The sequence below is a fragment of the Leptosomus discolor genome, chromosome 4 (assembly GCF_034619465.1).
Source record: "Leptosomus discolor isolate bLepDis1 chromosome 4, bLepDis1.hap2, whole genome shotgun sequence".
In the NCBI taxonomy this organism is placed as follows: domain Eukaryota; kingdom Metazoa; phylum Chordata; class Aves; order Leptosomiformes; family Leptosomidae; genus Leptosomus; species Leptosomus discolor.
Genome location: NC_141394.1, coordinates 42,228,335 through 42,372,513, shown reverse-complemented (window position 1 = coordinate 42,372,513; position 144,179 = coordinate 42,228,335).

Genomic DNA, 144,179 nt, shown 5'->3' with positions numbered 1-144,179 from the left:
TGCCATCTGTGATACAGTCGGTGACACCTAGCACTCTGCCCCTTATACAATAGGAAGGTACAGAGTAGGTCACATTTGCAGCAGGACATCTAAGGCAGCACATGGAATTCACCTCTCCTGTGCTGCTGGAATACTAAGACCAACAGGGTAAGTCTGTAATTTGTTTGGGCCTTTCCATTTTACATTTATTTCATTTCTAGGGATTTACCACAAAAAAGAGCTGTGGGTGACAAAGTTGGGAGTGTTTTTATCAGCTCTAAACTACCTGAATGGGTTGAATTCAGTGTGGTGATTCATTTAAAAACAATATGCAGATCAAGGCAGTGCTCACAAGCTGTCTGTGGAAATACTGTCATAAGATCTAAATAAGATTTGCAGCATTTTTCAATCTCATATAGAGACAGCCAGAGGCATTGTAGCAAAGTGCAACTTCCAGCTGTGATATTCCTTCTTAGTGATCAGCTCTGCGGTTCCTGGAGGAACGAGGTGTAGACCCACAGTGCTGCCATGCTGCTGGGCATCGCCAATCACTATGGGCAGTGCTCGCCTTGTATGTGACTTCCAGACACTGTCACAGCTTGGGTGCACCCAGTATTTGCTGTGTTATAAGCCAGCATAGAAAATGTCGGAATATAGTTAAACAAGTGGCTGGTTTATGAAAGCAGTGGGAGAGGTTGCTAGGCATTGAACCCTCCAGCTAAGAGTTTTAGTTTAGATGTGAGAATTAACATGGTACGTCTTGGGTGATTTTAATGTATAAAGAACTGTAATGACAATTTTCACTCTATCTGCTGAAACGTGAAGCTCCTGACTCTTCTTCACTGGATTATACTGTCTTGTTTAGTTTTGTTTTGCCTGTGGTAACTATCCTAAATAATGATTAGTCTGGGCAGTTGTTTTGTCAGCTTTGATTAGGTGCCAGCTACTATGAAATTTATGTGCATTTTTGTGGTTTGGTGTAGTAAGTGTCCTCGCATCCAATAATGACTGAAATTAATTTCTATTACTTTTGCAGGAATCACATTTCCATAAATATTCCTAGAAATCTGCTCATGACATGATTTCTCAACACGAGGAATGTTTCTCCTCACCTTGTACACTTGTCCTGTATTTTTCATCCGTTGAGACTTTCAAAAGCATATGCTTTTGGTCCTAAGTTCTATTGAAGACATGTCTAGAGTGAGATATTTTTTACACTCAATAACTTAAAAATCATCACTCTTCCACACTGACAGCACTGATTTACTGATTAATGGGCTATCATCCTGCCTTTGTATAAAGCAATTGCTCTTGGCTCCTGCTGAATTACCAAAGGAGCTGTAAAGCAGACTGCTGCACACTGAACAAGCTTCCACCACTGAAAGCTCTGTGAGAGCCACTGAATTGTGTTAGGGGAGCAGCTTCTGGCTCCTGATGAGTTCCTGAGGCAGGTCGCCTATTACTCCCAATAAGGATAATTCAGTAGTTTGAGACTGTACAAATGAGTAGTCTCCACTGTTCCCCACTAAAATACTGTGCTCACACTTCTTTCAGCTTTGGTTTCTGCTATGGGAGCCCCACTGAGCAGCCAGGTTAAAAGGATTCACACAACCCTTATGCCTTCTTTGTATTTCCACTGAAATTCAAAGTACATCTTAAGTCATGCATAATTAATGAACTGACTTAAATCAGTTGTCTGCATGCCTGGTGTCTGGGACAGAGAAAATGCAAGTTTCCTGGAAATGGGGATGGAGAAATTTAATTCTATTTGCTACTGAATGACTCCTTAGAGCTGTGTCTACACTTCTAGAGGTTTCATACCCTTTCCAAACCTTTCAATTAGACCTGCGGTGTTCATGTATTTTGTTCTTGAGAGTATATTTATTGTACGTGCAAACAATTCATTAATCATCTAAGTGTCCACAGAGTACTGTTCTGCAGAACTTGTTTTCAGTGGATTATTTTGCTCTTCTTTCTCTCCACTTTGCTATGCAGACAGCTTCTGATCGTACTTGTGCACCCTGCCCAACTATTCAAATGCAGCTGCCTTGGGTGTAAATTCCTTTTCTGGTATTTTGCCTTCCTAAATTTTAGAAGGTGTGGAGAATATAATATCTTGCTTTCTACTTCTTTTGCAGCAATGACTGCATCCAGTTCACCATTTTAATTGTTCTTATTTACATCCCAAAGGTAATGGTATTGTATTTTATAATTCGTCTTGACAAATTCAATAGTGCTCATTGCCCATATCCAAATCTATATTTTTCTTAAGGCTGGAGCTAAAAATGATCATGTGTCTTGCTGCCTCCCTACCCCTGAAGTTCGCATTTCACTCCTGCCAACAGTGTGCTTCTCTTTATGTGCAAATCTCAACAAGTAAATTAGTTGAAGAGAAGTTTCTTTGACTGAATAAGAACAGATATGTGCATAGGGTAACTTATTCCTCATTAAAGGAGAAAGTTTATGACCTTTGCAGTATTTAAGCCTCAAATAGCTGATAGCTAGATGGTGTGGAAAGTTGTATATCTATCAGGCTCTTGTCTGAGCCGTTTCGAGTTGTAATGTAAGTTTCTTATACCAGTCAGCTAGTGCTCAGTATATTTTTTTCATACAGCACAATGTGTGGCAGATCCTGATAGAACTTTGTTGACTTAATAGTAGATTTGTTAAAAGTATGTGGTTTTCCGTGCTTTTGAAATTGTTTTGCACAGCTGTGAAGTAGAAGATTTTCAGAACTACTTTGCTAGTACTGTGTCCCAAGTTATCTTATACTTGTGGTACTAAATAGAGGCTCAGTTAAACAGCAATAGACAACAAGATTGTTTTTCTGAACTAGTCTTCAGTGACTATTCGACTTTTGATTATTGACCCATGATGATCTACATGCCTATGAGTGACCACAGACCCCAGCGAAACTGCAGAAGAGCACAGTCCTGTTCTCTGTGGACATTTACTCATTGAGTGTGTTTGACATAAATGCCAGTAGTATCATGTTTTGTGCGGGCTACAGCAAAAGGTGCTCACACTGGGCGCTGATGATTATCATAATTTTTAAGAGATCTGCTCTTCTCAACAGCTCTACCTTTTTGGTTTCCTGTGTTTTCTTTAGACATTACTTAGTCAGCACAGACCCTGAAGATTCCCCATAAATACAATAACTCCAGGCTATTTAGGTAGCAATATAGGTTTTTAATCTTTCCTTTCTCAGTTTGCACCCCCCAGAGAAGGCCAATAAAAAAGGTGCACCTCTTATATAGACCTATTTAGAAAACTCTGAAAGAGATAGGCTTTCTTTTGTGTGGTAGTGTATCCTTATTTTCTGCCTTAAAACTTCTTCTTTGAGCTTACTTACCAAACGGTCTGTTAGCTTCAGTTCTCTTGGCTTCTTTCTTGCCCCATGTTCAGGTCTTTCAATTATCATCTGCATTTGAAAAGAATAATTTTAAAAGAAGATAATCAAAAGGCAAACACACAAACTGTCAGAGGATTTAATGCCATTCTGAAAAGCTTCTGATTTTTAAAAAACTCTCTAGAATTCAAGAGGTTTTTTATCCAGTGTGCTAATGAGGCCAAAAAGTACAAAGACTAATAATTTTTTAAAAATCCAGCCATTGTCTACCACATTGCTGTAAAACTACTTTAACAGTCACAAAACCCTATTTTTTTCTCTTGAGATTAAGAGCTTACGGGAAATGATATCTAATTTGAAATTTTATGATGGAAATCTATCTTAAAATCTCTGATACAGACTTTGAGATAGATTTATTGTATGTGTCTACCTCTCGTGCTCTGAATTTTGCCTTTTAAATATGCTTCACTCAGCTCTGGCCTCAAATATGATAAAGAATGTGAGGAAAAAAGTATCTAACCTGAATCCAGTCTAAGTTTGGCTTAGAATAAGTATCCCATTTTTCACTCTGTATTCATAGATTTCACTCTAACACATCTTACTTACAATGTCCCACTCGAGTATATCCCAGAGAATCTTTTTCTTAATTCTTCCCAAATCTTACACTAAGTCTGGAAATTACTTGTTTATGGAGGACTTTGTTTTTGACTCCCAGTAGATCCACAGAAAATTGCTAGGGTAAGTTCTGACAAGGACCAAAACTCCTTTTGGTTGCAGAACTTCATTGATTTGCTGGATCTGAGGGCAAGAGTGATCCGTCTCACTCTGTACCTCAACTGTACTTATTGTGAACAAGAGGTGATATATAATAAGTGTTCTACATAAAACTTCAATTTTTGTTGCTATATGTTACATAAAAAAGGCATATATACTGCAGATTTTTGCTTAGGAAATAATATTTGAACAGCAGCTCTTTTAGTTGTAGCTCCAAAATTAAATCCATTTAGAGCACACTTATTCTAAATAGAAAATGTCTTGTAGATGCAATTGTTCTGTTGCATGAAATCACATCCAAATTATTGTTTTTCTAGGTGTAAAGTACTTTATATAACTGCAGTTGTGTAATGAAGTGAAGATTAGTGTACTGCATATATGACTTGTACTGTAATTGTAAAGAAATATTACTTTCCTTGCATTCAGCCTAACATTTTCTAAAAAACTAATTTGCATTTATGAAGTTAAGCCCAAAATGTGGAGGTTTTCTTTTTTTTGAAAAATGTGAACTTAAAACTGAAGCAAGGAAACTAATTAAGGTGTGCTGTATTGAGGTTTATATCTGGACAATCCAGAATCAAAAGTGTCAGGAAAATGAAGATTTTTTTTTTTTTAACTGGAAGTATCACAATTCTAAATTGAAAAGACAAAAAGCAGGAGGTTGAAGAAAGATTTCAGTAGTAGTATTTTCTAGGTAAAATGAATATATGGCATAGTTAAAAAAATCCATACTGGGGGGTTAATTTTCTGAATGTTAGAATAGTTACAATTATTTAGCATGTTCTGTTTAGCAGAAAAATCTTTTAAACTGGGATCAAGTTGTTTCCCTTACAGAATATGTGTTCACTGATGAGTTAATCCTAGGGAACAGACTTGATAGCCTTTGCTTCTCTCTTATCAGTTCACCCATCATTAAGTTGCATAATTCACCTGTCAGTCACAAGTGAATTCCATATGGGTGTTGCTCGCTTATTACTCTAATTTATTTTTTAAATGAGGAGATGAGAGAACAAGGAAGGCACTGAAGATAACAACTTTAAAATAAACTCTTCATCATGAACAGTCATGTATTGATGTTTAACATCTAAATATCAATTTAAACATGGATTGAAAACTGAGGTTAGATTAGGAACAGTCCAAGAGAAATAACATCAAACTGGTGTAGGTTAGAGAATACAAATCAACGTAAGGAAAAGAAAAGGCAGGAGAGCAGGTGGAATAGAAAAAAAGTAAAATACAAGAGAAAAGTTACAGTTGTAGTTAATCCGCTAAAAATGCCTAGCATTGGACTAATTCCATTCCCTAAGAAGTCAATGGGATTTCTACTTCTGATTCCATTTGGAACAATTAGGTGAAGTGAGTCAATAGCAGACTCAGACAGTCCTGTACTACATCTTAAAATAATTTGAACTGTAAGTTATAGGCTGATTAGATTGTTTTTATAGTTTTTTTTTTTAAGTTTTGCCCTATTCTTTTAGAACAGTGTCAAGGCATTGAAAAAGTGTCAAGTACTTGTAACATGAGCTGATCAAGTTGGTATGTTAGTTTAATGTGATGATTGGAAAATGTGTAAAAATCTTGAAGGACAATAGCAGAGGCAGGCATAGATCTATTGATCCTAAGGCTTGCACAGGAAAATTGATTAGTATTCTAATGCTGGATGTCTTGTGTTATGAAATGCAGAAGCAACTATTATAAAGTTATAGTAACTCTTAACAATCTTTCTTCTATTCTGTGCTCCATCCTCCTGCTCTAATTTGATCTAAAAATTCAGCAAGAGAGGTGAACTCCTGAGCACACAGTTCTTTTGGGAGACTTCTCTACACCAGCTTCAAAGTGCCTACTTGACCTGGCACAAGAAAGACAGAGGGCATCTGCTGAGTCCTAGTACCACTAAGTAAAGCAGTGGATTACAATAGCTTCTTCATGGTGAGGCAATCTCATCAGATGGGATAAATAGAAATGAGTGGAGAGCTTCTGCTGTTGGATCTCAGTACATTTCTTTCTGATATATATTACCTCCTTGGAAACATGTGTCTTCTGGATTTGGTTAATGAGAAAGTTGACAAACTCATTTCTGTCCTCTCCTGCAGTTATTCTCAAGTCTTCAGAAATAGTTCAGGGACACAGATACATGTGTCTTCATCTCTTATGAATAGGTGACAGGGTAAGCATCGCCCTCCTTTGTTTCAACACCAATTGAAACATAATGTAGAAGCTCCGGTTATTTAGTACTCTATTCTTGGAAGCCCTGTCTATAAATCACATGTGCCCTCTGCATGCAGGCTGTAATTCCTTTCAGTATTTCTTAAAATAGATACAAAAATGGCAGTGGGTATATCTAATTCAGACAGAATAACTGCCAAAAGGGAACTGAAAAATCATATCTGGGTCTTTTGTGGTCTCAGTTCTTTACCACCACAATAAGAGGCTTTTTTCAATATAACAATTGGTAATGTTTCAAGTTTTTGATAATATGAAACTTAACTACAATTCTGGTTTTCTCAGTGACAGAGAAAAACCTGTGTGATCTTAACATTCTCTGAAATGTACACGTACAGAGCATGAAAGGCTGTGCTTCTGGATGGAAAGAGTGACTTGGTTCATGAAAAGACAAAACTAAAACAAGACAAAAAAAAGAAGTTTTGACTTATTTGATGGAATTTTCTGTGTTTTAAATTACAGTTAGTGCTTGTAGGAAAATCACAACTAATTCCTTGCACATAAAAAATATGGAAATTCATAAGGAGTATGGAGGGTTTGCACTGCTTAGGCAGAACAATCCTCCTGTTCTCAAACTTGCCAAGCTAGACATATTTATCAGGGTACTAATTTGATTAGGTATGTGAAGGTTCTGAACCCCAGTCCTTCACTTTATCCTGAATTTTCAGTGCTCATTGTCAGACCATGAGTCCACAGTTCAGAGCAACCTTATGACAACCCTAAAAGACAGTGCAGACACATAAGTCATGTCTTTGCTCCTGTGCTGTACATACAAAGGGCGTTTACTCCTGGGATTGTTCTGAAGACAAAGAAAATATTGTTAGTACTGCTAAAGAGAACTGGGCTCAGCCATTGAAAGGCATTTAAAATGCCTTTTCCATTGGCAAAATCCATTTTGGGCTGTATTTTTTGTTATGTAATCAAATAGGTTGGTTCTTGAAGAAAAAAAAAGTACTGAAAGAGGCTGGTTTCCTCTTGGTTAAATCAGAAAGAAAGTCAAGTGGTAGATGTTTAAAAAAATCCTATACTCGTTTGAGTCAATTCTGAATTTATGGCTCAGCAGTAAGGGGCTCCATATTATAGAGGTGCTTAGGTCTTTCACATGAGTGACAAAACCAAAAGCATGTCAGTATTGTTCTGCAAGAATGGAGTTGTTAGCACTCTATTCAAATTCCAATTTGGGTAATTACTTTCTTCTTACCTAACTTCACCTGCAGTTCCAAATGGCTGCAATCTTCAATTCCTATTATAAACTATTGAGTAAAATCACTATAGCCCCTGCAATTTACCCTAGAACTAACACCAGTTCCTGGGTGTCTGAAAAGATTCTTGTACCGTATACATTCAATTTGTAAAGACCTTTGGGATCCTTTTGAAGTGATATGTGTATATGAATATATAACATCACTTTCCAAAGTTAGATAAAATGGGGAAAGTGATTTTTAGCTAAAAAAAGTCAAACGGTATAAAATTAGCCCAAACTTTGATAGGAGGGAACAGGTCAATATGTTACTCTCTAGATTTTCTGTTCTGCTCATTCACAGTTCTGTCAGTTACTTGATCAGCACGTTTTGTATAGATGGAGATAGAAAATGGAAGGGAGAGAAAAAGATTGGTTAAAGACAGAAATTCTGCTGTAGCTTCATCTTCATCTGAAAGAGATGTAATGTTGATGAAGTCAGACTGTACCGCAGAGGAGGAGCATGTTACTTCCATAACAAGAAACATCCCTCCTTCGTATCCACTTGCCTCTCAGGACAGACATACTGCTGTTACTGCTGTATTTTTCTCCTGATGTCACCCTGGCTGTTAATACAATAAAGGGGATACCTGAAAAGCTGGAGCTTTTACGCCATTAGCTTCAAGATGGGGAAAGAAGAGGGGAAAAATGTCAGACATGCATTCTGGGCTGCTGATGTAAGGTATCGCTTTGACTTTGTTACTTACACCAGTGGTTCTAAAAGATTGTTTCATTCCGAAATACATCTATAGATTAATTAAGAAACAGGATTTTTAAGCAATGCGAAATAACTTTTTTTTTTTTTTCTGTCCCGGTTATCAGCTGAGATATTTGACTTGACTTATTTTTCAATCTTGGAAAAAGGTATTTTTAACTGAATCTCATTATTTTTTTCACAGGTAAAACTTAGCACCAGGAGAAATGGACAGACTTGTATCTGCAGAGGTAACTTTTTGCAGAATAATTGCCAAGTGTTTTTGCAGTCCTCTTTTTCAAAAGCTTCTGTGATTTAAATATATTCTTTGTATAGCTGAATAATTTATTTTCAGTTTATGTAATCTTTGCTGGTTTTACCCCCTGCCCCACCCAGTATTTTTTTTTGTGCCATCTTTCCAGAATTTTTCTTCTAATGCAGTACCTCTAACTCTTAAAGGCGATTTGAAACAGTTGCAAACATGCCCTTGAACACTGAAAACTATTATGTAAATACAGGTGGTAAGTGCTTACCACCTTACCTCTCTCAACACAAAAACCTGTATCACTAAGGAATTGCACAGATTTCAGACATTTGTGTTTTTGAAACCTTTAAGCCAAGGATCCAAAACAGGTTACTGAGACATTATCCAGTTAATAAAAATAGGTTGGAGGTAATCATTACCGGAAACCTGATCCAGTTGAGATGCTGAAGCTAATTTTTTTATTGCTTCTTTGTGTGTGAAGCACATGTTCCTTCACCAATATAGAATTTATGGATTTTGTGTAAATTTTTTTTCTCTTTCTTAAAAGGAGTGTAGACACTCCTTTCTCCATTGAGATTGATGGCAATATCGCCACTGACATAAGACCCCCAAAATCTCCCTTTTTTATGTACCTTAAAGGAGCAATTAAGATAGTTTTTGATGTCAAGTGTCTTATATCAGGCATATTGAATTCAACCTGTGTTCCCCCAAACCAAGCAAACCAAAACATAAAGATCAGATTTGAAACAAATAGATTCAAAGGGTACATTTGTTCTACGAAATGTATGTTACCTTTACAGGTACGCATTAAAGAGATGCTGTCATGTATTTCAAACTTGCTGGAAAAGCAGAGGTTTTTCTTTTTATATTGTATGAACTAGAGAAGAATTTAAAAAAAAAGGCACTCCAACTTGTCAGTATGCATTATAGGTAATTGCTACTTGTCCCAGTGCCAATGAATGCCAATTTCAAAGCTAGGTTATAAATTTGCATGAAGATTATACATTACATATTTCTGTAACAACTATATGTCTGATCTTTCAGAGCTCTTAATATGTGTTACCAGCTTGTATATTTCTAATTTGGTCCATAAGTTTGAAAATCAATTTTCTGTTTAGAAGTTTTTTCTTATATAATTAAAAATTTTTAGAAATCTCTGTTTCTATATGCTTGTCCTGTTGTCTTTAAGCTTACATAACTTATGTCAATGTAATTATTTTTTTGAGTTACAGCATGTTTAAGCATCAGCTATTGAACAAAGATGTTTACATTATTTTCATTGTTTAAGATTTCCCTATTAAACCATACATTTGTTTGCTTTCATCTCTCTGAATCATTATGACTGTATGCTGTGACTTTTAAAATGGCAATTTTACAGGTGCCAAAAGCAAAGGTTGTCTCATGGCTAAAGACCAGTAAGATAGTGAGTACTGAGCCAATAAACATAGTGCAATTCTCTGTGTCCAGTATAGTTTAATTACCTATTTAGGTGATTTTCCTCTGAATGTGATTTAGCACAGTGATAAACTGACTGTTTTTAACAACACTTGACATATGTCTGTACTTTAGACAACTGTCTGTACTATAGACAACTTCAAACACGTTTTCCATCTGAACTCAATTTTACATGTATTACTAAAATTTCTTTCTCATTTCATTAGTTTTGTCCACCCGTTGATTACCAAACCATCTCCAGTTTCTTTTATGATATGATCATTGAACAAGACTGAGGATGATTGACCCCTAAATATGTGTAGTCTTTCTGATATTGATAAATGGTCAAAAATAGGATATGTGTTTGAAATTGTGAATAAACTCAGTGTTATAAAGAAATTAATGTATATCACAAAATGCAATGGGACCAAAATGTAATCATTGAAGAATAATTATTTTAATATGCTGTTTGTAGAATATACCTTATAGAAAATTTCTAGGGAATTTGAGAAAAATAACACCTTTCCTGGTGTGTTGTTTCAAGTTCTGTATAAAATTTTTTTAATTGTGTGTATTCTACAGTATACTCTGTGGCAAAAACATACGTCTTGAGAAAATCTGTTTGGTTTTTAGAATTCTGTCTGTAGGACTCCTGTACTTCCGCAAAACTTATTTACTTCATTCCTATTGAATCCAAGTGGCTTTCATAAAGATATTGAGCTTTCATATAAAAAATACACGCTAGAGAGAAAGGTGTATAATTCACAGAATCACAGAATAGTTGGGGTTGGAAGAGACCTCTCGAGATCATCTAGTCCAACCTCTCTGCAGTTTCACCTGCAGCAGGTTGCACAGGAATGCAACCAGGTGGGTTTTGAATATCTCCAGAGAAGGAGACTCCACAACCTCTCTGAGCAGCCTGTACCAGTGCTCTGCCATCCTCAGAGTAGAATCACAGAATCATAAAATCATAAATGCATTGAGTTGGAAGGGACCTCTAAATTCCAACTCTCCTACAATAAGCAGGAATATCTCTAACTAGGTCAGGTTGCTCAGAGCCCCATCAAGCCGGACCATGAATGTCTCCAGGGATGGGGCTTCTGCTACATCTCTGGGCAACCTGTTCCAATGATCCACCACACTCATATTAAAGAACTTTTTCCTAGTGTCCAAACTAAATCTACCCTTAGCTTAAAACCATTACACCTCGTCCAATCGCTACAAGCCCTTGTGAACAGTTCTCCCCTGCCTTCTTATAGGCTGCTTTCAGTATTGCTATAAGGTTCATCCAGAGCCTTCTCTTCTCCAGGCTGAACAACTCCAGCTCTCTCAGGCTGTCCTCATAGGAGAGGTGCTCCAGCCCACTGATCATTTTTGTGGCCCTCCTCTGGACATGCTCCAACAGGTCCATGTCTTTCTTGTGTGGGGGCCCCAGAGCCGGATGCTCTACTCCAGGTGGTGTCTCATGAGAGCGGAGTAGAGGGGGAGAATTGCCTCCCTCGACCTGCTAGCCACATTTTTCCTAATGCACCCCAGAATAACATTGGCCTTCTTGGCCACAAGGGCACATGTCTGGCTCGTGGTCAACTTGCAGCCCATCAGGACTTGCTGTCCTCTGCAGAGCTGCTTTCTATCAGGTCAGCTCTTAACCTATACTGGTGCATGAGGTTATTCCTTCCTAGGTGCAGGACCCTACACTTGCCCTTATTGAACCTCATTAGGTTCCACTCCGCCCAACTCTCTGGCCTGTCCAGGCCTTGTTGAATGGCAGCATGCCTTCTGGTGTATCAGACACTTCTCCCAGTTTTGTATCATCATATTATTAATTCATATTAATTCACACTATTAGTGTGTAGTAAGCATATAAAATCAAGTCAAAACCCAATTACTTCACATTCAGTTGAAAAGACAATTTCAAAGACGACAATAGAATACAAAGCTTTGAGTGATACACATAGAAAAAAAACTTCCTGTAAAAAAACTTTTGCTGTTTTGAACTGAATTCCTTAAAACTCTAGATCTGTACTGCATTACCATCAAAGGTGTCAAGATCTAGTATTTTCTTCTCATAAGAGAATAACACTCAGCGGGGAAAAAAAAAATCCATTTATTTGTAGAAAATGAGTGACCTAGAGCTAACTTCTTTACCTTTATAGGCTTTTATAGCTATAGAGTGAGGCATGAGTATTTTCTTGTATTACTTGGCAGTTATTGACAGCAGAATGGAAATACGAATCCTTGTTCTTGTTCTGCATATTTGCTCTTTGAAAAGGTGAAGATGATGCACATCAGAATAGGAACACTGACAAATAAGTTGCAGCACTGGTGTCTTAAGTGAGTGGGATGATAACTTGGTTGTAAAAGTGCCTGAATCAGTGACTTTAATCATTACTGTTTGTGAGGCAAACAATGAAATATCAGATGTTCCTATTTATATCCTGGTTAGCTAAGCATAACTTTTTTTTTTTTTTTAATATTACAAAAAATTGCATCAAACTATGCCATTAATCAATTTGTTAAAGTCCACATTAAAAGCAGTTTCGTGTTTGAGCTTCCCACTGTTTCAGGACAGTGACAGGTAACAAGACACTGACTGAATTTCCAGAACAATTTCAATTCTTCATGCCCAATTTATGCTTACTTGTTCTTGTGCCACATTACCCTTGATATGAAATAACATTTCTCTGGTTTTGATACGTTGCCTGTTGATATGTCTGCAAAGGGTAATCATATCAAACCTTGGACTTTTGGTAGGCTAAAAGCCTAGTTCTCCTTTCCCTAGTATAGATCTATAGTTCTTCTCTGTACCTGTAGTAGGAGAGATCAGAAGATGTGTTTGCAAAATTTGAAAGTCCTTTGAGCTTTCTGCAGTGGCAGAAATGCTTCTTTGTCTCTTCAGATGTGAGAAATCCTTGCCTAGTTTCATCAGAGGGATCTTGTTCTTTTTTAAATGTGATGTGGCGGTGCTTTGGTGTTGAGTGGCATAGTCCAACAGCAAAGAAAATCATGTCCTCTCTTGTGTTACCTGTGGTGTAACAACAGACAAGTTTGGATGTTCTTAATCTGGCTCAAGTGTATAATAGAAAGGTTTAGCTTAAAAAAACCCGATGCTGAACATTCTGACCTCAAATCCTGATAGTATGGGAGCATCTTGAGCCCTATTGATTCCTGTGTACCTGAATTGCTGTTGTAATCTGCAGGAGAATGGAAGTTTTAGAATGGAATTAAAACAGAAGTAGGTGTGATTAAATTCCATATTAGTCCTTCTTGTGCTGGGCATACTTTTACAGTTACAGGAATGTATCAGCTGCCTAGATTCAGGTTAACCTTTGGATGGTGCATTTGAGTGCTAGTGTGGGTGAAAAATAAGTTTTCAGGGAGGTCTGCCAGTGGAAACTCTCATTCAGAGACAGAAATACTGCTTAACAAAAAAAAGCAGAACATAAAGGGGAAGAAAAGGGGGCCAATAAAAAAAACACTTTAGGAAAGAGAAGTAGTGACCTTTAGAAAGATATCTTTGAAATAATTTTCAGTGTAATATGAACGAAACAGAATAAACCCAATTTATGCAAATTGCGTATTATTCCACTTTGTGTAATGTGTATGTTATACTGATGAAATCTCTGTGGTCTCATCACTACAGTGAAAATTTTGTCACTGATTACAGTGAGATCAAGATTTTTTCAGTAGTCCAGTCTGGACCCGTTTACAGCTACCGTGAGAGCAGATGTTCTCATCCTTTCACTATTCTGTAATTCTTATCTGTGAGCGTGACCAAATTCTGAAGAGCATTTTGAAACTCACATGCTTATCCTGAGATTATACATGGTGGCATTTCAGACAAATTCAGTGAATACAATGCAGAATTGTTACTGCATTTATAGAAAAACACTTAAAAGTATCAGTACAGAAATATATCTGAATATGATTTCCCAAGTTTAATTTTCTAAAGACAAGCAAGGATCTTGCATAAAATTTTCAAAATTAAACTCTTTCAAATATCTTCTTGTAAAAATTAACAAGCAATAATGCATTAAAAATACAATAATATTTTGTAAATGTTTTTGGTATTTTAAAAAATTTGTTAATTAACAGGGAAAAAATGAGAAAACATCTCTCTCTTTCTAATCCCCTATCAACTCCAGGAGATTGTTTTACTTCCTTAAAAAATAAAATGAGAAGAGCCCATTAGATGTTCTGTATTTGTGTTTTTAAAATCAAAGATTTATAGTATGCCGTTTAAGGAATAAAAAATCATTGAGGCCACTTTACCAAACATTCAGAAGTGCAGCATGATACAAAGTCAAAGCTGTACCTGCTTAAATATTAATGTAAGAAAGATTATGATTGTACGCCAATAGATTGTTTCACTTACTTTAGTTTTGTGACAATGTTCTTTCAGCAATTCTTTTCTTATTTTTTTATAGATCAAAGGCTTCATTTTTTAAGGTGTAGCAGGATATATAAACATCTCAGCAACTGTTGATATTTCCTCTTGCCATTTAACAAATTAGCTATAATTCAGGAACAATAAGCTCCAATTGGGGTACATGGTGACCACAGTACAGTTATATAGTATCTGATATGTTTTTGCATGCCAAAGTCCATTTGAATATACAATTCTTTGCAGGGAGGGTTAGAACTTTCTAATTTTTGAAAGGAAATGACGCTGATATATGTTTTGAAGCGACTGAAGGAAAATAAATGTGTTTTGCAAAATGTTGGGAAATTTGGTGCATATGGACTTATGTCTTTTTTAATAGTAAGACCAATTTGGACATATGTAAGCAAAATAAACAAATCTAAGCAAAATAAACTTCTTGAGGAAAAACAGATATATTGATGAAGAATGACTGTTTTAAAGACAAAGGAAATAAAAGGTTATAATAGACATGAAAAATGCTCTAGTAATGTACTAGCAAGTGGAAAAATAAAACTTTAAATTTACATTTCATTCAAATGAGTCTGTGTATAAAAGCACACAGTTTTGAAGAGAACAAAAATATTGTTTTGAACAGTCTGCTTAGCCTTGTTTATCACAGATATTCTGTAATATCAGCAAATGACTGTGGAATTCATGACACTTTATTCTCCTGTTCTTTATATTTATTGGGATATAACTTTTGGAAGTGAGGCCATAAATGTTTCCTTTACCTACTAAAAGACATCTCTTTGTTTTTTATTCAATAGCTATACTGCCATTAAAACAGTGAAATGCCTAATACCTGCGATGTATAGATGAGTACGTGCGATAAAGTATGCACCATGAATTATAATTTACCTGATCATACAACAAGCTGCTTTTTAGGATAAAGTTTGCATCAAAGTAGAGCTAAGGTAAAGATAAAGTATATGACTCATGGTTGAACTCAAATGCAAAAAAAGAAAAATTGTATCTGAAAGTGCAAGAATAAAACCACATAAAGAGTATTTCTTAATAAAAAAAAATTAAAAGTCACATAAATAGTAGCATTCAGTTTACCTAGATATTTAAGCAGTAGGATTACTTAAAAGATACCGTTGTTGCTATTGAGCTATTGATCATTTTTCTGTCAAAAAAATGTAGTGTCACTCTTATTTTCTAGATAATTTTGATCTCTTTTGTCTTAGGAATTTCCATAATGGACTAGACCAGAAGTCTGTCTAGTCCAGCATTTTCTTCTGACCTTATGAAGGATATTCTTTACTGTATTTGTAGCTACAAGAAAAAAAAAAAAAAAAAGTATGAGAATTTCTGGTTTGAGTAATCTAGAATAATTTACAATTTTATTTCTTTTTTTCCTTGCTGCTCCTCTAGGACTTAAACTGACTTCTGCTGGATAAAAAGTTTCACCATTAGTCCTGAAATATTATATACATTCCAAAATAAAGGTTGTTGATACTTGTAAGAATTCAGGGTGTTCATCAGATGCATATGGTCTTTTTAGATCTCTGAGACTTTGGCCTCAGCAGCTTCCAGGAACAGTGACTTCTATTCTGCTCTGTGGAAGAAAAGTATTTGTGGTTAAATTACCACCCTTTAATTGAATTTTTTCCTGTCCATTTATTACAAGAAATGGAGATCAGAAGCTCCCAACCATTTCCAGACTATCAGTGCATATGTTTTTATTGTGATTGGTATACATGATAAGAAAGAGCAACCTTTTTCTACCACCTTTTTAAATAAAACAATTCCAAACTTTTTGAGCATTTTTCCATCCCTTTGATCATTTCTCTGAATCTTTCTCTGAGATTTGAACTCCCTTTTCTGAACCTCTGCTAGCTAGTTCTTTAGTGCTTTTTTTGAAACATGGTGATCAGTGCCACATATTCTGGAGAAGTCGGCATTTTATGTGGATATATGGTCATTTCTTGACTCTAATGGCACATTGAGCAATTGATGTTTTTTATTCCCTTGTTTTCTCTTTCTTCATTGTCAGTTTTTTTGGAAGGCACCGTGTAACTTGCTCCAGACCCTGTATACTAGTACAGAACAGAAATTGAAAGGAGATACAGTCACTCTTTTTTGTTTTCTTGCTCCATGTCTGTGTTGCATTCAATTACTGCTGTCTTTAAAGGTTTCTAACCCAGCTAGAAAGAGTATCCTCGTCTTTGATATGTGATTTGGTTGGGGGAGAAGTGCTGGGGTGGTGACTGGGGTAAGGGCTTGCTCTACTTTCCTCTGCAAGAGTGGAGCTACACTAGGGGTTGGCAAGGACAAACGCTGCAGAAAGCTTGTTGTTCCGGTTGTGTTGGGAACCCTTTAGTTGCCTGCAGCTGATTGCTGTGACAGTCTCTAATTCACTGTCCCAGATTAAACCTATGGCGATTTAGGGAAAAGAAAGACTTTTCCATTATGCCAGACTGTTTTAGTCTGTAGTGTTTTATATGATCTTGTTTCAGGGATCCTGTGGGTATTTTCACCAAATAGTTCCATTCTACTGCAGAATCTCAAGACGTAGGCAGTATCCTTAATCACTGCAGGCTTCCTCCTCTGGCATGTTTTAATTTCAAAGGCTTTTGATCTTTTACCTTAAGAGCCCTATTCTGTGATCAGATGCTGAGGCATATTTTGTACATTCAGAGGTGTTTTACAACCTGTGGATCTGACACTGAAGAATTCTGTACTGTCTGTGTATCAGATGTATATCTCACTGTATACCAGATCTATATCTGATTAACTTGATGGAAGTGGCCTTAAAGGACCTCTGCTTTATAGCCTGAGTTCCTAACTATGTGTGAAGAGGGAAAAGCAGAAGAGATGGAGAGAAGATACAGGCAAAGAGAAGAGTTGGAGTGAATGCAAGTGTAACTGCATCCTTAAGGTTGGGTGTTTGCTGTACTACAGTGTGGCCTTAGACAAGAATACTGACTCCAAAGGTTGTACACAGATTTTACTTCAAGTAGTCAGAATACGGCCTGAAATTTATCCCTTCCTGTAGCCCATGTTCTAGGCTACAGAACCTTTTCCACTGTATTATCTACTTATTTTAGAAACATTGTATGGGGTTGATTTCCAGCTGTACTCTTTGATTTTTTGGGGTTTGAGAGTCCTGTCCCTGCGCTTCTTAAATTGAATTCAGAAAATTAATTCAGACGTATAGATTTTGTTAAAGGGAGCAAGCAATCAAAATCGGATGTTTCAGAGTTGTGGAATTTAAATCCCTATTAGATATCGATCTAAGATCTGTCTCAAATATAAAGATTTTCCATAATAATGAATTCTTTACGAATAGTCATAATCAAAAAAAAAAAAAAAAAAAAAAAGACATGGAAAAAAAAGCACACACATAGCCCAGATTGCTCTACTTCATTAAACAATAGAAATTAGAGTCCAGTTGAAATATTTAGTTCATACTGATCCTACAAATTCAGAGATTATCTAAAAATGAAGTGTAAAATTTGGGCTGCTATACTTAGTTACAGGTTCTTTCAAGTTATTTCTTCACTTCTCTTTTTATGATCTAGGTGACCTTGGGAAATATATCTTTTTTGGATGTAACAATAGTATTTCAAAGATACTTTAAGAATTTTATTTGCCATCTGTTTATTTCTATACTTTTGGACTGAGATGCCAAAATGCCAAACACACAATATACAAACAAACCAGGTAACAAAACCAGCTTTTTTTTTTTTTATTACTGTTTTAGCTTTGTTTGCTTCTGAAGTACTAAGCAAGTAATGAATTCTAAAATCTAATCTTCTGTAAGTGTTAGTAATGAGACAGTGCAGCAGAGAGGCATGGCCTCTTCCCACGGGCTTTTACTTTGTTTATGAAGTTATATGAGGAGTGGAATCTGAGGCAAGGCATTAAATTTTTAGGTGGTGCCAGCTGGCATATCTCCATTAAAATCAATGGAAAGTCACCAGTTTTCACCACGGGTTTGTGACATACCCAGGGAAAATGTTAATATGAATGTTTCAGTCATGAGCCTTTTGTATTGAACTATTGTCATGTCAAGGACAGATGTTGGTATTCAAAATCTGAGACAATTTGAGATATTTATTTTGGATTTGGGAGAAACCATAAGTTTTCTCTCTATCATTCAGTATTGCTTTGACTGTGACACATATTCGAGCTTAGTAGAAAGCAGCTGAATAATGTGAAGTTCCTTGTGGCTGTGGAGTAAACCGTGGGCTGCTGCACAGCATTAGGATGAAATTTAGCTTTTCTTAGACTCAGGCAGAGAAAGGGAAAATCAAATTTTTTCTCCTTCCTCATGAGACACATATTTAATTGTACTACCAAGTCCTTGTCAGGAATATGAATATTGAAGGATGCTGTAAATACTAAGTTTAGTAAACCATTTAAGCTGATAATATGCATGTCATTTTCTGTCTATTTTACTGTAAGGTAGGTGCGGGATGCGATTTTCCAAGCTGAATGTGGCAATAACAAGTCAAATCCATGCATGAGGTGCCTTGGATGGGCTTGGAAAGAAGAGAAAACAGCTTTGGATTTTTATAGAACCTCTTTCAGATTTTTACAAATTCCTACTAGAGGCTCAGGAGGACCCCAGGCAAACAAAATCTAGAACAAGAAGCAGAAACACAGTTGATTTATCTGAAATTAACAGAATAAGAGAGGCCCTTTTTTGGATTTCCCTGCAGGTATGTGTACTTTTCCCTATGCTTGTCTGCCAACACTGCCAAGTTTACAGCCTTTTGGCTGAAAGATCATCAAACTAAATCAATAGTGCATCACTGTATGTGTTAGATAAAAATACTTATGGCTTATCTACTATCTCTCCATTTCTTATAGCTGTGATTTTGAGTATCACTGTTTCTTGTAAAGTACTCGTGCATGGTGGCCTCTGGGACACAAGTTAAATTTCCCAGGAGGATAAGTTGCTAATAATGATGAATACACACCTGTAATTTTTCCATGTGCTTTTGCTTCCTCTGGTGCAGGGGTTGTAAGCAGAGGAACCACTGGAAATGCTAACTCCTAACTCTACAATGCCCAGATTTGAAACTTTTTAAAAGGTTGCTGTTATGGAGTCAAGAGTTTCATGTGTATCGGTAAACTATAGTCATTATTATTGTGAACAATATAGCAAGTTAAGTAGCATGAGTTATTTAATTTGGGAAAAAAAAGCGCATGGTACTGACATATGCTGGCTTGTTTTTTATTATACTAATTATCTGTAGTTTTTTCACAATGTAGCACGCGCTTTTTTTTTCCCCAAATTATGTAACTCACGCTATAACTTCCTATATTGTACATTTCAAATGTAAAGAGCCAGTATGGCAAAAAACATTGTCAGAATAGGCAAAGCAAGCAGATTCTTGTTCACCTTCAGTGATATTTAGGCTGTTACATGGAGATTTTTTATGGCTGAATATGGGATTGTAGCTCCATGCGTGGAAGTAGGTTATCCAACATATTTTAAAACATAAATTTAATAGTCTACTTAAGATATGTTTATTCTAAAAATTATCTCTTTTGATTTTTTTTCAATTCTAAAGGAGACAAAATTATCCTGTCTATCCTCCCTACAGATTTTTCACTAAAATTTGTAGCTGAATTGAAAGGACTTAATTATTACAGCTGTTGCAATGTTGGTTACAGCTATATTGTAATGAAGTTTTAAATTAGCAATCACCATATAATTTTGCATGATAATTATAATGTGAATCATTGATTGGCCAAAGGTGGCATAATTTATAGGGAGTTTATGTTTTACTTGGCAATATTTATGAAAAATTAAAAAAAAAAAAAAAGTCCTGCTTTAACTTTCCTCTTTAACATCAAGATGAGCAGGGAGGAAAAAACAAAGCAAGTATGAGGCAAAGCAGAATTGTTTTATCCCTTCACTGGAAAAGAAGAGTGATAGACCCTTATGAATCCTGCTTACATAAGATGTGAAAGAGAGTTTTATTTCATGGATGGCCTGGTTTCTCCATTTACACTTGGATCAGTGCACAAGCAAGTTTCTCACTTTGGAGCTTTATTAATGAAGCTACTGTTAAGCAAGCAAGCTCAGCTGTTTTCCTTCCAAATGAAAAAGGGAAGAGTTTTATGGGCTAAGATTTGCCCCCCAGATAGGCACCCGAAATCTCACCAAATTATGACTGATCTTCTACTCATTTTAAGCATAACACTGGGGACGAATGGACTTTAAGCTGTTTCAAAATATGCTCCATTAACTTTAATATGTGTTAAAAACTGTAGCAGAACTTTAATTTTCTACTTTACAATATAGCTATTGTACTATGTACTTTTTCTTATGATGAGGTCTTTCTGTTGAAGAAATTACTGGCACTAGAAGGCTATCAATTTTATTTTTCCCGAATTCTTAAACTTCTTGCAATCATAAGTTTTTAGGATATTTCAGACTGGAAGGGACCTCATGAGCCATCCTCATGCATCCTCCTACTCAAAGCAGTCTCAGCTGTGAGGTGAGACTGGATTACTCAGGGCTTTATCTGACCAGGTCTTGAAAACCTTATTAAAACTTACAGGAACAGAATAAGAATGTCAAGAACTTATAAATTCTTGATACTGAAGAAATTATAAAACCACAATTATTAGATTAAGGCTATTAGAAGGCGAGTTTTTACTTATTCTCTTTAGTACCTGTTTATGGACGTGTTGTCTTTAAATTTGCTGAATTCTCTTTTGAATCTGCTGCCCCCAAGATCCTCCCAAGGCAACAAATTTCAGAAGTACACTTGCTGCTGTGTACAGACACGCTTTCATTTTGTTTTTAACTGATCTAATAAATTCACTGAGTGCTGGCTGGTTCTGTTGTGGACTTGTTGAACAAATAGTTCTGCATTCACTCACCCTTGTGATTTTACAGACCTTCAAGCATACCCTGTCATCTTTCTCTCTGGATGGAAGACCTCCAGCCTTTTTCATCTCTCCCTGTAAGGTAATTACTCCTTCTCTGTACCTTTCTAACTCCATGATGTTTTCCTTGAGGTGTAGGACTGCCCACAGTACTCAAGCTTGTGTGGAAGAGGCTGCTTAGCCATTTCTTGATGCCTGAAGTCTGCCAGACACAAATATGTGAACCATAGCTTTAAAATGATGGTAATAGAACTGAAAGGAACTGTAGGGTTTTGGTGTAACAAAAGAGGAAATTAATTGTTGATCTTAACAGTGGTTGGTTAAAACTAATAGCAGAAGTGTATGTTTTGCTGAACACTGAGGATGGTTGTATAAAATCACAGTGAGATAAATGAGGAATTACTTGAGCAAGTGACTCACAACATACCTAGACCAGAATCACTGTCCGTGGCAGATATTTGGCTAAAGATATTTTTAAGATCCTGGAGGACGCCTGGTGGCAGCACTGACACCTGATGGGAGGAGAGAAGACCTTGCTATAGCGGTGACCCTGAGGCAGAGAAGCTATGTGTATGGACCCTGGCCTACTTTGGGAAGGGTGTCTCCTGGGGTCACAGACTGTTCTCTAGCATCGTGAGCATGTGTACCCACTCCCAGCCACCCATCAGGCAGTGTGCAGGACCATGACTTCCCTGCTGTTGCTACACGGTGTGGCTGGTGGCCAGGAAGGTGATGAGTGCTGTAGGAACAGGTCAGCTAGAATGACCTTGTGCCTGTGTGACCGTGCATGTCACCAGTGTAACCGTGAGTTTTAATACTGCTTGTGTGTAATTGAAGCATCAGAAATAAAATTAACAATACTAGCTCTAGAACATTGTTTTATATAATAAGGATCTGTGCAACTGATCTATCAGGATCCATTTTATCTGGATGCCTTACCTGCTTTCAGAATGGTTGTGGGAGGACATTTATGAAATAAGGGACATGTGAACAATCCAGCCTTTTCAGAGAGCCTGGACTGGGACGTACCGGAACCGCGGAAAGCATAAACAACTTCCGGTGCAGGGGGCATCAACATCTTGCAGGTGCAGAAGAAGAGACAGCCACCATTAATGACACAGTTTTAATTCCTGAAGAAGATGGGTGTGAACATCTGTGAACGTGACTTGAACATGACTTGCATTATGGCCAATCGGGTTGGACTATGGGCCGATTATTTGCAATGAAGCCAATCAGTATTTATTGGGTGTGGTCGAGGGTTATATATTGCACTGAAAAACACGGAAATAAAGGTTCACTTGTTAGATCACATTGATCGTGTCAGTGTCCTCACGCAGCTCCCGCAAATGGTCTTTATAATTATTGTTTGTGTCTGTGACTAGGTAGTTCAGTTTTATCTTGTTTTATCTTTTTTCATTTTTCTGAAAACACATGTTTATTTGTATACTGAATTTGTTTTGCTTGTTCTCTTCCACTGCTTTCTTGAGTATGGTGGTACTGTGATCATCAATGAATTAGTAAGTGTCCATGATGGTAAGTAATTAATACTTATGATGCTAAGTGTTACACTAAGAGTAAAGTAACAAAAGCTTTTATATCAATTTCAAGACATCTGTAGATGACTTATAAATCCACATTCACTGTTTATTAGCACTGGGAATCTAACTGGGGTATGCTTTACATCTCACCAAAGCCTTGCATTTGTTTCCTTTCTGGTACCGGAGCATGTGAGCTAGGAGATATGGCTGGTAATTGCTTGAATGTGACAGGGAGCTGACAGATGCTCTCAAGGCCTGCTAGACAAATAGTGTGCCTGTCTTATTCACACTGCTCAGTTCTGGGACTAGAAGACATCCCTCATAAGAGAAACAGGTTAGTACACCTAATTAAAATTGCTAATTTAACTGAGCAGCCAGAAACACTCTGTTTCTCATACTTTCTTAAGTCATCTGTTCAGCTTCTAAAGACATAGCTAAATGGCTTTTTCTCTTAAACCTTCTGAAGGAGTTCCAGGCTTTCGAGATTCATATTACCTCAGCAAATACAGTCCTGTGCTGCAATAGCTGAACGTAAGCCAAGGGAAATGGAAAAATATGGAAAAGAAGCTTTGAAAGTTGGAAGCAAGCCTTGATTCATGCAAGTAACACAAGTTTTCTCAAACCGTAGTGGGACAATATTGTTTTTTAAGGTATAAACTTAATCATGAAACTTTATTTCCTGGTACCTGTAAAAAAAAGGTACTAGCAGTGATTTTATTGACAACTGTTCTACAAGGTTTTATTTTTACCTACCCGCTCATTCACCACAAGGCTATTCATTGGAAAAGGTGGCTGTAAAATTTTTGTAATACTTTACATTTATTTTTGCTCAATGATGGAAATAATGAATTATTTTTGTGAAAGAATAAAGTAAAAATATATATTCTGTTTGGAAACAAGAAGGTTTTCTTATTTAGATCTCTGTATTCCTTTCCTCAGAAAACATCCAACTTTAGAAACTTTCCAGTCAGAAACTTTCAAAGTTGTTACAACTCTGAGAAACATGTTGCTTTGATAAAAAGAAATGTTAGTAACTGTAAGGGCAATATGAGAAGGTCTTCTGGTGTTAAAAGTCTGCAGTCACAGCCAAAAAAAAAACCATTCTGAGCAAATTCATCATTACATGTAGGTCTTCTACACTGACACTGGAAATTAAAGAGCTGACTCATCCTTTCTTTCAAATTCTGCTAAGATTCTCTTCAAATTAGGTAAGACATGATTCAGGATATATTAGTGCCAACTTAACAAATGTTTAGTTATGCTATTGAATTATGAATGTTCCTTTTAGGGAAGCCTTTAGAGACACTGTATCTCACTTTCATTTCAGTCCTGGGGGACAGGAAGCAACTCATGCATAATAAATATCCATTTCATAAAGCTAATGAATTCAAACTGAATGTAAATAATAATTGTGTATCAAATGTGAAAATATGCAGGAGGAGATTAAAATTTGTAAAAGTACTGACAAGATCCCTGAAAGAGAAATATAATTCAGTTTTATAAGCAACACTTTCAAGTGATTCTTCACTTCTACGCCTTTTAGATGAGGTAGGAAAAAGTAACCTCCCTGAGACAGTTAAGTGTTACAATGTATTAGCAGATGACAAAAATATAGTGAGGAAACTACCCATTAATCCTCTAGATCAATCTGTGTCGTTAGCTTCCTTTCTGTTCCTGCATTTAGAGTATGTGTTCATCGCTATCCTAATTCTTTCTTATGTGCAGTGCATACTTTAACACGATGTTTGAAGCAAAAAGTTTGAGTAATGCTATTTTGGTAAAAGTTCTGAGAAGCACTTAGAATTTAACTCAGTTTGGTGGAGTTTGTATTACAAAATCTTAAAAATAAATTCAGAAACAGCTTCAACATATTTTGACTTCATAAAATTATCGGCAAAGGTTTCATTCCAACTTTGTTAGCTTCATTTTGGTACCATTTTAATAAACTGTCAGTCTCTAAGTCAGCTAGAAGTCAGCTAGAGTGAAGTGGCACTGTGGCATGCCTCTGCCATCAGGTCTTGACTTATATTTCATTGCCATGAAAAGCAGATGTTGTAGTGACATCTGTGCTATCGATACATCATTAAGGGATCCCCTTAGCTGTTAATACAAAGAAGTTTTGTAACTCCTTTGCACATTTGTACTGTATAGCGCATCAGGGTAAAGATCATAATGTTTTTCCAAAACAGTGGTTAAGCACTTCAAAATGGGCAATGGATATATTTTCTCTAGTCGTTATCTTCTCTTCTGTCAAACAATGTTATAGTTCCACCACTATTTTATAATAAATACAATATCCACAAGTCTCTACTAACATATTTTATGAGAAAAGCTCATATATGTAGCTCTTTTGCCACACAAAAGCAAAACCCCCCCCTGAGTTCAACATGTTTAATCTGACTCATAGTCAATAAACAAACTGCTTTGTGCCCCGCAATCTCAGCAAAAGTAACTGTACTCTGTAAACTCCTTGCAGCAGAAAAAACTTTCTCACTTGGAAATACACTCTAATCTTACAAGTACAAGGAAACCTTTAACAGGAAATTTAAATGTAATCATAAAAATGTGAAAAATATGGGAATGATATGTAGCATGTATTCATGGATAGAAATTTCCCCTTATCCAAAAAGCTGGCAGTATTTCACAGTGTCCCTGTCGTGAGTTGATGAGAAGGTTTCACAAGCAACAATTCCCTGATTACATCAACTTCTGCACCAAACCTTCTTCAGACCCTCAACAAATAACTAGGCATGATCTATGGGTTGTCTTAGCAGGCTTTTATTAGTGCTCAAAGTACCTTCTGCCTTCTTTTGACTCGCCAACAAGATTTGTTAAACCAGTGATTAAATTTTACTGGCCAGCAATACATTCATACAGTGATCCCTTTGTGCTGTAGCTCTCTTGCTTTATTCACAGTAAATTTATTATTCTGCAGTAGTACCTCATCAAACTCATCAAAGAATTCACAGTAAGAATGCCTTTGGTCAGATCCAAAGAAATATTAGGACACCTAAGCAATCGTTGATTTAACTACATTACTCAAAATAAAAGTTAAAACCAAAGATGTTCACAGAGGCTTTTCCATTAAACAAAGAAAAAAGCTTTTTGATTTAGTTTACTTCTAGGATTGTTTGAATTAAAAATCAAAAATAAAATGGCTAGTAATTACTCTACTTACATTATTCCTGTCAATACGCTTGAATAGATTTCTTTTGACAATGTCCTTTATTCAGTTACTTTCCCTTGTTGCTTTTGGTGATATTCAGAGCAGAGAGGATGAGAAGGAAACAAAGAAAAATGGAAATCAAGACAAGGAATACTTGCATATAATGCCCGATACTGTCTTCAGTCATGGCTTTGGACTTGGCTAGACTTCAGAGTGATAATTTCTCTGTAGAAATAAATATTTGAAAGTCGCATTCTTGCCTACACTAAGTCCCTAATGATGGTTACCATAAATTTAGTTCATCTGATTGGACTGAGCACTGGCTGTGAGTCATTTCCCTGGCAAAGGGGACAAAATTTTCTTGTTTGTGGCTACTTGTATGTTCATTTGGTGCTATTGGCAATTCAGTGTAGGCTGAAGCAGTCCTGAAACTCTCCTGTGTAATTCTCCAAAACATTGCCTAAATTTATGGTTGGAGACCTGAACAACTGCTACAGAGCAACTGTTCTCTCCCTTGTGAGTGCATGAGCCAAACTATAAATGAAAAGTTGGGCTATGAAATTGCATTTCTCTCTCAAAGTAGCCAGAAATGTTAAATGTTCAAATTCATATAATCATATGTAATTTTAAATACAATAAAGCAGATGGTTCAGAACACAACCAGCTTCTTTTGTTTGTTGACTTGCTAAAAGAAAAATGTCTATGGATACTAGTGCAGGAAAATTTTAGCTGCGAAAATTCATTCTTTTGTTTCTTTACGTCTCTCTGCAATTAGGAAGATTTTTCAAAAATTAAACAGTTGTTTTGTATGCTTTCTTGTATCCCAGCCATCTGATGTGTACTTCGAGTCTATAATTAACATGTTCCTGTTTTGCTAGAGTCTAGATAACATTATTTTTAGAAAAGTGACTGCCATTAATAAATGACCCAGAAATACCAATTATAATTTTAGCATTTCTAAAGAGCGGAGGCAGTTTTTCTACAGGTAAAAGACTAAAACTTTGAACTTTACATTTGATAAGAAAATTAAAAGAGAGTTATTTTTCCTGCATTTCAACCTGAAATCCAATTCTTCAGCATGAATGTTAAAAGGAAAATCTAGTATTAGCTTCAATTTTGATTCTCCTTTTTTTCCCAGTCATAACTTATCCACTGTGCACATCTGTTTATAGAAAGGCCCAGATTCAGGTTTCTTGTGCTCTTAGAAAGAATGTAACCTTGCAGCTATAGACGAGAAGTTTCCCATAGAAGAAAAGTAATTTTAATTTCTCAGAATGGGAGAAGCAATTGAAGACCAAGTATTCTTACTCTGTAATCTAATGGAAACTGTCTTGGATTCTGTTAAATAGTTAAATAATAACACATGGCCTCATCCAAGGACTTCTGAAACCAATAACTTTCTTTGGATTCCTCCCCTGCCATTTGATGACTTGTAAATGTAGAATCCTTGTTCCACATGATTAAGACCAGTGGATTGGTGTCTTTCACTTGCTGGGAAAAGGGCTTGGAAAAGGTCATAAGTATTGCAGATTTGGGTGTGGGGGTTTTTTGTTGTTGTTGTTGTTTTTTTTTTTTTAGTGTGTAAATAGTTCTGGGAGTGAAATGACAAAATTTGAAGTTAATTGCATAATAATGGTCACACTTATGACTTAGTGCTTTGTGATCTATGGTGTATTACTGTCACCATTCCATAATTAAGTGGGGTTGAGTGATTTACTGAAGACTACTCTGAAAGTTAACGTTACTCTTACCAAAAGAATCCAATCTGTGCAGCCTCTGTAGGTCACACTAAGTGAAAAGCAATGAGAGTTTAGAATATCTTGTTATTTCTGGTTTTCATTGAGCCATATGTGTGCTATTATAAATACTATATACAAATCTGATACCCTTCCCTGTGGAAGAGGAGTTTAAACTCTTCAATGGACTACATGGAGAGAAGAGGGTAAACAAACTAAAAGCAATCAGTCTATTTGATTTTATGTCAGTTCCTCAGATAGTTATTTAGAAAGATTGGGACATATATAGACGTACAAATCTCTCTTTCCTAAGAGGACTTAATCTAGGAGAGGGCCAATATATCATAAACAACTAAGCAGACAACATAATTGGACTTGCTTTCAGTTATCACTTTCTTGAGAAAAGAACTAGGTTCAACAGGCCAGCTGAAAGCATTGTGTCTCAGGGGAGAAAGTTGAGTCAATACGAAGAAAGCAGTAAAACAAAGGAAAAAAAAAAAAGGATGAAAGCAAGTAAATAGATAAATAAGAAAGAATGAAAACAGGAAGTTTCACTTTGTGGAAGCGTGATATGTTTTTCCTTCTCTTCAGATAGGCAGAGTTCTCTTGTCCCTTTCTAATTTCTGGGAATGTCAGCAAGTTTGTCTTGGTGTTTGACAGCCAAATCAATACCGTCCTTTTTATTACTCTACGTCAACATAGTGATCTGTGCTCTGTTAGATCACTCAGAAATACAGCAACAGGAGTGAACATATAGTAACGCTCAGCAGTGTCCTCCTTCATACCCACAAGGTGTCTCTGCACCTCTCACCCAGCAGCACGCATGAAAAAGCTTGACTCTTCTAGAGCCTGCACATTGTCCCTTTGGTCAGTTTTCATATGCATCCCTTGCTGCTGCTGGTCAAAAGGAACCTTACCAGTGTTTGGCTGTAATTGAACAGTGCCATCACAGGATGAAGGGGAGGAAAAAAATGGTTAAAATTCAGACCAGAAACTTTCCTACTGCTTCTCAAAATGCATTTATGCCAATGTACCAGATCTGTCAAACAAGGCTAGGTGTTCAATAGCTTGCAAAAAATAGGAAACTCACCTACTCTGGATGCCAGTGCTAAACACAGTGAAGAGTTAGCTTAGTCATTCCAGAGGGTTTTTGAACAAACTAAGATCAGGAGGGAAAATGCCGTGGGTTCTCATGAAGACCAAGACCTCCTCTTAAGCATTTGTGTCTCATCCATTCCTGCAGATGACCATCTGGACTGCTAAGGCAAGGGAGGACAGGAATCTTTCTTTCCAACAGGATGACATGATGAATCTAAGAGATCCTTGCACAGAGGACACAATACCTAGAATAAATCAGGGAGGAGCATCTAGTGTGAGAAAAGGAGGGGGAATAAAACATATTCTGGAGTAAAGGGTGGGTCACTTGCTCGCATACCTAATAGACATTTATCTTCTCTGGTTTTAGTTCCTGAAGCCACTGCATATCTACCTGGATGTGCTAATCCTGAGAACATCTAAAAGAAGGTGGACAAGGATTACCCTGTGAGCAGCTGTCTTTGATGAGACCAATTTACATGATGAGACCAATTTACATGAGAACATTTGTACCCTACCACCCTTCCCCCTGTCTCACCAATAGCTCAAGCTCAGGCAGCTTTTTGTTTATTTCAAGGCTATTCACTTTGTTTTGCCTCCTTCAGAAGATCTGAATGGACTACTGCTGACAAATGAAACCTTTGCAGATCTTCTGCAAAGAGTTGCCGATGTAGGACAGACACTAGTTTTACTAGCACTAGTCTGCAGGGCTATTCCCAAGTGAGCCAATGGTAATCAGGTCAGTCTCTCTCTTGCAGCAGTGATTGTGGTAGAGTAGCCAAAGAGGGTTGCTGAGGTGTTCTGGGTGATGTGAATCTGAGTGCTTGGCAATAGTGTAGGATCAGGACTCTACATCTGCAGGAACGTTCACGTGAGAGACTATTGTAGCTATGTCTGCCTGCCAGCCGTTCTGGTGACCTGCAGCTTGCAGATGAGTAGTTGAAGTGCTAAGAATTTCTGATACAATATGAAATCTAATGAAATTTCTTCACAATACAGAGGGGATCACTCCTACTAAACATGCAGGTGCTACTGTAACACCAAAGTCTGCTAAGAACATGTAAACTACTGTTATGGCCTGTCTCTGTATCACAGAGGCAAGCACCAGATGCAAATATTTCATGAAAAAGTGCTTCTGTTTCACAGCTTTCTATATATGTTGGCAGTCTGATGCAGAATCAGGTGGGGATGCTGCTGAGGCTTGCAGCAACAGCAAAGAGAAGCAACAGCTAAGGGACTTCTTTCTCAATAATGAATGAGGTGAGCTAAAATAGAAGCTCAGGGTTTGAGGATTAAATATGTTAGAATTATTGAATTATTAATAATCTATGTCTTTGAAAGCTAAAATCATCTTACATTTATATAATTATATAAGGTTTGTTACCTTATACTCTAAAATGTCATGCTGTGTAATTGTGAAGGGAAAGGAACTGGAAGAAAATCACTTATAAAAGAATATTTCTAAAAATATATTTCTGCAAGTTAGGTAAAGAAAAATATTCTGGATATTTAGTGAGGGGGAAAAGTAGGAGCAGAAATGGACTCCTAACATAAGAGTTAATAAATGAAGTTATACAATGGACTGATTTTTATGGCTCAGTCATAAACCTTTGAAAGCAAGGGTTTATAGAGTAAGTACTGATGCTATCTTAAATACTGTAAACCATTCTGTAATGGTACCAGATTTCTGGAATTTCTTTTTATATGTTTTATAATAGAAGAACTACAGATGAAGAAAGGTAGATTTTTGCTCTTGTATAATAGATGTCAATACTAAAGACTATTAACTTTCTAGTAACGTACTGTAAGTAATCATAATAAAAATCTTGACCTCCTGCAGTTTCAGTTAAAATTTTCAAAGTGAATTACACTTTAAAAAAATACTTTTTTTAAAACCAAAAGCTACTTACTCAGTTACTTGAAATAATTCTGCTGAATGTTGATTTTTTTTCTCATTATGTTCATGTTCTTCTCTTCACTCACAATGATGGTTCAGAAGTGAAACATTTTTAGTGCTATATTTCTTAGAGGTGAGTTTAGTTAACCATAATCGTTCCATCCATGCACCGAACTTGTGATATTACTTATAGTCGTAAATTCATAAATTTGAGTCACATACTACATACACTGAAACATTAATTTATTCATGAAACTGGTCTGATCTTTTCTCCTTTGGAAAAAAATCTCTTTAGTAGGTAACAATTTTTAGATATAATATCATATAAAACAGCTGGGTTGGTGGATTTTTTTGCTTTTCCATGTAACACGTTTTTATCTACTGCTATTCTGTTCTTTATATGTGTAAGTTATTACTTTAAAAACCTCATGGTCTATTATGGATAAGACAGTATTTGTCAAGTTTAAACTTGTCCTCATCTGCAAAGTTGAACCCTTCTTAAGATTATCACTGGGAACCTTTGCAGTAGCTCCAATCAGTTGAGTAAGTTCTAATTCACAACAGCCTTAAGCCTTTCTAAGGGTAACAAGGGAAACAGTGTGGAAAAGGTTGCTATCATCAGCCCTTCCCATCCTTCCACAGTAACGACTGATTATACCCAGCCTGGGACAAGCATATAACAGTTTTCTTAAAAGCAACGTATCTCCTTTTACAGAAAGAACTAGAACCCAGTATCGGATGAAGTAGATGATATACATTGAAAACACTGAAGGTAAAAGCACTGCATGTTCTTCAAAAAGACCTATTTGTATATTTCTCCAAAACCTGATGTCATAAGATGGTGGTGGAAAAGCATATTTTAGCCTGTTTGCCTGTGGCTACTTGACTACTGTGATGGGTGTCTGAGTTTTAGGGGACTGGAACTTCTGCTCTAACTGTTGGAGGCTGTGCTATTTCAAGGACCTGGTAGTACCAATTCCAGACTGTAAGTACTCAGTCTTCACAGACAAGGCTATTAAAAGGCTGACATCACATGACTTCAGGGGCACGTGTGTGCTAGGCTGAAGATAAGAAATTGTTTAAGCATAATCCTTTTTATGCTGATTATAAAGGATGCAAATTTTTTGAGCCGTATGTTCATGTGATATAGCATCTAGAAGATGGAAAAAGAATATTTAATAAAAATGAAGGGATATCTTTTACTGCTAGTAAACATGGTTGTATGAAGCAGTGTTCGTCAAAACATCAATTTTAGAGTAGTAGAAAACAAGGTTTGCCATGAGAAAGTGTAAATAACAACTTTTGCTGTGTTTGGACGAGCGACCTCTCTGGAACTGGCTTCTCTGGAGTTACAGAAGAGAAAACCAGAGGAATGAGTGAATTCCTGAATATATTTTCAAAGGTTGAAGAATATATTTTTGTGGTCTTTAACTTTCTCTAAATGTCTGCTTGTGTAAGAAGATATGTTCATATGTGTCTGTATAGATTTGTGCTTTCCCACTCTTTATCTGTGGATCAGCTGTGAATATTTATTCCCACAAGAATTTCCACATACATGAAAAATTTTACTTTATTTGTTTTCCTCTCTTGAAACTTGTTTTCCACCTGCTACGTCCACAAATCTTATGAAAAGATATCTAGCATGGTTGCAAAGACTTCCAGGGTGGTTTCTAATTTTTCTGAGTTTGTTTTAAACAAAAACGTTTTGCATTCTTTTTTTTTTAATTCTTTGCCCAACTGTAAAGTTAAAAAAGTTCAGTCTTGGCGTTAAACATCTAGTCTAGATTCATGTTTGTATTTCCAAATCAGATAAGTGTGCATGTTTCAAATTGAAATACTGTTGCAATATTCTGTCTTTGTTTAAGCCACATGATATTTTGGACTGATGTGATTACCTGAGAGAAAACTAAGAAAATTGGTGGTTAATTAGCTGAAGTACTTTTTGATTTAGCTCCTGGAATATCATCTTATTCTGTAGGATATATTGGAATTTCCCACAGGTATAGAAAAATGGCTAGAAAGAGAAATAAACAAGCCCCAAATCTTCTGCTTTTAAGGACTGATCCAAGACAAGTGGCACTCTAAAAAAGTAGACATAAATTGAAGGTGAAAACACATCCAAGTGGCTTGTAATAAAACAAGTTCAAAATGGATTCTGTAATGTATCAGTCACAACATATTTGGCCGTTGTTATCTTTATACTATTTTTATTTCCTTGCAAAAGAAGACTAGTTCATTGTTTCATAGTAATGTGAAGAGAAGATTAACATATGGCATGAAGGTGACTGTGTACCCCTAGAAATGGTTTTTCAAAGGCAAGTCACACCAGGCTTGCCAATCTGTCTTCATGCAGTCTAAACTGTGCTAAGAAGCAAATCAGGTCATATTGAGACTCCATGCTTTATGTTATAGTTTCAATGAGTACCAAAATATATTTCATCATTTAGAACGGTTCAGTTCCTTATCATGTCTGATACCCTTTTTAAGGTAGAAAGGTGACGAAGGATGGGGGCTTTATTTTCATGTTTTCTATGAAACTGAAATGGACTTTATCTTGCAGCTCAGAAGATAATATTGTGTCACCATTAAGCTCTTTCTTTAGGCAGAACTCTCCCATGAATGCTTTATTTCTGGCGGTATTAAGCAAGCGGGAGCCAAGTGAAAGCCACCAGAAGCTTAAACCTGTAGGATGTCAAAATGAGAAATTAGATTGTGTTGGATTTAGATGTAAGGGAGAATAAAATCATGTATTTTAAAAATTCAAGAGTATCACATTTGTTATGCAAAAATGTACATTCATTTTTTTTTAGAACAGTAGCTACCCATGTCAAAGTACCTTTTCATGTTAGAATCTTGTGAGGTGTTGTAAGTGCCTGGCATCACTGAAGTCTGGTTTTGACAGAGTACAGGATTTGAGGACAGCTTTTCTTTGGGATTTTTGTGAGGATAAGACCTATATTGTTCTTAGAAATAGACAGTCAGTATTTGTTCTCTTTCTACTCTGTTGTACAAATGTTTTGCCTCTTCATGGAAGCTTTAATTTTATCACATTAGTGCTCTGCTGTTTTCTCACAATAAATTGCATTAGTGGCTGTTTTACAGTTTGGTGTAATTCAATTACATTCGGTAAACTGTGGGTGTTAGCAGAAAGTTAAAAGTAAAGAAGTATCTCAGACTGGGCGACGAAAAGCATAACAAAGGAAATTTATACCACTTTTAGCTTGCAAAACAGAATTTGCTTTCAAGATTGTTATATAGGAAAAAAAGTAAAATAATGCATTCAGCTTATGATTAAATGGTTATAACAGGTTTTAGAAAGATGAAGACACTTCACTTAACTTGTTACTGAAAACTGGGAGACCTACTATTTTGAAACTTATCTTTTGGATCATCATAGTGAAACCATGCTGCCATTATTAGCCAAGCTGTTAAATTAACAGAAGCTCCCTGCTTCCTTATTGTTTCTTCTTTTGTATTGTATTGATAGACTTTAAAGTGTTGGAAATGAGCCAGTGTTAAGGTCTAATTTCCATTTAGTGCTATAATGAATTAATAAACACAATTTGCTTCAGATTAAATGTTTCTTCCTCTCCTAACTAGAAGCTTTTTAATACCTTTTTGTATCTTCAATATTTATACAAAAATAGCTATTACTTGCATTATTATATCAAAAAAAAAGCCTAATTCAACCGTTTGACTCCCAGAAGAATCTTATCCTCAGTGCTCAAAGTATTTATGGTATCTGGCTAAGCAAAGCAAAATCATTTATTCAACTTGGTCATGAACATAAGGCTGGATTTGTCCTGTGAGAAAAATTTAAACAAACATAAATGAGGGCACTTCCTCCTCTCTCTGCACCCAGCTTAGTTGTTCCCCTTAACCACACTATTCCTTGTGTGTTTGCTGCACAATAATGCTCAAATCCAGGTATTATGTAGTATCTAGATGAAATCTATATTTAACAAAAAAAAATGCAGAACAGATAGGAAGAGGCTTTTCTCCTTCATTCTTAAAAGCACTGACCCAAATCCTACTCCCAGCTGTGTTGTATGAGCAACACTCATATGATGGAGTGAACATTTGCCTACAGAAACTTGTTAATGTCTTTGAACAAGACCTGATGACAAATAGTGAAATTAACTGGAAGAAGAAATAGGTCTTGATAGGGCTGAGAGTCAATTAGTGATTCTTTCTGTAGTACTTCTCCTGAGGTTATTTTAGATTCAAGGTCTTTAAATTTAAGTTTCAAACTTTTAAGCAAGGAAGCCTTGAAGGTGTTTAAAATCTTCACACATAAAAGTGTATAAACCTGGACCTTTCAAATTGCTAATGATTTGTTTTAGCTAGTTGTTTTCAACAGCAAATTCTGAAGCAGTAATTAAATCTGTAGGCCAAATTCAGTCCTTAGCTGAATGCAGGAAGCACTTTCAAATTTAAGGCCAGTACAAGTGTTCTTCTCTATTTCTTAAAATGTTGTGCTGCAAATTCACATGCTGTATTACCACAATATTCTGAGGACTGATTTTTAAAATAAATGTTTTATATATTTAGTATTTATATAGATATATCTAACCATGCCATTTCATTAGACTCACAGCCAGTACAGAATTAAGGTGTTGAGTTGATTGAGGAAAGCAATGAACTTCTGGAAAAGCTAGTTGCCCATTTGACCATACTTAAACTTTCCCCAGTCCACTGAAGACGTGGCTTGATGATATATCCATGAGCTATAAGAAACCTTCAAGTGTAATTGACTCTTCTTCTATTATTCCTCAGTGATAAGCTTTGAAATACATTGCCTTCGTCCATGAGAATGGAAACTAATGTTGGAAGATTCAGAAACATTTCCTGGGAACACAAAATTTTTCATTCTTAATTCTAACTGAATGACAAGAGGCTCGAAGGGCTTCCAAACACCTTCAAAAATATGCTGGAGGGGACATACCTGCCAAGTAAATATAAAAGCAGTGGAATGTGATTCAGAGTTATAATTCAGAAGAAGTCAGCTGCTATGCTAGAAAGGTGGAAGAAGCCAGAGGTAAGTACAGGCAATTGTCAGAAAATGTAACCAAGTTGTATTTTCTGCATTAATGTTACTACACAGGTGGCAGAAGAGAAAGAAAGCATGGATGGTAGTCAGTGCAAAATGCTGACCTGTGATGTAGAATAGGTTGTTTGCTCCCAAGTTTGCTTGTAAGCTACAGGCCAGAAACAGTGCAGAGATACAGTATGCACAGGTAGAATTATCCACCAACATCTACCCTGCTCAAAGTCATAAAGACATTAATCTATTTTTAATTAATGAAATTGCAGGAAATTTGCAACTAGTGTACTTAGATTTTATATTATTTTGTTATTACAGGCTAAGTCATATTTATACAACCGGTTAGGAACTTTCTGAACAAATAGGCTGAGGAGAATGGGGACACATGGAGCAGAGTAATCCTTGCTATTGTCTGGACTACTGAAAATGGGAACCACAGGCAGATATGTGTGCTGGATTAATCATGTTGATTTGTAGACAGGTAGCACAGAGACACATTGTGGCTATAAATCACTTTCTTAAATTTCAGTGTGCAGTGCTCTGTCATCTTTGATGAAATGTAAACAAGTTGCACATTAGCTACCTGTGTGCGTCCAGTATAACAGTAATATCTGTTCTCTGATCCCACCTTCTACTAGAGATTATCAGGGCTTTATTCATGTATACGCATACATGGAGAGAAAGAGAGGAAGAACACATGCTTGTCACCAGGTATTGTTCTTTTAAGAAATGTTGAACACAAACTTGGCAAATAATTTATCATATTTGCTAGACTGTTGTGCCTCTGCAGACTGTGGAATGGCTCCCAAGCTCAGGGCTTGTCATGACTCAGTTTTCTCCCCAAATTGTAGCTCCTTCTATTTCCTTGGTCTGTGAAAATGCTGTGGATTTCTACTCACTGCACACTGCAAAAACTTTGTAAAAGATCAGGCAGAAACTGATATAATATATTCTTCCTGTGGCTTTGGATTAGCCTCCCCAGGAGTGGTTGGCCATGGGATCTTGAGATATACATTGACAAATAACGAATGATGATAAGTGTTTTATTCAAGACGTATCCATTTGGGGTCAGAAGCTGTAGATCCTGTCCCTTATCTAATCACCATCTTCTTTTGCAGCAACCAAGTGCTGATAAAATTGTGAAATGTGTTCTGTGAATTTATACACTCCAGTCAGAATTTATGCTAAATGGAAAAGGCAAATCTTTTTACTGTTATGAAACTTGTGGTTTAGTTTGGGGTTTATTATTGGTTTTGGTTTTTTCTAAAAGCACAGATCTGAAGAGATCAACTTACATAATATCTTCCATGGGGTTTCCAGGTATTGATGTAGAATTTTTCAGTGGGCTGGAAATACCTGCAGTGAATGACAATGGCCTGTGCCCTAAACTGCAAAGTTACCAGCTGCCTGAGAGCACCAAGAGCCATTTAGCCCAGGAGATGGTCATCTAAAACAAACTGGCACTGAGGGCTTTCTTTGGATGTTTCTTGCTAAGACATTGACCAGTTGACTTGTTTGGAAATAACTGCTAAAGGACATTCATTCACCAGCTTTGAAATCTGGTTAATTAATTCTTCTCAGAAGAACTTTACCCTGGATGCCTAATGTCTGGTTATACTGACCTTTGAAATAACACTTGCAGCTGAGATAACTACTTAATAGCACCCTGTCTCCTGAATGCTGGCTTTCAGAAATAGGCACAGCAGGCTTCTGACACTCTTTTTCTTTTGTTCAAGACTGTGACACTTCCTGTCCTTTTATTCAAAACTTTTCATCTAGCCATAGTGCAGACACAGCTGTAGCTGAGATCACTTAGGCTTTTCATATTGCCTAGATCCTTTTGCAGACATAGTCAATACCTTATTCAAGGACTTCCCTGTGCTTAAAATTTCATGGTCTTCCTTAACATGTTTTTTCTGGCTGAAATTAATTTCTTGCTGGTCGCAACTTTTTCACCTGTTATAACACTTTATAGCTCTAATCTCATAAAACTGATCCACTAAACATGAATATAACCAGAACTGCAATTTCTGATTTGCCTTTAGGTCTTAGTACGGACCAGATATGAAGTTTGGTTTTCAGAGCTGACTATCCAAATATTTTGTCTCTACTTTTTATCAGGTGTGTGAGCAGAGGAGCAGCAACAAGGCAAGTCCGTCAGCAGCTTATGTATAAAAAAGCTGCCACAAACTGGGGTCATCAAGGTTACCAGGCTTTCAATATCTGCAACTACTTGGGGATTACAACTTCTTACGAGGCGTCTTCCTGTGCTCTGAGATTCACTGTTTGCCTCTGTTCAGGCTTCTACTAGCTACCAGGCTCATTTGGCTGTTGCTGGAGGTCAGGGTCCATTTTGGGGCAGTGGGTGGGGGTGGGGGTGGTGTCACAAGGCAAATAGTGAACCTGGGGCTCTGAAACCATGCAGTCCAGTTCTGCAGCATCCTTCCACCACTCCTGATTGGATGGGTGGGAAGTACTGGAAGTCCTGTCTCCCTGAACACACCATAAAACAAGTTACTGGAAACCTGGGGAATCGAGTGGCTCCCTGTTTTGGGGAGTGGTTTCTAGCAGGAGGAATTAGCAGCTGGCAAGAAGTCAGACAGCATTGCCTCAAAAATTTGAAATCATCTGCTTCCAGCTTTGTTGAATCAGCATTTCAAGAGGAGTTCTATCAGAAGATTTTGTAACTGATATCATGAGAAGCACACAGGAGAAGCAGGAATAGGTTTTGAAAAGGTCATTAACTAAACACTCATTTTCCACCTTAACATACTGAGGATTGAGAGCATATTTCAAGAGCCAAATGATGCCCAAGTGCTCAATTATCTTTGAAAGCAACCCTTTTTTTCTTTGAATGTCCCAGCCTGAATGTCTGGTACTGACGCTGCATACCTAAGATTGCTCTCTGGAAAATTCTGCCACACGTGGTTTGACAAGATGTACTGTATTTTGAACACTTAGAAGTGTTTCTTGGGTTTTTTTTTGTTTTTGTTTTGTTTTGTTTTGTTTTGTTTTGTTTTGCCTGCAGCATTCCAAAATTCTTGAATTACAGTATTCTAGGAAAATAATTTTATTTTTATTTTATCCTTATTTATATGTATGCAATAGATTAAAATCACCACCTTCAAATACTGTTTGACTTTTCCAGAGGCCTAAGTCTGGCACTGTGCATCAGAAAACTTGTAGTTTCTACAAAAACACTACAGTCATCTGCCTGCACAACTAAACAATATAGAGACATAGATATTTTTAAAACACACTTTACTACTAAATAAGCAGAGTGCACTTCAAAATCTAATGAAGTTACAAACGCTGGTATTTTAGAATTTCAAAAGAGGCAATAATTGTTTCTTAAATGGAGACAGAAAGAAGAAAACAGGAACATCGTTTCACCTGAAAGTGGAAAAAAAAAAGGAAGTGATGTGTTTTGTTTGTGCTCTAAAATGCAGGCACCCTTCCTGGCACATGCACATAAATGGGGAAAGAGAAATAGCAATCAAAGCACCCAGCGAAATGTGTTTTTGCCATTTGTATTTTACCCCACTGTATCATGATAACATAATGCAAATAAACAAAAAGTGCTAGTGCTAGAAAATAAAAAGCAGAGAACAAGAGCGGCAAGAGGTCATTCATACCTACTCTGTGTCCCGTGTCACCTTTGATAGTAAGGAAGGAGTTGCTTTTGTATTTTACTGTTCATCATCACACTTCCTTGACTACTTAATCCAGCAATAAGAGTAAATCGGCTATAAAAGAACTCAAAATCAAGTATTCTAATGGCAAGTGATACAATTCTGTTTTTCCTGCTGCATGGCAGAGTTTACACTCATCTCTGTGTCTTTCTGTGCTCAGTTATTGATGTCAAATTAATGAGACGAGACACAGAAGTGATTATCTGACATTTTGTATTGGATATCCTCTGTTCAAAAGGGATAAATGATCTGAAGGCTTTTACAGTGACAGAAATACATATTAACCCTTATTAAATTATGCTATGTAATAAAACATAATTCTCATTTCAATTAATTAAAAATAAAAACTTTGAAGTATGAATTTCAGTTTAAATACCTAAGTAGTTATTTGAACTGTAGTTGCTGTAAATGGGATTGTACCAGGTGCTAGATAAATACACTGCCTAGTATCGATAGCACTTTAGTGGCATGATACAAAATCTGTTGTAGTTGCTGGGAGTCTTTTCACTGACTCCAAGCGTTTTGTGTCAAGCCTTTTGTTACTGTGCTTTTGCTGGTTATTTTTATAAATGTGCTGTACCATATTCTAAGAAGTACTTTCAGAGCACTTCCAAGTCATGGACAAGCAGGGTATGAAGCAGGCACTTGTAACTGCTTCCTCTAGGTACCAAGTGCAGAATTCTTTCTTAATTGCTTAACAAAATGCTGCAAAAGCAAAAAAAACACAGTCGGTATTTTGTTAATTTCATATTGCACTATGTCTGGGCTCTCTGCAAATGATTTTATCACTTGAAAAAAAACCCAAATAACTAAAAAGTTACATTTCAAGCTGTAGTCTACCATGTTTCCGGAAAAGCGAGAGCAAAGTGGCATCAAAGCTGAATAGTTAGAAACATTAAAGGCAGGAGTGTGGGTTATTCTGAAATGGAGGGTAGAAGCAAGATGAGTATAAACTTGCAAATCCCTTGAGATAGATTTAGAAAATCATCCAAGGGAAGTTCTTTATGAAACCGCTCTTATAAAGTAATATTCTCTTACACATATTCTTACAGAAGCACATTTACGTATGTCTGTATAAGGTATGCTTTTGTAGCCGGTAAGGTAGCACCAGTGTGTGAGCGTAGTACAAAAATCATATACCCTGAATTATTTTTAGTGCTATGTATGCTTCTACAATTTTATTCCTAAAATGTTAAAAAAAATGAAAATTTGGAGTTTGTAAAGAGACTGCAATATGATACCATCCTGTTTATCAGAAGAAAACAGCCACCCATGTCTGATGTAATATATGACAGAAATTGGAAAAGGGATGAGTCTAGAATGGGCTAGTTATAAATGCAGAGAAGTGTCCATTTGGTGCTATGCTCTGTAGGGAACAACGTGTACAAATAGTTGTAATCAAAATCTTTTCTATTTGTTTTGTGATTTTTACTTTGATTTTTTTTTTCTGGAAGAAGGACTGCAAGGATAAGTACTTACCCTCTCAGTAGTTCATTGAGGAGCTCGTAAGCCTTAGCATTGCAAAGGTTTCCACTTGGTGCTTATAACAAATATTGTTTAGAAAAAAATAATTTCCTTATGATGGTTTCTAAACAGCAAACTTCTGCTCAGTAGACAAATGTACAGTGGGCTGGCACTGTTTTTCATCCTTGACTCTGTGTAAGCTGATGAACGTTTCTGTGTTCAACGCAACAACTTGTTAGTCTTTTTCAGTAAGGTTTGACTCACCTGAAATTTAAGTTCACAGATATTTTAGGATATAGCTTTTGGTATGTAAAAACACCAGTCTTGATGTTAACATAGAAAAAAATAAGGTAAATATTGGCTCTTTACAAGAATTCATGTGGTAGTGCCCTTCAAATCAAAGTTTTTTCTCTGGATGCATGTGTGTATGTGAGCCTGTGCGTGCATTCTTCTTGAGTGCTCAGTAGGTGTAAGAAAGTTTACAGTTTGGAAAAGATAGAAGATCCAAGGTGAGATCCCTAAGAAGTCATCACCTTTTCTAGGTAGAGCTGTTTTGGGTACTTCGGTTATAAAGAAATATTTGGCAAATATCTTCTGAAGAGGTGTGCTGTGAACAGGTGGGTGAATAATTCTACTGTTAAGGTTTTTGAAACAGTGATATTTTACGGCATTGTTGCACATATCTCAGCGTTACAATATTCAGAGACCTAAAATTGATTCATATTGAGATCAACACCTTTGTCTCTTATAAATAACAAGCTTTTGATTCTAAGCACATTAGAATACATGTTTGTATATCCTGGTACTTAAAATAGGGAACAAGGAGATACAGAAACACATCTTGAGGTGACAAACGGATAATAATACTCGGAATATGAATCATAAATTATTTGAATTTTACTTCTGTTTTAGGGACTTTAAAATAGTTTTGTCTTTAGAAGCCAGATAGTTTAATGGAAAAACAAAATTGGACATTATTTGAGATGGCTGCTTACAGCTGTAGTAGTTATCTGCTAATAATTAAAGACAAAAAGCCACATCTAGCCCGGATGGAAGTGAAATTCTCGTTGAAAATATTACTGGTTTCTATATGTTTATACACTAGCTGAGTTTGCTCCTACATAATACAAGCCTAAGAAAAAAAAAGCTTATTGTAGGATTCTGAATCTCTTATGTTGAAATATAATTTCAATTACAACATTTCATAAACTTGCAGTGTAATTGTGTTCATTTAAAAAATGTTCTAGGCCATTGGTTTTGGTAACCTTTCTTGAAGAGTTAAGACATGGTTTTAGAAGGCAACTTTATTTTTCTAAAAAATAAACAAATGATGTCTCAATTTCTGTTTAGAAAAATAACTTACACATTATCAGCAAGAAACCCTTTGAAAAGCTCATGGGAACACTGTCATTTGCAGCAACAGGATCAGAAAAACACTTACTCAAGGTGGCAAAGAGGTACTGCTGCGACCAAAAGGAGTGAATTATCTTCTAAAGAGTGAGTTGTTTTGAGAGAGCTACAGAAACAGCATTATCAAAACCCACCACATACTGCATTTCATGTGTGACAAAATCTTCTTGCTGCAACTGTTAATGATAGTCCTTCATGAGAGCTCTTTTTAGCTTAATCTGATGTTTGCTGAATTTTTTTATCATATATTATCTCTAAGTTACAAGTGAAGATTTCTGTAACATATAAAAGAATAACTATTTAGGTGAAAAATAATGTTCCTGTGATAGCTGCTATCTGCAGAATGAACTAATGTGTTTTATGATAGCTTCCCAAAATCATAAGAAAGAAAAAACTGAATAGCACCTTTCTCACTAAAACCAACAAGAAATCACTTATCCTTTCCCAGTGACAGCATGGCTGGCATACTTACAAGAATCACAAGCAGCTCACAGACCAAGCCTAGCAGATTGCTGTGTAGGGAATTCTGAAAAATATGTTAATTTCAGCTTTTTTTTTTCTTTTCAAAAAGTCTAGATGAATTTGTGGCTAAGTATAACACACCAAATTAAAATGTATTTCATGTAACAGGAAATAATTTAATAAATTCAGAAATTTCATGTTTTAACCTCTGAGAACTGTAACGACTGCTTTAAGTGTTGCTCAATCCCATTCTTAAGGTCTTTACAAGTTGCTTATTCTTAAGATCTTTACAAGAACAAAATTTCAGTTATGATAAAAAAATTACAGTGCAGTTCTTCGTAAAATCTTTACTATGAGACTATGAAAGGAATGGAAACCCAAAATTATCTTGCTTTTCTTAGAGTGTCAGAGTTGTCACATAATTTAGAATCTAGATATAATTATTGGCCCAAATCCTAACCCTTGGTTACGGCTTTGGTTTTAATGTTGTAGTAGATTTAGGGATACTTCTCACCATGAAGCTGATGTAGCAGAGCATGCTTTGGGAACAGAGTATTTTTGTGCTTTGAGGAATGAAAAGATGAAAGAATATGTTCAAATGTGTCTCTGTGTGGGGGCTAAAGAGTGCAATTCATGCTACATAGTCGGTCATCTTTCATGCTGTGCAGTATTATAAATGTGGTAGAGAAAGTAATTTGTCTTAGGCTAAGTTCTTAATATCTTCTTTTACTCTCTATGGAATATAGGTAGCCTAGAGACAGACTGTTATGGTATAAACATGATGATAATGCTTTCTATGTTAAAGAAACATAAATTTTAGTTTTCAGGGAAAGCACATTTTCGTCAGAAATTCGTCCCTCTGGGCCAAGTACTGCCACAATTATGAAGAGTAGTCCCATTACATTGAAGAATTAATTTTCAGCTATTTCACAGCTGTGAAGAAATGCAAAAGCTCTTGAACTGGATCAAAACGACGGTGTCTAATATAATTTATCTGCAATCATTCCATCTCTGCAAGTTTCAGAATGAAAACCATGGTCTCAATTTCAGTCTGTTATTCAAGCATTGTTGAGAGAACACTCGTTAGAAATGAAAAGTGGGCAAAAACTTTAATGCTCACTACTGCCTCCATTTATGAGATATTTGCCTGTCTGACCTGTAATTCGCAAGAGCCCGTGTGTGCTCTGTATGCAATGTCCAAAACTGCTCTTCTCTGAAAAATTAAGCCTGTCAATAATCCAAAAACCGGCCAGGGCAGGATTGCAGTCCCTTGAGAAACTCAATCCAATAAGTGTTTTGCAAACAGGATGGATGCACCAGCAGCAGTCACACAATTTGTGACTGATGCCGTGCTCCTGGTATGGTCTCACTTACTAGGTGTGAATGGTGGAGCTACATGATACTGGAGGGCTGCCTTGCAGTATCTCTTCATTCAGAAGGAATTCAGCAACAACTCATCATGGAGCTGTAATGTCAATACCCTTTCTGGAAAAAGAGAAGAAAACAGTGCTTAAAGACCTTCATTCTATAGTATAGGCTCCAGGCTGCATTTGAAGTGGGCAGAGGCATCATGCTTTAAGGCAGGGATAGGAAGTTAGATATGTGCGTGGGTTTATACTTCTTCATTGGCTTGCTCCAGACTGCTTTCTTCTCACAGCTGAGGTATTAGGATTATCCTCAGCAGGTGGCTAATTTATTTCCGTGCTGCCTATAGGAAGCCAGGTAGGTCTTTGTGCTCCCTGGGTTAGGAGCAGCTAGTGGTTTCATAGCTGTGAGCAATGCTTCAGAAGTTTAGTTCTGCCTAAAGTAAGAGGGTTTTTCTTTTGAAAAAGGAATCTGAAGAGGTTGCTGTAATAGATGCAAAGCAACCATTTGAATTACGTGTAATGCTGCACATGTCTTTCAAAGTCTTGTAGAGAACACCAGTGCTGAGGTTATCAGTCTGCTGCTTCCACCCACTGAGAGCATCTTTAAGTTCTAGTGACAGAAAGTGAAATACATACTGTAATTTCTCTAAGGATAGCACTTCCGGAAAAAAAAATAATAAGGGAATTTTATGACAGCTAATGTCTCATGCTTCGCATGTTGTGCAACTGGACAGGTGTTTTGTGAAGAACCCCTGGGGAATGTCTGCGTTGATGTAAACAGGAAGGAGTTTTCATTTCATGAATCACTAGATTGTCGGTGATGCATTACACCTTGTCACAGATGTTATGGAACAAAAATGATGTATTGCCCTGAATTTTATACCCTTGTGACTGAAAAATTTGAACCTGGGGATTTGTAAATTGGATGATTTAGTTGTAATCTATTGTAATGTAACTACTATTACTACTGTAAACAGGTTGAGGACACTTTTTCTTAATAGACTTTGTAACTGGATGTAGTGATTAACCCTTTAATGTCTTCTTAAAGACAACTACTCTCTTCTGTCAAAGGCAAAATATGGTAGTTCTGAATATCAAACAATTGCTTTATTCATTAAATAGAGTGACACACTGCTATAAAGAAAGATTTGTGATTCAGTCTTTCTATAGTGGTAAATAAAGCCTTTAGACTGTGTGTAGTAGTAGGTATACTAGGGTGTTGGGCACTACTTCATTAGCGACAGTATGAGTTGGGGAACATTTTGGTCATGCTCGAGTTAAAATGCCATAATTGCTTAGTAGAAACTGGTGGTGAAAGCTGAGATGACCAAAATAATAACATATCCTTGCTCTTCCTGGCTCAGAGGAGCAGAAGACTAGATGAATGCTCCTGTAGGGCATATAAATGAGCGTTCTTCAGCAGTGCTGAATACTGATGTGGAAAGAGTGTTGGGTTGTTGGTGTTTGGTTTTTTTTTTTTCCATTGTTCATTTCTTTGAGAGATATATCAGTGGCAGAGTTATTTTTTGCAAGTTTAGAGGAAATTTTACTGGACATTTTTTAAAAATTATTTTTATGTATGTGACCATTTTAAAGTTAATTTTAGTTTTGTATTCTTTCATTTCCTCCCACTGAAACCACTGTGTCAGTCTGGTGTTCACAGCTTAGTATACTTCCCTGAACTTTAAGGATAATTCTTTTGTAATCCTTTTGCATAGGGTGTTTGTACTACCAGCTAAACATAATATATCCACAACTTTAAAATGAGGTATTATTCCTAAATACATCATATATAGTGAATAGGCAACCAAACTTAGACTTTATTCACATTGGTGTAGTAGAATTTTGCTTTTGACTGTTTCCAGCTGTCACCACTTTGCGAGTGTCATTCAGTGCACGGGGGGGGGGGGGGGGGGGGGTGGAGGGGGTGGGGGGGCAGACAATATTGCTATCGCCTTTGCAGAAAATATTTTTGACCTTGTGAATTTCTAAAATTTCATTCTGCTAATTTCAAAGCTAAGATTTAGCGTAGTGAACATCAGGCAATCTGTAGTACTTAATCTACTTGCTCAGCAAAACACCAAATTAATTCAAATTTGAAAAGAACTCTCCATCTGTAGCAAAAGCATGTTCTCAATTACTTATTGAATTAAATAAGAGATAGAAAAATTTTTGAAAGCTGGAAATTTATGGTTTCATTAGACTGAAAAATTAAACCTAAACGTGTAAAAATCCACATTAATCATTTAGTTTTAGCACATAAATGCAAATGGCTTGGAACTGAGCTTCATTTCAGACTGTAAGTAGTAATTACCTAGTGACACCTCATGAGCTTCATTAGAACCCTGCTTTTAATAAAAGTGGGGAGCACTAGGGATTTGCACAAATAACAGGATTATGGTATTTAAACTGTACAAAGTGGTAACAATAAAGCTTCATTAGATAGCATTTCCAAATATGAAATTGAGGAAAATGATCTTGAATATAAACAGGTTAGATGTTCATTTAAAAGTATTTTATTCAGTGAATTCTATTTTCTTCTGTTCGTGAATGTGTTGATTTGCTTGTGCTAGTTTAGTGCTTGAAACAACTGTATTCAACAATTAGTAGATGGAAAATTCTTTCTTCCAAACTGTTGTTATACAATGCCAGTCTACAATTGCTTTTCCTGTTCGTTAGTATTCTAGCATTTGTTATCCACCATTTGTAGTATTTAATGATTGATTTTACCACAAAATTATGGTGGAAGTAATAATACAGAAGTTTACCCTGACAGGCATTCTATGTTGGTTTGAATTAGTATTTAAAAGATATAAGTGAATCATCTTCCTTAAGTACATGACAGAGGATTTTAGGGTGTATACCCAATATAAATAGATATGAAGACAATGGAATTATAAATTTCTAAAATTATAATGAAAAGAGAAAGACCTACTTCTCACTCTGCAAAGCAGATTATGGGTAAGAGGAGTACAGTCTCTTGACTACTATTCAAGCTTACGTGCATAATTCTAGTAAGAGAAATGATTAAATAATCCATACTTTCTTTTCTGTCTCGCACTAGTGAATTCAGATTCTGTAGTTTTGCTGATATTTTATTTGCAATCACCCCTAAATATGTAACAAATATTCTGACTATATGTGTGTGAGGGAAATTCTTCTGATGACAGCGTTGTGAATTTGGCCAATATTAGGCACAGTATTCTGGATGTGAAGTTTTATTTAACAAAGTTTTTTTCAAGATAGAAAAAATGTACATCTCCTATTTTTAAAAAGTGCCAAGGCCTTAACTTTTTTCCAGTCTTTGTTTTAAATTCTTATCCTGTTCTTGTACATTGTCTTTCATTTATCATTTTAAATTTTACTGAGTGTCTCATTTCATTGCTCTGAATGTTGGCTGTATCTCATCTTGTGATATCCTCACCATTGAAGCTTTATCATCCGTGAGCCTATAACTAGAACAAGGACTACCTTTCTAGACTCCTTTTCCATCTGTTCACACACAGATCCAAATGTTCAGTTCTTTTCATCTAGTCATTCAAAACTTATGCTTGTACAAATTGAAAGGTTCACTAAGAAAGGTGCTTAAACAGTTTGGGTAACTATGTCTAACTTCACAAATGGCATACAGAAGATGGGCTTCAGAAGACGTATGTAATTTTTGCACATCTGCAATTGTATTTTGAATCACCCCCAATGTACAATTGCATGTCTTTATACTACCGATCTCTACATGAGATTGGTATTTAAGAGCTGTGTCAGAAGAATACGATTTTGATATGACATCTTTCAGGCACAGAAGATTTGCAATTCGAGCTGACTTGCAATAATGAAAGTCAAGGATGAATCTTGGAGAATGCTTTTTCTGATTGGGCAGCTGGGATTTTGTATGATTTCATATATTTTCTTATTAAAAGCCAGAATTTTGAGTCATTCTATCATTGTATCAATACGTAATCTAGATTCTCACAACAATGATATGTTTATGACTCTAAATTCTGCATTGATTCCACTTCTACACCATGCTTTTTACTGATTTTGATATTCTGAATTGCCCTTTTTTTTTTTTACATAGTATAACAATTTTTTTTACTGTGTTGATCTTAACCAATGTATTCAATTTAAAATGTAGTACTTTATCCAGTGCTCATTACACCATACAGTTATAGATTTAACAAAGCATTAATACTGTTTTTCTCCTTAAACTTTCCTAAACGCATTTTAGAACCCATGTATTTTTATCATCACTGTTGCCACTTCATTGCAATAAAAAAGACACTTTATCTTTCTATGGTTCTTCTGTCTAACTTGCTCTGTAGCTTGTTAACCTGCTTTTCCTGAAAAAGTTCTAATCCCTTTCAGTCCTATGTGTGTAATTTGTAAATTTCTTAGAATGACATTTTTGTAGCAACTGCATTCTTCGTACCTAGACCTGGAGAAAAGTCATATTAAGGTCAAACATGCTTAACGCTGTGTTATCTAACCGGCAAATGACGTCAGAGAACAAGACATTTCAAAATAATCCAACAGCAAATAGAGATCAAAGAATAGTTGGGTTGGAAAGGACCTTTAGAGATCATCTAGCTGAACATCCCTGCAGTGAGCAGGGACATCTTCAACTAGATCAGGTTACTCAGAGCCCTGTCCAACCTGGCCTGGAATGTTACCAGGGATGGGGCTTCTATCACCTCTCCGAGCAATCTGTTCCAGTGTTTTACCATAATCACTGTAAAAAAAATTTCTTCCTTACATCTAGTCTGCATCTAACCTCCTTCAGTTTAAAACAATTACCCCTTGTCCTATCGCAACAGGTCCTGCTAAAAATTTTGTCCCCATCTTTGTTAAAAGCTCCCTTTAGGTAGTGAAAGGCTGCAATATGGTCTTCCTGGAGCTTTCTCTTCACCAGGCTGAACAACCGCACCTCTCTCAGCCTTTCCACGTCAGGGAGGTGTTCCATCCTTGTGATCATTTTTGTGGCCCTCCTCTGAACCCGCTCAAGCAGGTCTATGTCTTTCTTACATTGGGGGCCCCAGAGCTGAACATAGTGCTCTAGGTAGGTTCTCACGAGAGCAGAGTAGAGGGGGAAAATCACCTCCCTCGACCTGCTCGTCACATTCTCTTGATGTAGCTCAAGATACTGTTGGCTTTCTGGGCTGCAAGATCAGACCTTCTGGAACAGTGAGAGTGCATGCACATAATTTTTCAAACTTTTCATCATTCATAAAATCTCCAAGTTCAGAGTATATACAAAAATTTCATGTTGGTCTCAAATTACCTTGAAACATCTGATTTAATAAAATGTTTACAACAAGTAGCCCTTACACTGAAAGGGAGGTGAAAAGTCTTATTCCGGCACAAAATAATTCCCATGTCTTTGTCGGCTTTGACATTACTAGGGTCTATAGGTGAATCCAAGCTCATTCATTGCAGCAAAAGTTTGTAGGACTGTCTCTAAAATCTGCACCTCATAAGAATTTTGCTGTCTAAGAAGCAGTGCCTCCAGGCTGTCAGAACAAATAGGGCTGTTTCATATTCCAGCCATCTGTCTAGACTGAAATACAAAAATAATATACAATTTACAGCATCTGTGACATTTAGTACCAGAGTTGTTAACGATAGAGGGTCAAATTCAAAAGTTAAAGCCCCTCACTCTGATTATAAATTACTCTCTAATTTGAGTCAAACCCTTTATTGTTGATAATTTATTAATATTAATGTTTTGAAAATGACCGGCATCCTCATGTTTGAAGTATGACTATTCAGAAAATATATATACCACTCTCAGGACTAGCTCTTGACTACTGTAAAAACAAAAAAGCTAAGTTCATATAACAACCAATCCCCAACAAATAAATGATTAAATATTAAAGAGAATAATAACTGCATTATCTAGTGGCACGGTTATGTATCATCTATAATGAACATATCTAACTTTTTACAATCTCTAAATTCAGCTGACAGTTATTCTCAAACTCGTAGTCTTTCTGAGTTTGCAGTCAGATGTGTTGTCCGGATGTAGCTCAGCTGGTTAAAAAAGTTAGTTCATAGCTTCTCCCAGGATGTCATTACCTCTAAGAGTTGTCACCACTTTTGTTTGCCAATTTAAGAGCACGCCCAGTCATTACTAACTTGCTCCTGTAAAATTATCTGGATTAGAAAACAGCCCTACTATTAGCTTATGTTAATGTCGAGTGCTGGTACCTAGGTTAAGCCAATGGGTCTGAGGGGATGTTAACGGAAAGGAAAGGGTGATGGAGAGTGGAGAACAGTATTGGCTTAACCCAGCTCAGCTACAGCCAAAAAAGCATGCTAGACCGTTGTCTTAAATGATCCCAAGGATATTCTTGTATTCTACTGTTCCCTGTATTTAAGCTTGCGCTGTTAATAAAAGATGAAGAAATTATTTCCATAAGCTTTATTCTAACATATTATTGCTTCACTTGTAGTTTGGTGGTCAAGAAAAGTATCCCAAAAAAGAGAGTCAGAATCATGTGCTCATTTTGGATGGTCAGTGTTTCTGATCAATGTGATATAGCTATTTTGGATTACCATTGAGGAACACAAGGGAGGCAGAAGAGACACATGTAAATTCAATGCTTGCAATTAATGACAGTTTATAGATTATTTTAGACATGAATTGAAATTGAAATGAGTTCTCTTGTGCTACAGAAGTAATATAAATCTGTTGAAAGTCTGGGCTAGGAAATATTATTCTATAGGAGATGTAGCAAAGGGTAGTTTATGTCTTTTTAATTGCAAATCTCTAAAACTAAGACACTCTGGACCAAATTTATACTGCTTCTATGGTGTGAATCTGATTTTTTAAGCTCATTTAACCCTATCAATGTAACTGATGTTACAACGGTATTCCTCAGATTGCAGTGATATAAACATACTCAGGATTGAGTCCTACATTAGTACTGAAGTGAAAGGGTAGTAAGAAGAGAAGATTTATACTTTTTACCTTTTGAACTACCAACTTGGCTTAAAAGAATTTTGCTAATTTTGGAAAGATTTAATTCTGTAGTTCCAAACAGTTAAAATGACATTCAGTCTAACATCACCAGTTTCATCAGAATTATCACAGAAATTAATTCTGTACTTTTTTTTCATTCCACTATCTCTGGCAATTGAATTCTAACAGCTATATAAAACCTGTAAGAACTACCTTAAAGTGAAAATTCTTGTGATTAATTGTTTCTAGAACCACCCTTAGCATAAAAAAATGTAAACATTGGATAGTTTTTCAGTATGTCTGCTTTTATTCGATACTACAAAAAATAATGAGGTAAATTAAAGATCAATTTGAACATACATTAATAGAAAACAAGCAAGTTGTAAGGCTTTCATTTGGAAAAGACAACGCAATTAAAAACAGGCAGCTGTTGTAGAAACCTTAAGGTTTAATGGGAAAAGCTATAAATCATGATTTATAGTGAGAGAATGCAATTTCTCAAAATAGATCAAGCCTGATTAAACCTGCTCCAAAAGTGCACTTCATAAGTTGTTTTATTTTTGTTATCTACCTCTATATGATCTGCAAAACATCACTTAAATGGTGGCCAGGGATATAATTTGTACTTCCCATGAGAAAACAGTAGCAAGCTTAAAGCTAAAGAGAGTGTAAAGCACATTGCACATTCCAGTCATCAATTCTTCCTCATAGTATCTCTATAAAATCCCTTTTAACTGCAGTTATTTTTTTGTACGCTAGCACTGGACATTTCATGGTATCTCTGGGGTCTTTGAACTTCACGGGATCATATATCTAGAAGCAGCTTTGTGCCACAGACTACTGAAAAATAGGGAACAACATTATTTCAGAGATGATCTTCAAAGTGAGAATGTATGTGAGGGTATAGAGAAATGTTTATGTGGGGGAAAGCATTCAGCTTATCAGAATATTGGCAGCCACACACTCCTCTTGATGAGAGGATTGAGTAGCAAGTTCTGTGTTAGGTAACATGACTGCAACAATGAATACGTTAATGATCCATATGCACAAACTATGTAAGGAAAAATCATAGGGACAGTCATCAATATCTGACATTGCCCCACAGCAAATGAATGCTAAATTGTCACTGGGATAGTCTTGGGCAGTTACCTCTTAACCTCTTCATGAAACTGTAGAAGCATAACTCCTGACAGATATTTTTTTACCTCCTGATGCTTTCAACATTCTGTTGCATGGCAGCGTAGCTTCAGTTCTGGAAGGCCAAAGATGTGAAGTCTTCAAAACTTCCCTGTTTTTTCCACCTTGCTGGAGGGAGAAAGGTATTCAGCAATGTTGCAGAGATTCGGGGTTTTTTTTGTATGCCAGAAATGGTGGCAACCAGCAGAGGAGACTGAGATAGTACCTGTATCTTCTTCAGTTACTGGTGGCTTCATGCAAGGTAAGCTATTACTCTTGCTTATACAAGTAAGAAAATATCCATTCAATTGGAAATTATTGTTTAAGTCAAAATGAAACTGCATATCATTTTCAGTGTCAGCTGTCTGTGTCAATATCTGATTGAAGAAAGTTACTGTGGATTATTTTTACGTAGTATTACCACTGGTGCTATAGACAGGAAGGAGCACAAGTCAAATGGGTGCTGTCATTTTGAGAGCTATTAGCACTCCAGGAACAGAGAAAACACAGAAAAGACCCCCAAATATATAAAGAAATAGAAATTATTATAATTCAGGAAATTATTTAAACAAACAAAAAACAGACATAAAAACCAGAGACCAAGTATTGAGCAACATGCTTAATTTCCTAATCCATTTTGACAGCCTATTAAGGCTTGTAAATCTGCAGTAGGAGAGACAGACAGACATGCATTTAAAAATTTAGTTACACTTGGTTAGAACTGGAGTATCCTACAAATAGATAAAACCAGAAATGTTTCAGGTTTTATCCTCATCATCTGAATTGTAAAATGATAAGCATGGAAAGATGCTGTGTAACTACTAAACAATTTTAGGAAACTGAAGCATTATGATTATATATAGAAAAAGATTGTTAATTGCTCAAATGAAGATCTGAGACTTCATTGAGAAGTGATTGTCAGACCTATGGATGAAGCGAACACGCAAGCGAAAGTATATGTGTGCATACACATAAGAAAGACAAATAGCTGAATCTGTTTCCCTTTTGTATGAAACCAACATTCAAAACATGCTTTGTGTGAGTCTAGGCTATGCATTCTGAGTTTCTTACAGCACATTGTGGTGGATTGTCTCTGGCTAACAGCCAAACACCTACCTGGCTGCTCATTCACTCCCCCTCCTCAGCAGGACAGCAGAGAAAAAAAAAGAACAGAGAGAAAGCTAGTGGGCCAGGATAAAGGTTACTGGTTACTGTCACAAGCAAAACAGACTCAGCTTGGAAAAATCAACCTAATCTTCAGCTAATTAAAATAAATATGTGGTTACTAATTTGGGTAGTGGGAAACAAAAAGACAAACATTAAAACGACACCTTTCCCTCTGGCCCCCTCTTTCCCATGATCAACATCATTCTTTCTTTCCTGACCCTTCCACCCCTGCCCCAAGTGGTGCAGGGAGTAGAGGAGTTATGGTCAATACATGTCAGTTTCTCTCTACTGCTTCTTCCTCCTCACGCTTCTCTGCTCCAGCATCGACCCTCCACAAGCTGCTGCGGATATCTGCTTTGCCATGGAGTACCTTCTCCTCCTCTGACCTTCGCCTCCTCCTCCTCTGACCTTGGTCTTCCCTCTGCTGTTTCTCGCTCTTTTTGTTCCCTTCTTCTCTCTCTGTCTCCCATTTTATGCCTTTTTAAAAATCTGTTTTCATAAGGTGCCAGTAGCTTGGCTGATGTGCTCAGCTGAGTCCTGTGGTGGGTACATTGGAGCTGACTGGACCTGGATATGTCTGGCATGGGGCAACCCCTGGCTTACTCCCACAGAGGTCAGCCCTGCAGCCCCCCTGGCTACCACCTTGGCATCCACAGCCGAAAGAAACATGGGAACGTGTTATGAAACATGTTGGAAATGTTTGGCTTCAGCCTAAGTTAGAGCTGGAAAATTTTGTAAAATTTTAATTGTATAGGAAATTCAGTTGCTTTCCAAATGTTTTGTTTCTCTCTGGTATACATCACAGGAGACTACTTTCTCTGCATTGAATGTGAAAGCTGAAACTGCAAACCCCTGATACTGTTGCTTAAAAATTAAATTACATGATCCAGAACACAGCTATGTGGCTGAGTGTTTGTTTTCAGAAAACATAATTTCTTTTATTCCTTAGCACTGCTAATTGAAATTGCCATCTTCCCTCTCCCGACCAAAGTCATTCTGAAATCTAACACTGATTAAGAAGAGAGAGTATATCACCTCTGGAAAACTTAACCTTAAAGCTTCTAATTTTCAATAGCAGAGCTGCAATTAACCAACTACTTTTATTGTTTAGTGCTCAGACTTTAACAGCTTTTAAGAGTGCTGTTATAAACATCAGTTGTTTATGATCCTGCAGTTGTAACACACAATGCTATTTGCAGCTTGGCAGGTATTTCATTTCTGGTGACTGTGAGATAGATCATATATCTCTGTTTGAAAGCTCTTCAGTAATGTTTTGTATTTCCAGCCGTTAGCAGTGAAGCTGCAGGTCCAATCACATCCATTTTCGCAGAGAAGTCTGTTCTTCTAGTTCACCTTTGCAGCATCTACTAGAAAAAAATATCTTGGATTTTAGTCAGCACACCAAGTGTTCTGTAAAGATTAGTAATCACTCAGAATCAGGAGAAACAAAAAAAACCCCTGTGTTTGACTTTTCCAACAGGAAATTCCAAAGCTTAACATTACAAGATTTGCTTACTTAACAGTTTTAAAATAAATATCTACAAAATATTCTGCTATAATGCTGAATGATTGAAAAAGAAGAAGAAGAAAAAAGCTATCAGGGAAGAGATATTCAGCTGCCGCCGAAAAGAAAAGATACTTCACACAGAGGGCATAGAGGAAACCAATGTGAAGAAAAGAAGCAATCAGAGAGGAAAGCTAATGCAGGAATGAAATAAGAACAGTACTGTATGTGCTGGATGTGATAAAGGCTGGACAAAGCAAATTAAACACCCTCAGTATACTAACTTACTCTTTAACAAAACACGAAACTGTCAACAAGAAGAGAAAATGTCACCAAATGTCAGCAGCAGAATAACCACAAAATATAACAGAACATTTTCCTTGAGATAAAAGCTGCCCAAACTCTGTGAAAGTCTCCCAATCAAGTTCTAAAAGAAGAAAAAGCCTTAGGGAGAAAGTTTCAATGCTAACAGACAGTCAAACAGAAAACAGCCCTATTGGGACAAAATGAAAAATCTCTCCCAAGCAACTTCCAAGTACAGACTGACCTGAATGAATGACCTGGTACAGGAGTCTCCAAATTCAGAGAAAACAAAATTTTTGCATTGGATCACAAGGTAGTAAATTGTGTTATGAAAAATTAGATGCTGTTTGGTAGTGTATCAGTGAGTTGTTCTGTATAGTGGAACTTATGTACTTAGTACTTTTCTAAGTCTTTTTCTACTGTAATGAAAAGAAGTGTTTATCTTTCCTGCAGTTAGATGCTTTAGTCCTTTTGGCCAACGAAGAGTAAGTTCAGTCCACTAGTACAGAAGGCATCCTGGGCTGAAGTACCTGGAGAGCATGGAAATTGTTTTCCATTTTTCTCTGCCTGAATAAGATTCTTACACCCATCTTTTTTTTCAGACACTCCTCTTATTTGTCCAGGGGTGAAGTGCCCTCATTACCACATCCTGCTATTTTTGTCCTTTGCATGAAATCAAGACCTATTAATATAAATTATGAAACACCCGTAAATTATTGACCTATGAATACCTTTGGATTTTTACATAAGCATACTATGTGTATACTGTATAGAGTAGAGGGAAGGAAAAAAGACATAGGTAAAAGGGGAGCATTCGTATGTATTACCTTTAAACAAATAGCAGATTTCATTTCTATCAAAAAGGAAAGAAACAAGCTCAGATAGAAGAGATGAGGTCTAACGTTACTGCTACAGAAACTGGCAAAATCACAAGCCTCTAGGCTTTACATCTACTATGACTTTAGTAGCATGTTTGCAGCATCATCATCAACATCCAAACAATATATTATGTGCCTCTGCTGGCTTTGGATGCCAAGTCAGGTTCTGAGGATATTAAAAAAATAAATAACTAAAAGGAGAAGGGGTGAGAAAAAGAAAGAGAAAGTAAGACTCCAGAAGCCCTGCATCAATGTAATACTTGAAGTACGGAATATCTGTATTGCCCTGCCAGTGATTACAGCAGGAGTAACTAACCTAAAATTTCATGACTGGTTGTACTAGATTTGGATGGGATGGAGTTAATTTTCTTCACAGCTGCCCCTACAGTACTGTGTTTTTAGATGTGTGAGTAAACGGTCACACATCAGTGTTTTACTTATTGCTGAACAGTGCTCACCATGATAGTCCATGCACTTGAAAGAGTGCATGTCTCCTCCTCTCTCCCCCCCTGAACTTCTGGGTGCTGTAAAAGAAGAATCCAGCTAGGCCCTCTGATGCCCAAAGCGGTAGTGCAAAAAAGCACTAATGAAATGGCAGATATTTAAACAAAACAAAACTGATAAAAAGGAAATACTTTAAAATAAAAGACTCTTCAGGAAAGAGTATCTTAGAAGGAAAGAAGCCTGAGCAATGTGTGAGTTTCTTTAAGCAGTACTTCAGTGCTTGGAAAAAAGCATAAATTTCTTTATAGATGCGAAGATGACTAAAAACTTGTGAATCTTGCATAGAAACCAGTTACTACTGATCAGTGTCCTGATTTAGGCACCTCACTTGAGAGATGTAAGACTTAGGTTCCTCCCTCTTTCCCCTCATCACTTCCTCCTGATCCCCCTAACACAGGGTTTTTGATTCCTATTCCTAGACTTTCTCTCTATAAACAGAATAAAAGGGTTGAGACTGGTGGCATTGTGAATCCCACAAGATGCCAAAATACTTAATACCGAGTCACTAGCACCCCTCAATCCCCTCTCCACAAGCTTTATGTGCATAACATGCTGATGAACAGCAGTACCAGAACAGAATGAGTAAGTGGTCTTTCCCTTCATTTGCCCCACCTTTCACTGCTAAAGGATTCAGTGCTCAAAGACTTTTTGTTCCATAAGTATAGTCTCACTGAATTCAAGAGCAGAATTTTGTCTGTGTTTATTCAGTATACGGTGCCTTCAGGCTTGTCAGCCATGGACAGATGAAGCCAGATGGAAGCATCCAGAATCACAGAAGTCCTGCTCTCTATAGTGTTTTCATGGTGTTTTTCATTCCAGCTCTCCAAATTTTGTTTTATTTTCATTGAAGTTACTGGAGACTTTAAAGGGTGCTTTTAAGGCCTGCTATTCATTGTGAGATTAATGGGGACATTCAGCCTCAGATCAACAGCAAAGTTTGTGAGCTCTGAGGATCTTGTTCACTAGAAAGGAGGATGTTAGCTGGTGCTCCAGTAATTAATGGTTAAATTACCCTTGGGCAGTAGATAGTAGGTAGCATAACTTTACAATCTGGTAGCTTTAAATTTCTCGTCTAATTGTAGCAGTGGGAGTTAGAACACAGGTTGAAGACACAATGAAATGACTGCAGGGAGGGATAGACTAATGAACTGAAGTCCAGCAAAAGTTATAGCTATATTGCTGTCAGCTTGAAAATCTGTAAATAACAATTTTGAAAACCATTGAGGGCACTAGACAAAGCTTTTTATGTGTATATAAGCATAAAAAGTGGAATGGGAGGAATAATTGAGTTTGCTATATTGTCAAGTATGTGCTTGGAAAAAAAAATCACTTGGTCATCATTTAATCTCCTCTGCACACCTTTTTCATCTTATTTGCATTTTTAATACAAAAACCGAGAGAATATCTCTTCAATCATACTGAATTGGTTTGTGTCAAATAGTTAGTGCATATACAACTTTCTAAGTCTTTTAATTCTTCAGCAAAAAACTTGGAGGAAAACATAATAATCCTCTTTATGTTTTTGGTACTTGGAATTTCAAAGTCAAACTTTCCCAGCTTTATTAAGAATTCTGAAATCTTGATTTATTGAACATTAATTCTAAACCAGCTTTTTAATGAAGTAGCCTTTTTTAAACAAAATTACCTTCAGTTAATAAAATCAAGATAAGTGAATCTAGTGCTTTAGGAAATGTAGCTGAAAAGTGAACTCTGTGTCTTTTCTTTGAGATCTTTTAATATGATTTTATAGATTTTTTTTTTCTTTAAGTTCCTGTTCTGTGGAAATGTCAGGTATAATTCTTTACCTAATACAGAAGTTTGACAAAATGCCACTTGACCTTCCAAAGGAGGCCACAGCCTTTACTTGTTATATAAAGTTAAATGCAGTTGATGTGACTCTACCTATGTAACATCGTCTTCCCAGGTACTTTTCATGTGGAATTTTTCATGGATTTTTTGCTAAATCAGCTACATTGGCTGTATTAGTATCATGTATATTAATTGTATAAATTTCTGCTTTACCCAGACCTGGGTATTGCCTACCCTGTGAATTGTTCCAATAGCAGAGACTCCATTAGTTTACTGCTCATCCTGTGCCATCAGCTCAGTCCTTACCATCTCAATTCTTTCCTAATATCCTGTTCTTTTTGCTGCAACTGGACTCAGTTACTTCTTGCCCCATACACCACTGTAATGCAGGAATAAATTATTTTCCCTTTGTTCCACAGCCTTTAATATAATTAAAACCTATCTTATCTCCCCATTCAGTTTTGGTTTTTGGTTAAAAAGCCATCCAGTCTTGTCTTCCTGTGTTTCCCATACCTCTGACCAACTACCGATCTTGAAGCTGTATCCAGTTAATTCCCATCTTTCTTGGACTGCAGTAATAAAGTCTGCTCTATTCGTGGGGGCTGTGCGCATGATGATTAGAGTAGGGAGCAAGTGCTTAGACGCTGATGCCCTATAATTCTTGTACTGCAGATCTGCTACGTAGGCAGTTTTTTTCCCCATCCTGTAGATATTTGGCTGCTGTTGGCCAAGTGTGATGTCTGCACCAATTTCTAGTTTATCATCAGCAAATTGTCCTAAAATTTAGGTGCCATGCCCCTTACCTCAGTGGGGATTCACTATGCATCCCCCACCATCCGTGCCATTAAAGAAGTCACTGAATAGATCCTAACTCAGTGTAAGCTTCTGTATGTTCCCCCAAACACTTTGAATTTCATTATGTTAACTGCTCTCTGGCTACAGTTATTCAACTAGTTTTGCAACTACCTTGTAGCAATTAAATGAACTTCAGCTTCCTGGCTTCTTATGAGACTATATTATGACATTGAAGCATATGATGTGTACTGCTTCTGCAGAATATTTGCAGATAGTTTGCTGGAATATTTATCTCACAGTTTTCTCAGACTTAAGCACAAGCTGGCTGTATTTCTTTAGTTCCCCTTTGGTCACTTGTTAGGGTTTTGTCCGTTAACACTACACTTACTAACCATGTAGAGTTAACAGAACAAACATTACATTTATACTTTTCCAGACTTTCACTGTTTAACTCCTCCTCGATGATTTTGCAAAGAGAATGATTCTATGTTTTTGCAGATCATCCTTTTAGTATCTCAGGAAGAAGTTCATCAAGTCCCAAAGTTTTGAAAATATGTAATGTGGAAGTTACTGTTAACTTTTTCTTCCCTGTTCTAGGCTGATACTTCATCACATTTTTGTTACTATTAATTAGTATTAGATAGCTACATGTTCCAAATTTATTGTTTTAATGAAGACTGATGCAAAAATGTGAAACATTTCAACTTTCTGAACATTATCTATCACTTACTATATTTTTCCTCCACTCATTACCAAATTAACACATTCCCTGATCTTTTTCTAACTATGAATGTATTAGTTTACTTCTATATATCACAGGATATTACATTTCAACTAGTTATCCCTGCATTTTGCCAATAACTGATCTGACTAGATTGGGGCCATTTTCTCAAAAAACAGTTTCTGGGTATAATGTGAAAATATTAAAAACTGTATAATAATAAATTTCCTTGATAATTCATTACACTGATGGATCACACAAAACATGGTTAATAATCTGTGTTTTATTTACAGCTTGAGTTTTGGTGGTTTAAGCCTCTACTCATTAATCCTCTCTTTGGGACACTTCCTTTGCTATATTAACTGACAGTCTTTTCTTTAAGTGAATGCACTTGTAAGCTATGATCAAGTCATCTTTCCATATGCATTTCTTCTCTGAGAAATCAGTCTGAATTCTTGCAAAGTCCAGCCTCCAACAACACATCTGTAAACCTACCTGGTTTTCTTTACTGTTTCCTGTTGATGTATGTCTTAGGATAAGACTAATCCAGTTACATGATGGCAGTTAAAGATGATGAAATGTGAGTGTAATGGATAAAAAAGAACTAATTAGGTGAGGTATGAGGTTTGGAGGTAAGTGGTGCTAAAAATGTGAAAGGGAAAGCTAAGAGAGGAGCGAAGCAATGGACGTTCCTGTGCTGTGACTAAATAAAGAGTGTAAAGATAATTTCAGCCTTTTTCTGCCCCCCCCCTTTTTTTTTTCCCCACCTCTCTTTTTCTTTTTGACTGTATTTTTGATTATGTAGGTAACATTTGTTCAACAAATATAGATTTCATTAACATCCCAAAGATTTACAAAGTAACTGTTTTCTTGTTTTCAGTTAATTTTCAGAACATGAATGAGCCTGTCTGAACACTTTAACATATAACCCTGAAACATAATAATCCTCAATTTCTGTATTTGTGGTTTAATTAATAAAAGATACAGTAAGTGAGCATACAGATATAGATGGCAAGCATCTAAAATAGTATAAAACAAGCCTGAAAGATAAATTCTTGACAAATACAACATTATGATTTTAAAGGGATTCCTTAAATACCTTCCTGAAACATTCCTTGTAACATATACATTTAGGCATTGTGTACAGTCCATATGATGACAACTTTGATTTCAGGATAATTTAGCAAAAATATGGGTCCTTAATTGAGGACCAGGTACATATTAAGAAATTAATGAAAATAAGAACACCCCCCCCCCCCCCCCACCCCCCACCCCCCCCGCCGCCGCTTCTTATTCGTTATCAGTTTCACAGCTTACCTCCTGTTCCGTGGTAACTCAAGCTATCTATATTTGAGTTAACATCTCAAGTCATCTCAGCTGTAACGCAGATAGTCATATCACAAAAATAGATTTAGAACTACACAGGAGGGCTGGTTTAGTAATGTAAAACAGTTGCATCAACCTCAAAGAATACTTGAGATGCCAGTGCACTACTAGGTTAATCAGGAACACTCAGCTGGCATTATTTTCCTACCAGATCCTTTTTGAATTTAAAGTCCTATTTAACCTGAGGTGGAAACTTATGTATGTACATGAGCATGGAGTTCTCAATGAGGTATAACTCTTCTTGTTCCACAAGTTAGCATCACACTGAAAATAAGAGCATGAAACAGTCAAGCACTTTAGTATTAGTTATACTTCCATTGGCCCTCAATTTCTCTTTTACTTTATTCTACCATCAGCCTTCTTCGTACAATAAAACACATAATCAAAGCAGGGAGCTAAGATAAAAGTGAAAAAAGGCAATAGAATCTCCCCTTTGTGGTGGTATTTTTTTTTTTTTCTAAAAAGCTTACTCTTTGATCATTTCCCATTTGATCAAAGAGTGCTTTGATGCTCTTTGAAGAAGTATTGCATTATTGGAATAAAGATATAGAATTTGATTCATATTTTCATCCGAAGAAAATAAGTGAAAGAGCTGGTCTGGTAGTTTGCAGTGATATGTCTAAGGATGTAAAAATAATTACAAATAAAACATAAATAAAAAAGGAATATAATCTAGTTACAAACAAAAGTGAAGAGTGGGAAAGACAGACAAATATATAGTATATTTCTTCTAGAAAATATATCTCTAACTGCCAGTCAAACTGCGATAAATATCGCCAGCTTTGAAGGAAATGTATACTTAGGAATATGAAAGTGCAAAATGTATTGCAGCTCCATGCCTGCATGATATTTACCACAGCTGGAGCAATTTCATTGTAAAGAATGCTAGAAAGAAAGAAAGAAAAGACTAGGAAAAAGCAAGTATACTTTTAGCCTTCTCTCATGTTGGTAGAGTTGCATAGTGTGAGGTGGTTTTTTTGGTGGGTTTTTTGTTTGTTTGTTTGTTGAAGGCTGAAGTGGAAATTGGTAGAAATGCCTTAGGTGAAGTTCAAACTTTTTTTCCAAATCATCAAAATGAATGTATGTAAAATCTGCAATTTGGGGTTAAACTCATTTCTGGCCTTAAGTGAAATATTTCGGTTTCATTTTAGAGGGTGGATGGTAAAGGGTAGCCAAGAAATCAAGTCAAATTTCAAAGTCCATGTTCTTTTTGGCTTTTTTTTTCTCTTCTTTTCTTTGCTAATCTGAAAGTTTTGACCTCATAAATAACACAGTGTTATGGAGTGCCAGGAAGTGCAGACAGAAAAGCCTGGAAGTTGCATTTAGTCTAGGAACAAAAAGACTGCTGTTCATTCGAATTATGCCATATATATTTTTATCAATTCACCTTTGTTGTAGAGCAGTTATTTAATGAATACTCTGTCCAGCTCGTAATTATTGATTTAATAATGCAGCAACTTTAGAAGGTAACTATTGACTATTCCTATTTTAGGGAGAACAACTACAGTGTTGAAGCTGTGTCTACCCTAAAGAAATGTTCATGGTAATCACCTTTTAGATCTCTGTGATTTGATTGAAGCAGTGTTAGTAGAAGTTCTTGGTATTTAATCTTTCAGACAAAATCCTTTCCTTCAAAAGAGATTCCAAAATATTTTTTTAAAAGTAGTATGGAAAGATGAGGAGTCTTTACAAATTCAACCTGATGTTTATAGTACGTGTTAGGGTCAGATTCATGTTAGAGAGCTTGTAAGGTTAATTTGTCTCTGACAGTAAATACACCTAACCAGGTATGGAGATGTGCTAAACAAAAGCAAATTTGGGAAAGAAACTCCAAAGATACACACAAACAAATGAAAACCAGACAATCGGTTCATGAACATGTAGAAGACTTGAATAACAGAGAACACAAAGAATACACCTTGAGGAAGGAGGAGAAGGACATGGCCTATTTGGAGCAGGGGAGGATTGAAAATTTATTTTCTTTGTCCCAGTAGTGCATGGAACACAAACACTCAAAACAGAAAGGTCAATAGAGCTGACTCTTACACCATCTGCCCTGTAGAAAACAAATTATTGGAAGCAGCCTGAGATTATGACTTTGAGTATTTTGCACGTCTTTCAGGCCTTCTCATCAGAAAATTACTTGACTTCCTAACTCACTGAAATAATGTTTATCATCTTAATAGCCTTTTTAAAGAACTCTTGGAATACTAGGGAAATTCCAGAAAATTGGAAAAATGTTAATTTTTTAAAACAATATTTTGAAAATGAGCTGGGTCGTGTGGAATTGCCTTGCTCTAGATCCATGTGGACACATTAAAAAATTAGAAAGGTTATAATATGCATAAATACTACGTGGTGCATTTAAGAACAAGGACCACAATGAAAGATTTTAGAGAAAAGCTGCAACTGTGAGAAAACTCTAGGAACTATAAAGGTAAGTGAATGAAAGAAACCAATAATACAGGGCTGTGGCTGAAAGTATTAATATCATTGTTACGTGTTAAAAGTGAGTAAGAGTGAAAAGCCATTATCCATCTGTCTGCAACACTGGTAAAATGCAGAGTAGAATATTGCATAGAGGCTGTTACTTAGATTTTAAATGGATTTTTTATAATTAGTACAGGTGATTAAAAACCCCTCTACTATAACTATTCAAGTGACAGAAAAATATCTGTCATTGAGAGAAGTCAGTCTGAGGAATGATACTTATAGAGCTTTTCCATCAGAAATTAATTTTGAAATTCATTATTAAGTCATGGTATAATTCTGTGCCTATATACTCTTTTCCAAAATGAAAATGCCTTTCTTTTAATTTAGTTGAGGCATTCGTACTTTTCAAATGATCATAGGAATCTTTTTTCATATTCACTGACAAAGAGCTTGTACATTTTTAAACTCCTGTTCTGTCTGTTTTGAGTGTTATTTTTTTTCTCCTATGGCTTTGGCTCTGAAGGCAGTGCTCTGGTTTCTTTGCAGGTTTGCTTTTCCATTGTCATAGATTTGATCTGAAAATGCCCTAGCTGTTTTCTTGTTTGGCTATATTTGCTAAATTGTGAACTTGTGAACTTTTTTTTGTTTTGTTGTTTTCAGGAAAAAAGAAAAAAAAGAATAAAAACACAGGCAGCCAGACTCAGGAAATATGAAGTAAATGAAACAGTCAACAGCAAGTGTAAAATACTATATTGAAGTAGCAGAAAATTTAGCATACAGAACAAAGAACGTGATGTATTCATAGAAAATATTTATTACCCTTTTGGGGGTACTACACTGACATACGTTAACTACTTGTGCTACTTTTTCTTGGAAACCCATAAATAAAGTTTTATATATGAAAACAAATTTTAGAAAAAGACAGATCCACCTGACATTTCAAATGGTAAAGAAAACTCCAATAAAACTGGAAGAGACCTGTAGTTGAAATGAAAATTACAGGAAAACATAAACCATGCAGATTTTAACTTAAAGTACAAATACAGTGCCATATAAATGTAGTCTGTGTCACTGGGGCTTTTTAACAGTAGTATGGAGGATATGCTTAGGTTTTGATGCAAATCCCGTCAGGGATTATTTTCAGTTACTTCAAAGGATTCAAGCTAATCTGCAAGCCTCTGGCCTGCATCAGACCTACACCCATAAAGGAAGAATTTACCCTAGGTAAATCACTTCTTGAGGCTGAAGACACACGAGAGAGACATCCTGGCCCAATGAAACCTGCTGAAAGCCTAAAAAACATGAATTCCAAGTGTTCTCAAAACCAGTCACAATACGTACAGATGTAGAAATTAATTCTCTTTCCATGTTTTGAGAACGAGATATGTTTCCAATGGAATCACCCATCCTTAAATGATTTACTGTGGTACTCTGGTCACTGTGTCTCTACTGCTACAGAAAACCTATACGAAAGAATGGTCTGTATACTCTTACTACAATACAAATTGATTTTCCACTTAGAAACTTATTATTTCTTCTATGAAATATAAAATAGGTGTTTTGGTTTTGTGAAGCAAAACTTATAATGCATCAAGCTTGTAGTCGTATCACTGTTCTTGCAACTGTGTTTATGTAAAGCAACACTGATGCACTAGTTGTCATGTTGAACCCAGATATATTTTTTCTTTTGATATACGTCTGCAAAAATGCCCACTACTTGCCTGTCCTACTGTATTCAAAGTTATCATGGTGCCAGATTCCAAACCCTCCAGTTTCTTATTACTGTCCAGTCCAATTTATCAAGCGCACTGAAATGACAAGTGCAAGACAGAAAGTTCTTATTGCCCTTGAGCTGGCAAAAGCTGGTCTGGCCATATGAAATTCAAAATAAGATTTGTAGCTGGATGTTACAGTTTAATTTGGTGATTTTGTTTTTAGGCGGTGAATTGTTTTGCGTATATTTTGATCCATAAGCAGAGGAAATAGATATATGCTGGAAAATGAAGAAAGGTCCTAATATATTCTGCATGAAGATAAACGTGTTTGTTTAATTCAGCACGCTGTATCTATCACAGGCACAAATATTGTTGGTGAGGAAAACTCCACGATAACCACTTTATCTTTTGCTGATTTGTCTTCGGTCTCTGAGCAACCACTGACTAATTCCTTGAAGGTGAGCCAGTCAGAAACAGGTTTATGTGGTTAACCATAGAGGCAAATAGGGATGACACTTGCCAGGCTCATTCAGCGTCTGTGTTCCTTTTGATGGTGGATAGGGTATGTAAAAATGGATAAAGCTGAAAGCACTAAATGTTCTAGAACAAGTTATATACATTCTGGGCTGAAACAGAAAATGTATGTTCTTCAACCCCTGTATTAATGAAATGTCTAGGGGCAACACACCTATTTATATTTAAGAAACATCCAGCTCCAGCAATAAGAAAAGCACTAAATAAGACTCAGACGTGATCAGGTAAGTTCTTGAGAGTCTGATATGCTGATCTTAAAAGTTCAGACGAGACATGTAATTGGTTGGGTGATTCTGCTGCAGCACAAAATGAAATGGGCTCACTAAAAATGTCCTGTATGTACAAAAAGCACATTCCAGGTTTGGGAGATACAGGATTCCCCGTTTTTATTTAAGGATAAGATTATCATAGAATCATAGAATGGTTTGGGTTGGAAGGGACCTTAAAGTTCATCTAATTCCAACCCCCTGCCATGGGCAGGGACACCTCCCACTAGACCAGGTTGCTCCAAGCCCCATCCAACCTGGCCTTGAACACTGCCAGGGAGGGGGCAGCCACAGCTTCTCTGGGCAACCTGTTCCAGTGTCTCAGCACCCTCACAGTAAAGAATTTCTTTATTTCTTTATTCTTTAATCTAAATCTACCCTCTTTCAGTTTACTCCACATCCTATCACTATACTCCCTGATAAAGAATGGTTGTGGCTTATCCTTTCTAAACAGATGTAAGGAGATTCATTATTACTCTGGGCAGGACACCTAAGACAGACATTGCAGAGCATCTGATGACTGAGTAATCTTTCCTTCCTCTCCCCTTCCTTTTGCTACACAGCTGAATGGAGAATTAATTCCAACAAACCAAGCTGAAATACTGAAGCTGGAAAAGTAATAGAGTAAATTGAGAAAAAAATGTTGTTTAATTCCTCCCTTTGCAGTTTAGAAAGAACTAGGGACATAACGGTGCACTTACACATTTTTCTTCCCGTTCTTTTCCCATGGTAGTATAGGTTTTTGCTGTCTCTTGGTACGCACTGCCAGGGAACTTGCAAATCTGACCCTACATTAGTGAATCTCAGTAATGCAGATTTATTCCTTATAACTGAAAACCACATAGTTCCAACTAATGTGTACGTACATAAATGAATCACAGTGAAAACAAAAATAATTCAAACATTTTTAAGATGTTTCTAATCTGAAGTTCAGAATGGGCATAATAAAATTGTGGGTCTGCTTTGTAAAGAAAACACCCAGATGGGCTCACCATCTATACTCCATATGGCACTCAGTCCCTCTGCTCTGCATCCCGCTGTGCTCACAGTGTAATCCATATGGACTTTCTTAATTGGTTTCCTATTCCTGAAACATTTACTGTCTCTGTTCATAGCTTTCCATGAAACATCCACTTATTGCTGAGAGAACACATCACTATGTGGTGATTTCCTAGATTGTTGGAAATGTGAAAGCATTATTTTTTGTGTGTGTTGATCAATGCTGTGGCTTTGTCGACTCGTTTGAGGTAAAGACTGCTTATACAGATCCAAGATGCGCAATTTCAGTCAACTTATGAGTGCTTATATGCACCCTCTAAGCATAATTATGTGTGTGCTTCTCTATTCAAGCAGAGTGCTCCTAGGATATGCAAGCAAAAAAATGGAGACCCAGGAACCTGGAGGAAGGCCATGGATGAGCATCAAATGGTTTTATGTATTTCTCCAGTTCTGAACTGGATAAAGAGTTTAAGGAGAGGTCTGGGGTTGCTAGTATGACAACTGCATTGTTCGTAGATGAAAGACATGAAGGACAAAGGGAGAACAAGTGTCACTGCTGTTTTCGATTTCCAAAGTAAATTATCAGTGCCTGTACACTGTGAGCTGAATGCATGTGATGTGACTCTAAGGCCAGTGGCAGTCTTGTAGCTGCTGATCCCAGATCCTAGAAATTTCTAGCTTTAACACTAACTGGATTTATGCATAAAAACCTACCCGGCAGCTCATTAAGTACTGATACAAAGTGCAGCAGTGTTCCCAAAATCATATCCTACTAATGTGACTAAGAAAAGGGGTTCAACTCTAACACATGATATTACCGAGTTGTTTTGAATGCTACATTCAATTATTGCTCTGTCTCCAAAAAGATTAAACAAGAGGTTGCAGTGCTGTATGATGAAATACATCAGATTAAAAAGATAAAAATATGGGAAAAGAGATAGGGAGAATTTTGAGTAATGACTATATAGAGGTGCAGAAAGGTAAAGAGAAAGAAAAGTCTGTTTTGGTGTGTCTTTCATTATACAGTACCAAGCTATAATTCAGTAAGACAGAAGTGATGTATGGAAAACACTCTACTTTGTACATTACAATTACCCTATGGAACTCTTCAGTCATTAATCATTTCCACAGTGAAGAGAGTTTTGGGATTCAAGAAAGAGTCAGATGCTCATACTAACAGTGAAAACATCCAGAAATTTGTTAGATATTATATATATTATCTATCAATTTTTTTTTATTTTTTTAATGTGAAAATATGTCAGTATCTTGTAGAAATTTAGATAGCTCCTGACCAATAAGATTTAGATTGAAACTTGTTATGTGTACACACACACATATGTTACCTCACAAAAAACCCTAAGAGTTTTTCGACATCATTCTTGAACTGATCACAGTAATAACGAGCATAAAGGAAGCCTTGGGATTGGTGTCACAACAGAAAATTCATAGAGTGGTGCTGAAGGGCAAAGGGAGAAATCAGCATCTTTTTTTTTGGCAGTCAGCATCTCTTCTATATAGCATAGCTTATACAAGGGAAAGTATCTGTGACAAAATATTCCCTATTATATCCTTTAATTTTTATTGCTGTCATGACTGTCATGCTGACAAACTCAAACTGCTGATTGTGTCTGGTTCAATGACAAACTGCTCTTTCTCTTTCTTCGCCTTTCCCCCACGTCTAAGAATAATTTAAACAGATTACCACTACATGTGACAATTTCTCACCATATTTATTTTCATATATATTATATTCATATCTATAGATTTATAGAGGTAGATATGCTCGTTTTTCAGGCTCCAGATTTGCTTGTGCTGTGCACACAGTTCTACATGCACTTCAGTAGCCTACATGTATCACCATTGCTTCTGTATCACAGAATCACAGAACAGCTGAGGTTGGCAGGCACTTCTGGAGATCATCTAGTCCAAACTCCTGCTCAAAGGATTGTCACCTAGAGAAGGTTGCTCAGGGTTGTGTCTGGTCAGGTTTTGAATATCGAGAAGGAGGGAGACTCCACAACCCCTCTGGGCAACCTGTGCAGTGCAGTCACCCTCACAGTTAAAAAAAAAAAAAAATAAATCTTTTTCTTGTGTTTAAATAGAATTTCCTGTATTTTATTTTGTGCCATCTTGTCTAGTCATTTGGTCCCATGGAGAAAAGTTTGACTCCATCTTCTTTAACCCCCCCATCAGATATTTATAACATTTAAAAAAAATCTCACCTGGGCCATTTCTTCTTCAGGATAAATAGTCTCAGCATTTTCAGCTTCTCCTTATATGACAGATGCTCCATTCCCTTAATTGTCTTTGTGACCCTTTGCTGTACCCACTCCAGTATGTCCCTGTCTTGTACTGGAGAGATACAGAACTCTAGATGTGTCTCACCAGGGCTGAGCAGAGGGGAAAGATCATGTCCTTCAATCTGCTGGCAATGTTCTTCCTGATACAGTCCAGAAGGCTGTTGACCTGTGCCACAAGGGCACGTAGGCCTGGGCTGATGTTCAACTTGTTATCCACCAGGACCCCCAGATCGTTTTCGGCAAAGCTGTTTTCCAGCCAGTCTGCAATCTGTACTGGTGCATAGAGTTATTCATACACATGTGCAGGGCTTTGTTTTTCCCTTTGTTGTACTTCATGAGATTCCTGTCAGCTCATTTTTTCAGCCTGTTGAGGCCCCTCTGAATAAGAGCACAACCATATGGTTTATCAACCACTTCTCCCAGTTTTTGTATCATGTCCAAACTTGGTGAGGGTGCATCCTGTCCCATTATACAAGTCGTTAATGAAGATGTTACAATGTAATTGCCCCAGTCTTGACCCTTGGTGTTCACTACTAGTGTGTCTTGGATTGCTGGTGCCCTCTGTGTTGTCTCTGTGGGAGGTGCTTGGGTTATCTGAGTCACCTAAGACCACTGGCTGCAAAAGTGGAGCTATCTGAAGGCCTCATCCGCTTTCTCCTTATGAGGTGTTCTGCATCAGACACGCACCCCAGTATCACCCACTTTGATCTGCCATTTAATCCTGACTCACAAGGCCTCAGTCAGCTCATCATCCATGTGAAGGCAGAGCTCCATGCATTCCTGCTCCTCTTCAGTAAATGGTGACTCTCCCTTCTTGCCATCCTCTCCTGTCCTTCCTAAAGTGGAACATGTACCCATCTATTGCAGCACTTCAGTTATGTGAGTTATCTTACCACCCCTCTATGATGAGTTCATAGCCCTGCAACTGCACACTGACCTCTTTATTCCTCATTTGTTCCACAAGTGTACAAATACTTCGGAGAGGCACCCAGCTGTGCTTGTTTCCCAGAAAGGGTACAAGCACCTTCCCCATGATACTGTTTTCTCTTGCAGGCATTCCTTTACTTCTGTGCACGTGATTGAAATGGTCCCCTTTCAGACTTGTTTTCTTGATCATGAGGATGCTCCAGTCCACATCACCCCACATCCTTTGCTTGCCAACCTGGTTCGCCATTTCCTCACTTGATTGTTGGTTCTTGACTCTCACCATGTTGTTCCTACTCTAAAGCTCTCCTCACTCACTAGCACAGGCTGGTGGGAAAGATGCTTTTGACCCACAGGTGGGTCCTGTATCTTCCCAGTAGTCCTCAATCCTTGGAAGTCTCATGGTCATAAAAACTGGATCCCTATTTCCAGCATCAGGCGCACAGCTGGTTGTACCTGCAGGATCAGTGGGTCACCAGCAGGATCAAGGAGAAAACCACCTGTGCCTTTGATGATCACTCCCCAGAGCCATATGGCCACACTTAATATGCTCCATGTCTTCCCTAGTACATGGAAAAGCAGAAGAGTTAATAGTCCAAGGCCTGATGAAGACCCATCAGTCTTTTTGCAACATCCCAAATCTGAGCCCTGGCAAGCAGAAAACTAACCCAGGTGACAGGTTGGGGCAGCTGACAGGGACATAAATCTTTCTCACTGTTTCTGGTGCTGCAAAGTGTGCTCATCTTCTGTCACAGCTTCTTTACTTGGCAAGACATACCCTCCACCAGTGTACTCCTCCTGCAGTTAAGAAGCCCACCTCCTGCTACCCTAGACTCAGTGAGAAATCTCAGGTGTCCCTGCAGCTCCCAGACTTGAAGAGATGCGTGTGCACTCAAGTCAAGACCTCAGATGTGCTGATGGACATGCTCCAGTGCTTGCTGGAGACTATGCCCTGCAGCGTGTCTCCACCAGTGCTGAGCAGTACATATACTGTCCTCAGCAGAGTTTCTGGCCTGCTCTGTGTGCCCTTCTGCATGAACTGCTGCCCTTGTTATACTCAATAACCTATCACCAAAGTAAATTAATTCCTGGTCTGATCTAGCAAGTTCCTAGATGTTCCTTGTAGCAGTAGTTTTCTTCTCCCTGCCTTATTACAGTGTCAGAATAATTCTTTATGGTTAAAGAGCAGAGAACTATTGCTTATTCAGCAATAGGTTAGTTCTGGAGAAGGAAAGCAGTGAGGACAAGAATGGGTATACATGATCTCAAATATGCGCAGAAAGTCAGACTTTCATAAACCTGGTCAAAACCAGAGAGGTGTATTAACCTGTTCCACACCAAGGAAGGTGTGACCTGGACAGAGAATAATTGAAAAGGGGATAGCAAAGACAAATAATATTTTTTTTTTAAACTTTCACTTTTCTTGGGCCTTACAGACTCGCATTCTAGTGTCTGGGGAGCTTTCGTTTACTGTAATTTGAGATGGAGTCACAAAGACCTCACTTACAAGAGGAGAAAGGGGAACAGCCTTTAAAATGTCATTTTGCCACAGACACCAAGAAGTATTTATACACACTGATAGCAGCCACTGCCTTTTTAATGAGAAACGGGATGTCATTTGTCACTGTAGCAGAGCCTGCTGCCATTGTTCCCTACTGTATTTTTAGCAACCGCATAAGAAATAATATCTGAATATAACAAAGTGAATAGCTAGATTGCTCCCAAATGAGAAAATGTTCAAAAAAAGCCTCCATCAAGTCCCCAAACTGGTTATCACTAAAGAATTAGAAAGCTACCCTAATTTTTTCATAGTGACTACATTGGCCACTGGTATCATATAGTACCAGTATATTAAACACTTTGTTTCATTCTACTTCATTATTTTAAATGTTAAAAAATGGGGAAAAAAAAAAATTGTAGATCTGTTCATGCCATGCAGATGGTGAGGAGACAGAATTTCATGAGCGTGGAGTCATTTTACACATCATATGGCCCTGACTGCTACCAGAGTGCCAGAAAAAAAATGAACGAAGCCTGAAGTCCCAGAGTAATTTCTTTTTTTTTCTCCAGATACATTTAGGTTCCTTCACAGGATCCTAGTTAACACATCGTGACCCTAGCTGCCTTTGAAGTAGATGTGAATTTTAGGCGTTGATGCTAATAGAAGCACTGTTAGACCCTGACTAGTTGAAATATTCTGGAAAACTTCAATACTCACCATGAATATTCCCAAAAGTATATGGCTTGGACAATATTTTTGTACAGTGGACACTGTATTGACTCTGCAATAAAAGGAGATGATGACCACAAGTTTAGTCTAGCCGTATCTGGTGCAGCATATCTCTTGCTATTAGAATTTCTGACAGGTTCATTTTTTGAGCTTCTGACAAAGTAATGAAAGTGAGCCTCTAGATTTAGTTGTTCACCTTGGGTAGAACTGTGACATAAAGGTGACCCTCATAGTACAAGAAAGTATTGATTTTTACCAATTTTATGACCTTTGAGTTTATTTGTGATTTCTCCCCCCCCACCCCCCTAGACTTTCATAGCTACAAGACTTTGAACCAATTACTTCATTATTAAAAGAGATTTCAGAGAACAGAGAAGAGAAATAGTAATGAAGTTCATGATTCTGGTTTTCATGACAAATACTGAAAAATTATGAGGAACCACCTTAGCATATCGTAAGTTTATCCTCTCTTCTGTACATGTGAAGGCAATATGTTGTTGTTTGAATGCTACTAAATAGCTGTGCTCTATCCTCTTCATTGAAAAAATCTAAATATTGTATGAATTTTACAGGGCAGAATTTTGAAACACACTATGATTAGACACATAATTATACACATTGAGACTCAGTGAGGTTTAATGTTTAGGTCAAATACCAAACTGAGTTGGGATTTTTGTTTCAACATTAGTTCTAATCACTGATTTTCAGATCTTCAAAAAAGGCCTAAGTGAATATGAATTCATGTTCTTGCTACATACATGTTTCTGGAAATGGAAATTATTTTTACCTTGTTATACAGCAGTAAATATCATGGATATATATTTCTTTGGCAAAAATTTATTGCTAAGAGTAAGCATTTTCCATGTTTTCTGCATATATTATTTACATGTCATGTGACCATGTAAAGTTCATGAAAATAAAAAGGGGAAAATGAGCAAATATTGTAATTATGACTTTTTTGCAGTTTTAGTGAGTGTTGAAGAAATACATAAGGTAACTGTGACAGCTAACTACCAGTACGTCATTAGTTACAACCCATGAAAAGAGGTGAGCCAGGGCAACAGTAAATGCAGGAACTTGCTCTTGAAAGCAAGAAACCACTCAGGAAAACAGAACTTCCCTTAGATTTAGTGTGAACACTGACAAAACTTCAGTTGTGCTATAAAGAACTATTTGTGGTTCCTTCAGGAAGCCGTGTATAACAACCTGGAAAATATGAACTGAGTTAGCAATATTTAGATACAGATAGCAATGCTGACCAACCTAGTGACAGCTCCAGAGCGCTCCTTCTGCAAAAGGAGGTTTCTGCAGTGAGGCAGCAGCTTTTCTCACTACAGGCTCTTCATCATTCAAAATTTGTAGATGGAGTTGCTGTTTTTTCCTCACAGCTTTTGAGAACATCTCACATGAATGCAGAAGTTGCTATCACTTCAGGTCCTTTCGTGGGACATTTGAGAAGCTGGGCAGAGTGGAAGGACTTCCGTACACATAGAAGGGCTAACACAATAAAACGGTAGTTAACAATAGCACTGATCGATTGCTCCATGTTTGCTAAAGTGTGATAAAAGTCTAAAACCCCCCAGGCACCACACAGTGGGCGTCCTCTCCCTCTAACGTTAAAACAGTTTGCATAGTTCGATAAAATATAATTAAGCAACACTGACTTTGATATGAATTTGGCAACAATTCAGATGTTTCTCAATAGTTTGAGTTGTTCATTAAGATGAAAAATAACAGTCTTTATCACACATTCATTTTAGAAATAAGTAATGAGGGAAAATAGCAAGAAAACATATAAAAGCCATCTGTATAATAATGCGATAGCAGTTAAGAGATACAATAAATGAATACAACCACATAGAATTACACACTAATTAGAATGTTTTGTTTGCCCAGAAAAACAGTTTGATCTAAGCTCTCAGTTACTTACTGGTGAGCACAGACTGTTGGGCAAAGGGCAGATAAACTTTCTAGACACTTCTGTCTGCCAGGGTGATCCTATTCATAGTGCTTTCATAGGTGATGTTGAATTGGTCACTTGAACCCAATATTTTACTTAATGTTTAGGCGCCTAAATACATGGTTTAATTGTTGAGCATGGAGAGCCCTCATCCATCTCAGTGGTAATAATGATCCTTCAAAAAAAATTGTTATTTTTGCTTTTTATATAGGAACAGAGACTGGAATAATGTAATTATTGAGTCATTGAATACAGCTGCAGGCAAGCATTAATTGCAGTTTTCCATTCTCTTTTGACAAGGCACTACAGGTGTCATCGCTTCTTTTCAGTATGAAACAGGAAAAAAAAAATCTATAAACTAAGTATTAAATAAACTTTAACATAAATTTGGGGTTTTTTTTCCCTGTTTCATCGCTTAAATAAAATCAACGTATTTTGTTGTCGTTGCTGCTGACAAAATTGGACCAGCTGCTGTGTTGTTGAACTAGTCACAGTCTAGCTTAACTTTATACTGACTCTAGAGACATTAGTTGGAATTACAGTAGTATTGCATGGTGCATAGTTCAGACCACTGCTGAATATATTAGAATATATTTTTCTGAAGTTCAAGAAATATGCAATGTAACAAAGTGTATCATAGGGACTTTCTAATACATTACAGTACTGTCCTGGTTTGAGCTAGGTCAGAACCAATTCTCTGTTCAGTGATTTTACTTTTCAGCTAGATCTGTTCTCAGTAATTACACTTTCTGCAGTTAACGACACATTTTTCTAAACAGTGCTTGCTTCTAGAAGTGATAATGTTTGATGATTATAGTTACTACCAAGGAATGGTGTACAGAAAGGCTCTTGCTTCTACAGAAACCAAGGTGACTGCTAAATCTTGTGCCCCATGTTTAAGTGCTGTAAGTAAAAGGGTCGTAACTAAGTACAAAGGTTGCTCTTGCAAGGAGGAGACGACAGGAAAGGTGACCCAAAACCATCCAGCTAAGCATTCCATTAAATATACCTAATACTCTGTATAAAGCCAAGGCATCACAAGGGTCAAGCTCTCTTCTTCTAGGGCCAGTGTCTGAGGCGGACGGTCCATTATTCTTCCTTCGATCCCAATCTGTGCGTTCCCAAATCCAGTTCCTGAATCCAGTTTCTGTCTGCCTCTGAATCCAGTCTGGGACTTTCCCAGTGCCTGCCCTGCAATGTCAGTGGTGCCGTGATCATCATCAGGGAAGTTCGATATTGATTTTGTATATATTTCATTATTTTCTTATTAATATTATTATATTTTCTTTTTCTTTTTATTGTTTCATTAAAGCTGTTTTAGGGTTTTTTTCCCAGCCCACAGGTCTCTCTCCCTTATTATCTTCTTCTTCCCTTTCTGGTAAGGGAGAGAGATTAATAGAGAGCTTCTGTCATTCACTTAGTGGCCAGCCCAGCCTTAACCCTAGACAGGCACTTACAGTTCCACTTACAGTTCTGGAAGAAAAGAAAAAAAAAAAGAAGTGGAAAAATGGGCTAGAAGCCTTAAAAGTATCTGTCTTACTTTAGTTAGTACTATTTAATACAGTTTTTGTAGTTTTCTGAATAATCTGCCACCCTTTAACACATCATTACAATGTTTTTCTGCCTATAGAAGGAACTTTCAGTCTATTTTATTTGATAGTTAACTAAACTGTACAGTTTCCCTTTCTTCTCTTTCACGGCAAATTAATTTCCCTTATAAAGCCAATCAATTCTGTAACCACTAACCAGTGTTACTCCATTAGACCAAAAGTTAGAAGCTGTTCCCAAGCTATGTCTCTGCAAAGTCTGCTAATAAAATGATCTTTCTCAACATCGATGAGGGCCAGGACACTGAGAACTCAAGAACTCCTATTCACTTAAAGCAAAGCAAAGTTAAGTGATTTTGCACACAAACTATGCAACACATGCGTTCGACTATAGCAGCCAGTGTTTTGAGAACGACTGTAGGGTGCATGGCCTGGCATAGTGTGTGGCACTCTGGCTTTAAGGACTGTATATTTGTCAACAGTTCCCAGTGTTCTGTTCCAAGACTGCGGGATTGGCATAATGCAAGGACCTGTGCTGTATGTCAGATTTGTCAGAAGATCAGAATGTGGGATGATTGAAGGTGATGCTCAGAGAAAACAGTGTAAGTTTCATTGCATTGGGAACGGGGGAAGTTCTTCAAAAGTAGAACAGGACTGCATTTCCTATTAGCATTCAAAATTACGGAAGGATTTACAAAGAAAGGCAAAGAGCTTAACTTTAGTATCACAGGAAGTGTTGACTTAAGGATCGGTCATAATTGTGAGGCAATTACAGAGGCCTAAGTAACATCATGGTTCAAGAAAGAAATACGAGCTGTTTTGTGGAGAGGAATGGCAGAGATGTCCTCTCCCTCCGGGATGATAACAGCTGTAAAGAAAAGGAGGGACACAGAGACAAGGTTCCTATGCAAGAGGGGCAACTGAGAATTTTCTTGGAAAACCTTTTGTTTTTTTAGTGAAATATATATGTGTCAAAGCTCAGTAACTTCCATGGACCTGAAATTAGGAGAAGAGTAAGATCTCAGACTAACTCAGACTAGACTATGGCTTAAGGCACTGATGCTCATGGTATTTACTTGGTCGGTAAGAGGATCACACTTGGAATTATCATGCCTTAAGCACAATAGATACTTAAGTCTTTTATATTTTTTTCAAGTAGACATTCCTTCTATTAGGTTACAGATCACCACAGAGTAAAATCTGCCCATTCATCTTTGCTGGAGATTTCCCACATTTTGTGAGTAATTCAATACGTGATAAAGCCATGAACTTACTTGACTTGAATTTCCAGCTTCCCCAGATCAGGTGGAGCAACTGCACCTTACTAACCCTCTCTTTCTTCCTTTTCTTCTCACTGTATTTTCCCTCACTTCTCTTTTGAAAGTTGCATTTCACAGAGAGTGAAATTAATTTTAAGACATAAAAATTATTTCCTAACTTGCTTTGGCAGGCATGATGATTTTGGTGTGTTGTTTTGTTTTGTTTTTTTTTTTTTTTTTTTTTTAGATTCATATATCTCCTGAGCTGTGTGAAATAAGATAAATTTTATCTTTGAATCTCTGTTCAAAATATATATCCAGATATTGCATGGCAAAATGGACAGACACAGCAATAGAATCTCCTCAAATTAATAGAAGTTTACAAATTTACTGATCTAGAGCTGGGATCTGAATAAAGGGATTCAATATCTAGCAGGTGAATTTGGACAGACAAATCTCTGTGGCCTCAGAAATGCTAAAGATTAGCCCAGCTTCTTCTACTAGTATTGAGGTAATTAATACGCAGAAATCAAGTCCAAAGCTTATCAAAAATGGTCAAGTTTAGACAATTGTTACCACAACTCGGGTATGATAAGAATAATTTTGATCATGAGCATTTTTTACAAATTCTAAATTCTCTATGATTCAGTAATGGACACACCTTTCTTTGTTCAATTTTCCCATGAATATTAATACAAATGCCTTTTGTTCACACAAATATTTGGAGAAGAGCTTCTATGCATGTGAATAAGGTTACTGGGGCATGAATGATCATATTTTTGTGCAAACAAGGGTATTCACGTGAAATTTCTTAACTAGCTCCCCTACATAAAAAGGCTTCGTGCATCTATGAGTCATGAGTTAGCAGAGGTAGACAGTGTTTTAAAACACAACAAATAAATAAGCTGTTGGTATGAACCAACATGAGCAGAAAAATTGGAATTAGGGGATCATTGTCCAGTAATAGCAATGAATAATCACTAAAAGAGCTGTTCTTTGTCACTAGGATGAAAACAGTACTATTCTGAAACATTTGACTGATCAGCCTCACCTCAGTCCCTGGGAAAGTCATAGAACAACCATGGATCCACCAAGGGAGCGTCATGTTTGACCAAATTTATGACCTTCTACGGTGAAATAGCTGGCTTGGTAGATGAAAAGAGAGCAGTAGATATTGTTTCCTAGACTTCAGTAATGATTTCAACATTGTCTCCCATAAGATCCTCACAGAGAAGCTGTTGAAGCACGGACTGGATAAGCAAACAAGGTGGATTGAAAACCTGACTGAACAGCCTGGCACAGTGGGTGATGATCAGTAGTACAAAGTCTGGTTGGAGGCCAGTAATTGGTGGTGTACCACAGTGGTCAATAAGTGGGTCCAATCCAGTTCAACGTCTTCATTAATGGTCTGGATGATGGGGCAGAGTGTACCCTCAGCAGGTTTGCTGATGACACAAAACTAAGAGGGATGGCTGACATGCCAGAGGGTTGTGCCATCCAAAGGGACTCCAACAGGCTGGAGAAATCAGCTTACAGGAATCTCATGAAGTTCAACAAAAGGAAGAGCAAAGTTCTGCTCCTGGGGAGGAACAATCCTGTGCACAAATATATGCTGGGGTCTTCCCCGCTAAAAAGCATCTTTGTGGAAAAGGACAGTGGACACCAAGTTGACAACGAGCCAGCAATGTGCCCTTATGGCAGAGAAGGTTAGTGAAGTCCTGGGCTTCATTAGGAAGAATGTCGCCAGCAGGTTGGTGGAGGTGATTCTTCCCCTCTACTCCTTCCCCTCTACTCAGCACTGATGAGGCCACACTTGGAGTGTTGTGTCCAGTTCAGAGCTCCCCAGTATGACAGAGAGAAAGAACTACTGGAGTGGGTCCAGCAAAGGGCCATAAAGATGAACAGGGACTGGAGCATCTGTCATACAAGGAGAGGCTGAGACAGTTGGGACTGTTTGGCCTACAGAAAAGAAGGCTAGTGGGGGAATTTGTTGAATTGAGCTGAAAGGAGGGTGCAAAGGGGATGCAGCCAGATTCTTTTCAGTGGTGCCCAGTGCCAGGACAAGAGGCAAAATGGGCACAAACTGAAATGCAGGAGGCTCTGTCTGAGCATTAGGAAACACTTGTGTTTTTTCTGTGAGGGTGACTGAGCACTGGCACAGGTTGCAGCGGGAGGATGTGGAGGTATAAAAGCTGTTTGGACATAGTCCTGGGCAGCTGGCTTCAGATGGCCCTCCATGAGCAGGGGGTGGTTTAACCAGATGACATCCAGAGGTCCTTTCCAACCTCAGCCATTCTGTGCCAGGATCCCCTCAACTGTCCAGAATTTAAAGCACAGCAGGTGCATAACCATAGCAGAATGTTTGAAAAAATATCATCAATGCATGATCTTCCCTTACAGTCACTACAGGACATGAATCTTTACCCGCTGTAGATATCCATACCAACATCTATTGTTCAGTAAATAAATACTGCTGAGTTTTAATCTATCTATAATAGCTCTTGCTCAGTTTCTGGAGTTGCAAACGTATTCAGGTATCTCACTGTTTTAGAATAAGTAAGTAAACCAAATGAAGGAAATTGAAAAAAAATGTGGCATAAAAACCATAAACTTTACTTTTCTCTTAAAAATCCAGCCATATGAATTTGTGGCTCAAGGATGAAACCCTAAGTTTTAAGACCTTTTCTTGGTATTGAAATGAGTAATGTCAAGCCAAGGAAAGGGAAGAAAAAAAGCAGACTAACTTGTTTGCATTGACACTAATCTTCAAGTAGGATGTCTGTGGGATCTGTACTCAGACTGTGATTTTGAACTTTACTGTCACAGCAAATGCAGTGGTAGAGCGATCACAATCAAAAAATACATTTTAATAGTTAGCATCATCACACTAATCTGAAGTATCACATTTTATGCCTGTATTTCAGACAGGAGAGATGTACAGTAGTTGCTAACTTTAGCATGGCTTCTAACACAACTCTACTGAACACAGATGAAGCTGTACATGAATTTGTCACTGTTTTTCTCAGTTCAGCTGTAGTCCTTTCTATACCAATTTACTGTTTTGTTGAAAAAATCACAGTTTGCATAGAAGTAGACCTACTTTTCAGGGCTGTCACACTCCTTTATTGTCTAAGTATGCATTTCCAGATGAATATTAACATTTACTAAGTGACCCATACATTATTACTTAGACATTTAAACTTACAAATTCCTGAACCTGTATCACATGCAATGAATTATTCAAGATGAAGGTTTTCAGAAGTGTATGTTGGAATATGTTACAGACATGTTGTCAGTCAAGATATTCTCATGCCGTTTCAATTTGTCCATGTTGCAAAACAAATTATGGATAAATTTACGTTTCCCAGAGATTCTTGACACATATCTAGGCCTAGGTCAAGCAAATATTGTGACACTGTAGGACACTTGAGCACATTTCCAGAGGCTTTAAGGCTCCTTATAATTTACATAATTTGCATAACTCAAAGCAAAAATTAATGCAAATTAAGATAACGCTTTGGAAAACTTACACTTTTTTACAGCTGAAGTGAAAACTTGAGGGGAGTTTGGCAGGGCTCAGCAAGAGTCATCAAAGACTGTAAGCTGAGCTGAGGCAGCCACACAAAACAGCATGATTGTTAAACAGGCAAGGCAAGAAAATCTGATCCAGCAGCAAAACTGCCTGCCTGGAGTCAGCAGCAAGAGTCATGTAGTCTTCTGGTAGTCAGCAGCAGTCAAAGGACAGCTGAACCAGCTTTTCATATCTTAAGGAGCAGAAATGGAAAGTAATAAGGCTCAAAAACTCTAGATCTTATTGACCTAAAGAAAACAGTTCTCCAAAGCAGTTTGTTAAGGCTATGCAATCACTTAACTAAAGAAGGACAGTGTGACTTAAGCACCTCAAAGAAGATGTCACAAAACCACAAGGGAATAGAGATTATTGCCTGTTGCTTTGGTTGTGAGTTGAGCTATCTTCTTTTCTTAAAACAGTGCAGACTGACTAGACATTTATGTTAATTGTGTATCTGACTTGCTTCCTGATTATGTGGTTCAGTTACTGAAAATTATAGTACATATTCCTTTTGTCAAACACTACTACAGCTTCATTAACTGTTTTAGCAATGTTCAATGAATCTTTCCTGAATTCCAGATGAACTCTGTGAAACATTCCTGTCTCTGCTTCTTTGCAGAGTCTCTGTAAAGAGTCATTGTTTTGGGGAGGCGGAAGGGGCTGCCTCTGCAAATTCTACCTGTCTGTTTGTGGCTAAGAATTAGTTGCCACCTACCTCTTGTTTTCCTCAAAACCTTATCTTCAGGATTCTGTGCTTCACAGAAATGAGCAGTAATCTTTCTGATAGCTGTAGTCTTTTAAAGTTCATGAAGTATCTGTGTAGAAATGAACTGTAGCTCCACTTTATAGTGGATTTCATACATTTGAATCCCTGTTAGAGCATGCATTTTTCATGTCTTTATCAGTGTTTCTTGCTGCACATTACAATTTATTCTGACTGCTGCAGTTCTGCTAAATCGAGAACGTGCTTTCCCCTGCTAAACACAATTTCAGTGGTGATGTACTGTGCTGTAAAGGTGATGCCCTTAAGTTTATCAGAGCTAAAGCCTTATAACCTCTCTAACCTTTTGAATTACCTTTTAACTGTCTTAATTTCTTTGTTCATCAAATGTTCTATCACAGATATCTGTGATGTTAAATGCTGAAGTAGTGCCTCTACTGAAAAAGAAGTTTAAACAGTTTGAAGGAGACTGTTTCTTTTGTTCATTAAATTGTGAACCATCACCAGACAAAAACTTCTGGAGTTTCATGTACTATAAATACATATTTAATGTACAGTTATGACACATTACACTATGCCTCTGAACTGTATTGCAAATGTAGGCTAAGATTTTCATGTTTGGTTCTCCCAGAATCCAGTCTAAAAAAGACATGTGAATAATAATACATCATCAAACTGTTTTAGCCAGTATCTGTAAATATAGACCAAAATTTTAATTGAGTATCACAGCTTCAGGATCTCTCTTTGAATTTTGAGTTTAACATGCTGGTAAATGCTTGGCATATTCTTGGCTTAGAAATTACAACAAATATAACCAGCTTAATTTTCACTTTCAATTTTCAGTTCAAGATAATATTATTCTTCAGGAAGAACTCTTTTTCACCCCGAAAGTATTTTTAGTGGGGATTTTAGTGATCTTGCTATCTCACTCAAAAGCTCACACCTATATTTCGCATCCAATATTCATTTCGATATCAATATCCAATCTATAATTCAGAAGTGTTCCTTCCATGAGTAGAGCAAGTTGTCAGTGCTCTGTCATCTCTCCTTTCAGATTTTGAAGATTTAGGCTCTCTCTAGAAGTCTCTTTCGGATTTTTTGCACAACTTTTCTCTTAATATCAACCACTGATATGCTTGTTAAAATGCAAAATATTGTAAAACAATATTTTGCATTTTAACATGTTAATGTTAAGTTCATGCTGCCTAAAGAGGGATGTTGGATGTTTGATCTGTGTATGTTTCTATAGCTAATGCACCTTCTGTTCATCACAGCTTCTTGCTATTCAGTGATGTTTCTCAGTTTATTTTGTCTTTCCATTTTCCAATTTCCCTTTGTGATAATCTGTTTATACCAGTGTAACTGCATCTCAGTTTTCTTTTAACATCTTATTGACATGTCCTTGCTGCTTTTCCTGATTCAGGTTTTTATCTTGTAGCTGTCATTCCAGTAGCTTTATATCTTTGATTCCAATCACTATTTGATCTCTTCTAATGGAATCAGTCAGTATGCCATAATTACATGGCTGACTTGTTAAGTGATTGTCAGTCAAACAGTCCTTAAATTTAGAGAAATGAAAGGAATTTTGTTCCTTGAGAGGTGCATATGATGACAATGATGTCCTTCAGAAGTTTCACTTTTCTTAGGACTACAGTATTTTTCCTGCAGAATCTCAGGGCAGTTCTTCCATTCTCTTTTAGTACCATACTAACAACGAAATGCAGAAATTCATGTACTGCTATATTCAAAAAACAGTTACTTTTTGTGACTGTTTTTGAGTCCAGCTGGTCATGCGCAAATTCAAAAGCCTGCTTAAATCTTCTCCATGACTCTGCAGCACTGCCAGAGAACTGTAGTTACTTCTTACTCTGTGTCTATTTCTTTGAAAATTTACCTTTTCAAGAGCTCACTTCAGTATAATGCAACAGCTGTAGAATGTCTGGTTCTAGAGTAACCACTATGAGGTTGGAAAGCCTGCTTCTGTATGATGTAAATTTCTTTGCTTATGTAAAAAAATAAGAAAAACATCAAACTTTTTTCAAGAAACTACTGGGGAGAGTAATAAAACTGACTTCCTGCCAATGAAAGTACTAAGTGTTGAATTGCTGCTCTAATCAGATTTCCCTTCGGATGGGATTTATTTTTTTTTCTTGCTGTTTCACCTTGCCCCTTTGTCTCTTGTCCTCTATACTCCAAGACTGTAGTCTCCCTGTGAAGTTGCTGTTTGTCTTTCTGCACCAACATGACAGTGTTGTTCAATGCACAGTCAGACAGTGATGTTCAGCTAAAACCAAAATGATAGTCAGAGCCCACCCTGAAACCAGGGCCATGATCGCCTGCAAGAAGAGCCTATGCTTCAAGGTCACACTGAGATAAGGTACATAACCAGCTCAGATTGCAGTGGAAAGTATACATGCAGGGAGACGTCATGGCTGTCATTTGAGACGGTATGATGGTATGATACTATGCCATTTCTGTCCATATTTTTTAGTATGGACTTTTAGTGAACACTATACAGCCGAAGTGATTTTTTTGAGAAAAGCCTAGGAAAAAATCAAGGGATAATTGTGGGATTACTCTTACATAACAGTGAGGGATTTGGTTCCGTTTGCTATTTTGGCCCTACTGTGAGGAATTGGATCAGATCACATTAGGGGTGTCGACAGGACTTGATGACTAGGGTCTCTTTGCTGACCTGAGGTGAAAAGGATCATCACCACATCATAAAGTCTGAGAGCTGCTAACAAAGTATCAAAAAGGTCATTAGTTAGGCTGTCAGTGTCTTCTTTCACCTTTCCCCTGAATCCCTCAGAGATTCTTGGGTCTAGCCCTTCATCTGTCAGGTGGGGAATTTCAAAGTGTTTGCTGCAATGCTCTATTTAGGAGAGCGTGAAAAGGCAAAAGTCTACTTTTGTTTTCTGAGTTAATGAATATCAATAAATGTGAATGCATCTACATCCCAATAATACCTATAGATACCAACCAAAAGCATGATGAACATGTTCTGAAGAAAGCCTGGAAGTTGGTAAAATGATTTAGAGGAGAAAAAAAAAATACAGTATGCAAATTTTTGCAATGTTGAAAAGGAAGGAGCAAGCTGGCCACAGCAAGCCTATATCATATGCTTTACTGAAGATACTGCTCAGTCATGTTCAGAGAGGGAATAGTTCATTTAGGTGAGAAGACATCATCTGCAAGGCTAGTAATATTAAACAGCATTTTGTTACCTTTCTCTTGTCATCAGCTGCAATTTCATTTGCTCATGTATCCTCCTCAACGGCCTGCAGTGGACAAGCTGCAGTCTGGTATAGAGGCTTCCTGGGAGATTCCATGCCAGAAAAGCCTGTTATGACTCTTACGGCACCCGCTGCCAATAGGTGTTATGGTGAGGAACCTGAACAGGCTGTACGGGGCTTGTCCTTTTAATATAACTTTCTGTAGGCACCGCTGGACAGCATGTAGGTCTTGACGAACCTTTTGTCAAGGCACAGTGCAGTTCTTATTTTGTTTCTTATAAGTGTTAGGGAGAAGATACAGGTATCAAGCTGTCCCCTTCTCAATGTCTTAAGTTACTTTCATATTAGTTTCCTGCCTTTGTAAGGGATGAAGTCAGTGCATAACTCATGAATGACATCTTTAGTATACTGTGTGATGTGGGTATGCTTTCCCTCTGATGCACCAAATTGCACAGCTTTGTCATTTCTACTGCCTGGTCATCTCATGATTCAATGATCTGATCTCAGTGAACATAGCCACAGGCTTAAGCAATTTAAGAAGAACAAGGGCATTTGAATGACTTCGACTCATCCACGTTGGATATAGGCACTAAGAGACATCCTTTGGCACCTAGTCCTGTTGTGGGCTTATTGCTGTGTTGCCTACCATGATTGTGTGATGTGTCTCCTCATCTCAGTTACTTATTACATTGCTAGATGCTGATGGAGAAGGAAGCTCAGACAGGTCTGAGCTCTCTCAGACAGGTCTCTTTGTCTGTGAGACTGTATATTTGGCTTAGAGCAGAACAGTATTTGAGTAAATATGAAGTTCTGAAATTATCAAGAAAAACTAGGCAGAAACAGGGAAGGTATGCAGGTAATCCAGGAAAGAAATAAAATGTTCTTGGTTACTTTTGCAACTTAAGTTCTTGACAAGCTATTCTGTGACAACACAGTAAAAAACCAAGCTGCAGGAAAATTAATAAACAGCAGAGTTTATCTTAAAACACCACCAGTCAAATACTCCATCATTCATCGATTCCTTTGTTTATTCATCCGGTGATTACTGTAACATTTCCTTTGTGACAAATCATGCATCACAGACTAGACTTACTGCTGAGGAAGTCACATTAAAATGGCAGCCTGCACTGAGTGACATCAGAACAATTCACAGCTGGGTAGATGCTGAAAGTGCTAGGCATAATACAGTGTTGCTAAAAAGATTCATAACAATTGATTTCTTGATTCAGCCTTTATAACTACAGCATTAATCCTAGAGTATTCAAAGTTATTTAATTAGGCATCAAACCTGTCTAACCATACATTGTTCTTTGTGAAAACACTTGACTGGAGTGCTCTGGGTGTGAAATAATCATCATAGACATACCAGTAATATCTCCTTCCTCTTCAGAGATAGGAGTTCTATTGGATTGGAATCTAGATGTAAATCATCTTTGCCCGGATTTGCAAAGGAATCCATTTATGCAACTAACATATTTATGAAGAGCTCTATAAAAGCTGCTATCTCTATCTAGGAAAGAGAATATACATTTTTGAATGACCCCTACATTGAGACTAGTTGGCATGTGGGAAGATCATGACACCCATCTATTAGGACACACCATTAGGATACAAGGGATGAAACCCTCCCAAGTAAACAGTGTTGGGGCAGTTTGTCTTGCCTGCCTCCATTCTGGATACCCTTTCACTCATGGTCTGCACCTGCAAGCCTAATGGTGCGGGCTGCAGGTTTGTCTTACATCTCTCCTGGAAATTTCCAGGAATGTTAAGTAGGTGCTCTTCAGTACATCTTTTGAATGGACAAAGTGATACTGACCATCGATGTATATTCTTGTGTCATGGCAAGTCTAATAACATAGACAAGATTCCTCATATTTACTGCAAGCTTGAAGTATTGTGTATATTTAATAGATTGAAAGACACTTGGTAAGTTGTTCAGTCACAGGAATGTGATTATGTGCTTGATGTATGAGTCAGCTCAGCAAGAATATAATACATCATGGCATGTACATCAGCAAAACCTGAGAGGCCTAACTGTGCCTTGCAGCAAACATGCAGCTCAGGTTCTCAAGCAGCAATCTTTTTGTGAATCACCCTATGCATCTACATAAAATCATACTTAAGTTTCTAAGGATTACACCTTGCCTATTCAGTACTGATACCCAAAAGTAGATGAGCATTTGCCTCAGTAGTATCATTCTGAGTCCCTATATAGTAAATGGTAGATGGAAAGTAAACAAGATGTCTAAGCTCAGGACTGTAGATTTTTGACCACAGATGTGCTACAAAAGAAGCAGCAGCTTGTAGGACGAGTATTTGTAACAGTTTTGTGTGTGCGTCGCAAGGTTTTGGTAGCAGGGGTGTGTGTGTGGGGGGTGGATTATAGGGGTGGCTTCTGTACAAAGCTGCTAGAAGTTTCCCTATGTCAGGTATAGGCAATGCCAGCCGGCTTTAAGACGGACCCACCACTGGCCAAGGCCAAGGCAATCAGCGACAGTGTTTTTTGCCTCTGTGATAACGTATTTAAGAGAGTGAAAAAGTTGTTGTGCAGCAGGAATTGCAGCAAGTGAGAGGAGTGAGAATATGTGAGAGAAACATCCTGCAGACACCAAGGTCAGTGAAGAAGGAGGGGGAGGAGATGCTCCAGGCGCCAGAGCAGCGATTCCCCTGCGGCCTGTGGTGAAGACCATGGTGAGGCAGGCTGTCCCCCTGTAGCCCATGGGCAGTGGAGCAGATGACTGCCTACACCCCGTGGAGGGCCCCCACGCTGGAGTAGGTGGATACCTGAAGGAAGCTGTGACCCCGTGGGAAGTCTGCACCGGAGCAGGCTCCTGGCAGGACCTGTGGCCCGTGGAGAGAGAGAAGCCCACGCTGGAGCAGGTTTGCTGCTAGAGACCCCATGGGGGGGGCTCACGCTGGAGCCGTCGGTTCCTGAAGGACTGCACCCCATGAAGGAGACCCACGCTGGAGCAGTTCGTGAAGAACTGAACCTGTGGGAAGACTCACGTTGGAGAAGTCATGGAGGACTTTATCCTGTGAAAAGGACCCCACATTGGAGCAGGGGAAACGCGTGAGGAGTCCTCCCCCTGAGGAGGAAGAAGCGGCAGAAAACAACAGTGTGATGAACTGACCCCAACCCCCATTCCCTGTTTTCACCCTGTGCCGCTGAGGGGGAGGAGGAAGAGAAATTGGGATCAAAGTTAAGCCCGCGAAAGAAGGGAGGGGGGGGGGGGGGAATGTATTTTAAGATTTGGTTTTATTTCTCATTACTCCTCTCTGAGTTAATTGGTAATAAATTACATTTTTCTGAAGTCGAGTCCGTTTTGCCTGTGACGGTAAATGTCGAGTGATCTCCCCATCCTTATCTCAACCCCACAAACCTGTTGTTATTTTTTTTCCTCTCCTCTGTCCAGTTAAAGAGAGGGAGTGATAGATAGTACCAAATCTTTAAAAAAAAGTGTAAGCCAGGCTATGTGGTCAGAAACACAGTGGCATGTTGCCTTCTCAGTGAAGGCACTGTGAAGACTGTTTGCTTTCAGAAATAATGTTTCTTATTCTATTAGGATATAAATAAACACAATTTCATATCAGTGAAAGCATTTACCAAATTATTAGTATATAAAAGTAAAGAAATAATAAGACCTATGAAAAAGGCTTTATGAAGAAGGGTTTTAAAATAGTGTCAGGATGTCATAATGCAAATGAAAAAAAAAAGGCAAAGTGTCCTGGTTTAACTGGGACAGACTCATAGCCCAGACATGCCAGGCAGGCTATTAGCAGTTTCTAGTCAGCCAGGGCAGCTGACCTGAGTTAGCTACAGGTGTAGCCCATACCATAATGTCATGGTCACTATAAAGGGGGAAGGTTGGCTGAGGAGAGAGAGCACCTGTGAGGTTTCTGTTGCTTTGGCTTTTACTGAGGACTGCTCGCTAGTTGATTGTGGCAACTGGATGTTTATTTGGCTACGTATAACTCTGTATATCTGTATTGGTGGTGTTTCAGTAAATCTGCTTCCCTTCTACCTGTGGGTCTGCTCTCCTTTTTCCTCCCAATTTCTCTCCCTGGCTGGTGAGGAGTCATTGGGTGATAGAGCGACTGTTATAGTTTAGCCCCAGGTATGGGCTAAATATAGGCCCAAGGGTACTGTAAGCTGTGAGAAACCATATTATCAAGCCTGAAAGTATCTTTAAATGTGTATGAATATGGAAAGTACCAGAAGACATTTTCTTCTACTTGTGAGTGATAAGGTAAAAGTTTGTTTCCTTCTATATGCTATTCTAATACTGTTATGTACAGAACAGATAAACGTGATTTTGTATTACTTGCTCACTTATAGGACAGGGTAGAGCTTATGGTTTAATCTAAGTTAAACTGGGAAATATGCAGGTGGCTTAACTTTAATATTTAGCACAAATTTAGGTGTAATGTTAGAACAAGAAACTGTTCAGGCTACCTACTTTCCTTTATCACTTACCTGGGAAACTCTCAATACTTAGAACTGTTTCTATTTTAGATTACATAAATCTCTGCATGTGTGTGAATAATTATCTCTGCATAGTTTAGAATCTGACCAGCTATACAGCCAGATGACAGTTAAACTCCATTACAGCTCAGAGATGTGGCTCCTGAACTGTTAAAGCCTTCAGAGAGATTTGGCCTTCAGGGACTCTCAGAGTGGGCCCTTTGCCAAGCAAGCATAGTCAAGGTGGAGGCAGCAGAGTTTAATTCAGAAGATGTACAAAGCCAGCATTGCAATTGTTAACTTTTTTAAAACACACCCTTGGAAAGCAAAATATGAGTTTTTAGGCCTCCTCTGATCAAGTATGTTGCTTCTGCTCCTGGAAATTCTGTAACCACTAAGCTGATATGGGATGCTTTAATTTCACTGTTGAACTTGCAGCACTAGGCAGCCAGAACTAGGTTCTTGGAGCAAGGGACAAGATACAGAAAGGAAAGAGTCTGGGGAAGAAAATATATCACCTTGGAGCAAGAAGTAAAGTTTCCTAGTTCCTATTTTATGTTAATGCAGTCTGCTAACTTATTTTGTTTGCTAGTGAGCAGGAAAGTATGCTTGTGAGGGAGAGAGATAGGGAAGGACATTTAGCTGTAATACCCAGGATTGTCTGGGAGACTCAAAGTCAATCAGTTCTAATAAATTTTCTCAAGACTGATATTTAGTAAGAATTTTTTTCCCTTGACACAAAGCAACTTTATATTGTTGTATAAACTGCAGTATAAGAGGAGAAGGGCTGTGTTGGTTACCCCAATGGGAGCCTGAGTGTTGTCAAAGAGGCTACAGTATGTAGGACACAGCAACCCTTCTGTCTGCCTGGTTGTGGGGCTGTACAAGAAAGTGTGCCAGCTGCACTGCTGTGCAGGACCCTTCCCGGGGCACATAGAAGTGTAGTGCAGAAGACCTGTGATTTCTCCTATGCAGCCAGTGCTTTCCTCCGTCCCTCCAACGTGGCACGTGCTCTTGTCTCAACACAAATTTTTCTGACAAATTCTCATTTATCATGGAATCTTCAAAGATTTAACAAGAAGTTGCAATGCAATTTAATTCAATACACAGTAATATAAATCTCATCTTGAAGTGCTAATCTTATCTAATTTGCCGTTCTAGAAGGATGATACCTATGCTATCAATATCAAAACTGCTGAACTGTTAACACAGTACTCAACACCAGCATGCCTTAAATTATCATCTGCAGTGTATGTCAGGGCAACCAGATTAACTTTAATTTTAAAAGACCAAATAATTCTCAAGGGTTTAAAGCAGTGAATAACAGTTAAGATTCTAAATTTATGTTTAAATATATTGGAATCACCATCAAGTGTTCACATTTAAACCCTGATCTTATGACTGCTTACACTCAATTATAGGCTTTATATTTAAATGTATTTTAAAATGTGCGTAGATTTTGGCTTTTTTCTGTTAGGGAAGGCAATTCAGGCCAGACTTGTGACTTCATTAGTCTTCTAGAGAGTAATCGCAGCTGTCAGTGGACATGTCTTTATTGCATGTGCAATTTTAAACTTTTTAAAAATGCTAATAAATGTGATAGTTACCATTCATCTTGGTAAAATGGTAGAAGCAATGAAGACAGACAGTAACAGAAGTGCCTGCTGAGATTCCATGTCTGTGTTCTGAGTTTCTACTCAAAGTGACTAATTCATAGTTTTTTGATCCCTTAATAATAAGAATGTGGCTTGGTGGAGTAATTATTAGCTGGGAAATTAATCTCTGTAAACAGTCAAGGGAGAAGTTGAACACCTCCCAAGAGTAACTTATAAGATTTAAAAGGAGAACTTGTCTCCAGTTCTGGCACATGCGTTTGAATGGCCTGTCTGTCTTGGAAATACCTTTGCAGGAAGCAGGTCAGGCCCAGCACTTGACAGCAGCACAGGCGTACCAGACCTGTCTGAAGAACTGCCAGACCCCTTTGTCCTCACAGATTTCAGAACGCCAGCGGGCCCTCAGCACAGGTTTTCAGCACGTCATTACCCATCCTCTGGTCTCATGGGAGGTGGGTAGCGATGTGTTGAAACTCTGTGTTGAGTGCCTGCTGGCATCTACGTGTTGTTCAGAATGTTTTGATCATGTGCAGTGACCTAAAAGTACGTAGGTAACCTCATTATCCAGTACAGGGTGAATTAGGTTTGTCTGAGGAGGAGTTAATTTTCCCCAAAGCAGCTCCTCACTGTGCTGTGCTTTGTATTGTTAGCTAGAAATGTGTTGATAGCACACCAGTGTTTTGGCTACTGCTGAGCAGGGCTCACACAGCACCAAGGCTGTCTCTCCAACGTTTCCTCCCCCTTACCAGTAGGCTGGGGGTAGGAAAGATCTTTAGAGGGGCCATAGCCAGGACAGCTGACCAAACTGAGCAAAGGGATACTCTATACCATATGATGTCTGTTCAGCAATATAAGCTAAGTGAAAAGAGGAGGAAGAGGGGGCATTCATTTTTAGATTTGTCTTCTGGAGCAACCACTACGCATACTGAAGCCCTACCTTCCAGGAAGTGGCTGGATATCACCTGCTGATGGGAAGTAGAGAATAAAATCTTCTGTTTGCCTTTGCTTCCATGCATGGCCTTTGCTTTTGCTTTATTAAACTGTCCTTATATTGATCTAGGTGCCTGTTATTATATTTTCTCTCCCCTGTCCACCTGAGGAGGGGGAGTGATAGAGTGGCTTTGGTGGGCACCTGGTGTCCAGCCAGGGTGAACCCACTACAAGAGCAATGTGTATATTTAGATGACTGACAGGTCCGATAGGACTGTGCAGTAAGTGGTATAAATAATTGTATTGAATTTGAGGACAAAAGACCTATAAGTCAGGTGTAAAACTTTTCTTTTTTTGCTGATGAGTTTCTTGGACTTGATTCTGATTGCAAATACTGGGATATCTGTTGATTGATTTGAGAGGAAAAGAAAAATTTGCCAAACAGGAGAAACCACCCAGAAAGACAAAGAAGTAGAATTGAAGTCCTGGAAGGGCCTTCTAAAAGCTCTCCGCTTTGGAAGTTATTTTTTTAAACTGGGAGCAATAAAATCAGATTTTGCACATTATGCTTATAAACAACTTCTAATAAATGAAGCTTGACTGAAGTTCCATTTTGCATGGGAAAGGTGAAGGGAAAAGCTACTAAAAATCACTGGCTTTGTCAGCCAGAGGAGTGACTAGAACACGTATAAATACTGAGGCTTTTCCTTGATCTGGGACTGAGGCCAGGAGCAAAGGTGATCTCAAGCAGGACAAACAAATAAATAAATAGTCCAAAAGAAAGTCCTGAGTTGTGGCTACATGAAAAGGGATTTCCAGTAGGTGTCCTCTTACCTTTAGACCCACCAGCCCTTGCATCATCAGCTTTATTATCTTCAGACTCCTCCTCTGCCTCTCACACATAAGTTGCTGTTATATTCCTATATGGTTCATATAACATCTATCATAACAAGAGTCATGTCCAAATTTCTTTGAAGTTTATTGGCATCATATAACTGCAACATAGCTATGATGGTTGGTTTTCAGAATTAGTAAGATGTATGTTTCAAATCTGCTTATGTGTTTCATGGATTTCCTTTGTAGAACTCAAAATTAAAAAATAGAAAACTCTCATAACATCTTTGTCCAGATAATTCTCCTAAACACAATTATTTTCCACAGTCTCGTAATATCAAGAAGATATGAAATGTGTCAGCATCAGTATAGACTAGATTTACTACCTGGAAAAGTTATCTCAGTTTTACTTTAAGTTATTTCAGCAACCTGCAAGAAAGCAACAACAGAAATGTCCACAGCTTGTGCTTAGATAGTATATGTCAAAGATTATTTCATGTTGCCAGTTAATTTTCCATTAACAGATTGTCTGACTTGAGTGATTAACTAACAAGTGGAAACTCTTGTTTTCCAGGTCTAAAATGTGAGGAAGGAGAAAGGTTGCAAGGGAGAAAAGCAATGATGGTTATGGGTTGCACTGAAAGTTAAAGCTAAGCTATGTGTCTAATAGTTAGGTGGCCCTACATGATAGGAAAAGGTCTCTGTTACAGTGGCAGAGATCCCTCCACAGCAGTGCTGATTTGATACCTTTGACAGTGTGACAGCTAGCTTTATAGCAGACTGTATGCTAGCTTGCCAGGAAATGTGTACCTCTTTCCAGTTTATGCCCTGTTTCATGCCAGACAGTGTCTGGATTGGTTCATAGCTAGGCAGCCTTCCTAGTGTATTTCACTGTCTTATAGATACAGCTAGTATATTTTCTCATGCAACAGATATAAGGAAATTGCTCATCTTGTTGATTTGTTTCACATTTGTACACTGGTGTAGCAGCAGGCAGAAGCTCAAACTATATAAAGCTGGGGAAAGATCCATAACTGGCAATTAGCAGTAATTGCGGTAGCTATAACACATTCATATCACACTGGTTTTGAAAGGAAGTTCTTTGGCACTGGAGTGCATTTAAGGAAGGAGCAAATTATTTCTCTGCCGTTGTCCCTTTTCAGTACTCTTATAGTATTTGGAAGATGTGAACAAACTACGCTTGTGGGAGAACCTTTCTCTGGAAAACCATCCCCCTCCCTCTGTAGGTCTCATGTTGGTGGAAAATGACCAAAAAAAAAAAAAAAGCCTACAGGCAAAGTTTTTAGAGATTCTGAGTTGCTATGGATTCTTGCATAAGTAGTTGGAAGTCAGAGGCACTTTCTTTTTTTTTTTTTTTTTCTCCTTTGGCCCTGAGCTTCATGTTCCGTGTTGTGCCTAGTACAGAGGATCCTTATGATCTAATTTAGCACTTTGCATATGCCCCTGGGCAACATTGCATAAAACTTACTAGATAAGCTATAAGAGTATGCATAGGAACCAGGCACTCAAGTATGAACTTAGTATAGGAAATAACAGGATTTAAGTTGATGATCTCTTACAAGTATTTGTAGCTAGCCAGAACATCATGTTACCAGTGTGTGTATATATATATATATATCTCTCCAGTGTGTATATATATATATAAACACCAGAGTAACTGTATTACTGAACCTTGTTGCCTTTTTAATTTCCTATCATTAACATATTATCTTCTGCATAAATCATAAATAACTAATGAAAGTTAAAATTTTCAGTGTCTGTAATTAGACATTCACACATAATATATTACTGTTTAACATGCAGGAACCTCTTTGACTAGGTTTTTAAGCATATTTGGCTTACTACTCATTTTACACAGGAACAAATTCTGTTAAATAATTCTGTTAATAGCACTGCCAATGCAGTGAGCATGATTACCTGTGAAGATACAACTAAATTAAAATATTTACTTTATGTATTTAGAGAAATCTTATTATGTTTGCATAATTTATAACCCTGTAATTCAAAATAATAATAATTTATATCTAAATTATTGAATTGTTAAATCCATTTTTGATTCTCTGAAGAATCACTCTAATTCCTCTAGTCACTTTCCTTCTACTGTTTGATTTTTTTTTTTTCACTTACCAATTTTTCTTTGTACATTATTTGAAATTAAACTTTTAAGCATAGATAGGTATTTAGTATGTGTTGAAGAGCAGCAGGGAAAACTTTCAATGATTACTTGGGGGCATTATGAATACATTGCTTTGTTCTTGTTTTCTTGTTTTCTGTAATTACTCATCCTCTTACTAAAGGAAAAAAATAATTTTACTTCTACCTTATTCTGCCTCTCTTAGGGAGGTTAGTCTCTAAAAATGTTTTTTTCTTTTTTTTCAGCAATAGACATTTCTTATTGGAACGTATCAAGCGATTATAAATTTGCCGCTTGGTGAGATGTTACAAGCCAAATCTACTTGGACCGTAAGGAAGTCCAAGGATCACAGTTACAGAATCTTTTGCTGACACAGTGACACTATGTCTCACATATGCAAGTTTGGTCTTCAAATTAGAACTGGTAAAGGGGCAGTAAAATAATAATTTAGTTTCTAATGATATAATTAAACAGTTTAATATGAACACACACTAAATAAAATATGGGCCTCCTTTACGAATATGAAATTTATTTCAAGAGTGTTTCCTTGTTGACAAGACATAAAGTATTAAAACTAGTAGTATGAGCACACAAAGTCCTTGATAGAAACTCAATTCCAAAACCCAACCTAGATTGTGTTCTAAAGAAAAATTCAGTGCAGAGAGGAATTTTTGACTGATCTGTAACGCGATATGGTAGGATAACTACCAGCCAAGAATCCTTCTCCTGTTACTTGTCTCCCGTCTTGTACCACTACAGCCTCCCAGATCTGCACGTTTTATTTTCCTGTTGAAACTAATTTAAAAGTAATTTTTTAAGGCAGACATCAGTTCCTTTTTTTTTTTGATTTATAATAGAAAGGCTTCCTGTTAAACTCTTCAGATGATAATTTTGGTGAATTAGTGCTCCAAGAAATCTTTAGCAGGTAAAATCTACAGTAAGTGAACAATGATTGATTCAAGCTACATTTAACTTTGGCAGCTTATTAACCAGGGTGGTGCTATATACTCTTTCAGGCTGAAACAGAAATGCTTTGACTACGGTAAGAAAGAAAGCAAACTCCTGACTTAACAATTGAGAAAAGCATGCACTTTAACTAATAGGTATTACATCAAGAATAGATATGGAACAATTTATTGTTATACAAAAGATCAGCCCTGGAGTTTAAGAAGACTAAAAGAATGTTATAGAACTGACATTGAAATGAAGGAACAAAATATGATACTTCCAAATATTCTGCTCCTGGATGGACATGGAGAAAAAAAAAGATGAAAAAGTAACAATCTGTTAAAAAATGATTTAACTTGTATTTGACAAGATTTTGCACTTGTCTTGCTAAAATGCTGTAGTGTATAGTATAAATCTTTAGCTAATGCTGTGTCGGAAGAATGTCTTGTCTCTTCACATTTTAAAACTGAGCTTGGTTTGGGGTAAATTTGCAGCTGATATCTGACCGTGTACTGGAGTGTCCTCCTGATTACCTTTCGTCATTGAAATACTTTTCTGTGTCTCCTGCATTGCCAGCTCTCTGATAGTTTGAAGGCCTCAGTGCTTTGATTTATGTACTTATTATAATCCAGTCTTGCTGTTATCAATTTCTCTTAAAATCACATTTCCTTCAATCCAGATTAAGATAAAATTTTTGTAGAAGTATTTGCCTAGAATAATCTAATATAGGCAAACAGTTAAGACTATTTATAAAATGGATTTAAAAAAAAGTTTAAATTGCTTAAAATAAGAGCAAATGAGAAGACTTTTCTCCCTCTTTGTTTTCTCCTTCCTTTTGCCTCCCTTCAGATGATTTTTCTCCTCTTCTTACAAAACATTTATACAGGTTTCTCCTTTCACTGTACATTTCAGGTTGCATCTATTAGAGAGTGTTAACCTTTCTAGCCTTCACCACAGAACACTCCCAGGAAATACCTCCTTCTGGTGTCTCTGTTAGCCTTTGTAGACCACTGCTCTTTTGAAATTTTCCACAGACTTCAGACAGATTAAGCCTTTCCACTTGAAATTCATCCAGGGAACAGTCTAACTGTTCTTTCTTAAAATAAGATGCATTTCTCTATTTAGAACAGTGGCTTGATGGAGTTGCCTGGAGATTAACATTAAAAAATTGTTTTAGATGTTGTTGGGTGTCTGACCCAGCCTCTAGCTCATGACCCAGAAGGGCACAGGTTTCCTATATCTCCTGAGAGATGGCAAGCCCTATATGGCTGTGTTGGATACCTCAGGGCACTGGATTCACCTCAAATTAAAACATCTATCTTTTCTGCTTGTTTTTGTTGTGATAGAAACCAGATATGATTGTAAATGTGCACTTCAAGAAACAGCAGGTTTTGAGTGAGTGATCCCTGAGTTATTTGTCCTAAGCATATTGTAAGAGGGTTGCACACAAATGCAACACAACTGAAAAAAAGTCAAAGGATTTAGATAAACAGACTTTCATACTTCAGAAACAAGGATCTCTGCTAAGCAGAAATGACAGTAGCATCTCAGTAAAATACAAAAAAATCTGCAAAGATTTGTTTGATTTATTTTAAAAATAAATATCTATGTAGGTATGTATGGACACATGTCCATCAATATACTATCAGAGGCTTTTAATTAATTTGTAACAGCATGCTCAACTTCATTTTGTGTTTTTTGGCTGTGAACACATGAATAACTGAGTTTTATGGAAAATGAATTTCAAAGACTTGTTAGAAATATTTATTGTAACTGAATGTTATGTCCCTTTTATAATTTCTTTTTTCTGGGAATGACTGCCTAGTCTCCTGAAATACAGAACATCATCTATCTTTAGTTACTGCTGCAGTGTATGTTTCTTTCATGTTTAGAAAGATTATTATTCCATTTGTTCTGTTTCCTACCAAAAAAGCCCCTACAACTTGTCTACTAACCTAAAAGAGTAGAAAATTCAAGAAAACTTGGATTTACATGCAGATATTTCATGGACAAAAGCAGAAGTTAGCTTGATCAGAGATCCCAGTAGGTAATTGCATTTTAGTGTGGTCTCACTGTTTGAAACTGGGTTACAAAGCCACCAGTTTTTCTTAGAAGTCTGCATTCATACAGACAGTATGTACATTAGAGACGTGGGCTGCTTCTCTCTCCACGGCTTTGCCGCTGTGGGAAAGTTGATACTGCAAAACAAACACATAGATGCAGATCCCGTGAAATGTCCTAACTAGCTTTAAACGTCTAGCTGATGTAATAACAGATTAATTGTGGAATAAATCTCACCTGATTTTAGGTAAGTACTGTGTAGATCTTTGGAAATAATCAGCATAAGCCATTTTTAAAGCCAATTAAAAGAACCAGGCATTTACAGGGTATAATTCATCTGACATTTTGGACATCCTTATTACGGTGAATTGTACTCTAGATGTGCCTCCACTAGTTACAAAGGAAAACTAGATGACTAGCAAGACATAGACATCTAGATCGTAGACATCTTTATTTGATCACATGTTTAAGTATTTGCCCTGGGTCACCCCCAAATTTTGAATACTATATTTAATTTTAGGTTGGTTCATCTATATTTCTACTAGTTATCTCACCTGACTATTTGAAGGCCAGCTCTGACTGGCCTACGTGCCTGCAAAGCACTAACCAATAAGCAGTGTGGGCATCTTATCTTCCTTTCCCATCTACCTCATATCCTTAAATCAGAATCAGTCAAAATAAAGCCCCATACATCACTTTTATGCTTCAAGCAATGGTTCATTTTGTCACAAAACCAGATTAGGATTATTCATACTTCTTCTGTTATCGTGTCTTTTCAGATGTTAAATCCTCCCTTTTGTTTCCTCTGTTGAATTGTAATTGCGTATGTTCTGCTTGTATGCAAGTCTTTTGTGAAATTAGAAAAAAAATGAATTTGAAATGGAAAAAAATATGGTTATTACTTTCTTTCTGATTTAACTTACAAAATTTATTGTAAGTGCAAGTAGTTACAACGAAAGTGCGTAAAAGCAAAAGGGCGAGATTTCCACTTGATGCAGATCAAGGTATATACATCAAAGTCAGTGAAGGTACACTGATTGAATCTAACTAAAGGTATAGCCTTTTGTGTGGAAGCATTCAGAATCTTTTTGTGGACAGATGCAATATGGGAATAGGAAATCAAAGTCAGATTTCTTAAATCTTAAAGTTAGGTTTTATAAAGCTTGGGCTTCCTTCAATTTCGGTTGCAGTCACATAAACTCCCTAGCTAAAGGTTGCGCATATAAAAGATTTTTCTCAAGCTCATTGTCTCATATTTTCATTTGATCTTAAAGAAACCCTTAGATAAAAATGTACTATTTTATAGTTAGAAAACTCAAGATTCAGAATGTGGTGTTCATCTTACTCTGGTTTTGCTCTGATGTAGTTTGCCATTCTGTTCTGATTGTCATATTGACTTCTGATCAGCCAGCTGTTGCCTAAGGTTTTGCTTTGATAGGCAAGGACAGCAGGGACTGAAAATGCTTCTTCATATAGAAGAAAGTTAAAATGGAAAAATCTCAGAGGAAAGAAAAGTACTTCAGTTAATCTCTTTGACACTGCATTCCAGTGGAAAGACAGACAGACGGACTGAGAGATTCCTGACAGACATAATACTGATCTCCAATGCTTAGGCTCCTTTGGGAGTTTATCCTTGTACTTTTTAGAAAGTGTTTCCTGATGATTCCACAATCTTTCTGACACCAAGTATTTCTCTTTTTGTCTTCAGGGACTAGGAGGAAAAGAAGTGAGTGTGCTTTACAGTAGTTTTTTTTATATTTTAAAATAGTTTACTTTCTTTTACCTATCAGTGGGAACAATAGGGTTAGATAAAAAGGACTAAACAGAAAAGAGGTTAATATTTGTTTTTCCTGCTTTATTTTTAAGCCATTGAACGTTAACCAAAAATCTCTTATGCTTTTACCAAAACCAACATATTACACAAATTTCTGTTAAATTTCCTGCAGCATTTTGTATGCCTGACACAACTGCTGAAGAGCTCTGGATTTTGAGGCATTTCAGACCTACAGCTGAGGAGCAGAGTGTAAAGTGCTTTGTGCAATTGTGTGGTTTATAGGCGGTCACATTTTTTTTTCTTTGATCCTACTGTATTTGGCAATTGTTTTGTCCTTGTCTATGGTGTTAATATTTACTCCTTTCATTATTTTCTTTTTATTCAGCATGTTTGTTCTGGGTCTCACACTCTCCTGGCCAGGAGTGCCACCCAAGTACCCAGCATCACTTGGTGACCTAGCTGAAGCTGATCATAAAGGAAATCGCTGAATTTCAAAGGGAAAAAATCTGTCCTGTGCTTGCATAATGAGCCTTGCTAAACTATGAGATACCAAAGATTAAAAGGATGGTTTATGTACAAATTACCCTCTGATGTCTCAATTTCTCCAGAGAACCTTTTTAACGATAAGCAAATTATAAGAATAGCAGCTTCCATAAGGCAAAGATACAGTTCTGGTCTGCCAGAAGCTCCCTACAATTAAATTCTTAAAGTGCTTAGCAGTAGAATGGCAAGAATATTTTATCTCTTTCAAAGCTGTCTAATTTGACTGAGGAGATGAATTAAGTTAGTTTCCATTGCTGACACCCTACCTCCCTCTCATGCATCCTCACTGAACACCAATGGTGAAACATTGATACCCAACATATGTTCTACTTGCGCGATGATACCCTCATTTTTAAGCAAGTGAATACCCTGATGAAACATTGACCTTAAGCTAACAAACTGAGTGCTCACTAATACATTATCTTGACATAACCAAGTTATCTGAAGTTAACCAAGACAATTACAGTTGATTCTAGATAGAGGCCCATTGCAATAAAGGTGAGAGCCAGATGTTTATTTCTGTTTTCTGTAAGTGTTGTTCTGCCACAATTTCCATTGTGTTTACCAGGGTCGTGATGCTTTGTGCCTCAGAAAATCAAGCACAAACAGGCACTCAAAAATCAAGGCAACAACAAGGCATATCTGATTTGAAGAGTTTTGTCCTTAACTGCCAGGACATATTTTGGAAAACCATTTTTGGGGAGGAAGCTGTTATGCAAATTTTCAAAATTCCAACATCAAAAAGAAATAATGCCTGTGGTGGGAAATATAAATGGTAAATTGAAAGATTAGAAGTGACTAAGTCATAAAGTCTATAAGCTATGGAAAGAGAAGATAAAGCAAACAACTAACCTAATTTGATGTTACAGCTGAACATCTATATTTACAGAGAAGCTCCCTCTGTTGCTTTTACATAGGCTCTTTATTCCCTTCAAGTGATGAACAACTTATAGAGCTTAGGTTATGGGCATAATAAATGTTCAAAATACTTCCAAAATACATGCAAATGACAAAGGTAAGAATACATGCCTAAGAATAATTTATATTCCCCACATCAGTCAGAACAATATAATTGCAGCAGAAGTACATTATGCACAAGAACAGACCAGAATTTGACAGTTTTCCGCTACAGTTTGCAGGAAAAGAAATGTTATCTTGGTATTTCATAGTAAATGTGCTCAATGATACTCCTGCTGGCAAGCTGTCAGTTAGTACACACCATTTCCCTGCATTTCCTCTTTTCCAAGAAAGAAGAAACTGCTAAAAATACACTGATGTAGTAGTGCTAGTTTTCAAACAGTCCTCCACACCTTTTAGTGATCACATCTCTAATATGCTGAGAAGGGCACATTTTCCTGCTGAGTATCCTCTTGGTGTTAAAGGAAGAGGCTGGCAACACTGAAATATCAAAACAGTTTAGCAACAGGAACTAATTTATCATTTTGATTTCCTACCTGCTAAGCACTGGCAAGTTTTTAAAATATTTGCGTCTTTATAGATGAAAGCCATATGTAATGGCCAGGAAAGGAGTTCATGTGAAATTTCTGTATAGGCAGAAGTTCTTATGGTTCTTTGAGATGACATTCAATTTTCAAAAAAAACAACGTAGTTTAGATGGAAGAAAGATTTTAGGGAAGATGAGTACTTACCGGTTTTGGTTTAGGTCTGGTTATTCTGTATTGTATGAGGTGTGTAAACTCAGACACAGTTATGGAGGCATTGAGAAAGGCACGAAGATAGTTTGTTCCAGAGGCTCCTACACTTGTGCTAGCTTACTACAAAGTGAAACCGAAGAAGATAAAGATGCCAATTTTTCCTAAGTGTAAATTCTAAAAATTGTGTAGATACTCTGCTGCTAACCACAAAAAATATATAGCTAAAGAAAAAATGAAAAATATTGAGATGTCCAGAAATAATTCATTTGTGAAGGCAAACACTTGAAGGACCATATTTTCATTTTCTTATGCAGCTTTAGTCCTGAGTGAGGCAACAGCATGTGGTGAATGTATATGATCATGAAGTTGAAGATCGTGTCACTTTATATAAGCACCACAACAAAGGAATTACAATTGTCAGAGGAAGTATAAATCTGTCATGTCTTAACATTTGAGATTTTAAACCTAAATAATGCTCTTTTAAGCTACTTTTGTATAAAGATTATGCAATCTATTAATATTTACATTTAATGAAAAACAATTGAAAATCTATGAATGTGTTCTCCCTAACGTAATATGTAGCTAAATTAAATTGACAAGATCTTAGCATCTGGGAGGAAACATGAAATTCCTGCACTATATTTATTGACGTGTTACTGGTTTTGTGTTGTTGTTCACTTGTCAAACTAAAGTATTTAGTATTAGTCTCTGCTTTTTCAGGAATGCATGCACAGAACAATTGCTGGAGTTTATAATGCAGAAGAAACTAAACACCTCTTCTGCTGGGGAAGTGAGAGGAGGAAGATGCTTTCATAGCTTGAAGGTTTTCCCCTATCAAAGTTCAAAGGCTTTCTGTAAATAAGAGGTAAATGGATATATTAGAGATTCTTGACAAAATTCTGTCAGATTTTCATTTACTAAACAGATGGGCTTTTTAGAATTCCAGAGCAGAAAATACAGAAAATCTTGCCAAAGAAATACAAAGAGTCAACAATACAGCCCTGACTGGATCTGTCTAACCTGTGTTTTGCATTTACTTTTGTATTATTCCAAACTGTTTTGACCCTCTCTCTGTGTTTCCTGTTATTTCGCTTTCAGAAGTAGTTATTTTGACTCAGAAAGCATGATCATTGCTGATGGTACAGACTGACAGATAGCAGCAACCATTTTACCATTTCTTCCTACATGGAGATATCCTTTGTGAGGGCCTTGATGGCTGGGGAGGGCAGAAGGCATGCTCTGTCACCCAGCAGTCTTATTCTGATGAGGAAATCACAGAATCACAGTGGTTGGAAGGGACCTCTGGAGATCATCTAGTCCAACCCCGCTGCTATAGAAGGTTCACCTGCAGCAGGTCACACAGGACTGCATCCAGGTGGGTTTTGAATATCTCCAGAAATGGAGTCTCCACAACCTCCCTGGGCAGCCTGTTCCAGTGCTGTCACCCTTAATGTAAAGAAGATTTTCCTTATGTTCAGGAGGAACTTCCTGTGTTCCAGTTTCTGCCCGTTGCCCCTTGTCCTATCACTGGGCACCACTGGAAAGAGCCTGGCCCCATCCTCTTGACACATACTCTTTAGAAATGTTATACTTTTCACTGTTAAAACACTAGAAGTAGTACTAAAGCTCTGCAAAAGCATGAATGGAGATGTTTAAGAGTCAGTCTTCAGTTCTAAACAGTGTTTCCAGCAATGATTCACATCGAACGATGATTAACGGTAGTTTAATCACTGAGCTTGTACTTTGCCACTATTACAATCCAAAATCTCTTCTCTCATACCATGGGGGGGGGGCTATATTAGTGCTAGGAAACACTCAAGCATTCTTGTCAATTGGTAGTATGTTACTGCATCTTTAAAAGCATTGATGTATAGATTGGAAAATACTCTGTCTTACTGATGGCATACATCTGCCAAAAAATTCACAAAAATCATCCATGTTTGTTGACATTTTATATTATGCTGTGACAAGAAAAGAACATTTCTTTATTTGATGATATTCATCCATAACTGATGATACATGCAATGTATTATACCAAGGGCCTGAATTCAACATCATATTTTGGCTTTAAAGTACAACATTTATAAAAGATTTTTTTCTGATTTATATCTAGTTGTTTGATCATTAGACCTTGTTTCTTTAAAATAGCTAGGACATTTTTTTTAAAAAAATAAAATAACTGTGTAGTGCTCTAAATGTTTCTAACTTTAGGCATCTGTGCACTACAGAATCAATTTTTATTCCAATTTATCAGCACAACTATCATTGATTAAAGTTTCTATTTTATTTTTAGCCATTTGTTTTATCTAGGATTCAGGCCTTGCTGAAAAGTTTTGCTCCAGAATTTAGCTGAGAAGGAGGAAAAAATGCTCGATGGAAAATATTTTTTGCACTCCTGAAATAAAAAAAAAAAAGATGAAAATAAGAGTAGTAGACAAGCTATCTATCTTGCTGATCTTGCATTCTCAAACCTACAGAGAGTTCAAAATGTTATATTTAAGGACGTACTCTGTTCCTTTCAGTTGTTTAGCTTTGTAACCTGAAGTTATAATGTTAAGTTCAGTTCCCTTAATTTTTCCTGCCAGCTCTTTTAATTATTCCATGACCAATGATTTTTATGTAGTGTGTCCAGTTACAACTTCAAAATTCCTTTACATAAAAATGAATCATGTAAAAGATTCAATATTGATTGTTCTACTCAGTATACTACATTCCTCTCCAATTCCTCAAACTCACATCCAATCGCTCTTACTCAGGAGCAGAATTCTTGCTTGTCCAACTAACTTCAGCTGTGAAGCCAGCATGTCATAGTAACTCAGTGTCTTGTTATCACAGCAATAATAGGGTCGCTGGATTTTAACAAAAAAAAACCAAACAGACACTAAAGACATAATCATGATAGGAAACAGGCTTCATGTGTCTTCTTAAATGGCAAGAAAAGCATCTCAGTTAATATGCAAAATAAGATGGCATTCCAGTATTCTTTTGGTCAGAATCTGAATCTTTGAATTGTTTTAGCCAATAGAGGCAATCTTTGATCTACTTTCCAAGCCATAACAAGTTTATGCTCAGCTCACTTAGCGCTTGCATAAAGAAATTCAGATCTGTCTGCCTCCATGTCTGTATGCTTGCTATATCTTGAACTATTATGAAGATGTGAAAGCCCTCCACTATGTGGGGCTTTATAGGTAGGAAGCAGGATCAATTCTCCTTCATGCTAAACATATTCTGACAGATCACCGTTAGCTGACAAGCCTTCTACTGCACTTTTGTCATAGGTAAGATGTCATAAGGTGCAGGTTTTTTGCAGAAGCTCGCAGAATATTTGCTTCTACCATAACAGGATCTACTTCCACATCCTTTGAAGAGGTGGTGGTTGAGTCTGCACAGTTTTCTCTTACTTTACTTCAACTAAAGTAGGACTACACACATCTTTCTGGGGATCAATTTGACTACAATATTTTGATCTTCATCTGCAGGTGTCAATTTTGCATCTCATCTATGAAAAGCTGATAGCAAACGTGTAATTTCTTGGTTTCCAGATTGAAAACAACAACAGTAATAACCACAAGTATCTCCCAGTGTTTCTCTTTATCTGGCTTTATGGTAAGCATACATATTTCAATAAAGTGGATATTATGTCAGACAACAACACACAGGCGTGTTTGTATTGTTTAGAGCCCTGTTTTCATGTTCTCTTCTGTGTTTCTCACAGTATAATTACATACAATTCATACCTGAAGGCTATTAGTTTCTGTATTTATAAGATATGGGCTGAACATGAGACTAGAGGTGTTGGGTGGTGAAGACAGCTGAGGAACAACGCAGAGTTAGTCTCCACTGTAGCTGGTCAGGCACCCATGTAGCAGGACTTAATTTCTTTTCTACCATGCACCTTCTCATTTCCACATCTGTTCTTTTTCTTCTCATTTAAGGTAAAGTAATCTTTTGTGTGATCCATTGGAGAACTCTAGCATTTTTATGACTGAGCTCTTGAGGAGAAATCAGACTGACTTCACTTACCAGCCAGTCATCCCTGAAATAAAATCCCACAAAATAAACTTTCCTGTTGGTGTACCAGAAGAAACTAGAGTAAGACCAATGAAGCATTTCCTTTATATGTTTGGATGCTAAACGAAACAGAACCTTCCTAATGTGCCAAGCAGCAACATGAGCTTAATGAGCTGATACTTCTGTAAGCATTGTCACCACGGCATCAAGAAACGGTTGCTATGGAAAGAATTTGGCTGCTAAAGTGCTGTAAAGAGGTGTTTCTTTCTTTCTTTCTTCCTTTGGTTTCTTGAAGGACCTTATGTTTTGCAATTGTTGAAATTAAAACATTTTGCTTTTCTTAATGAATGAAAAGTATCCCAAAAGATGCATTGGACTTGAATCAATGAGAATATAAGAGTAATACCTACCTTACTGAAAACCTACGCAAAAACTTCTCATTCATTGTAATTTCCTTTAAAACTATGGGATACATATGTTTTGTTCTTCAGTGTCTCCTAATTTGTCTACACTTCCTGCTGTTCATTTGATATCCTAATTGCCTGAAGATGAAATTATTCTCCCTTTCAACTGTTGATCCGGCTTAATTGCTTTCCTTTCAGTATTATTCAGGCTGGATATTAGGAAGAATTTCTTTACTGAAAAGGCTGTCAGGCATTGGAACAACCTGCCCAGGGAGGTGCTGGGGTCACCATCCCTGGAGGTGTTTAAGATATGGGTAGATGTTGTACTTAGGAACATGGTTTAGTGGTGTTGGTAGAGCTAGGACAAAGGTTGGGCTCGATCATGAAGGTCTCTTCCAACCGAAACTCTTCTATGATCCTATGATTATTACGCCAATTACTTATATAGAGTTCCTATTGAGTGCTGTCAAGAGACAGCTTCTGATGTAATGAAAATATGAGCTACTCTTTTGTTTTAAATGTATTATCTGAAATATGATGATTATGATACAGCTATGGTCAGTTTTCTGTTACGTGCAATGAAGGTGACCTCGCTGTTTGCTGTGATATGTAAACCTTTGCAGTCAAAAATGTTGCAGATATGGAAAAAATGTTACTACCAAGAGTTTTGACTCATTACTCTGTTTTGCTTTCTTTTTCTGTTGAACTTTCTGCTGCATAAAGATATTTATTAGTAGGTTTTTAATTTAATGTATGTGCATTTTTCATATTACTAATACTTAATGTTTAAATGTACCTTAGTACACGTAGAAAATTGTGTTATAAACCTCTGCTTAGAGGTGACTATTAACCTGTGATGATTCAAAGACAATACTCTAGTAATCACGGACTTAATTCAGCAGAAAATCTACAGATTACTGATTATTTCAGTTTTCAAAAACCTCACTTCAGGACAGGATAAGTCTATACTCCTATGTACTTGCTTTCATAGCTCGTGTCACGAAGCTGATGAAAATAACATCTTCTACAGCTAAGACTAAAATCCACAACTTCCAAGAAGTGTTCTGCTAGATGGTCCTATGCACTTAATAACGTATTTAAAGTTGATTGAATGAAATAGTAATTTCTAACTAGAGAAGTTTTATTTCTTTACTTACCTGTTTGTTCTCACTGACCGCTCTTAGAGTTACAGGACTCTAGGAAGGAAATATAGCAGATATGTGTCCATATATCAGGATCTAAGGGATTTACCACACCTGGAATTCAGTAGCTGTTGAAAAGAAGCTATTATCTGAATAAAAATTTCCTAGATAATAGATTCTCAAGGAACTTGTATCACTTCTTTCATTTTTTTAAATTGCTTTGATTTTTTTTTCTTAGAGTATTGATGCTATTTGGAAATTTAAATTTACATTGGGGCTTTATCCTGTGGATCAAATTAGGAAGGATGATGGTGTAAGATGGTTGGCATATGGTAAACTACCCATCCACAACAGAAAGCACAGGTCTGACTCCATAGAGGTGTTCCTCTTCTTTTGAACAGACATGTGGGACATGAGTACAGAAAGAGGGTGTGAATACCCTTCCATCTTGAGTGGTCGTAGATCAAATATTTTGTTTCTTATTAGTTCCACAGTACTGTTAATCTATAGAATCTTCTTTTAGGGATCAACATTTTCTTGGCAATATGGACTAGCCAGCAAACAAAAATGTTAACTCAAGTTTACAGTGTTCTGTGTGGTCCACTGCTTGAGCTCCAAACCTGGAGTTTGCACTGTTGCAATAATTTACTGAGTGTATTTTAAACAATGCAGTTGCACAGTAATCTGAACTGTGAAGGATTGTATCTGTTTTATCAAAAAGCTTTGCTATACAGAATGCGTTTTCCATAATGGTAGGATACATATATGCATGTGCGCAGAGTATACGTGTGTGTGCATGCATGTTGCGTGATTTATATGCAAATATCTGTATTCTCCAATAAATAACTGGAAAAAAAATATATAAATCTTACTCGTTCTATGTCTTCTTAAAAATATATTTGCATTATGAAACAAACTGTTCATGTTAAACTTGGAACAAATGAACTATAACCATTCCATAAATACAGTATAATCATTAACATCTGCATGCATTTCATATAACCCTTTCTGTCATGCTGTAGTCTTGATCTCTTTTTCCCCATCACTTTTCCATTCATTAAGTGGTTTCAGAAAATCTTTTCATGAAATGGAGGAAAATGAGTACTTGATCTTGTCATCTTTAAACAAAGTACTTGAAAGGATTACTGACATTTATTTGATTGTTTTCATGACTTTATTGTAGGTGCAATAAAAACATACATAGCCTTCCAAATAATTCTAGGCAGCTCCCTCATTTTAAGCTGCCATCGTGCTTCCTAATTTTCTGACTTTAAAACCTAAACTGTTTATAGGTTACAATATAAATGTGTGTATGCATATACATTATCTGTTTCAGTGTCAGTATGGAGAACACATAAATATTTTATCAAGATAGACATATGAATTAAAAAAAACCCCAACACTACCTTTCCCTGTTTCTCATGGAAAACTGTGATAATTCTCGGCTACCAAGATATTTTTCTCTTTATTTTTAGTATTTTTTTTTCACAACATTTTGGAAGAATCATTGTTATTCTATCCTTATGACTTAAAATATTTAAGGAAGCGGGAAGAGGTCATGAGTCCCTTGAAAAAAGAAATAGCACAGCCTTTTTGGTGCGTCAGTGTGGATTTACCAGCCTGGCTGAGGGGTAAGATTAATTATCCAGGACTTATTGATATAAGAACATGGCTAGCTTCTTTCTTGGGATCCTAGTTAGTAAGACCACTGAGTATAAGGCTACGCTGTATCAACATATTCAGCGCTTAAAGTGACATTTCTATATGGTGGTGCCTTCCACAGTTCAGACATGACTTGAGATGTGACTCAGCTCTTATTACCTTTTAAGAAAGCTCCAACATGCTATTTATTTTTTCTGCATTTCTCCTTCCAATCTTGTCTCTCTTCTACATCTGAAAGTGATTGTATGTGTATTCCTGGGCAGAGAGGAACTTAAGTTGATCATTTCCTCTGATTTTAGTGGGATACAGTTAGGAGCAACTCAAAGAGTCAGGTGAGTATGCCAAAAGATAATTTCGGCATTTTTGTTTCGCTTTCTGTCTTGTGAATATCACTTGGTAAACTGCAGTCCCAAATTTGTAAGAGAGAAGTCTCAGAAGTTATTTTGAGTGCCATCTCTGATCTTTGCAGTCCCTTGAGTGAAACCTTGGGAAACATTTATCATAGGCAAAGACTTTTACATTCAAATCTTTCTCCACTCTTTCCCTTTGAAATATCTAACTCTGTGAACATTAGGTTGTACCTTACCGTATTTCTAGTTTTGTATCTGAGACACTTTCTCTGGCATGCTAATTTGGTTAGCTTGTCTTTGTTTGCAACTAGTTGCATCTAGTCTTACAAACTACATGGAGTGCTCTGATTATGGTGAAGAATCCACAGTTTTAAAATCCTTGAGAGTTTTAATGTCTGCACACTTGAAGTTTATCTCTTAGACTAATACACTTCTACACCAGAAGCCTTTCTCAAAACAGGATTTTGGATATAATGCTTTATAGTAGTAAGGATGATGATGAAAACAGTAGATTCACAAACCAAAGAATGATACTAGTTCCATTTGTTCTTTTTACAACTACTCTGACAAGATTTTGCTCATAAGGATGATTCCGTTAGGAGGTAATGCATAGATTTTGAGTCAATGGCCTTTGGAAAAATGTTTTTTATTCTTTAGTTCAGTTTTATTTTGAAATAAGTAGATGCTGTAAAAGTCCCTTAGTCTCTCATTCAGGTTTATCCAGTTCTGCTTTAGGAACAGTGGTTCTTTTCTTTTACATTTGCTAATTATTCAACATTTTAAAGATGAAAAGCCTGAAAAGTTTCACCAGTTACAAGAGTTTTTTTTATTTGTTTTGCTTGTTCTGTTTTAAGATGAATCATATTCCTGCCCCTCGTTTTACTATTCCCTGTGTGTTCTATTTACAAAGTAAGAAGATTGAAAGAAGACAAGCAGATCAGTTTCCTACTGAAAATGGCTGCTTTACCTTCTGAGTATAACCATTTCTTAAAATCTTTTAAATAATTATGATTCTAAAATAAATTCCTTGCAAAAACTGATTTATAAATTCATTGTAATTCATTTATGAATCTACAGATTAATTTATGAGTCTACAGTTATTATCAATCTAATTTTATAAACACTAAGAACAAAAAAAGAAACAAGTTTCTACTTTTTGCTTTATCCACACTATAATTTCTACAGAATCCTGCCTCAATGGACCAAAAATTTGTCGAGATCAGAGGAAGTCACCTGTCAGCAGAGGTGAAGGAGAAACTATTTTTATCTGGTCAACTGGTAAGGAGATATACTGTAGGGTTTTGTTTTATTTATAAGGAGTGTTGTTTTATTTACAAGGAATATTACTTCATTCTGCTCACCACCTCCGCCTTCCCAAATGACACTGGGTGCACATGAACAGCACAAATCTCTGTGTTGTTCTTTCAGTCATCCTTGCCCTGAGCTAGAACTACTTCAGGGAGGCAGACTATCCCTTTAATCTTTAGTTGTTCTACTGGGATTACTGTCTGTAGGTCTCATGTAGAATACTGCCCATTGCAAACTGAATACATAAGAAATGATTTTCCCTAAGTGTTTCACAGTCCACTAAACAACCATGAAATGAAATTAGCTTTTCTTCATTACTAACTCAAATCACATTCAAGCCAGAATATTATGAAAAAATCATCCCTGATTATCAATTTTCAAACCCATCTACTATGCCCAGCTTGGGGCTTTTATGCAATTCATCTACAAGGTTTTAGTTTTAAAGCAAAAGTTTCTAATTCAGATGACTCTGAGAGAGTTTGGGTTGTTCAGCCTAGAGAAGGCTCCAGGGAGACCTTCTAGCAGCCTTCCAGTACTTAAAGGGGGCCAATGATGGGGAGGGACTCTTGATCAGGGAGGGTAGTGATAGAATGAGGGGTAACGGTTTCAAACTGACAGAGGGTAGATGTAGATTACATATGAGAAAGAAGTTCTTTATTGTGAGGATGCTGAAACACTGAAACAGGTTGCCCAGAGAAGCTGTGGCTGCCCCCTCCCTGGCAGTATTCAAGGCCAGGCTGGATGGGGCTTGGAGTAACCTTGTCTAGTGGAAGGTGTCTCTGCCCATGGCAGGGGGGGTGTTAGAACCAGATGATCTTTAAGGTCCCTTCCAACCCAAACCATTCTATGATTCTGTGAAATAGCACCTGAGAGAAACTCTACAGCTTCTGCCCTCTCTCCTTTTCTTTGCTTGTGATAAAAACTTTGAACAGCTGTGCTGCCATTCAGTGAGACCTGAACAGGCTAAAGAGTCGGGTGGAGAAGAACCTCACGAAGTTCAACAAGGTCAAGTGTAGGGTCCTGCACCTGGGAAGGAATAACCTCGTGCACCAGTACAGGTTAAGGGTTGCCCTGCTGGAGAGCAGCAACGCAGAGAAGGACCTGGGAGTCCTGGTGGGCAGGAAGTTAACCGTGAGCCAGCCATGTGTCCTTGTGGCCAAGAAGGCCAGTGGTATCCTGGGGTACATTAAGAAGAGTGTGGCCAGCAGATTGAGGGAGCTTATTCTCCAGCTCTACTCTGCCCTGGTGAGGGCGCATCTGGAGTGCTGTGTCCAGTTCTGGGCCCCCCAGTTCAAGAGAGACTGGGAGACTGGAGAGAGTCCATTGGAGAGCTACAAATATGATGAGAGGACTGTAGCATACCTCTTGAGGAAAAGCTCAGAGACCTGTGGCTGTTAGCCTGGAGAAGAGAAGACTGAGAGAGAACCTTCTAAATACCTAAAGGGCAGATATCAAGAGGATTGGGCCAGGCTCTTTTCAGCGGTGCCCAGTGACAAGACAAGGGGCAATGGGCACAAGCCAGAACACAGGAAGTTCTGCTTGAACATGAGGAGGAACTTCTTTACTCTGAGGGTGACAGAGCACTGGAACAGGCTGCCCAGAGAGGCTGTGGATTTTCCTTCCCTGGAGATATCCAAAACCCACCTGGATGTGATCCTGTGCCACCTGCTGTAGGTGAACCTGCTTTAGCAGGGGGGTTGGACTAGGTGATCTCCAGAGATCCTTTCTAACCATGACCATTCTGTGATTCTAAATGTAAATGTAAGTGCTCACTCTAACCATTCTAGAGTACTAGAGTAAGCATGTTATCTTCCATACCTTCCTCAAACTATCTGCAGGTTTTCTTTTCCAGCATACCATTTCCATTATGAGTAAGACCAAAAGAGAAGGAAGGGGTCTTAAGATAAAATGTTTTATCTTCTTTTTGCCATTTTTATGTCTTTTAAATTATTTAGATATTTAATTTATACTTTCCATTACGCCTGAAAATACTTTAAAAATTACAAAATCCCAATGTTTGATTTATTACAGGGTGTAATCTTCAGTCCTGTTCTACAAACTGGCAAATCATGATCTCGCATGAAGGCCTGGTAGATTTCAAATGAACTATCTGAAACAGGTAGTGACGTTTCACTCACTGGTTTTTATTATTTATATTATTATGGATGCCAGCACACATGTGAAGGAGAATAATTCTTTCATTGACTGAGAAATGCACCAAGGAGGGACTTCTGAAAATAGTGTAATTTGCATTCAAAACAATGCACTGTTATCAATCTCAAATACATGTAGCACTCTTACATCAGCCATCATGACTTTCACATTTTTCTAGAAGAACATACATAAACACAGGGAGAGATTAGCCTGTGGGTTATGCTAGGCAATGATTGTGGGTGGTGGGTTTTGTTGGATTTTTTTTTTTTGTCATTTATTCATTTTCTGAGGGGGGACAAAAGCAAAAAGAAAAGAAAGAGGTATAGTTTATTTTATTTCAGAAAAACCCTGCTCAGTTTCAAATCAGAGGTAGCATACAGCCAAACATTCCACTATCTGGGAGAGAAAAGCTTAGGTAAGATTCTTGTGCTGGGTGGAGGTATCCAGGTGTTGGCTGCAGGAGTCACCTCTGAGGCAAAAGAACAGGGTCTGCCCTGTGCCAGACACAACTGGGCAGCCACGCAGGGCAGCGGCTGAGCGCCTCAGCCAAGCCAGGTGGGTGCTTGGCTGCTAGCCATGGGGGTCATGGTCTCAAACTAGAGCACTACCTTGTGCAAAAGCAGTTGCAGAAATATATGAGAGCAGCAAGTGAAGCTAGGATGTGTCCATCTCCCTCCTTCTCCGTAAGTCAACAATACAATTCATCAAGTGCAGTTTGTCAGGTTTAAAAGGCGTTTGTTGCATTTTTGGGGGGTAAAACAATAGAATTGGCAAATATCACCACTGGATGAGAAAATGTATACAGTTCTGTCTTCCAGGGAACTTCTCAGAATTTTTGGTGCACTGCAAAAGGCATATGTTTTTGCCAGTGCGAAGAGAGCCCAGTAGATTGGGTGAATGTCTTTTGTAGCTGTCATTATTATTACAAATTATTACATTATTCTTACTCTCCCCTTGCACCCTACCACATTATGTTACTCAGTGAACTCCAACTCTCTGAGTGTTTTATGATGACAGTTAAGTTTATAACTACTTTGTCAAGTAAGAGACCAAATATAGTGCAATTAATTTAAATGTTGTGATTTTTTATTCACTACGCTCTTAATATCAACCCAGTAAATTTGCAGTTCTGTGTAATAGATCAAATGGATTTATGCTGCAAATTTTTAGATTAAATTAATAAAAACTATAAATATATGTTAAATAAATGTATAGTTCTTTTCAGCCATCTTCTAGGCAAATAACAAGCAGAAATATTTGTTTGTTTTCTACAGATATTAAATTTCTGCTGGCCAAATCTTGACTGTGGCTATGACCATGCTGAGGTTGTTTAAAATATGTTTTTATTTTCTGTAATGACTGGTGTGTTAGGGAATCTCAGGAAACTTACCTGAAGAATTTTTTCTTGGTAGTCACTGGAACAATACCCTATTCATTGAAAGGATAAAAAGAAACAATTTTCAGGGTCTAAAGAACATTATAAATTAATGGAACTTCTAAAGAGAGATCAGAGTTATTTTGTTTCAAAAAATATTTTCTTGGATTTCTCATTAATAAAATATGATTTCGACTACGAAAGTAGATAAAATTGATTTTGTACCAACTGACACGTGTCTAGGGCACTAATATTATGTTGATGTGCTCAACAAGAGTGGTCTGAGATCAATACAAAAGCACTTAAAGCAATGTTCTAAATTTTCAGCTATGGTATTTTCAGGCTGTTTGCTTCATAATTAACTAAGCCAGCAAATTATATGAAGAAAACAATATTAAACCATGCAAATTTTCTGAGAAGGAAAATAATCAGACTGTTATTAGCACTAAAGGCGCTAATTATTCATATGTTACAATAAATTCCATTATCTTTTTTTGATATGAAAAGGTAACTATGGAAACAATTTTTAAATTTTCTGGAATGATACATTTTGGGCTATATTTAATTTATAAATTGATGTGATCTTCCTGTTAACCTCAACATTCAGATTAATCTTTTCTGTTTGGTTGTTTAGCATTTTTGTTCATGTTTAATTTCATTTAGATGATAAGGCCTTTGTGATTGCCATCAAGTCTTCAAGTATTTTTGTACCAGCACAATGGTGTTCTTATATGGATGAGAACCTCTGAATTCACTTGTAAGATCAATTACACAGTAATTGTAGTGACTGTGAGAAAATGCTGACTTCCAGTGCCCTGGGAAAGTTTTTGTTTGTATGTTTGATTTTAATCACACCTGTGGAAAAAAGCATAATGTGCCATACAAATGCTAATAACGAAACTGATGTCAGCTCAAACACTGGAAATGTTTGAAGAAGTCTAACTCCCTGATGAGGTGATGCTCCTTGATTCATAAATGTTTAAATTTGCAACAAAATAAATCCATGAAGGAAATAACACTCGAGTACCCAACCATTCACTAATGTGTTGTAACTTGGAACAAATAAATTATCTCAGAAAACATTATACTTGAAATTACTAAGAAATCTCTATACCCCAAAACGCAAAAAGAGTTAAAGCTGATACAACCTTCCAGTGAAGCCCGGAATGGTGCAGAGTAATCACACAGCTCCTTTCTGTTTACTCTTCAAAATGTTAACAGGTCTGACTGGGATTTAAATATTTAGAGTAGAAATGAAATTTTTATAGCTACCATGGTGACTGTGGGGAAACAAGTAATAGCAAACTTACAGTAAAGACAGCTTTAGAAGACAAGTGACATTTAGTTTGTAAAATGCAGCATATGCTTTGTCTACTTTAGCTGTGGAAGTGCCCCGACTTTGGCTCTGTTCCTGCAAGATGGTGAGTACCTTCAACTCCACTTGGGTCAAGTTCTGCTCTCCTTGTTTACTGAAGTAAATCTGGAGACATCTTATTTATCAGGAAAATTGACACTCATTCACATCAGTGCAGGGTATCAGAATTTGATCATTTACTTAGGTTGCAGTGCAGGGTGTTTCAAAACATGTAGAGTGAGACCCTTAATTTGCCAGGTGTTTGAAAGAGCTAACTCCCAGCAAGGAAATTGTCATACATCTTTATAATATTTTTTTCTTGGTGTAATTGCTGAATCTTACCTTTTTTTTTCCCTCCCTCTCTCATCATAATGTGCCCTTACAGATCAAAGGCTGCATAAAATATGAAAAATATGCATATGAACACCAGAGTGAGACGTGTCAAGATGCACAGCTGTATGGCTCAGACTCACACTGGGTCATTTGGAAGTTCGTGTCCCCTGGAGCTCATTTGTCTACAAGGCTGTGCACAAACTACCACCTTGCAGTGGGGGTGCAACACTGCCCCTCTGCCTGACCTCTTTCCCTAGCTGTAACCTTATCAGTTTGCTACCCCTTACTCTACACTTTGGAACAGCATGGAGCCTCAGAGAAGGTCAGGGGTTGAAGCATCAGTTCTGTCTGGCCTATGTGCTGGAATAAAGGTCAGGAAAAAAGACAGGTGGCTCATTATGCCACACACCTGAAACAATCCAGCCAGGCAGAGCGCAGTTCAGATTTGTGGGTTTTTTTGTATTCATTAAACTAAAGATTAGCAACTCATAAAGAAGATATTTGCTACAGAATGCAATTTGCAAAATGTTGTTTATGTATGGCAATGATCAGAAATCATTACAAGCATGTAAGTAAATCATACTAATATTGTGGATTACTTTGGTTTCTCAGTTCTGTATAAAAGCCACTTAGGAAGTAAAAGCATAGTTATTGGCGGTTTTGTTAAACAACTATATTTTCAGGTAATGCACTTGCTTTTGTCCTTAAAAGTAACATCACAACTGCTAGGTGAGTTGTAGCATCAGAGATCATGGTTACACACAGTTGAATTAGTAGCAGTCTAGTTAAATATCAAGAGTCAGATTCTCAGCTCAGTCACTCAGAGTCGAGCTTTCAGTTAGGGATAATTTAGGACTTGGTGTTTCTGTGGAGTAGGTTATGCAGGTCTTTCTCTTATTGTTCTTGAGTTCCAATTAGAGTGCTCTCTTCCTCATTTCTGTCTTCTGTGACGAATTTATATTTTTTTTTGATTCTGAAAGTTATCATTTGTGCGAGATACCCAAGGTAACACCGTATTTAGAACTTTAAAGAAATAACATCATTCGTTATGTGTGTGGTTCAGATATTCAGGTAAACTGTGAAGCTTTATTTTTTTTCAGTGACACCATCAGCTGAAAGCAGAGCCATGTAGTTTCTCTTGAGAACACTGAATCTGCTATAAGAAGGAAGAAGGTTGCATGAGACTTGCTGTGTTTCTGAGATCATCTTCCTACTCACATAGGAAAAATCTTTCAGGTTGTGGATCAAGTAGATTTTAAGCAACCTTTACCTAATTTACAACCATTTTTCTTGCACAGACGTCCTATAACATATACAAAGTCTGTTCTTTCAGTGTCAGCAAATGTTATTCATTACTTCTATGACGATTTTATTGTAAAGAAAAAGGAAAAAAAAATCTGAGTGTTGTGTTGATTTTCTTGGATATAAGACTATTAATATCAATCCTCTGTGAATAATTATTGTAGAATTATACACTACTGGTACAATAGGGGCAGAGTTCATAATATCACTGTTACCCAATTTGTAATTATGGAAATACAGATAACCTAAGAATCAGAGCATCAATGTATAGATTTCCGTATTTGTATGTTTATCAGCTACGAAGGGGTTGAGTTTCTTTTTGTAGTGGCTTCACTTTTCTGATTGGATTGCTACATCTGATGGCTAGTCATGTAGTTAACAAACAAGTTCAGAGATAAAAAAAAAAGATCTAAAGTAGCTCTGGGCATACCTCCAGTGCTGAGAGAAGTGTTAAAGTCACACAAACTAATAAACGGACCACTGCAGGTAGGGACCAGTGTTACTCCTAATCACTAACAGCAGAAAGGCTATCTGACTCAGAACAGAAATGTTATCTGACTGATTTATATTGTTATTTGGTAGCTACAGTGTTAGATCTCATGAATTTTCTGTTAGGTGAATTATTGCTTTGACAGGTAGGCCTATAGTTTTGGAACAGAAAAAGATAAAACCTCTGAAGGGGTACAATATAAAATATAAATCAAAATAAAGTAATGTTTATTTGCAGCAAAGCAAATTAACTAATCCAGTTCGGGATTATGAGGCAATGTAATTTTAAGCTAGTTATAGCTACTTTTACTGTTACATACTTTTAGCATCTTAACCATACTTTTCTTGAGTATGAACTGAATAATTAACTGCATTGAATAAGATGCAGCCTCACCTACATGTGGTTGGATTTAACTGTTGCAGAAACAGCTTAATTTACAAAAAAAGTGTTCAATATAATAATTGTTGAAAATATTAAATTTAATGTCCCTTAAATTAATAATAAATGTAATAATTACTTGTTTAAATTGTAAAAATAAAGAAGAAATTTAGGTATTTGAGCCACTGTTGAATTGTCAATGCCAATTACCACAAGGAATGGAGGAACTTCAGTGTTTAAAACTTGGTCAAGTTGTTCGTTGTCAGGGTGAATTTAGGTGGGACGGCCAAAAGAACATAGCTACAGTGCTCAGAAGCATCTAACCTGTAATTTATTTACTAAGGAGGGTGGGTGTAACAGGTGAATGGTGATTTCTACTTTAAAATTTCTGTTTTACAACACACACACACTATGCACTCACACGACACTTGGCTCCAGCCTCTCAGGCCCAGTTCAGACCTATACCCAGGAGCCAGGCAAACAGACATCTCCTCTGATGTGCTCCTACCTGTGGCAGCTCCACCCCAGGCTCAGCCTTCTGCACCATGTTGCATGCTTGTTCCTTGAAGCCCAGCAATAAAAGACTAACAATGCTGTAAAGAGCAAAAACTCAAGGAAAAAAAAAGGAAAATTACCCGCTAAAGCAGACTGCAGAACTTATGCTGCCCACTTAAGCTGAAATTATTGTCTTTGTTGTTATGTTCCATACTCACTCCTTCAATACAGGATCAGTATATTGCCAGAAGGTTACTGTCTCAGTAAATAACTATTCAGTCTTGCCTTTCAGCCTGTTTAATTGATGAAAGGTCATGAGCCATATTTAATGAACAATGTCCAAGTTATACATTGAACAAAGAAATTCTCATTTCTTCTTAAACCAGCCCAGAAGGCTCTCTTAATCAGCATTTAAGTGCTTTAGAAATAATAAAATTTATTGCATAATAGTCAAACACTATAGGAGCATTGACAGCTCCTTTTTAAGACGGGAGAAAGGAGGCATTTAGTGACAAAGGCCAAAACCCATCAAATGGCATCTAAATTTTCCGTGCTCCATTTGATAAACCCATTCTTCTGTTGCTGGGAATTGTGGTTTTTTCATTTATTCATTTTTTGATTATTCTTTTTCTGGAGAGGTTAATAATTCTTTACTCTGACTGACTTAGGATCCAGTCATGATTGCACACTAATTCTATAAGTGTAGTTTCAGATGTCCCTCACCAGGCATACAGAAAAGGAGGAAGACATGATTACTGATAAAAATCCTTGTTCCACTTGCTCAGCACCCTGTCCACAGGCATTGTTTCTGTCCAATTTTCTATACTAACATTTTCCTCTTTGCAAAAGTCTCTTTTCCTGTCTACTGCTGCATCATGTATTTCCCATTTTTCAGCCACAACAATAACTGAAGCAGAGCTCAGATTACAATATTACACAAATAACATTCATTCTTAGAATTCTGTTTTTATGAAGTCGTATCTGAGTACTGAAATTGCAGTTAAATCTTTAACAGTAGTTAAAGATTGCAAATGATAAGCATTTCTCAAATATGGTATTGAGTCACCTCCTGGATATAAACTACACAAGAAAGACAATTATCATCTAGAAAATTATATGATAAGCTGGAAAGAAGAGTAATGAAAGAAGGATCGGGGGAAACAACAAAAAAAATTTTTACAAACAATAGAACAATACAGATTGATGGAAGATACAGCACTGTCTGGGCTGAAACCTTATGTCTGTTAGCATTTAATGAGCATCAGCAATTTGTATTTAGGCAGCTTGAATCCATGGCAGAGATTGCAGCTAGCTGAAAACAAAAAAAACAAAAAAACAAAAAATAAAAATCCAGTTGACTAAGAGATTTGAATGACACTGTCATCATTTGTCAGATAATCTATTTGACAAATAGTATTTTGGCTGCTGCAGAATCGATTGAATATCATAATAAGTATTTGTTGAATAAATTAGTCAATGGAAAAGGTCAAAAAATCAATAATGTATTATTTGATAAATAATATTCGGTAAGTTCAACTGTAGGTATAATTTTATTTTCTGAATCCTGTATTAAGTAATTTTCTCAAAAAAGCAGACATTGTGGTCAATTCCCCCCTGCTCCCCAGCCCACCAGATCTCCTTTGGCCAGTGAAAAATAAATAAAAGTTTAAATAATGAATAAAACATTGGCTCTTGCAATACTGTTCCTCTAGTTGTACATGAATGAAATCGAAGATTAGGTACTCCCACTAGAAAAAGCATATTTGGTAGAGATCATGACATTAAGGCTGGAAAAGGCTTCAAGTTCTTGCAGTACTCCACATTTTAAACAGAGTGGAAGCTGTCTCTTAAAGCCAAAACCCAATTTTAATTGGACCTTTTCTACTTTGGTCTTCGATAAATATACAATGATGATAGGAGACATGCTTTACTGAAAGTATTATTTCTTGTCATTATAATCAAACACACCAATGTGAGATAGCAATGAGAATTACACAAAAATAAAAAAAACCCTCTGCATTTTAAAAAGCGCTTTAAAACTTAATTCAAGTCATAATGATATTTTTACAAAGTATCTTCAATGTAGTACATTTTTGAGCTGCTTCAACTGAGTAGGTGATGAACTTCCATTACTCTTTTTTGTGCATGTATCTATTCTTCCTATAACTTGAGAATAATGATCATTAAGTCTTTAAAGTTTTTTTGGAACAACTCTAGAAAAAAAAATAATCTAAAATGATGCTGGTGTTAGTTATTCGAAATCACAGGTCATCTTATTTCTCTCTCTAAGATATGATTCAAAGATTTCTCTAAGACATTTTAAAATCAGCTCCAAAGGGACACAGCATGTTATCCTGTTCCCACGCAGTCTTCTCTGAAATGTTTCTCCTAAACAAATAAGATTTATTCATGCCTGAAACCAGGCAGGGCTCAAATCAACGTATATTTCGAAATGTAGCTCTTTTTTAAGACCCGATACTCTCAGTTTCAGTTTTCTTGGGCATCTTGTTTTGTGACTTCCTATCCTATCATCCTTTCAACTCTGTATCAATCCACATTTCTTTGGAAATACAGAGACCAAAACTTGACAGGACATTCCAGCTGAGACATTGTATGTGCTGAACAAATCAGGAGGAATTCCTCCAATGTCTTACAGATGTTATGTTTGCTTATGCCCAAGTACACTTTTTCTCATTTTTGACAGCTTGATATTATTAGCTAATGTGTATTTTGTAATAGACTCCAGAATTGTGACTAGTGAGCCAACCCATATGCATTTTGCATTGGTGCCTAGTATTATCTTGCACTTGCTTATGTTCTGCATGCCTTTTATTACACTATTGTTATTGTAGGATTATTTTCACAGTTTGAAGTGCAAGTACTGCATATCCTTGGCCAGGCCAGCCATGGCTTTGTCCAGCTACATCTTGAAAAAATCCAAGGAGGAAGATCCTTCTCAGATGTATTGGGTTTGTGTGGCAAGGTTTTGATAGCGGGGTGGCTACAGGGGTAGTTTCTGTGAAAAGTTGCTAGACATTTCCCCTGTGTCCAATACAACCAATGCCAACTGGCTCCAAGGTGGACCCACCATGGCCAAAGCTGAGCCCATCAGTGAAGGCAGTACCACCTCTGGGATAACATCTTTAAGAACAGGGAAAAAGTTATTGGGCAGGAGCAATTCCAGCCAGAGAGGGAGGAGTGAGAATATGTGAGAGAGGCAACTCTGCAGACACCAAGGTCAGGGAAGAAGGAGCGGAAGGAAGTGCTTCAGGTGCTGGAGCAGAGATTCCCCTGCAACCTGTGGTGAAGATCATGGTGAGTCAGGCTGTTCCCCTCAGCCCATGGAGGTCCGTGGTGGAGGACCCCACACCAGAGCAGTTGGAAGTTCGGAGGAGGCTGTGACTCCATGGGAAGCCCACACTGGAGCAGGGTCCTGGCAGGACCTGTGGACCCATGGAGAGAACACCCCATGCTGAAGCAGGTTTGCTGACAGGACCTGTGACCCTGCAGGGGACCCACACTGGAGCAGCCAGCTTCTGAAGGCCTGCACCCCATGGAAGGTACCCATGCTGGAACAGTTCATGAAGAACTGTAGCCCATGGGAAGAATTCATGTTGGAGAAATTAATGGAAGCCTGTCTCCTGTGGGAGGGACCCTGCACTGCAGCAGGGAGAGTGTGAGAGTCCTCCCTCTGAGGAAGAAGGAGCAAAGACAACAGAGATGAACTGATCACAACCCCCATTCCCTGTCCGCATGTGCCAGGGTGAGGGAGGAGGAAGAGAAATTGTGAGTAAAGTTAAGCCAGGAAGAAGGGAAGGCTGCAGGAAAGGTGTTTTTTAAGATTTGGGTTTATTTCTCATTACCCTTCTCTGATTTGATTTGTAATAAATTAAATTGATTTCCCCAATCAAATCTGTTTTGCATGTGATAGGATTTGGTGAGTGATCTCCCTGTCCTTATTTTGACCCATGAGCCTTTCATTGTATTTTCTCTCCCTTGTCCAGCTGAGGAGGGGGAGTGATAGAGCAGCTTTAGTGGGCACCTGGCATCCAGCCATGGTCAACTTTCAACCCACTGTATCGTGGTAGTCCATTCCACTGCCCTCACAGTGAAAAACATTTTTCTACTGTCCAGTATGACCTTCCTCACCTGTAATTTGCTTTTTTTGCCTGGCATAACTAAGAAAAGTTTGGATTCATTATATTTGAAATATTTTTCAAGTAGTTGTAGGTAGTCCTTTAGCCCCGTCTCTGTCTCTCTTCATTAAGGTATGATTCAGGACACCAGACTGAGCACTGTACAATCATTTAAAACGTGAAGCTTTTCCTCTAGCATATTTGCAGTTATTTTCAGCTTGTTTTTGTCAATAGACTTACTATGGATACTCTCTCTTCCTCCATTTAGTTCATGAATAAATCAAAAATTAACAGCATCAGATCCAGCTCAAAGCTGAGCAGAACCACTCTTAATATGTCTGGCCATGTCAACATCAATTTTTGGTAAAATATGTAGCTCTTTAGAAATTATATTTTATTATTATCAAGATTATTATCAATACCTTTTAAATTTATTTACATCCTATTCTCTGGATGTCAAAAATTTTCAAATTATTCAGTAAAAGTGAATGAATGGAGTGGCTGATTTGCGATTTGTCACTGAGATCAAATAGAATTTTTTTCCCTTTGCAAGTAAAAGTTTTGTTCCTAACCAGACTTAAAAAGGCATTTGGACCAAAAAAAAGTCCTGTTCTACACTTTCTGATTTATCTACAACCACCAGTAATCAAGACTTCATAAAAGATGACTAGTTAAAACAGGTACATATTTTTTCATCAGTTGGTTCTTGTTTGATACTGACACTGAGACAGAAAAATTTAGGGCCCAGATTGAATCTTCGTGGCTAAAAAAACAGGAAGTTTTTATGCTTGGAAACTGGAAAGTGTGGTCACTTCATGTGCAAATGACAATAAACAGTAATTTTTTTTTACAGAGGTTGTTGTAGAGTTGAGGTTTTCTTTACTTGAAAACTCTCTTAGATTTTTGACAAAATCGTCAAGGAGAATTGAAGGCTCAGTATTGATTAGGTTTATTTAATCTCATTAAGTAAGAATATTATATGATTCATGCTAGATTAAGCTGTCATAATTCTCTCTTTCTTGCTAGATCCTGAACAGATGATGTTAAAGGCATCAAATGCTGTTTGATAAGATGTGAAGGCCTTAGAAACAAAGAAATTACAAAGAAATTCTGGTACTGATGGGCAGTACTGATGGGGGAGCCTGTTTAAGGAGCACTTAAAAATTACACATATATAGATTGCTTTTGTTGTTCATGAGGGCATAGTGTTTGTTTCTGGCTAACAGCAGTAGTTATCAATATGTGCCAATGGTAATCAAAAACAGTTCAGGATTCAGGACAGGGCCTTCATTTCTGTTGGATGTTTCTTTTTGAAAGGTTGTTTATGCGTCTCTTCATTCAGTGCCTCTGTATCTTGAGAACCAAACTCCTGTTAAGTTCTCTACCACTCTCTGTGCTTCTGTTATTTAAGGTCCTTTCATCGGGGGTCAGCATATCTGGCTAATACTGTTCTCCCTTTACCATTCAGACATCCTGGTTAGTGTCTAGGAGCATAAAAGATATTAACTCAGAAAAAGATGTAGATCAGAAGAAGAAAAATATGTCAAGGCTGAGAAGTCCCCTGGCCTTGCAGAACTTGAAAGGGAAGGGCAGGGATAGCAGCAGTGTTCTCAATCTGTATGGGGGCTTGGGCATGAGCAGTTCCTCAGTGTCTGCTGTATCCTACCTGTACCTTGTGTTTTACTTTTTCTGAAGATTGAAATATTTTGCTGACTAAAGTTTTTTTCACCTGATAGAGCATATCTGAATGAAACCTAGTGGCTTTTGTTGTACAGAATGACAGACAATGTAATAATTGAATTTTCTAAAGAAGGATGACACAGCAGGGGGTAGAGATGAAAAGGTGTTTTTGAGGCCTTCGACTGCCTGTGTGTCTGGCATATTCCACAGCTCTCTGTAGGCTGCTTGAGAGCCTGTAGATTTTTCTTTCTCATTCTGCATTCACATCTTCTTAGGAAGCAATGGTACATGTAGGATCACATAATGGTCCTTCTGGATTTAATTTGTATGAAATGATGAAAGTTTCCAGAGGAGTAGACGTTTTGTGGCATCTTGTACAGGAGTTCAGTTCTGACATTAACTGTGGAAGAGTGAAATTGTGTAAAGAGCCTGTCAAAACCTGGCTATATTTTGCTCCATTTTAGTGATACAAGCAGGATGAAATACTGTCTTCGCTGCAGTCAGTGAGAGGTTTATGCTGGACTCAGTAAAGCCAGGAGGTTACCTGCAGAGCCAAATCAGATGTTAAAATAAGCCTTTGGCCTTTGAATTCAGCAATTATTCCAGCCGCCATCTAAGTTAGATAAAATGCTTAACAGCATACATTTAAACATCTACTTGGCTAGTTTAACTGTTATTCCAGTGGAAAGGGTCTCATTTTCTTCTTATTCTCAGAAAGACAAAATACAGAAACATGTTTTATTGTTCCAGAGTATTGAATATTGTCTGAAAAGTCCCAATAGCAACAACTCATTTCTTTGTGATATACAGAAGTGTATCTTACCAGTTTCCTCACATGCTAGCTTAACCAAAAAGTAAACAAACAAAACCAGACAAACATCCAAACACAGTACCCCAAAATGACCTATCAAAACATTACCTTTACTCCTTAATCTATAAAAAATGCTGTATCAGGAAGGAGTTGGTAGAGCAGATGCCATTAACCTGAGTGATATTGGTACCTCAACCCACTGCATTTGCCAGAGCTGCAGTGCTTCTGGGATAGGTCCAAGCAATTTTTAGGCTTCAGAGTGATGACAAGTGGATTCACTTGCCTGCACAATCAGATGACTGCACACCTTTCGGCTGTCATCAAATGTAACAGCTTTGACAAACATCACAGTCACATGTAAGCTTGTGGGGTATGTTATCTCACTTTCCCTCTCATAGCATACAGAGCACAGGAAGTGAAAAATATCCAGAAGACCTCTCTGAGGCCAAAAAAGAGTCATCACAGAGTATTATGAGTTACATTTCTTTCTTGAAGCTACAGGGTTACATAGGATGTCTGTTTATTTCAGTGAAGAAACTAGGGATTTAAAATAAAACCTCCTTAAATTTGGTGTCTTAATAAGTAAGTGCATTCATGCACGTCATCTCTAATTTAACCACAGGTAACCTGCCTTCTAGCTGTCTTGTTGTGCTTTTGGGATAAGATATAGTAGTTTAGACAAATATATTTTCCTCACATTCAGCTGCAATACTATTGTAATTTAAAAAAATAGAAGCAGTGGATTCAAAATCCTGTGCAGGCTATTTAATTTTGTTAATAAAAACCATAAGTGTCCCACGTGGGGATACTATGCTTTCAGAACCATCATATCCTTGCCCAAAGTTGAAGTCATAAAGTACACAAAATACGTTGCACAGAGTTTGAAGGGGAGCTACTCTAATGTAAATAGCATATGTATACGCCACTGCCAGACAGTAGATAATGTTTTCATAGGCTTGTCACAATGGACCAACAAAAAATTGACATCAGTTTTCACAATGGACCGAGGGCTTTTCCCATTAAAGATTATGTCAAAACTTATATCAATTTCAGTTCTGTCAGAGCAGAGCACTGACACCTTGCAATACCAGGACACGTTTCAACATCATGCTGTTGCTGTTGTATTTTCCTCCTAACTGACTTTTTCTCTCCTGGTTGGCTCAGAAAAATCATCCTGTTAATGAGAAGAGTAGTTTGAGCTATTCAAATATAGTTTTCAGCAATACTGTTCAAAATATTTTTTAAAATGATACTATTAGAGTTTGTGCTCTGACTGTGCTATGCCACAGAGAACTCAATTTCTTTTACATGCAAGTTAATGAGGGAACATTAAGAGGCAGATACGGAAGTTTGCAAATGTCATGACCAAAAAAAAAGGGAAAGAAAAGTGACACTGAAAGGTCTAACAGAGGAAGGATTAAAGTAGTGAAGGCCAAAGCATAGACTTAACAAAAGTGAAAGAACAGAAAAGATGAGAGGATATAGAAGTCTGAGAGGCTACCTTTAATCCCAGGACACCTATTGACAGCTTAGGTTTCACCCCACACAACATGTACAAAAATTTACAAGTAAATATTTTAATACATGTAAGTATTTGTATTAAGTAATAATTAAGGAAAAACGTAAGCACATGCATATGTAAGTAAAAATATCAACATGTAAAGTATTTACACTGGCACACCTTTCTGTGAGAAAAGGGGAAAGAGAGAGGGTGAGCAAGAGACAGTGTGCCTCACATTTGCCACAACGAAGACCAGCATAGAGAAGCACATTTTCAGGGTGTCTGTCGACCAGTTGTGCATAATGGTTGTTTCATAGGAACGAAGGGGAAGCACAGATAGGAAAGGGGCTTAGAGCTGTGCCTCTGGGACAGTCCAAGGATTGACTTAGCTGCAGTGTAATACAAAATTTAAGAACAAATTAAATATGATTGCTGTTATTTCAAGGCAAAAAAAAATAGCTTTCATTATATGATAAGAAAATAATGCCAGGGTAGTTATGCTAGTAAACTGAACACTTTCTGGAGTATCTGTTGCTACTCTGATGGAAAAACATGAACAGCCCTGTAGATTAAAATACATATTTTATTGAACAAACCCAGAAATAATACACAAAAATGGAGTCCTTCCGCTTTCTGATAACAGCTTACAGAAAACCTGAAATGAATCACTCAATACTTTCAAATATCAATCCTATTCTCACCTTCCCATAAAACATCTGCTTGTAGTCAGTCCTTTCTGATTTAATTTTTGGAACTGGAGATGCCTTCACAGTATCCATTGTTGATCTAAGTGATTTTGGTAAATTTAATCCAAGCCTATCATCCTAAAATAACCTTGGCTCAGCAAGGTCTACTCACTAGCTACTAAAAAGGAAACAAATCTGGTTTGTGGTCTTTTAAATATACGCATGCTAAAGAAAAACTCGTGGAATCAGTGTGATATCTTAAGAGTCGAGAATAAAAATGAGACACACATTGACAGCATTGACAGCTTTCTTACTACTACAGCATCAGAAAGAGGTTAGTTTGGTGCTTTAAATAACCCATACTGTACGCACAAGGTGTGTTTATGAAGTTTATGAAAGGATGTTTCTTGCATTTGCAGCTGAGAGCCTTCCAGTTGTTTTTGATGGAGTCTATTCTAGTACAAAGGGGTTTTAAACATAATGTTTATGAATATAAGCATGAAATGTAGACCTTTTGAATTAACACAGTTTGTCACATTCAAATATATGTTATGACAGTTGTAGTTTTTTTCTGTTTTATTCATATTATCCCAGACACTGGAGATAATTTGAATTCAGAATACTAACAGCTAGCAGGACTAGTGGTGTTTCTTACCTAATCTGAGTGAGGAGCTGCAGACATGATGCACAGTTGTTTTGTTGTTTTTTTTTTTTTTTTCCTGCACTTTATCTCTGGGCTAGACTGGGAGATATCATAAGTATAAGGCTAAGGTAGGTGTTTATTCTCCCTAGGTTACATCTAGAGGCAAACTGGAGAGAGGGGGGTACTTTAGATGGTAATCGAAGGGAGATATCATGTTGGTTCTTTCACAATACCTTAACTATCTCAAATGACTAGAAAACACTAGGAAGAGTACTCAACTCACTTAGTTTGGATGCCCAAAGTCAGATAGTATGAAAACCATTGTATTATACCATGCTTAAAACTGTCACCGCTTCACAGTGGGCTTTTAAGGCATGGACAACAAAAGCATAGCTACAAATGTAATTTAGTGTCATCATACTCTGTGTGATCCTAATAGCAATATCTCTATCCTCTAACTCCAATTGTGTCCTCACAATTTTGCTAGGAATAATTACAAATGTTGAGCTGCATTTTCTTGGAGACATTCAAAAAGCCATTTTTTGAATGTCCCTCTCTAGGGCCACTACCTCCACTCTAGGTGGCGCTGCTTGAGTGGGGAATGTTGGAGTTGACCAGATCCAGAGGTCTCTCTCAACCTCAACCATTTTGTGATTCTGTAATGCTTAATGGCATGAAAATGCTTGTGATATATATTTAGATGTTATGAAATAATAGTAATTTTGATTAAATATTAAAACACATCAGCTGAAGACTCATGAATGTCTGATCCAGGCTCCAAAACACTGCAAAAAGTCCTAAAGCATTGTTTCCACCTACATTCTGCTGCTGACTGCAGCTTGTTATCATAGAATCATAGAATCAAGGTGTCAGCTGGGATTCACCTTTCACAAAAGGGGAGGATGGTCTTTGTTCACAAGCTTGTGGGGCTCATTGACAGAGCTTAAACTAGACTTCGGCGTGGGAGTGCAATAATATCAGGCTTGCCTGTGACAAGCTGTGGAATGACACGTCATGATTAGAGGGATAGGGTGCTAGCGAGGGCCTTCAGCCTGTTGCTCTGAGGCGTGCTGGTACACAGCAGCACGCTTGAAGTCTTACAGAGATAAGCCAGAGGCTCCTGAGGTGATAGGAACCGACAGCAAAACAGCAGTGAAATACCTCAAAGGAACTAAGGGGTGTTCCTCTAAGGTGACACAGCTGATAGCTCAGCTGAAGTGGCTCTACACCAATGCAAACAACATGGGCAACTGACAAGAGGAGCTGGAAGCCACTGAGCTGACACAAAGATATAACCTGGTTGCCATTACTGAAACTTGGTTGGACAAATCCCATGACTGGAGTGTGGCTATTGATGGCTACAGGCTGTTCAGAAGGCACAGGCATGGAAGTGGGGGTTGAGGCTTTGCCCCCTACATCAAGAAATGGGTGGAGCATGAAAATATGTGTCTGAAGAATAGCCACGTGCAAGATTGAAATCTTACGGGTAAAAATCAGACACCGAGGCAACAAAGGGAACCTTGTGGTTGGGGTATACTACAGGCTATCCAATCAAGGAGAGCCTATGGACAAAGTCTTCTTACTCCAGCTACAGCAGCAGGCTCTCAACTTGCTGGGGGACTTCATCCACACCAACATCTACTGCAAAAGCAACACAGAGAGCTGTAGGCAATCCACAAGACCCCTGGAATGCATGGAGGATAAATTCTTAAGCCAGTTAATAGACAGCCCTACAAGAGAGGTTGCGATACTGGACCTAATGGTCACAAATGCAAGTGAGCTAATTGGTGACGTCAAGATTAGAGGCAGCCTGGGCTGCAGTGACCACATGCTGGTGGAGTTCACATTTCTGAGGGATATGGGTCAGGCAAAGAGTAAAGTCAGGACCCTGAATTTTAGGAAAGAAAAATTACAGCTCTTCAAGTCAATAGGACCTCCTGGGAAACTACCCTCAGGGACAAGGATGCAGAACAGAGCTGGCAGATCTTTAAGGATGCTTTCCATAAAGTGCAAGAGCTCTTGATCCCCAGGTGTAAGAAATCAGGAAAGGAAGGCAAAAGACTGGCACGGCTGAGCAAAGACCTGCTGGCCAAACTAAAGGGCAAGAAGGAAATGCTAATGCAGTGGAAGCAGGGACAGGTATCCTGGCAAGAGTGTAGGGATGATACGCGGTTGTGTAGGGATGGGGTCAGGAAGGCCAAGGCACAGCCGGGGTTGAGCTTGGCAAAGGGTGCAAAGAATAGTAAGGGCTTCTATAAGTATGTCAGCCAGAAAAGGAAGGTCAAAGAAAGGTTACACACTCTGCCCACCCCTCCCCCCCCTCCCCCAAGAAGCAAGGCTGGCAAGCTGGTAAAAATGGACGAGGAGAAGGCTGAGGTACTCAACAACTTTTTTGCCTCAGTCTTGACTACCAATCTCTCTTCCCACACCTCTGGAGTGGATGGACTGCAAGGCAGGGACTGGAAGAGCAAAGTCCCTCCCACTGTATGACAAGATCAGGTTTGTGACCGTCTGAGGAACCTGAACATATATAAGTCTGTGGGAGCTGGTGAGATGCATACCAGAGTCCTGAGGGAACTGGATGATGTGGTTGCCAAGCCACTCTCCATGATACTTGAAAAGTTGTGGCAGTCAGGTGAAGTCCCTGGTGACTGGTAAAAGAGAAACATTGCACCTATTTTTAAAAAGGGTAGAAAGGAGGACTCTGGGAACTACCGAACTGTCAGCCTCACCTCTGTGCCTGGGAAGATCATGGAACAGATCCTCCTAGAAGCTATGATAAGGCACATGGAGGACAGGGAGGTGATTCAAGATAGCCAGCATGGCTTCACCAAGGATAAGTCCTGCCTGACCAACCTAATGGCCTTCTACGATGGAGTGACTACATCAGTGCAAAAGGGAAGAGCTACAGATGTCATCTATCTGGACTTCCATAAGGCCTTTAACATGGTCCCCCACAACATCCTTCTGTCTAAATTGGAGAGATGGATTTGATAGGTGGACTGTTTGGTGGATAAGGAATTGGCTGGGTGGTCGCATCCAGAGGGTAGTGGTCAATGGCTCGATGTCCAGATGGAGATATGTGAAAAGTGACATCCCCCAGGGGTCTGCACTGACTGATGTTGTTTAATACCTTCATCAGTGATATAGACATTGGGATCGAGTGCACCCTCAGCAAGTTTGCAGACGACACCAAGCTGAGTGGTGCAGTTAACACTCCTGAGGGATGGGATGGCATTCAGAGGGACATGGACAAGCTTGAGAAGTGGGCCCATGTGAACCTCATGTGGTTCAACAAGGCCAAGTGCAAGGTCCTGCACCTGTGTCAGGGCAATCCTCAAGCACAAATACAGGCTGGGGGATGAAGGGATTGAGAGCAGCCCTGCTGAGAAGGACTTGGGGGTGTTGGTGGATGAAAAACTGGACGTGAGCCAGCAATGTGCGATCACAGCCCAGAAAGCCAATCTGTATCCTGGGCTGCATCAACAGAAGCGTGGTCAGCAGGTCGAGAGGTATACTACAGGCAGGTCTGGGGAGGGATACTCGAGGGAGGGGATTCTCCTCCTCTACTCTGCTCTCATGAGACCTCACCTGGAGTACTGTGTCCAGCTCTGGGGTCCTCAGCACAGGAATGACATGGACCTACTGGAGCAAGTCCAGAGGAAGGCCACAAAAATGATCAGGGTGCTGGAACACCTCTCCTATGAGGACAGGCTGAGAGGGTTGGGCTTGTTCAACTTGGAGAAGGGAAGGCTCCAGGGAGACCTCATAGCGGCCTTCCAGTGATTAAAAGCACCTATAAGAAAGATGGGGGCAATCTTTTTAGCAGGGCTTGTTGCGATAGGACAAGGTGTAATGTTTTTAAATTAAAAGAGGCTAGACTTAGACTAGATATAAGGAAGAAATTTTTTATGATGCGGCTGGTGAAACCCTGGAACAGGCTGCCCAGAGAGGTGGTAGAAGCCCCATCCCTGGAAACATTCAAGGTCAGGTTGGACAGGGCTCTGAGCAACCCGATCTAGTTGAAGATGTCCCTGCTCACTGCAGGGGTGTTGGACTAGATGACCTTTAAAAGTCCCTTTCAACCCCAAACTATTATATGACTCTATGATGATTCTATGACACTTTAAATATTTGTTAATATTAAAACCTTCTAAATTTTAGCCAGTTTTGCTTGTGAATTTGCAGAAGTCAGATATCCATGTTCTGTATTCCTGAACTGTAAAGAAGACATTCATAGTAAAGCAGGACAAGATTAGTTTTCTTTTCTAATTCATGGATAAATTGTAAGTTATGCAACTGTAGCTTAATGACAAAAAAGATGTATAGCTAATAAAGTGTGTGCTGTTGAAAAGAAGAAAAAATACTGTTGTGGGTTTTTTTTTTCTCTCCTTTGGCAATGAGGATACAGTATCTTCTGGCTTCACAGAATAACTAAAACAAATTTTGAATAATGCATGAAATAAAAAAAAAATTGTGACCTACTGCTCAGAGAAAATGTAGACTGCATTGTGCTTTCATACTTAGGAAAGTTGTGTCTGATGATAGTTGTGAAAAATGCACTCTGACAGTGTAAACAAAGCCCAAGAAAGCTCAAACATCTTCACATTGAAACCAGCATAAAAACTACACACATCACAATATTTTCTGGTTCATTTCTTTGCTTTTCTTAGGACGACAATAACCTGGAATCACTAAAACCCAAAAAACCTTCTTTCTCATGAAGACTCCAGCTGCCCTCTTTAATCTTCAAAATAAGAGGTAAAATTTAGAAAACATGTATTACATCTGAACCTTGGAAAGATCTTAACAACTTCTAAGTAATTTCTTCATATGTTTCTTTTCATTTGACTATTTCTTATTTTTTTTCCTAATTTCGTCCATGAATGGCTTTTTATAAAGAAAAATATACTGGAGTTGGAAAAGTTAGAAAGATCAGCAGATGAAAAAAGCAGCTTCTCAGGGAAAGAGAAGGATGTTATTTATCCTGTTGTGCAGCACAGCTGGAGTGCTTTCAGGGGCAAAGAATGTTCATGATGAAAATTCAGTGGAAAAATCGATACCGATAGGAAGATCACATTTCTATCATTTTAATGATAATACACTCAGCAAAAAGTTTAGAGTTCTGACTAACAGCATGATCATAATTGAGAATGGCAGATACCACTGGAAAGAACAGCATACTGTCTATTGAAAGCTTTGGTTTTTATTTTCTGCATTCTTATATGCAGAAGGTCTGCTTATAGATCTACCAGGAAAGTATTATAACTAGAGATCATGTGGTGCAGTAGCAACATGCTTATGATGAATTAGATTTAGACTTCTAGCCACGGGGCAAGTGGTCTTCTAATTGCCAGCAATCAGATTTCAAGTTTTCTGTGGCTTCAGTGTATTGCACAAAAATAGTGAATCCTGCAAAAGAAAGGCTCTTTCAGGATACCAAATAAACATTCTCCCCCCAAACCCACAAAAAGCACCACAAAACTTTTTCCTAGAACAAGGTTTTATCATAAAGGTCTACAAACTTTTCACACAAGTTGAAATTCCTTCCAGTGTAAACTACAACTCTATCATATTAGTTTCTAGTATTTCTCAAAAATAAATCTTCAAAAGCAAATGATAACAAACTCAATATCTGTTTGAAGGGAAATTACGTTGCATGTGATTTTGGAAGTGGTGATAACTACTCATTAGCAGCAATAAATATTTCAGGATAGCCCATCATGCATTTTAGGTTCTTGGCTTCCCTATCTGACATGATATGTGCACTATTTAAATTAATGCCGTACACCAGAAATAGACAAGTTTCTCAGACAACGTAAATCAACATAGATCAAATGAAGTCAATTGACCGAAGCTAGATGAGAATACAAAATAGTTGAGGTAACCTTAATTCTGATTTAATCTTTAAATAATTTACAATCTTTTTCTTCCACTTTCCTTGTTTTAACAAGTACTAAATAATGAATAGTATCATACGCCATCCATCTTATTCATAGCCAAACCAGTAAACTGTGAATGAATCATAGAGAACTCCATCAGATAATCTCCTATTTCTGTTAGCTCCTATTTATTCAAGTGCTGCAGCCACAGATTCTGCTTGTCTTCTTTTTGTCCCCTGGTTGTCTCAGCATCTTTCTTTTCCCTGTCATATCTGTTCTCATATCTTACAACCTGTATCTTGTGGTATCTGAGAGAAAAAATGAGACTTTTTTTTTTATTTCTTCAGAGGTGGAACTGAGGAAAATAATGTGATAGTGATGCAGAGCTGCAGATGGACTGAAGAATGGAGGAAACAACAATGATGAAAAAATAAGAGGCCACCTTTTCTTCCTTGATCTTCAATGGTGCCTCAATGAAAGATCATAGTATCACTTGATTGAGACCTGGTGACTATTGATTTGCTGTGTAAATGGAAGGAGTTTAAATTTGAGAAGCTTATGGGAAAAGTCTCCAAGCACAGAAAATAGAGGAGAAGAGTGCTTAGAAAAATATTTGCTGATGGAGGAAGAACAGGTAGTATAAGATGATGGGTTTGCAAAAGCAAGAAGAAGAAAGAAGAAGAAAAAAGATGAAGAAAGAAGAAAGAAAAAGGAAAGAAGAAAGAAGAAGAAATAATGATAGATAGTACCACAAGAGCATAAAAAGGGATGTTGGGGAATAGCTACAGCCTGGAGAAACAGAAATGAGACCAAGCCATATGAAAGAGGAAGGAGCAGAAGGTGTTTATCTGAGTCTGAATAAAATCCCAAAGTGAATACAGAAGAATCTGCTATTCATCCATCATGATAAATTTGACAGATTCCTCCTAAAGTATCAAGAATTACTTTGTCAAAACATGATGCAAAGAATTAGAATCTTAATGGATTTCAAATGTTATTTTTATCACCTTTAAAAAAAGTACGTGGAAGGATTGAATAAACTGTGAAAATAGACACGTGACTATGGAGGTAAAATAACATTGACTAGGTCTTTGTGACCTTCAGCCTTAGGTAGGTGTTCAGAAACACAAGATCCAGTGATTGGATGAAGTCCATCTTGGAGAAAACCAGCCTTCAGGCTGTCATGATAGTAAAGATCCTGAAATTCAAAGGAGACAAATTTGAACTCAGTATGCAATTGCCATGCTTACTTTTAACACACTACACACATACAAAAAAAAAAAAAAAAAAAAAAAATTACACGGGAGTTTACAATAGATAAAGAATTATCTTGAGGGAAGAAGTTGTAGTAATAGCACAATAGCAAAGTAAGTGATAGCTGTTCATGAATGAGTCACACATAGATAGTTGAATATAGTCAGCAGAAATTAACTACAAAGTTTACAAACAAGTCCAAAGACAGACCCAGGTGGATCAACAAACACAACAACCAGAACTACACATGTGATGTACATCATACTGTGAGGATATTAGAAAGATGGTGAGCTAGTCACTAACAGTGGAAATGAACTACTAAAACTTAAAAAACCAAAAGTATAAAAGTGTTCAAGGAGTAATGAGCATTAGAGAGATGAAAAAAGACAGACAGAATGGAATGAAAGCATAATAATAGCAGAATTGACCTGGATTGAAATAATCTTTTTAAAAAACCCCACAAATTCTAATAGTCATGGTAGGACTCCTTTTTTTTTCTTTTTTTTTTTTCCCCCGTACATTTTATTACCCACATTACCCACCCATTTTCTTCACCGAATAATCACTGAACAAGTAAGAGATGATGCTGTGTTAGACTCAGTTCTGGTAAGAAGTAACCTATAGTTACTAGTTGAAGATAACAAGGGTTTAGGTGACAGTAAGTTAATTATTTTTTCAGTTCAAAGAGGGAAAAAAGATGTGTAAATAAGGTCTTCAAATTCAAAATATGAGTGTTCAAGAAACTGGAAATTTCTTCAACTGTTACTGTTTTTCCTTTTAACCTGGAAATAAGCATTTCAGGTTATCTGATTCTGTACTGAAAACTCATCTTGTGAACCTCACCACTTTATACTTTCTCTAGTGCGTATATGGTGGTTAACTATTGTCAGTATAACTTCAGAGTTCTTACAATTATTTAGAAAAATGTGCTGCTGTTATAATTGCTAACTATACATTATCTCTCACTGTTCTTAAGTGGAACCAATTTTTATGACAGTTGAGGATAATTGCGTCTTAAACCTTTCTGAAGTAAACTTCAGTTTTAATAAAGGATTCATACTTCAAAAACATGGACTTTTCCAATACTCAGATTGAGAGCTTTAGATTTAATGAACACGTTTGTTGCTCAAAGGTGTGAAAGGGTCAGGAATTGAAATACAGATACTGTGCTAATGCTGGCAGTTTCAATTCTGCATCTGTTGGCTTCTCCATCTTGCGGGTGAACTCTGATAAATTATACCAATTTATAATTCTAAAGTGGTCCCATGGGTATCTTTTTCTTTTGCATTTTGGTATGTATCTGCAGTGATACAGTTTTCCAGCTCCCTTTACATAGCAAATGTAGCAGACTCTTTTTCACTGTAATTGTCATGCTGCAGATGAGGGCTGCATTAGGATTTCGGAAAAGGCCTTTCTGTGTATCCTTTCCGACAACTCTCACCTCGGATAATGTATACTTTGATTCTCTAAGTATGGAAAAGTGTGAAACAAGGCATAGAGATTTATCTTTTTGTTTAACACAAAGTCATAGGAAAAAGCCTGACAAGTGTCTCAGGAGGTCAATTCATCTGCTTGTCCCAAAGACTGCAAGAATGTGCAGAGGACTCCATATAGAGAAACATATGGTTAAAATTCTGTGCCATACTCTTAATATACATTTATGATAGACTCTTTAATGTGTGATTATACATTTTAGTTGTGCTTATACTATCTTATCAAAATGTGCAAGATTAAACCTTTCAGAGGAAAGATTACTGTGTTATGTGAAACATAGGGGTTTTGTGTAATATTAAAAACTATTAGTTTCTCTGGTCTACAGATTTATTAATTTTTTTTTGGCGAGCTTTGATTACATTTTAGAAGAGGGAATCATAGTGTTTTAGCAATCTTATTGGCTTAGTATTTTCAATGTAAAGACAAAGATTTCAAGTACGGGAAGGATTTTGAGGCTTTGTTTTGTTTTCATTTGTATGGCAATGAATAAGAACACAATTTAAAATAAAATACTGGAAGTCACCTTCTGATGTTTTTACCTATTTATCAATAATGTATTTAAGTTTACACCCCAGTAAAATATTATTTTAAAGTCGTTTAAGGTGATTAAGTATCAGTGGATCCTTCCAGTTTTAATTGTTGATAAATATGAACTCATACACATTTCTTAAAGAAATACTCCATATCGAATACCATAAAGTCGACTAAAAAAAAGTTTGCTCACCAAGAATAGGCTTCATTCTACATAATTATTCATCATTATTTCTGTCACATCCAAGTTTACAATGGAATTAAGTGATGTTTATGTGTATACTGCTGTACAATTTCACTGTACATCACTGAGTTTTATGATATTTCTAAGTAAATTAATTATACTTATCTCCCTGCTCCCTAGCCTGTACACTTACGATTAGGGGCCATTTGAATTAATATCTGTATGTATCCTGAACACGAAAGATGGATTTGAGATACTTTTGCATAAGTTTGTAGTATGGAAATTCCATTAAAATCTTAACAATAAAATAAGACAAGAACATCTGAAGTAAAAATAAGTGGAAACAGATTTAAGCATGCTATATTGTACATAATCTAATAGCTTGCACCTATATTCTGTATGATAATGGAACTGAGAACATATTTAAATAATAAACATTCTGGCCAATATTAACAGTTTTGTTAAATACAATTACGAAATAGTCACTTAAAACACATTTTTTATGGTACTAAAATATGATAAGTTTGTAATGTGTTAGTTACTATCATGTAGTAGTTCTAAATAATACTCATATAGGAATTAATTTATTCTTCCAATTATAAAAGCATGTTAAAATTATTTTTCCACAAGTGACACTGTAGCATAAAAATCGTATCAAGGATAATTAGATCGGTGTTGCAATACAAAACGAATGTTATTTTGAAATTCTTCCCTATATTTAATGAACTTATACATGGAAATGTTTCAGTAGTAATGACAGTATTGCAGATACCAGTAAGAAGGAAAAATTATAGTTGGAGCAAGTAACAACTCTGAAGTGAATGTGGTGACATACAACTGTATAAGTATTCAACACAACATACAAGCATTGAAGGTAACATTCAGAAACTCTTGTTTTCCCAAAACTTTTTTTTTAATAGGTATAAATGGAACGGAACATTAACAATGGTCATAATAAAGATGACCTGATGGCTTTATTACACAGTTGTATAGTTTACAGAAAGAAATACAGCTACATAAGAAAAAATCTTTTGTATCATGTTTGCTGAATGGTATACAACTCAATATTATATAAAGCCTTCTGCTCAGACACTTTCAAGTTCCTAGAATAGTCTTTCCATGAAAATATGACAGAAAAATTGCAGCCAAATTTCAACAAGGAGTTGACCGTTCATGGCTGTTAGCAGTTTTATGTGAAATGTTGGCAAATAGAGTGAGCTGTAACAGTCTGAACAAGTATCAAAGCTTCTTTCTACCCTTTGGTGTGGAAAATTACAACCATCTTAAATTTTAAAAATTACCATCTTTCATACTTTTTGTTGTTGTTGGCTTTGTGCTCCTTTCAAAAAAAAAGCATGAGAGAGAAAAGATAATGCACGATTGCGGGAAGAGAGGGAACTGTTTTATTTTGCATATAAATATACATACGTTAACCTGTCTGTGTACTGAAATATTGCTTTTATTTGTATTTTATTTGTTGGTTTTTTTTTTTTTTTTGGCAGTGGAGTAGGGAAGGTATAAGTTTTTAAAGGAGCAGAATTTCCCGAAAAGTTTAATAACTTTCTCTTAGGACTAAAGCAAACTAAGGCAGATTCATAATTGCAAAAGTTTTTATTTAAAAACAAAATGGAGAGATGCTATATGCCAATAAAACTTCCTTTTTTGAGTTTTGAACACTGTAACATGCTCAGATACTAAGAGTGAAATACATATATGAGATGCCCTTTTCTGGACCATATAACAAGTTTAAATATATCGCATTAAATCAAAATTGATCCCAGTCTTCACTATCAGCCACTAATAGTTGCATGAGCACAACCAGAGTGCTGGCTGTCAAGATCTAAATCAAGCAGATTGCATAGATCATTTCCCAAGATGAGAGATTAGACTAAATGCCGGGTTTCATTCCGTAGTTGTATCCATAAGTGGTTTATCACTGAAATTTGACAGAGGAAATTTAAGTACTGAAGGTTAGGTTTGAAAGGTAACTTTATTATTCACCACGCTTAAAATGAATGCTGTTCACAATGACTTGGTATCCATGGACACAAAAAACTAATCTAAAAATTATCTGGAAGATGGAAGATTACATGTCGAAATTTTTTTCTATGTGTTATTTCTTCATTGGGAGCTAACGATGTATCTCAAAAAAATTCTGGTTTGATACACAGAGGACTGCGTATCACAGAGGTCACGTGCATAACTAACTACTTTAATACCTTCATTGATGTACACTGCTACTTTTGTAACTTTGCAGTACTGAGGAATATTAATTTGTGACTATCTGCCAGTGTCAAGGCAATATCTTTTGCAAAATGATAATGTAATTTGATGGATTTTAAATGCTAACATTTTGAGATGAAGAGTAAAGAAATAAGTGTATCGATCATGGAAATTTATAGCTCTGCCAAATTGCAGATGTGAGCTGATAATGAAGTTGATGGTTATTTTATATGCTGAGAAGAATTTGAAAAGTAATTAGGATGATGTTTTTAGGTGCGATTTATTGCCATGATCAGAGTTGAAGATCACAGAATCACAGAATCACAGAATGATAGGGGTTGGAAGGGGGTTCACAGAGATCATCTAGTCCAACCCGTCCCTGCCAGAGCAGGATCATCTACAGCAGGTTGCACAAGACTGCATCCAGGCGGGTTTTGAACGTCTCCAGGGACAGCGACTCCACAACCCCCCTGGGCAGCCTGTTCCAGTGCTCTGCCACTCACAAATTGAAGAAGTTCCTCTTCGTGTTTAGATGGAATCTCCCACGTTCAAGTTTGTGCTCATTACCTCTTGTCCCATCACTGGGCAGCACTGAAAAAAGACTGACCCTGTCCTCCTGACACACAAATGGAGCTGAGTTCAAATGTAACCTGCAGATTTCTGTACAAGAATTTGATCTAAAATGCTTATTTGTTCATATATCTCCTCAAGGAATCAAAAAGAAACTGGGGCTGAATCTATATGCAAATTGTGTTAGCCAAGGTACCTCTTAAGTTTTAAATAGACAGTTTTTTAATCTAATGGTTATTATTAAAGTGATTGGCTAAAATCCCCACAATAGTTAGATGGGTGAACAGTGGCAACTGTTTGTACTTTCTAAAACTTTTGTTGCCTAAGATTCCTTAAAAACTCTGTTCTGTGTGCGTTAAAGCTCATGAATGACTGTTTGGAAATAAATGCATACTAGAGGAATGCTTTCAACTTGAATTTTAAGGAAATAGTGTTGAAGTCTATCACAAGATATAGGTAGCATTTTCCCATTCTCCATAACTCCTTCCTTACATAGCTAAGGTAACACAAGGATCGTGCCAGCTTCTTCGGATGTTGAGAATATTTTGCAATATATATATTTTGCACAGTATGCAAAATACTGATCCTTAATATTTTCAACACAATAGTCAAGGAACCTCAGCATCAAACATGGTAAAAATGTGAACATTTCCCTTATTTTTTTTTGTCATTTGAATGCACACTTCTGATTTTCAAGCATAAAATAAGACCAAAATTGTGTTTAAATAGCTCTCTGATTCTTCCTTAAACTGACCAAAAGGAAAACAAATACCAAACTTAAGCTACCTTTGCACCTCTCAGAGTTGCAAGCTGAATTACAGAAATAATTTCAGCTATAAATAGAATACAAATCAGTTATTTTTATATCATTACCCCTACATGTCATCACAAAGCAATTTACACAGCCAACCACAAGCTCCAAAGTACATTAATTTTTTAAGATAAGATTTAAGTCAAGAAACTGGTTCAATGCACATCTGAAAATTAGAAAGAGAATTTTCTGTTCACTGGTCATGACTTGTTTATAGGACCTTGTACTTAAAAGTAGGTCATTGTTTAGCAATGACTGGGAGCTGAGTTTAGATGGAATAGCAGTGCTTGTTTTAGGAACCTAAAAGAAAAAGAAACGAGATTGAGTGGAGGGTAGAATAGGAAAATATGTACTCTTACACATGTGCATAGATTTGCAACATATCATTAGCAAATGTGCTTGTGCAACTGAGACTCATTTTTGTATGAAAAGAAAACAGCCTGAAATAATAATTAATTCAACAAGTAATGACCAAGTCTTTGCAGATGACTAGACCTACTTCTTCAGGCACAAGCTTGAGCTCTTAGAGGAAAGAGATTAGCCCGTTATTTTTTTGCATTGTTGATTTTTTCCTGCAATGTATGAGGACAACATCAAAACAAGCAAGCAGGACTGTAACTTTCTAGGAGAAACTCCAATGTACTTGCTTAATGGAGCATGAGAAACTGCATCTTTTGTGAAAAAAAATTAAAAAAAGGATGCTAAGGAGCTTCAGAGACATGATTTACGAAACAATAAAAAAAGTCTTCTGGAAATAACTATGCTGGAATCTGGGTAAACAGTCTGAAGAACAATGGAAAAAATATTTTCAACTATAAATTATGACAGCTTCATATTTGCCAAAGGAGTAAATGTGTATGTAATATTATTTAAAATATTTTTGTTCAAATAATCATACAAAGATTATTAAGGGACTGCACTGCATCTCTCACACAAAGAGAGGCTGAGAGCTGGGTCTGTTTAGCCTGAACAAGGGAAGGTTTAGGGGGATCTTATCAATGTGTACAAATGCCTCATGTTGGGGGGTAAAGACAGAGCCAGACTCCTCTCATTGATGTCCCCATGAAAGAATTAGAGGCAGTGGGCACAAACTGAAATACAGAAAATTTCATTTAAACAAAAGAGAAAACTGATTTTTCTATGAGGGTGATTGAACACTGGATCAGGTTGCCTAGGCCGGTTGTGGAGTCTCCATCCTCGGAGCTATTAAAAACCTGACTGGACATGGCCCTGAGCAACCTGCTATTGAACAGGTTGACTTTTCTCTGAGCAGAAGGTTAGAGTAGAACAATCTCCCTTCCAGCCTCAGTGATTCTGTGACACATTTTATATTACTGTAGATGAACAAGCATTCCAAAGAAGGAATTGTTCTGGTGGAAGAATGTAGAATTGACTAGTTTCCATTTCTCATACTTGCCAGTTAGATGGGTTGCTTGCATTCTTTGTTTCTCTTGCTTGAGGCTGGCCCTGCCTTGCCAGTGATTGCAATGACAATGAATTTGTCTGACATGTCTTTTGATTTGTTCTGGCTGTAAGTACACACAAAATATTGTACTCTCTGCATAATAAACTAGGTGTCTCTTTTGGGAGCTTTTGCACAGCTAAAATATTATGGGCTAAGTCAGCAAAGGTCTTCTGACAGAAAAAAGTGCTGTACTGGAGATCTTAGTTTTCTGCTGGGCACAATCCTCCTATAAGCAAGCTCTTCAACAAAATTATGGCTTCATACACATATGAAAAAAAAAAAGTTAGATCTCCAAGAGAGAGGATAAACTACTAGCCTAGAAGAGGAAAACGTGATATTCTTATGAAAGAAATGCTTCTGTTTGATATACACTGAGAGAAAATGAAAATAGAGGTTCTAGTCATCCTGGCGACATAAACCTAATTTAGATGGTCTAGCAGACTTAGATTCTTCAGTATGTATGCACATGGTAGAAAAATCCCTTTCCTTCACATAACATTTTGTCTGGTATATCTCTAAAGGAGTTATTTTTTCCATTGTTTTGCAGGTCGATGTGTGGCCTTGGTGTGTTTTGTATCACAGAGAAGTGTGCATATAAAGTACACGTTTAAAATTCAAGGTAATGTTTAGTAGAAAAGGCTACATTACCCTAGCAAATGTGACAAGGCCATGAAGCGCACTCAGCACATAAAGGTTTATTATGTTGCATTTTCGGAATAGCTGCTGGTGCAGGTCAGCTGACAGTAGCAAACAATTCCTGTTTCTTGGCACAGGAGGTAAAGCAGAGAATGGTACTACTGAGCAGTATGGCCAAAACCACGTAATTTTTCCACACTGCCTTTCTCTCCCATGCACAGTTCTCAGTATAGGCTGCCTCACCATGCACTGCTCCATCCATGCCTTCATCACACTCCATGACGTTCCACTACAAAAAATAATATTATTTTTCTGGGATCTAGTGCTAATGGCAAAGTTCTGGCCTTTATTTAAAGGAAGCAGTCTCAGGAGCTCAGGCAATTTGATACAGCAGATCTTCAGCGCTTATGTGGAGGTGGCCTAGTGCATGGCAATGGAGAGCTACAGTTCTTGGTTATACTCAAGAGGCTTAAAGTGCTCTGCTCAAAGGCCAGGCCCCAACACAGCTGATCCTGTGTAACTTGGAATAGTTGCCATAACTGTTGCAAATTGCAAAGGAGGCCCAGCTGGAGGGCTAGAAGTCCCTGATTGTTCATGACCTTGCAGTGGCTCCCGTTCTTGATGCTTCTCCCTTCTTGGGTTAACATTGTCCTGAGGAAGCACCTCACCTCCAAATGGTGAAAGGGAAGGTGGTGTGAAACAGCTGCCTTCTGCACTGTGGCTATCACCACTCATATGGTTGAGCCTGGCACTGTTATCAGCCCACAAGCCCAGACCTGGTAAGAGAAAAATGCTTTTGAAGCATGATTTTAGGGAAGTAGGTTAACTCAAAAAGGTAAGGATACCTGCAAGTTCTCATCACGAAATGTTTTTTCAAGACAAATTTAATTCTGATGTAATTTAAATTATAGCAATGGAATTGCATTAAACATGTTTGAATTA